Source organism: Leucopleurus acutus (genome assembly GCF_964270905.1).
Source record: "Leucopleurus acutus genome assembly, chromosome: 13".
Taxonomy (NCBI): Eukaryota; Metazoa; Chordata; class Mammalia; order Artiodactyla; family Delphinidae; genus Leucopleurus; species Leucopleurus acutus.
Window position 1 is genome coordinate 27,603,224 of NC_139155.1, and position 144,179 is coordinate 27,747,402.

Sequence of the window (144,179 nt, forward strand, 5' to 3'; positions counted from 1 at the left end):
GCGAGGCGGGACGAGGCTGACATGCAGAGTCGGAGCAGCTCAGAGGCTGCCCCTGGGGACAGGGACCTCCGCTTTCCTTTTGGCTCAAAAACTGCTGGGCTCACCGCTGTGCCAGGCTTTGAAGCTACTGCTTCCTCAAACTCTCCCCTCCCACTCCTCCTGGGGGGCAGTGAGATTGGAGGCCCACACCCGTTCTCCACAGCACTCGCTCCTGCCCACAGGCCCCTTGGAGCAATGGCAGAGGGTGAAGGAGATGCTGGGAGGAGAGACCATGGGTCCAAAATCTGTGCCCCAATCTGCTGTCAAGGGCGATGCCTCAACAACAAAGCCTCCTGGAGAGGGTAGGATGGGGGTGTCAATCCCAAATGCCACAGTCTGGGGCTTATAGTCTGCCAACCCCATCCCCATATCCAACAAGACACGGATTTTAGCTCACTCTCCAAATGACCACTAAACCTGTGAAAGCACATGTCCAGGGATGTGTCCACCCATGTTGCTGCGTGTAAAAGGACAGACATCCTTCCAGGTTTCTCCTTTGAGCAAATCCGCTGGATAAATTCTCAGTCCACTCTCTTCCTCTCCTCACCTCTCCTTCCCTGTACCCTCCCTTTCTTCTCTCCTAAGAGGATGAGGGAGCACAGCGTGGTGGGCTCCCACCGGCTCTGTGTCATATTCTATCCAAGTCTGAGGGACCCTAGAGAAACCCTCCAGTTCACCTTCCTCACCCCAACCCAGAAAACTGAGACTCAGGGAGGCCAAGGGACTTGCTCAAGGTCACGGGGAAGTTTGCAGAAGAGCTGCTGAAAACCCAAGCCTCCTGACCCCCGGTTCAGAGCTCGTTCTAATAAATCAGGCTTTTGGCTCTCAGATGCTCCTGCTGGTAATGTCCAAAGGACCCAGTTCTGGAACCAGAGAGATTTGCAGCGCAGGTGGAGAGAGTGCCCCCGGACCTTCCTCAGAGGATGGGGGCAGGGTGGCCTGAGGTGTGGAAACAGGGAGAAGGAGAAAAGAAACAGGCTAATGAATGGGGGTTGAGGAGAACGGGCAAGGATAGCAAGTGAAAGGCTTACCCCAGTCTGCTGACGAGTGCAAATTATATTTATATATGTGCTAAATACAGTCACTATATTGGAGTTTTTCACTAGGATCACAGCATACAGAATCAAAGGTTTGCATTTCGTATGGAATGTATCCAAAGAGGCCAGCACCACAGTAGGACAGCTTGCAATCACACACCCTGATAGTCTGGACGAAATAAAGTTCGCGGAATTTTATTTAAGTTTTTTTTTTTTTTTTGTATTCGTAGTTGTTTGTCATCGTACCAATGCATGCAAAGCATTCCACTCCCAGAAACAACGCCAAAATGAGGTAATAGGAGTAATAAAAAAAATTAGTATCCTTTCTAAATAAATAAATTATAATTAAAAATGCAAAACAACTATAAAAATAATTAAATAAGAACCCACGATATCTACAAGTTAGTCATAAATTATGATTGTTAAATATAAGGCATTTAAACTCACAAAACCCTGTAAACTAGCAACGTGCCATGTTTTTTGTTTTTTGTGTTTTTTTTTTTTTTCATTTTTGTTTTTCTATCAGCTGAAATCGCTCTAGCATTTGCTCTACGCGCGCGCAGGAGATGAAACACGAGGGGGGGGACCTGACAGACGTTGCTACAGCCCCACGCGGGGAGTGTCTGTCCCGCCGGTAGGCGGGGGCTTGGGGGATTTCTTCAGGAAAAAAAAAATCTGGTGCTTTTTCTTCACCGTTGAAAAAACTGTGCTTGTTCATTAGGCGTAAAGAGTTAAGAATACTTGCACGGAGGCTGGAAACATTTGCAGAAGAGGAGCTTGAGTCCCGCCACGGGTAGGGGCGAGGGCTGGGCCAGGGGCCCAGCTGGAGGAGGAGCCCAGGCTCCGCCCCCGCCGCGCCAGGTGGCCTGGGTTTGTGGGTTTCGAAGATTGGCGTCCTTGGCGACCCGCTGCGGCCAGGGCTGCAATGCGGCAGGAGGCCCAACTGGAATCCTGGGGCAGCTCTCGCCCCAGAAGGCACTCATGCGTCTCAGTCAAGAAGGGGTCGAAGGACGACAGGGGGCTGAAGCCAAAGCCTGCCTCTTCTCCGGTCTTCCCAGGCTCCCGGACGTCGAGGGAGGGGAAGCACAGACCCCTCTCCTCTCTTCTCACCCCGCCTGGCTGCCTGCTGAGGAAGCGGGTGGCTGGGAGGTGCCCACCTGCAAGGTAGGAGGGCCCCAGAGAGATGGGCATGGGGGGCTCCAGGGTCTACCCGCAAAGTCAGAGCTGACCTCTCCCCTCTGGGTGACCTTCATCCCACTCACTGGCTAACGTTAGCCTGGGGCACTCAGGGAGCCTGCAGAGAACTGGGGGGAGGAGGGGACCCATCCCACTCTCAGCCTATGATACAGGCATTAGTGCCTTCGGGGAAGGTTGTTGTCAACAGCTTGGTGGGCACAGAGCTCTCCCACCTTGAAAAATGTGTTGATGTTAGGGAGGATCAGAGAATGTGATTGTTGGAAGGAAATTTAGCAAGCATCCAATCCAACCTCTTTGTGTGCAGCTGAGGAAACTGAGGCCCAGAGAGAAGGAGGCAGGTTCTAGAGCTGCCCACTTTGTCAGTCAAGAGCCAAGACGGAAGCCAGACACCAGCTCCCGTTCCCTCCGGCCTCCCCACCAACCCACCACCTGCTAGCCTTGCAAGCCAGCCTGGGAGAGAAGAACAAAGGACTGAGACTAGGTGGGGAGTGACCTTCCCTGGACCACCCTGCCTACCTCTGGGTCAAAGCAGGGTAAGGAGAGTTCCCAACTTCCTGGGGCTGCTAGTAACTAGCTCTCTCCAAAATCCTGACAAGTACTTTCCCACTCATGGGCTCTCCAGCCGTTGGCCCAGGAGACACTGTTCACACACTGCAACCACTGAATGGGACAGTATAATGCTCGTGCCATTAACCTCGGATCAGACTAGCCACGCTTTGCGCACTATTGCCTTAGCTCCTCAACTGGACTGTAAGCTCCTGGAGGCCAGGGATGTCGTCTCCCTGGCTGTTGTCTCCTCCAGAACCTGCACTGGCAGGTACTCGGTACGGATGGTCTTGGGCTGAGTGAGATCCTTGAGTAACCCTCCTTCCAGAAGCCATGACCCCCACTCTCTGCCTGCAGGTGTCCACAGCAGCCATCCTCCACCTGACAGCTCCACATGTACTAGAAGGTTCTACCTCAAGCCAAAATCTGCCTCCCCATCATTTTTACCCATTGGTCCTGGTTTTACCCGTGGTAAGCAACAATGCAGACTCAAATTTTCTTAACCTTATGGAATTTCTTCATATATGTGCTAAGCATCCTGTTCCCCTTAGTCTTCTCTTACTGATATAAAGGCATTGAGACTGGGGCAAGGGGTGAGGGGAGGGGGAGGCTTTGAGGGCAGTGCAAATGCGAGAGAGAAGGAGTGAGCAGGAGAGCCAAAGGAAGAGAGCAGAATTCTAGCTGAGCTGGTGTTTTCCACAGATGGACAAAGAAAGTTGGGTTGGGGTTGGAATTTGGTGGACTTTCGCATCTCCATTCTCTTGTCCTCCCACCTCTCTGCTCCCTTTGAGATTCAGAAAAATTATGGAGTGGTTCAGAAAAACACACTGTATGGTGTCACTTGGAACTTCCAGGTCTTGTCTCCAACCACCCCCATCCCTAAACCCCAAGGAAGTTCCCAGGAGAGAGCACAGAATGCGTTGGGCAGAGAGTGTTAATCCTCACAACATCTAGGTGAGGTAGAAGAGGTGGAAATGGGGATGCACTGTTGTTTCTCCCCACTGTAAGGAGAAGGAAACTGAGGCACAGAGAAAGAAAGGGACCTGCCCAAGGTTATTAAAGAGAAAGAGCCAGAGGCTAGGAACACAGGGCCTCCCAAACCCAGCCAAGGTGGTCTCTGGGCCAGGGCCATCTCTGAGGGACTTCATCAGGATTTGAGACATTCCAAAGGAAGCTCAAGGTCCTCCTCGAGGTCCACGGTGTTTGACCTCAGCCCTTGCGTGCTAGCTGAGAGCACTTTGGCCAAGACCAGGTGTCCATCACCTATGCTACTTTATCTTTAGCATCTGGTTGATTTTTTGCATTAGAGGGGCAGTGGCCAAATGGCCTCTTTGCGACAGGGCATAAGCACAGCCAAAGGAAGAAGCTGGCGTGAGCAGGGGTATCCTGGCTCCGAGGAACCTGGGGCAGCTCTGGCTGAAAGCTGACGCCTCCTGGTTCAATGTGGAACTGGGGGGAGGGGGGGATAGTTGGAGCTAAGTAGATGGGCTCTGGAAGTGGGGAGCCCTCCTTCAAGACAGACCTCTCCCCTTCGCCTACTCAAATGCTGCCTTCCCAACCCCGGCTGAGCCCCTCAGAGGCCCATCTAAGTCCCCATCTGCTCCTTTTCCAGTCCTCCTCTTTCCTGGACGCCCCTCCACGCTCCGTGCACTGTAAACATGAGAAAAACAAAAGCCAAGAGAAAACAAAAACAAAACGAGACCCCCCCCCCCCCCCCGCCTCCCAACCTGGGTGAAACAACCATCCTTTTTCACCGTAAACAGGATTTGGCTTTTTTCTTCACCTTTGATTCCTTTTTCCTTTTCTCTCGTAAAGACGGGAAGATTCGGGCTGTCGTTGGTTGGTTCAGTCAGGCACCAAAACAAGAAACTCAATGAGAACTATTTGGTGCGGATTCGGTAACAGCGACATGTCCACCACAGATGACTAGAGCACCACACACAACATTTTTCTTAAGCTAACATGCTCTGGCTGCCATCCACAGAATTAGCTAGAGACCCCTACATGGTTTCTACGTGGTCAAGAGGTATATATACAATCCTTCAAAGGACAGGATTGAGGGGCCGGGCTATCGGCTAGGACCTGCAGGATCACATCTAGATTCTCAGCAGCATGGGCCCCCCCTTCCCACCCCTGCTCCGGGCACTGCCAGCTCCCTCCCTCCCGCAAAGCAGGTGGATGGACATGGACGGACGGACGGGGCAGTCACCACTCTGGACAGGTGGGCCTCCCCCACCCCCTCCTTTCCTCAGACACGGATACCACCAACTCCTCTTTCCACAAAATGTGCTTGCAGGCTTTTCCTCTACATCAAATGGCTCAGAAGGCAAAGTTTGGCTGCAAGGGCTATGGCCGTGGGGGGACCTGGTGAAGGAAAATGGGGTGTCCACTGGCTAATTCCTCCCTCAGCTGTCAGCTCCCAGTTGTGTCTCAATGTCCACTCGGCAGATGGGGCATTTCTTGCTCATGGCGAGCCACTGGTCCACACACAGTTGGTGAAAGAGATGCATACAGGGTAGGCGCCTGGAAGAGAGGAGGGTAAGTCGGACGAATGGTCAAGGAGAAGGGCCCCGGGCTGTGCCAGGAGCCAAGGGACACTGACTCTACTCGGGGAATGAGGAGACTCACACCCAGGACCACTGGGGGCCTGGCCAAAGAAGGTTCTGGGGGCTCTGCCACGGAGTAAGGCTGTGGCTAGGATGGGAATTCAGGACAGGAAGGAAAGCCCCAAGGCCCTCCTCCTCCTGGCCCTCCAGATCAACCTGAAATGAAGCCAGGACTTTGTGTGAGATCCATTCAGGCCAAATGTCTCTCTGTTCTCCTAGCTTTGTGTCCGGGAGTCCACACCATGGGCACCACACATCTAGAATGTTCCACACCCCACCTTCCTAGGACAACCACAGAGCACACTGTGCACACTTGGCACGTTCACACACGTGCACAGGCAAACAAGCACTCCTGACACACGGTGCAGGACTGATCACCAATCCCCATGAAGGAAGAGGGGGGACTCAAAAGGTGGGGCTCCTACCTCACATCTTCTCCATCTTCCAGCAGAGACAGACAGATCGTGCATTTCTCATCTGTGTCTGACTCCTCCCCCTCTTCCTTCTTGCCCTTGCCATCCTGGGGTCTTCGCTGTGTGAAGCAGAGGAAGAGCACCGACTCACCTGGAGGCCCCTGTCTTTCATCCACAGCTGCCCCCTCCCTTTCAGCCTTCTTTCCCTGTGAGTCAGTCACTTTTTTTTTTTTTTTTTTTTTTTTGCAGTACACGGGCCTCTCACTGTTGTGGCCTCTCCCGTTGCGGAGCACAGGCTCCGGACGCGCAGGCTTAGCGGCCATGGCTCACGGGCCCAGCCGCTCCGCGGCATGTGGGATCTTCCCGGACTGGGGCACGAACCCGCATCCCCTGCATCGGCAGGCGGACTCTCAACCACTGCGCCACCAGGGAAGCCCGAGTCAGTCACTTTTTAAGTTCTGAAGTAACACCCAGACTTCTGTGCGCTTCCCAGACCCTTCTCCCTGCCTCCTCCCCATGCCCCCTCCTTGCTTCAGGATACAGAGTGCAGGAGTGGAGCAGCGGAAGAGGCCAAGCAGTTTTTGTTGTTCCAGGCAACTTATGTCCCAGGTCTAAACTTTATACTGTCCTAGAGTCGTAGAGTTTAGGAAGGAATTGAGTACCTAATGAACCAATCTTTGGAAAACTATGGCTTGTGCATAAACTGCTTCCTCTTTTCTAGTCCCCTCATGCTGTCCACTCCTCCTTACATCCTTTCCAACCTATATCCTTGCCTCCAGACTTCTCCCTCCACTTTCAGGTTCAGCATGCTTCAGCTGTCCATCCATCCATCCTTCCATCCATTCACTCTTTTTTCCCTTCCTCCCTCCCTCCCTCCCTCCCTCCCTTCCTTTCTTCCTTCCTTCCTCTCTTTCTCTGAACTAATGTCTATTCACTTTTTCTTTCATTACTAGATGAAGGCAGATTTCCTCAACTGGGCATTACCTCCTATAATTTGTACCACACTTATTCTATGTTGTTTGATCTCTCTGCCTGTCCAGAAATTTCCGTTAAAATAGGCACTAGTTCCACTGTACACCGGAAACTAACACAACATTGTAAATCAACTATACTTCAATTTTTTTTAAAAGGTATTAAGTTTTTAAAAAGGTAAGCACTAGTTCTAATATCATGTTAGACATCATGCAAGCACTCAGTTTATACTTGTTGACTTTAATTGTCCTGTTTTAAATTCTTTGCTAATTATTTGAAGATAGTTAACTACTATGTAGAAAGTTCCAAGCTCTTGGATGGTGTGGACCATGGCTCACCCTTCTTTAGATACTGCCCCACACTTGGTCAAGTACAAGGCACATCACTGGTGCTTAAAAGAATATTCTGGGGAGGAAGGAATGTAATCAGTGAATGGAATCAGCCCACTTTCTTGTTCCCATCTCCATGCTATGCAGTGAAACATTCTGATAATACCCATGGGAAGAAAACTCAACCTTTTCCCCCCTCTCCAGGGATAAGCAGACTTAAAGGTCATCTTGCCAAGAGAAATCTGAAGAGTCACAAGATAACGATCACCCAGAGAGTGACTATGACCTTCGGGCCAGGCCTAAATGCCAGGTCTCCCCAGTCTGGTCCCTGGTCCTCAGCTCCGGAGTCTGAAGTAGTCTGGGGAATTGTGTAACCTTATTAGAACATACAAGAAAATCTGTACCTTCTGCTGTCAGCCTCCCTGTGCCCTATACACCCTACTGCAATAAGTTTACCCTTAACCAGAAAATCAGAATTACATCCATAGTCCCCTATAATTGTCATGGGTTTGGAGTATGAATGGAGTCATGATGATCTGCCTGCCCAAGAACCCAGCCGTGTTTGCTGGTGGAGTGACCTTCTTTTAGTTGGCCCTTTGAGAAAAGGGAATTCCATACAGAATACCATTGAGACTAGTTTCTATTGTTTTTTCCCATCATTATTCAGGCTTTCCTTTTTATAGTTAACAATTTTAACTTAATAGTCCTACCTTGTTTTACTATATCTAATCTATATTTCTTTAAACTATATTGTCTCTTTTCAAATCTTATCCTATTTCTTCCTTTGTCTTTTTAATCTTTTAGGTCTTCCAGTTTTTGCCTTCTCTTTTCATTATCTATGTAACTTTTATTTTAACTACAAGTTTCTTCAGCATTTTGAATTTCATATGTATTTTAAAGGTTCCCACACAGAACCTTATGTGGGAACTGTCCCTTCTGCCCATACCTTCTCATTTTCATTAACGTTCTGTTTTCACTTCGATGATATTGACATTAAATTTGCATGTAATTTTCATATCTTTTCCTAATTCTTGTTTTTTTATATTTTCTTTTTGACTATATTTTTATTTATTCTTATATCATTGCTATTTTAAAATATCCTTTTTTGTTTTGTATTATTTTACTCTCAGTTTAAATTTTTAAATTTTTTTTATATTTTGGGGGATCTTAAATGCTATCATTTTGCATTTTTAATTCTTCTTATTCCTGTTTTTATAATATTTTATTCCCTTAAGTCTCCTTTTATTCCCATAATTTTTTTAGCTCAACTCTTTATGTCATTGGTTCAGTCCATTTTCCCTTTTCATTCTTAGCATTAGTTCTTTTCCTTATCTCCTCTCAGCCTGTTGAAGTAATGACAGCTGAAGTGTGCATCTCTGGCAGGAGTGAGCCCACCCTGGTCAGGAAGGTAGAAGTTGTTCCCGGGCTCCTGAACGTACCTCACTCCCTTCCACATCCTTCTCCAGAAGCTTCAAGCTCTCCCTCCAGAGAATGATCCTTTTCTCCATGCAGATGACACACTTAATTACTGAAATACTGTTGTTTCCTCTATTAACATACTATCCATGACTGACACATAATAGATGTGTCAGTAAATGTTGATTGGAATCACTGATGGGTAAATCCAGTGCCTCCATGAGGAGCATAGACCAAGGTTCATGGTCTTTGACACTGACACCATGGGTACCTGGGCAAGCCTAGAATCAAGGTGAGAGCAGCTCCCTACTCCTGAGCAGTCACCAGGTACTGGGCACCGTGCTAAGCTGTGTATATGCACTGTCCCACTGAATCCCCAGAGTCCCCCTATGGCAGCTACTAACATATCTTTCCCATTTTGCATGAAAAAGGGCCAGGGAAGGGCCAGAAAAGCCAAGTAAGCTGTCCGGAGTTACACAGCTCTAAGTGGTGGTTAGGGACTGAGTGTTTGTCCCCCTCACCCCAAATTCATATGTTGAAGCCCTAACCACCCCTCCCAATGTGATGGAGATGGGGTCTCTGGGGGGTAATTAGGTCTAGGTGAGGTCATGAAGGTAGGTCCCCCATGATGGGATTGGTGCCCTTACAAGAGGGGAAAAAGACACCAGAGCTTCCTCTCTGCCATGTGAGGACACAGCAAGAAGTCAGCCGTCTGCCAGCCTGGAAGAGAGCCCTCACCAAGAACCAAATCTGCCAGTGCCTTGGTCTTGGACTTCCCAGCCTCCAAAACTGTCAGAAATAAATGTCTGTTGTTTAAGCCACCAAGTAGAAGGCATTTTGTTATAGCAGCCCAAAGACAGTAGTAAAACTGAAATTCAAAACTGGCCCCGTCTGTTTCCAACACCTAGTGCTCACAGCCACTGCAGCCTGTGGCCTCCTGAGGGGGTGAAGATGGGCTCTGGCTTGACCACCATGAGCATTTTCCTTCTCCAGGTTTCTCAGTGCTTCTCAAGCTTTTAATTCCTAAATTTTAAAAAGTATTGGGCTTCCCCGGTGGCGCAGTGGTTGAGAGTGTGCCTGCCGATGCAGGGGACACGGGTTCGTGCCCCGATCTGGGAAGCTCCCACATGCCGCGGAGCGGCTGGGCCCGTGAGCCATGGCCGCTGAGCCTGCGCGTCTGGAGCCTGCGCTCCGCAACGGGAGAGGCCACAACAGTGAGAGGCCCGCGTACCGCAAAAAAAAAAAAGTATTTATTTACCTGTTTTCATGGCAGACTTTATTTCATAGAGCAGTGTTAGTTTATTCGAAAACTCAGCAGAAAATACAGTGTGTTCCCTCCCTTCCCCTCTCAAAACTCACAGTTTGCCCTATTAATATCTTGCACTAGTGTGGTACATTTGTTACAACTGATGCACCAGGAGTGATACATCATTATTAATAAAGTCCATTAATTTACATTAGGGTTCTAAGGGTTTAATAAATGCATAATGTCATGTCATGTCCACCATTATAGTAGCATAAAAAATAGTTTCACTGCCCTAAAAGTCCCCTATCATCCACTATTCATTTGCCTATCCCTCTCCTAAAGCCCCTGGCAACAGTGGATCTTTTTACTGTCTACTCTTACCTTTTCTAGAATGCTGTGTATTTGGAATCATGCAGTATGCAGCCTTTTCAAGTCAGCTTCTTTCACTTACTAATATGCATTTAATACATATTTTCTGCATCACATCTATTCATGGCTTAATAGCTTATTTTTTTAAATCATGGAATAATATTCCATTGTATGGATCTACCAAAGTTTACTTACCCATTTACTTATTGAAAGACAGATTGGTTACTTCCAAATTTCTTATTTATTTGAATTTTTTTTTTTAATTTAACTCCAATTCCTGGACTCCAGTCCTACTCCAGAGTCTTCCTGGAGAGTCTTCTTCCACAGGCTTAGGGTAGAGCCTGTGAATCTGTGGCTTTAAAAGCAGCCCACGCAAACCTGACGCTCACCGAGGACTGGAAACCTACGCTCTGAAGCCTTAGCCGCCTGTTTGTCCACGTGTGAGATTGGACTTGGAATCTTTTCTAGGGTAAATCTTAGCCTGCAGTGCAGGTGCTCCCTTGGCCCTCCTCATTCAGATACAAACATTCATCTCTCTGTACACCCACTCACAAGTCCACATGCACACACACATACCCAGCTCCCTTCCTGGTCACACCTGGCAGAAGCAAGGGAGAAGGCCCTGGGAAGGTAGCAGAGCTTCAGAGCATCTAGCCAGAGCAAAAGCTTCTAGAGTTCGGACCGTGCCCCTCGGTGGAAAGCTGGGCCGGGGCCAACTAGATCGCACCCACCCCAACCCCAGCTATGCAGGCTGACCTGCTGGTTGGCTCACCTTCTTGTACTTGTGGGGGAAGGTGAACCTCTCAATGGTGTTCTGTACAGCTCCCCGAGTCACACTTCCCAACCTGTCCTCGAGCTGCAGCAGCTCCTACAAAGAGAGAACATGTGGATGTGTGCATTCTGCACGTGCAAACACACGCATGCACTCATGATAAGGAGGGGGGGCACTGAGAGACCTGCAGAGCATTCACGTCGATGGGAAGAATTGTCAAATGCTCAAAGACTGCGAGATCTCTACTCACTCTCTTTTTCTCTCTCCTACTCTCAACCCTGAGGCTACGCCTATAACCCATGCCCTCCCCACCCGCAGGGGAGAGAGAGGGGACAGTGGCATCTCCACCAAGCCGGCGGGAGCCAGGCTGACGGGAGGGTCCCCAGACAGAGGGGCGGGGCGTACCTCATAGCTGTCCCGCACAGCGGAGGTGTGTCTGCTGGCATTCAGTCCCTGGAGAGCAAGGAAGTGAAGCTGAGGGTAAGGGTAGTTTCGGATTTCATGGACGACCTGTTGGGGAGAAAACGCCTCAGACAGGATTCCAGGCTCCAAGAGCCCACCTTCTGACTCCCCCTCCCGTAGCCAATCAGCGCACCCCTGAGATGCTGCGGTGTTCGGAAGCGCTGTCTTTCCTCCTCCTGTGTCCCCCTGTCCTCATCAAGAACGAAGCCTGGGCCGAACCAGCCCCAGAAAGAATAACAAAATCAGTAAAGTAACAACTAACCTGACTGGGCATTTATTTCATGGCAGGCACTGTTAAGCCCTTCAAACGATTAACTGAGTCATCTCACCTGACCTGTAACCTGGGTGCAATTACTATTCCCATTTTGCTGATAGGGTAAGTGAGACACAAGCGGATGAAGTAAGTGACAGAACCATGGTTTCAAACCCAGGCAGTCGGATGGCAAAGTTCACTCCCTTCCCCTCTGCTCTGTACTGCCCAGAACAGGGTGGGGCAAGTGAGGGCACAAAATTTAAGGAGGCACCGAATGACTCAGTAACCAAGATAAATAATACTTTAATGTAGTATTTTAAAATCAAAATTAATGCAAAGAATCCATAATGAACAAACTATCAAAATTTTAAATCAGAACAGGATCTGATCCTTTCCTTGCACGGCCCTGCCTCACTCACCTCACCCTGACCCTCACCCTGTCTCCAGCTGTGAGTCAGAGCTCCTCAGCTTACTCCTGCACGATCCTGGACTTAATCTTTCTACGCCTCAGTTTGCCAATCTGTAAAACAGGGATAAAACCTTTCGTGTGGTGTTTTTGCGAGGCTAGTGGTTAGAACGGTGCCTGGTATGCAGCGAGTGCTCAGTAACCACTAGCTGTTATTCTTAGGAGATGGTGCTTCTTAAGGCGAACCTTAGAACTTCCGAGCTGACAAGGATTCTGGGATTATTCATCCAAGCGTCTCATTTTACACATGAGGAGACTGAGGTGCTGAGTGGTTAAAGGGCAAAGGCAAGGGCTGGAAGGGCCGAATTATGCTCTAGGGCAGCAGCATGAAGAAGCTGTCTGGAAATAAGGTTTTCAATCAGCCTTTTGCTGCTTTAGTGGACTATCTTCACCTTCATTCCACACAGCTCGGGATGCCAGGGACGCAAAGGCCCCAAACCCCACCACAGTCGCCACACCCTGCGGCGCTGAAGGCCGGCCCTCTGCACAAGGCAGCAGCAGATCAGCAGGCAGCCTCAGGGGCCACTTCTGGGGTCTCCTGTGTTCCCCACCCCAGGCATGTTCATCCCATTTCACGGATAAGTAAAACCAAAGCCCCGGGAGAAGCTGACCCAATAAATTAACTACATGAGGTCACGTGGGGTCCAGGGACTACGCTGCTTGCTCTTAGCCCTGAGCCTTCCCCCCACCCTCCCTCACTCCACCTCCCACCCCCCAGACCGGGGCCTGCCACAGGGCCCCTTGCCCCACCCCCAGTGCCCCACCTCCTTTCAGCAGTGCTGGCTTCTGGTCCAGCAGCTTTGCTTTCTTTCCCCTTCAAGCCCAGTTGGGAATAGGAGCTGGGAGGGGAGGGGAGCGGCTGACCTGCCTGTGCTCAGGACACAGCCGGGCAGGACACAAGGGAGCCACAGGCCTCAGCCCACCATTGGCACCAACAGGCAGCAAGGGAGTCAGTTTCCTGGCAGAGCCTCTCACTCACCATCTGCGTGGAGGAGGAGTTTCGGGGAAAGTGGTGCATTCGAGGAGTCGCTAGGTAATGCTGATAGTGCTGGGGCATGGGCCGCACCTGGAACTGAGCGGGACTCAAGCCGGTGTCCACACTGAGATCCCTGCAGGGACACAGCCACGGTGAAGCACAGGTGATCCGGCCATCGGGTTGCAGAAGGGACCTCAGACATCAAGCCCGTCGAGTAGAATCAGAGTCACAAACTGCCGGAGCTGCAAGGGGTTCAGTCTCGCCCAGCCCCGCCCCTCTCTTTACGGCGAAGGGAGCCGAGACTCGGAGAAGGAAGGGCTCTGCTAGATCGAAGGGACCGGTATAGTCTGGGCCTCACACTACTTGAGACTAGTGCACCAAAGCCCGTCCCTGAGAGAAATGCTGAAAGAGGAATCCAAATAAGCCGGTCACGGATACAGAGCAAAGGAAAGACAGCTCCAGATAGAGTGGAGGGGGGCAGAGGCCATACTTTAACCACTTTGAGAAAATAATAGGAGAGGGACCTGCAGCTGTGAGGCAGGAAAGCTCTCCTGGACCACCGCCCCTGCTCCTCACCATACAGGAAACTCATTTCACTTAAAAATCAATCAACTGAAAAGGATCCAGTGTTCCTTGGAAAATGGCTAAGTTCTGGTCTGAGACAGAAAAAAAAAATGTTCAACATGAGATTGAAACATCTTGTCATAACTAAAAGCAAGAAAGTTATCAAGGTCAAGTCAAAAGGATTCGGGAACCATCCTGGAGAGGCTCCCACTGGCAGACTTTGGGCATTTTGTATCAATGAGTGTAACTGCAATAGACTAAAATACATCAAATAGGTTCAAATCCGTGAGAATGAAATGATTCTAAAGAAAACTGGTCCCCTTTGAAGGATGCTAGGGAACCAATGCTTCATTTTGAAAACTAATAAATAAAGGGGAAGGGGCTTCCCTGGTGGCGCAGCGGTTGAGAGTCCGCCTGCCAATGCATGGGACACGGGTTCGTGCCCCGGTCCGGGAGGATGCCGTGGAGCGGCTGGGCCCGTGAGCCATGGCCGCTGAGCCTGCGCGTCCGGAGCCTGTGCTCCGTCCGCAACGGGAGAGGCCACAACAGTGAGAGGCCCGCGTACCGCAAAAAGTAAAATAAAATAAAAAATAAAGGGGAAGAACCAAACATTTATCCTGCCTTTCCTCTGTTAACTGTACTGCAGGGTAACCAAATCGTGGATGAAGGAAAATTGCTCTTTATGAAAGTTTTCTAGCTAATAAATGAATAAGGAATGATTGAATTATTTGTCACATTCTTTCATCCCCTAAAGAAATAAAGGATCTGGGCAAAGATTATCAATTGCTACTAACATCACACAGGAGAGACAACCAGCTATCTGCTGGAAGAACACAGCACCTCGTATGAAGTGTTTTTTGCCAGAAAATGCAAGTTGAAGCTGTATCTGCTCAAGTCGCAACCTGGGTGCCAGTGTATAGTGAGTTTAGCAAACCAAGGGGCGTCTGAGGTGACACCTCCAGAGCATAACCAGCAAAATCCAGATGAGGGGAAACTACAGGAAAAAAAGCCTGATTCAACAAATACTTTTTTTTTTTTTTTTTTTCGGTACGCGGGCCTCTCACTGTTGCTGCCTCTCCCGTTGCGGAGCACAGGCTCCGGACGTGCAGGCTCAGCAGCCATGGCTCACGGGCCCAGCCGCTTCGCGGCATGTGGGATCTTCCCAGACCGGGACACGAACCCGCGTCCCCTGCATCGGCAGGCGGACCCTCAACCACTGCGCCACCAGGGAAGCCCTACCTTTTTTTTTTAATATGAGGAGCATTAAAGGAATTTCTGCTTCCAGCTGTGATGTCTACACAGTATGACATATATATATATATTCCTACATTTCTTCTATATATTAGCCCACATCCCTGGAACAACTCCTGATGAGTCTGTCACTTGGGACATGAGGTAACTCTTGGAGCCAGTTGGAAGCAAACTTAGAAATTCTCTTAGTCCAGTCCCTCACTTTTGCAGGCCCAGCGGAGGCCTGAAGAAGGCCAGTGCCTTATCCATGGGCCCAGGCTAGCCAGTTAGGGGCTCCAGGGTTTCCGATCCTCGTCTGGGCTCACCCCATGACCTGCCTCGGGGAAAGGAGTTCCCCGGGGCACCTCACGTGGCAGAAACTCTGACTCTTAGCACCTGCCCAGCAGTCCCAGGGAATCCAACAGATTCAAAGTAGCAGAGAGATGTTCAGGGAATTCTACCAAAAGCAAAGCCCCAAGGAACTGGGAACAGAATCCCTCCAATTCTAGGAATGCTGAGTGGAGAGGCAAAAGACACCTCAGCCCTCAGATGAGAGAGGTGATCTGCCCAGGTTGGGCCTGAGTGGGCTCTGGGATCCCCTTTTATCATCTCATCAAAAATCCCTTCCCAAACCCAGGATCCTCGAACAGGGCTCCTTAGCTGAGGCCGAGCTGCTTGCAGGGGAAGGATGGTAGGAAGCTCTCACCCCTACCCCCCTCTCCGAGGTGCCCAGGCAGGGCTAGGGCTGTGTGGCCACGCAGGCTGCCATCTGCACTGGGGGCAGAGTCAGAACTGTGAACCCAGGACTGAGTCAAAGGAGCACGATAAGGACAGAGACACCGGAGCAGGGCTCAAGGTCAGGGTCAAGTTATCGGGCCCAGGCCAGAAAGGGGAGATTGGGGAGGATTTATCCCCCAAGGCCTGCTGCTCCCACACACTCCCAGGCCAGGATGCTCAGTGCGCACAGCTGCTTGGGTAGGGCTAGAATCTCCTAAAGTAAGGGGGGGGAGGGCCAGGCAGCCTCAGGCCTGGGGCTGGACGAGAGCTATTGGGGCATGCCAATTCCTGGAATGACTAGGGCAGAAGTCAGTGGTTTCTGATGATTCTCTAAAGGAAAGGGGGGGTGCGCAGACACACTACCCACCTCCTCCCTCCCAGGGATCCTTGCAGAGGGTGAGCGAAGCCCCTCCTACAATGCATTTCCTGTCATCTAATTTCCAGACCTCACATCTCCTGGCAGAAGAGGCCTCCCTGGAAAAGAGGGGTGGGATGAAAAGCCCCTCGTCACCACTTGGATGGCCCTTGCTGGAGCAGAGCTAATTACAGGGAGGAGAAAGGGCCTCCTACTTGGGAAGTGGGGACAGGACAGGCAGAAATGGCCCCGGGTGGACCCGGGGCGGGACTCAGCCCAGGACCCTCCCAGCGTCCCCTGCTAGGGCACAGGCCAGCCTCTCAGGGCCCCCCGCCTCTATGTTTCTCCAGGCAAGCAGGGGTCAGGAATGCAGAGCGACAGAAATGAGCGAGGAGCACAGGAGATTTGGCCAAATAAAGCAAGTCGGCGGCCTAACCCGCACCGCGCCTGCCGCATCTCAGCAGCACCCGCCTCACCGCGTCTCCTTATCCCCTCCCACTTGCCACGCTGGACCTTGTTCAGATCCCTCAGCAGTACACAAGGACCCCAGGTGCTCTGTGTGCTGAAGAGAATTAAACTGGATTGACTTGCCTGCTGAGGGACAGAATTTCATCCAAACAACAATTAAATCTTCCTAATTTGAATCTGCTAATTAGAAAAAGTCTGGGCTGAAGCTGGCCGTGGTGCAATCTATGTTTTAGGAGAGGGTTAAATCTAACAGAGAAAACCTGAGAACTCCTAAGAGCTGGAGACACGGAACCTGTTAAATCAACCATTTCCTGCACCTAGAAGCACCTTTAGCGTCCAGTCAACCAGAACTACCCTTTTGAACCATTCCTGGGTGTCTGGTCCTAGGCTGCTTCCAAAGCAACCCTTGCCCACACCAGTTCGCCTGACTAAATGGCTGAGTAATGACACTAATGCACGTCTGTTTTTTAAATAGCCCATCCCTTTCCGTTGAGGTTTTTTGTTTGTTTTTACATTCTTTAAAACAGACACACACACACACACACACACACACACACACACACTTTTTTACCTCAAAGTTGCAAAAACTTCCTGGATACTCTTCACTCAGATTCCCCAAGTGTTAAAATTTTACTACCTTACTGCATTTCTATTTCCTTCTCTCTCTCCACGTATACATCCATACATACAAACACACACACAGAGTTCTCCGTGGATTTTTTTCCCTAAACTATTTAAAAATAAGTTGAAGGCGTGATGCTCTTTACCTCTAAATACTTTAGTGAACTACACATCTTTTTCAAGTGTTCAGGTGTCTAGTGTTCAGGTGTCTAGATCCAGCCCTAGTTTAGGTCGGCCCACCCCTGAGCTAGAACCTGTGAGTAGGGTGGGACCAAATATCCAAAACAAAGCAATGATGCATCCCAGGGCAACAAAGCCCTCTGCCCTGAGTGCAGGAGACTGTGGGAAGACGTCACAGGGGCCCCCTGCCTACAAAGACACCACAACCAAGCCCTCAACCTCTCCCCAGCCAATCTCCCCAGTCCTTGCCTCCAACCCAGCTGGCTCTATCTCCATGAGCCTGTTTTGCCTGGCTGGCGTGCCCTGGCACTTCTCTCTGGACTCCTCAAGGCCCACCCCCTCCAGGAAGCCTTCCCTGACCATGCTAGCTCCTGAGATTCTCCTTTCCGCCCCCCTCCCAGGGACCACTGGTTCACAGCACTCCCTGAGCTTGGGAAATGCTTCGCATTCCTGTCCCATCCTCCCCTGCAGTACCATGAACACTGAGCCCAAGGCTGGGCACATGATGGCCCCTAGCCACATCTGAGCTCATTGCTGGAACCAGGACCTTGGGGGGCCATCTGGCCCTGAGGGTGGACAGGGCAAAAGCTGGGGCTTGAAGACTAGGACTCCGGCATCACTGAAGTGAAGGAAACAGGAGCTCCGTGGATCAGACAAGACCCTCCTCCCTCCCTCCCCCAGGGACCCCACTCACCAGTCAGTGCCCTCAGCCAAGTACCTGGGCTGAGGTGTCTGTAGTTGGTGGCCGAAGTCGAAGCTGGGGTGGAGGCGGTGAGGGTGGACAGACACTCGCTCCTGACTCCGCCTGCCCGGAAGGGAAGGAGGAATCCAGGCGTCAGGGCTGCCCAGGGCCAGCCCAGCCCCCAGGAGTGCTCAGCAGCCCCAGCCCCCAGCCTGCGTGTGGAGCAACGGCCTTCAGCCCTCTTCCCCAACTCCAAGGAAGCTTCCTGGGCAGCAGCCAATAACTCAGAAATTCCCGCTGTCTCTGGGCTGCCCCCTATACTGAGCCTCTCCCTGGGTGTAACTACTGCAGATCAGCTGTCTCACCCGGTCTCTCCAGCTTCTCTGCTCCTTCTCCTGCTGCTCCCCTCTGTCCTTGGTGGGATGTATTCAGGACACACAGACCAGCCTCCTGTAGGCTCTCCCACCTCTGTGCACCCCCTCTGCTCCCACCATGCTCTTCTCCTCTCCTCCACCCTCTCCACACTCTTCCCAGCTTTCATGGCCCAGGGCAAAGCCACCTCCTCCAGGAAGGCCTCCCTGAACACTCCAGATCATGGTGACCTCTCTTTCCTCTGACCTCCTACAGCACTCACCTTCTGTCCCAGGCACCCCAACCTCTACAGACATGGATGCTCGGGGCCTTAAGGATCCTCAGGTCCAGAGGTGCTCAAAGTGTGCTCCAAGCAACCCTGGCACTCCCTGAGACCCCTTCATGGGGTTTACGAGGTCAAAATGAATTTCATAATAATACTATCATGTTATTTGCTTTTTCACTCTCATTCTCTCACAAGTGAACAGTGGAATTTTCTAGAAACTACATGACATGTGATTCTGCCACATTTGAGAGCAGAAGAAGACTTGAGAACACAGCCATCTTCTATTAAGCCAGGCATGAAAAAGATTTGTAAATGTGTATTTTTAAAAAGTCACTCTTTTCACTGATTTAGATGCAAAAAATACGGTTATTTTTTGAAAAACATATTATTGGTGTTAACATATACCTTTGTTATTGTTATTTTTAAATGAATTAATAAGTATTTTTAAATTTCTGTTTTAATTTCTAATAGGGTCAGTATCAATGGTCATAACCCACATAAACAGGAGCTTGCTGTAATCCTCAGTAACTTTTAAGAGTGTAAAAAGGGTCCTGAGACAAAAATGTCTGAGAACCACTTAACTTATACAGCTCCTTCTCTTAACAGTTGAGGCTCAGAGAGGTGAAGTGACTTGCCCAGGATCCCACAGCTACTTCAGCCCCATTTGATTAGTATTGTCTCATTTTACTCTGCACTTGTTTCATAGCTGGTCTCTCCAACCAGACGGTGGGCTCTCTGAGGGCAGGGCTGACCCAGCCCTGTCCTGAGGTATCCCTTAGGGACCTCCAATGTTAGAATCTGGTGACCATGAAGTTTGAGGGGACGTGAGGGGTCCCCTAGTCTAGTCTCCCACAGCATTGAAAAGTCCACTGTGAGCATCCTAGCCCACCACTTACCCAGCTCCTGGCCAGTTACCTGGGCGATATGACAGGGACACACTAACAACAGAGGGAACCCATATCAGGTTAAGGCAGCGCTCACTGCCCGAAACAAATGCCTCTAAGTGGAGCAAAATCTGCCTCCTACGCAGAGACTCATTTGGTGACTGACTGCTGGCCAAGCCTGGCAGGGTAGAAGCCAGGGGTCCAGCGCTGGGCCCTGCCCCCGCCCCGCCCCGCCCAACCCCTGCCCAGGTAGCACACACACCTGGGGTGCGAGAGGAGCCTGCGGTGCTGAGCTTCCAGGAGCTGCTGCTGCAGGAGGTATTGCTGGTGCAGGGCCTGAGGTAGGAAGGAGGGACCTGTGACGTCCTGGAACTGCAGGGTGGGCAGCGGGGTCAGCGACTGATGCAGGGCGCCACTGTGCTGGTGGGCCGGGGCCATGTGGGCGCTGAGGCCCGGCTGCGACTGCACCGGGTGGGCCAGGGGGAAGTCGGGAGCGAGCTGCTGCGGCTGGGGGGGGCCCAGATGGAAGTGGCGGCAGGAGGTAGCGTGAGGATGCTGAGACCTTTGAAATGGGGCACCTGGAGAAGCAATGACAAAGACTCCATGAGGACCAGCCCTGCTCCCCTCTCCCACAGACCCCATCTCCCCCTACCCCCAACCTGTAGCTGGTGAAACTCAAGACCTTCATTAGAACACAACAGTGTCATCACTTTTGTATACAAATGGTCATCGGTGCTCCCTAGTAAAGGCTCTGTGCAGTATGTGTTGGAGAGTGGGGGGAGTATTTTGTTTAATAAATAGATAAGCATCCTCTTTTAAATGAACACACTTGTTAAAGGAATTTTAAGGCCCCTGGAGGCAGCCCCATGCAACCTTATTGACCCTACTACCTTTTTAAATAGATGCCCAGAGAACATTGAGTCCAGCCTAGTCAAGCTCTGAACTCTACTGAAGACTTGGCTAGCCAGGACCCAGCCGACAGGGAGCCCAAATTTCCAAAGAGAAAACAATCAGAAGTTGTTTTCCATGCAATTTTAAGAAAAATAAAAAATCTAATCCCACAAAGTTTTTAAGTAAGAATGAGATAATTTGTTATAATATTATAATTTATTTAAAAGCAGAGATTTCCAGCAATAAGCTGGGCTCAACGCTGCATTTAATCTAGTCTCCACTACCTTCTAAATAACATTGACCTTGATGATGACAAAGCCTTACAAATTTTCCATAAGCAAAGATCCAGCTCTCAGCGTTGGAGTCCTTTAATAAGGAAGGAAGTGAACTTGGCACCTCGGGAAGCTTTACAGAGGCTTCCTGCTAAACACGACAGGTTCAACATATATCTGCTCCTTCCCAAACCCCACTGAAATGAGAGCAAAGGCATAAAGAGAAAATAAACAGACAAGGACAGAGAGAACAGGAGAGGTGACATCAGCAGGCAACAAATGTCAACAGATTTTTGGAAGGTGGAAAGCAGATGGAGCAATTAGCAGAGCTGAGGAATTGGAAACCAAGCGCCTAATGAAGGCGCAGTCAACGAGAAGCGGACAGATCTTGCCACACGTGCTGGAAGGGTCAGGACAACTCCTGTGGTGGCAGGAGAGATGGCGGCGCTGAGAACAGGGAGGCTGGTGGCCAGTCTCTATGAGGAGCAGTTCTGCCCAGGGCATCTCCCCTCTCCCATGCAGGGCAGTGACTGCCGCTCCTTCGCCCTGGAATTTTGCAGGGAAACTGAGCCAGAAAGGCTCCAGTAGAGGAGGACAGGGGTTCAGCACTGTGCTCAAATGGGGGGGGGGGGGGCGTTAAGCGAAAGTCTTATACATGGAACTCTGGAAACCCCTGCTCCCTTCTGCCTCTTGGTTCAGAGGGTGCTGCCACTCAGGTGCCCCTCCCCTGCAACCCCACAGCCCCAGGTTGGAAACTGGCCCCAGAAATAGCTCTACAGTTCCTTCTGGTTGGGAGTACCCCGTAAAATGGTTGAGTCCCCGCTGGCGACTCCATAATAAAGCCCATAAGTTGAAAGGTCCATATCGATACACACACACACAGATTCTGGAAGTTACTAGTGATCTACTCTTCAATATGAGCAGACAGCCAAGGACGACCAGTCCCTTGAGGAAGATTACAAAGTGAAAAGAGAGAAAGAATATACTAAATTAAAATAAAATAAAATAAACTCAGAGAAACAGAAGTCATGCAAGGATCCGAAAAAAATAAACTTCAAAACACTTGAATTAATATCCTCAGAAAAATGATGTCAGGTCCATGAGACAACAACAAGCTCCTTTAAAAGGAGCAATGAAAAAACAAGAGAGCTCTTGGAAATTAAAAATATAAGAGGTGAAATTCAGCAGAAGGGCTGGAAGATAACGCTGGGGAGATTTCCCAGGAAGCAGAACAAGAAAACAAGGAGTTGAGGAAAAAGATACCAGCATTGAAGGATGCAGTCAGAAGATTCCACAGTTTTCTAGTAAGAGAGAAAGAATGGAGAAAATTGTGGAAAAAAATTATTTCAAGTATTTCCCAGAACTGACGGTCAGCTTCTGGATAGAAAAGGCCCTCTGAGTGCCCAGCAAAATGGGGGGAGGGGGGAGAAGAACCACACACCAAGGCATCTCCCTGGGAAATGTCCAAGCAGTGGGGCAGAGAGATGATTCTGACACCTTCCAGAGAGAAAGCAAACTGGTCCCATTCGAAGGGTCTGGGAGTAGGATAGCACCAGATTTTTCAAGGGCAACATTGGAAGCTTGAAAACAGTAGAGCAACTGCTTTCAAGGTACCGAAGGGGTGTCGGGGGAAGATGTTCAATCTAGAATTCTGTGCCCAGCCAAACTATTAATCAAGCGTGAGAGTAGAATAACGCCATTTTCAACCATGGAGGGTCTCAAAATAATTAATCTTCTCACACCCTTTCTCAAAGAACTACTGATGCAAACCAAAAGAAAGGAGCAAAGAAATAGGGGGTGACACCTGGAAGGGGGGGCTTTCCCAAGCACATGGCTGTACAGGGCCTCCAGCAATCATTTCAAGGCAGGGAGGAGGGAGGGCGCTCTGAGGGGTAGCTGGGGGTGGATCAAAAATATAACATTACCGTCAGATTTGGCCACATGAAAATAGTATTTGAAGGAATTTTCCAATTTTGTAGAGCATTTGGTAAGAATTTGTAAAAATGTCCCAGAAAGCAGACAATTATTACCTCTAGGAAGAGAAAAAATTGTTCAGAAAGTGTAATTATTACATACTACTTGGTTCAGCAGTGAACAGTATTTATATATTAATAACACAAGCATTAATAAACTATTTTAGAACAGAAAAGGACATTTCTTCCATAAGAAGAAGAAAATAGACAATGTCAAAATTGAAAAATCAACAAAGAGCAGTAAAAGAATTTATTTAGAAATTTACTTAGTAATTCATATATTTCAGGAAGTAAATACTCGAAGAAGAGTTGGAAATGTTGAGCTTCTAGTGGTGGGACTAGGGTGGGGAGGGCAAGGGGCAGACAATTGCTGTTTTGCTAAATGTGTCTTATATTGGAGCTATCTGACTTTGTAAATGACATGCAGGCCATTGATAGATTTTTTTTAATCTTTTAAAAATAAATATTTGCAAAACAAAACGGAAATAAAATGCATTTCTGGCTCACTGCAAGTGAGCCAGAAAAGAATGATCTAGAACCTTAATTCCCACCAGCATTCCAGATCAGTAGGGCCTCCTCTGCCTGGTGAATTCTGGCTTCCATGAGTCCAGGGGCTGTAGCCTGAGCAAGCAGGCTCTGGATTCCCCCTTCTCCCTCACCACCATCTATCATACCGTAAAAAAAGGAGAAGGTCCACGTGACCAAACGAAGGAGGGCAAGAAGGGAAAGGAGAGCTGTCGAAAGTTAACAAAGTGAAAGACAGGCATGACTGCAGAAGAAGGGAATGGGGTTTAACTGAAAGACAGGCATGACTGCAGAAGAAGGGAATGGGGTTTAACTGAAAGACAGGCATGACTGCAGAAGAAGGGAATGGGGTTTAACTGAAAGACAGGCATGACTGCAGAAGAAGGGAATGGGGTTTATAAAAAAAGGATACTGTAAAGACTCCTATCCAACACTGTCTATTAAATTACAATGTGAGCCACATATGTAATTGTAAATTTTCTAGTAGCCACCTTTAAAGAAGTAAAAAGAGACAGGTGAATTTAATTTTAATAGTATATGTTATATAACTCAGTATATCCAAAATATTGTTTCAACATGTACTCAATATAAAAAAATTATTGAGATATTTTACATTGGGCTTTTTTTCATATTAAGTCTTCAAAATCCAGTGTACATCTGGCACTTACAACACACCTTAGTTCGGATGGCCACTTGTGGTTAGCGGCTTCCGTGTTGGACAATGCAGCCCAAAAGAAAAAGACCAGCTCCGTACATAGAGCAAAGAATCTTAGCCAAGTTTGCTAACTGGTCGGCCTTCAGAGGGGGCGTCCCCACTGCTCACTGGTGAGATGCACACCCCTTAGCCTGATCCTCAAGCTCCATGCCCCTGATCCCCACCGCCCAAGCCCCCCCCCCCACCACCGACATCAGATCTCCAGACACTCCACGCACATTCCCACCCCGGGGCCATGCTGGTTGCTGCCTTCCCTGTCTTTAAAGGTCATCTCTCAGCAACTCAAAAAATGCCTCCCCTGCCTGCCAGCCCCCAGGGACGCCTTCCTCCTCTGCATTCCTGTAGAAGGCCCTGTCACTACCACTCATTTGGCACCTGGCAGTAGCTACCTTGAGCTGCTTCTTCACACTCACCGCCCCCAGCTGGCTGAGCTTCCTGTCTTGCTGTTTCTGGATCCCCACGCACCTCCCTGGAGCTGGCACTCAGTAAATACCTGGTTGGCTGACTGCTGGAGGGACTGGGGGAAAAGCAGTGGCTCCAGGCGACTGACGCACTGGGGCTGGTTGAAGGCCAGCTGATTTGAAATCGAGAGGGAAAGAGAGTGGCAAGTAGGCCCGGGTGAGCTCAAGGTTTTAAAGCTGCAGTGCACAGGGACTGAGCAGGCAGAGCAGGCCAGCGCCTTCCCCTTCGGGGGCTGGTGGAGCCTCTCCGACCACCAGGAGCAGCAGCTGCCTCCCTCCCACAAGCCCCTCCTGCCAGGAGGGCGCCCACCCCGTGAGGGAGGCCCTTCCGGTTTCTATGGAGGCCCATTAGGGAGAGGACCGTCCACCACCCTGGAGAGGTTTCCACTCTCCTGGAACCTGTGCCCTCCAACTGATGCACTGGGCAGTGAGAGCAGCTGCCCTCTCTCCTGGATGGGCAGCAAGAGAAAAGTGAACAAAAGTATCTATATGTCTCATAATATTTCAGGCAATTTCTACCTGCAAAAGTCCTTTGACTTCTGTTCTGGGACTTTGTGCCCCCTCTCCCCTGTCATCTCCATCCCCAGAGGGTTCTCAGTCTCATCAGCTCTGCTCAGAAGGACATTAAAGGCAGGAGACATCCATTCTGGGGCCCCTGACTCACCCCAACCCTGTGTGCTGTAGGGTCTGTGAAAGTAGCAGCTGCTGTGTTCGGTCTCTAAGACCAGAGGAATGAAGTTCTTAGGGTAGACTAGTCGGGCCCATGACAAGCCAGTGACCAGTGACAGCTGAGTAACACAGCCCAAAATGCCCTCATCGACAAACAACCTACAATTTTTCCCATTAGAGTTACTCCTTTGGGTTAAAAAAATAATCTCCAGGTGTCCTTGAATATATTATCCATTTATCTTATTTCCCCAGGACTGAAATGCCATCAATTGGAGGATTCATCATGAACTAAATAACATTTTTAGGGAGTGAGGAGAAAGAGGGGTTACATTTTTTTTAAAAAAACACCACATTAAAGAAACACAGCAAGTGTAAGACACAAATTAGTTTCAGAAATGTGTAGAAAAACATGTGCACCTTAGAATTCTGGAGATTGATGCTATAGGACCCCCCTGAGAGCTAGCTGGGAGGACCCCCTGAGAGCTAGCTGGCAGCACCTTCAAGCAGGAGTGCTCCCCTGGGGCCTAAGCAAGGCAAGGCTGGGGCAGGGGGAGGCCACTGTGCTGGGGCTTGCCTGATGGCCACCTGGCGCACGCAGGCGCTCCACAAGAGCTGGTGGCTGATTCGTGCCTCATGGGCAGGGAGCCAAAGCAGCTGGCAGCTGGAGAGGGGGCGGAACAGCAGAAACCACACAGCCCCATGAGGAAGGGAAGGTAAAAGAGAAGCGGAGGACGTGGGGGCCAAAGGCTGTGGGCAAGGTGGGTGGAGAGGACAGTGACAGAGGTCTCGAGTCTCTGGAAGGTTCATGGACACTCATCTGGTAAATGACAGAGCAGAGATTTGAACTGAGGTCTTTCCTGAAAGCCAATTGTCAATGAGAGGGAGGGGCAGAGCCAGGGAACTAGAAGGCTTGATAAAGTGACGGGCCCTGCTGAGGAGGAGAGCAGGGCAGAAACGGGGCCTGGACACCCAGAGGACACGCTGGGCTGGTCCAGGTTTCCTGGGGACAATGGGGATGGAGACAAGGGGGCCAGAGGAACCTCAGAGCTGGGCCTGGGTGGGAGCTGAGAAGAGCCAGGCCAACAAGTCAGAAAGCCAGAAATGTCGGTGGAGACAGCAGATCCATGTGGCCTGATAGGCTTCTCAGGAGCAGGCAGCATCCTGAGCTGGAGGAATATTCTAGCTGTATTCTAATCTGCACCAACTTGGTCACCTCAGGGTAACGTGGCTTTCATCCTTCAGACTCCAGGGCTGAGAGGCACTGCCTTCAAACCCTCAGGTGAAGAGGGAAGGAGAAGAGCAGGCAGTGCTGGGGGCAAGGACCAGGGGAGGCCTGCCTCCCACCCCAGTGCCCCAGGATAACTGCCTCCTGCCAGCAGGGGCCTCAGGGACAAGGTTGAACACCCACGGGCCAACCAGGCCGAACGTCCCCCATTCCTCCCAGGGATGCAGGACCCTGGGAGAATAGGATGGGAACCAAACCTTCCCGCATTTCCAGGGAAGCTGGCAGGTCCCGTCCTCCCCAGGCCAGTTCCCAGGTGTCAGATTCCCACTGTCCTCAGGTCACTGACCCGCATCACTCTCCCTTAGAGGTGGGGGCAGAACAGGAGGGCGGGGCCCACAGCAGTGTCACAAAGGAGGGGAGGGCCAAAGACAGTCCCTCCCAAAGGCCCCCCCCGGGATGGAGGGCAGCCAGCCAGCAGGGACAGGAGGCTGATACCTGTCTCTGCTGAGCACTTCCTTGAAGCTGGGCTGGAGTCAGAGTCTACTCCTCTCTGAAAAGCCAGCTCTCAAGCAGCAAAGAAAACCAGCTTTTTGAAAGCAGATTTCTGCCCACAAGAGGCCAGGGAGGAAGGCCTCTGCTACCAAAGAGGCTTTCAGAGCCAGGTAGAGTCACCCGGTGTAAGGGCTCCGTCTTAGAGGCCTGGGTGCTTCTCCTCGCTGTCAGACCAGGCGGGACACTGGACTTGTCTGGGCCTCAGTTTCCGAGACCGTGACCCACAATGATGCACCTGATGCTACACACCTGCTAACATCTCTCCGCTGACGCGGCCACAGGCATCTCCTGGCCTGGCCTCTCCTCTTGCTCGCGGGGAAGCCAAGTAAGAAGCACAGGAAGACCTTGCGCACTGAGTGTCGTGACTGCCCCCGGAGTCCCCCAGCAGGCCAGGCCAGACCCAGGTCTCCTGCCCCACCTCCTGATGGGACAAGCCTGTGTGTTCTGTCCCATGTCCAGCACCGGAACTGAGCCCAAAGCAGGGAGAGGCAGAGTAGACCAGTGCTGAACTTCTAAATCCATCTTCCAATGGCTGCCACATCATCCTAAAGCCAGTTCTGAGTGTTTCATCCCTTGCAAACACCCCTTCTGGCCTCTCTCTCTCTCTCACTGCTCCCTGTGACCTTCCCTCTCACCTCTCCCGGACCCCCAGGGGTCTTACCTGCCCCCTGGCCCCATACCCTACCTCCCAGAGCTGTTGCATTCTGTCCATCCTCGACCACCCAGGGCAGGTGTTAACTCTGGGATGGAATCTCCCAGTGGATGAAACTCTTCTCTCCATCAGATTTGTGGCATTTGCCTATTATACTTGGCATTTTATTTCTGGACAAATTTTATTGCCAATAATCAGCTGTAAAGTGAGTGATTTCAGGACAAATACCATGCAGTAAATGTCCTTTGTTCTTAGAAGGATTAAGGAAACTTCCAAGAATGGAGGGAGAGAGAATGCAAGAAAGTGAGAGAATGGAAAAGAGAAGGAAAGAGAAAGAGGCGGGGAGGCGCGAAGAAGAGAGGGAGGAAAGGAAGAAGGAAGGAAAAAAGACCTTCGTTATCTTAGAAAAGTTAAGTATTAGATTATTAGCTAGCAAGGAAATGCAGTTCTTCATGGAATCATTGAATATTCAAGCTAAATGAGGCTAAGAGATCATACAGCCTTTGATCTACAGGATGAGAACCCCGAGGAGGCTGGAAAATGGGGGGTGGCTTGTCCGAGGTCTTCCAGGTCGTTACGGCCGAGTTGGGACTGGAGTCCAGGCCTCCTGAGTTCCAGTGCAGTGTGCTCCACCCTGTGCTGCATTTCAGAGTCCCCCGGCCCAGCGCCCAGCTCCTCATATGCCCACACCCATCCACACATGCTACCCCAGAGAGGAACCTGCCTGCCCAGGCCCTGGTGGCCCCACCTCCCCTCCCCATGCCCATCCCCATCCCAAGCTCCCCCAGGAGGAAGCCTTTCCTTCCTAGTAACCATGAGATAACGAGGGACCAGCTGCTGGTGCCCATGGGGAAGCAGTCTGAATCTCTGCTGTGAGAGATGCTGGGAAATGGCCGTGGTGGCTGACATCACGTAGGTTCAGCCCAGTCCACATTGACCAGCAGCCCCAGGCCTCTTCCCTGGCCTAAGAAAATGCCAAGGACAAGCCCCAACTTTAATGGAGTAGACCAAGGTCTTTCCAGCACAATTGGGTGCTCCTGTCACAGGCAACTCCTGCAGGGTCCCTGGAAGTCCTGTGAAAACTTTAGGTCCTACAATTCATAGGGTTTAACTGATAAAGAGGGATGGAGGAGAATTCTGGGGTCTTGGCACAAATTCTGGGCACCTTGTGTTAACATGGACAGGGATGAAGTGGAGTCTGGTGAGGAGACCAGGGTTGGGAGGGGACTTGAGTTGTCTAAGAGGAGGAATAGCTGAAGAATCTGGGTGTTGAGTAGCAAAGAGGAGACTCGGGGTCAGGTAATAGCTGCAGGCAAAGGGATTAGCTCTTTCTAGTAGATCTGGGTCAACATAAGGAAGACATTTCTTAGAATTCACTTTGTCCTCCAAAGTTCCTCATCACTGGTCATGTCCATGCAGAGGCTGGCTAGCTGCCAGCAGAGAAGTGTGAACACTGGAGGGGAGATGGCCTGGAGCACCTCCAGGGTCCCTTCTGTGCCCACCATGAGATGATGCAAATTCACTGCAACATCTACCCCCTGCCTGAGCATAGTTAGGCCAAACTGGTCTTTGAAAGCACAGAAAAGCTTGTCTGGGTGATGGAGAAAGGAGGAAGGAACATGGCGGCAAGCAGAGAGCACACCCGAGTACTCAGGGCCCAAGCCTGCAGATGCAAGGAGGAGAAGCAACCCACAGGCAGGTGTCCAAAGACAGACTCCTTCTTCTACTCCACATGGCCCCAGGAGCCTCTGTCTGCACTGATACAGCTCAGAACTTTGTTTCCTGCATATTCTGAGCCTCCCAGTAACCCCCACCAACTTCTCCAGCTTGGGACACGTTCAAGTTTCATGTTGCTAGGTAATGCATCCTTTGTGAGCCACTCAGATGCAGGACGGTTGGAGAGGTGATACAGGAGAGAAGGAAGAGGGGGCAAATTGTGGGATGTCTGAATGGCAGGACCAGGGCTGGGGTGTACCTCGTGAGCTAACTACTTGAGTGCGACCCAGAGGAATCAGAGACGAAGAATGTGGAAAGTGGGTCATCCGCCCAGACCCTGCTTCCAAGACTGCTCTTTCTGGCTCTTTCCTCACTCCAGGTAAATCGAATTAACCTCTTTTGCTCCAGTTGACCACCCCAAAAAAGCCTATTCCTTGGCTCAGTTTCTTGGCTGCCAGAGGTCTGCTTTCCTCCCTCTGCATAGTTTGGTTCCCTGACCAATGGGAACAAACGGCCTAGAAAGGAAGTGATATGACCAGAGGGATTCTTTACAGCCACTTTGTGAACGCTTCCCCAGGGCCAGCCTTTGATCTCTAATGAAAAGCTCAGCTTCTTCCGAGGAACTGAATTCCTGGCTCTCAAAGCACTGTTGGGAGGGAATTTGCCATCCTAAGGAAGCCTACTTGCTCATGGGCATGAGACAATTAAACAGCAAACTTCCAGCAAGCAGCGAAGGACCAGTTCTCCAGTTGTGATTGCAAACCAGGGTTAAGGGAAGGGAGCCCAGGAGCGGGAGGTCAGCTAGAGACAGGACGCAACTACAGAAGAGGAAAGCTCCTGTAGGTAATGGGACCGTCTTCTGTGCATCTTCCATCCCAGAAAATCCTTTTTTCTATCTAATGCCAAGGAGCTCAATGAAAACATTTCCACTATAGTCATAAAAGGGCATTTTGTAGAAGGTATCTATGGTCAGAAGACCTCACCCCATGAGGGCAGGACCTGGCTCTATCTCATGCACCTGTACTCCTAGTGCTTGGCACAGATCTTAATACGTAGTAAGAACTCATGGAAGGAAGGAAGGAAGGAAGGGGGGAGGGAGGGAGGGAGGGAGAGAAGGAGGGAAATGAACTGTTGAACACGTAGGAAGTAGCATCTTGCTAAAAGCCTTGGGAGTGTGCAAAACAGCTGGCTCCCAGCATTTCAGCACTGGGGGGTTTCATGGTAGCAGAGGAACAAATGTGACTCAAGGAAGTAAAGTGTAACGTAGAAAGACTGATGTGGGAGACGCTGCAGACAGAAAGACTGGAAATTCTTTCAACGAGTCTAGGGATCCAGTTGCAAATCCAACGTGGACTGGGGTGGCCCAGCATACCAGGTGGTCAGTGTGAATTACAACCAACGAACCCAGAAGAAGAAGCGCTTTCAAACCCAGAACAGAAAGCCTCCTGCCATTCCTGGCCAAGGAAGGAGGGGTCTGCACTGTTAGCTTTCTTGTAAACCATATGTACTTCATCCTAGGTCATGAGTTTAGATAATCTTCTAATATTCTTGATAATGACTCAAGTAAATTAAAAAAAAAAAACAAGCCTCAACAACTTTCAAGAAGTGTCAGGGCGGCTACCTGGGCCCATCTCACATTAGCATTGCCTGGTGTCCAAAACAGGCAGACCAAGTTCAGAAAGCCACTTCGACTAGGGCTCTGTTGAGATTTGCAGCACACAGGTTACACCCACACGAAGGCCCAGCCCTAGGAATACTGTGGGCAGGACTGAGGGTAACATCATTCCTCGGCCTCCCGCTTCCCCAAGGAGAGTTCTGTTCCTCTGACTCCGTGTTCTCCTATGCCTCCTCCGCCCTGCTGCCAGCCTGGCTCTCAGGGCCCGCTCACTGTGATGGGCAATGACAGACGTGCAACGATGGCTTTCCCCAGGAGCAGTTATGTTTTAGCAAGGTCACATCATGAAGTCCTGATGGTGGGATTTCAGATGGCAGCCAGTGAGTCTAGGCACAGGGTGTGGGGAGCTCCTGGCCTCCCCATGCCCTGAAATTAAATTCCACCAGCGGGTGGGGTGTACCTGCTTTCAGAGGGAGCCAGAGGCAATTAAATTAGATTCCCAACTGTTACTGCCCATGGGCACCTCGGTCTGGCACCCTGGGATGCGATGTGTGTGTGTGTGTGTGTGTGTGTGTGTGTGTGTGTGTGTGTGTGTGACAGGGGCGGGGGGAGGAGGGAGTGAGGGAGGATGTGGTTGAAATATATGAGAGAGGAGAAAGGAAGGCAGGAGGGTGGCTGTAGGAGAGAAGAGGAAGGGGGACGTCTAAAGGGAGAGAAGGAAGAGAGAAGAGTGCGGGAGGGAGACGATGCCTGGAAAAGACCACGCTGTCACCATCTCAGAACTAGCAGGCCCCAGATGCCTAAAACAGCAAAGGCCCTTCTCGGGTCACCTCAGGGCACTCTGTTGGCCCTGGCTTGGCCTGTGATGGCATCTGCTTCCACCAACATGACCGTCCCCCACCCCAGGCAGGCCATGTCTGGCTGTGCCCATGTCCACTCAGCTCATCGCCCGGTGTCCTGCGTAGGTATCATCCCAGGCCAATGTCCCTTTGGCCAGGTCCCCCCAGTTGGACCAAGAGTCCCCACAGGCCAAGACTGTGCCTCAGGAGAGCAGCTGAGGCGCTTCACTTCCTAGCTCTTCACTGAGCTTGCTGATATGCAGAATGAGTGCATAGTGGCTCACCTGGCCACCTGACAGGGCGACTATAAGATGCCAGCTGTGAAAGTGTCTTACAGAGGACAAGCGCTTCTCACCCTGCACTGGGCTGGCTGCAGAGAACAGGCTCAGGGAAGACCTACTTCTTCCAAGTCCCCCCTCTCCCCCTCAAGCCCCAGACACAGTCTACAGTGAAATGGTAGGCAGAGGACAGTGGCCAGGGCAACCAACCACCACCCAAGACCTCCCTGTCAACGGAAGCACCCTGGCTGGCCTCCTGCTCCTGGGGTGAACTTAGGACACGAGAGATCGTCATGGGCCAGTAATAACATTCCCACTGGAGGCAAAAATTCTCCAGGAGGGAGTCATTGCTTTGGATTAAGCGTTACTCTCTCTCACTCCTGCTTTTAAGATACAAACGTCCCCAAGAGGGTAGCACACTAAGTCCTTAATGTTGGGTGTGGATGAACTTGCAAGGCTTTCTCTCTGTCCAGAAAGAATGGAAAAATCATGGAGATGCTGAGTAAGGTGGCATGGCTGGGAGAGAAAGACTGACTTTATCTCCTTCACAGCTCCGCCCCTGCAGCCCTAAGGATGAAGACAGCCAGATAACAGGCCTTTTCTGGGTCTAATGCTGTCTGGCCACATGCATTTGATGGGCCAATTGCATTTGACTTTAAACTTGACTTATCCACTCACCAAATATTTACTGCATGCCTATTACTTGCCAGGCACTGTTCTAATGCTGGGATTAGCTGTGAATAACAGTCAAAAACGTGTGCCCTCATGGGACTGTGATCTAGTCCTGCACTGCCCTGTGTGGTCACCATGTGAAATGTGGCTAGTCCAAATTCATAAAGGCTGTCAGTGTAAAATAAGCACTAGACTCCAAAGGTTTAGTACCAACAAAAACATGTAAAAAATACTAAAAACTTTGCAAATTACTTATATGTTGAAATGATAAGTTTTGGATATATTGAATTAAATAATGTATATTATTAAAATAAATTCCATACTTTCAAAAATGTAACTGTTAGAAAATTTTAAATTTTATATTTCTTACATTGTATTTCTATTGGACAGTGCTGGTCTAGACAGTAAGTAGCTATATAAGAAAATATGTCATTTATTGATGATGATAAGAGCTAAGGAGAAAACCAACGGGGAAGGAGGATGAGTAGGCGGGGGGTTAATTTTTAGATAGGATGGCCAGATGAGCCTTCACTGAGAAGGTGACTTTTCCATAAAGAGCTGAAGGAGCATGAAGATATCAGGAGAAGAGTTTTCCAGGCAGACAGAACTGCAAGTGCAAAGGTCCTGTGGTGACAGTGTGCCTGGCATTTTGAGGAACATCAGGAGGCCAGTGTGGTTGAAGCAGAGTGAGATAGGGGAGAGTGGTAGGAGTTTAGGTGAGATAAACATTGGGGGCTCAATAAATATTGAGATCATGCAGGACCTCGCTGGCCATTATAGGATGTTGGCTTTTACTCTGAGTGAGATTAGAAGCCAAAGGAGGGTGTCTGAGCAGAGAAGTGAAAAAATTTGACTCCCTCTGGCCACCATATTGAGAACAGGCTACAGGGACAAAAGGGCAGAAGCAGAGACCAAGAAAGAAATGATTGTTCCTTGGACAAGGGTGGGAATGGGGCAGAGAGAAAAAGAGGCAGTCAGATGCAAAACATATGTCAAGGGTAGAGGTGACCAGATTTGGATGGATTGGACATGGAACATGAGAGACAGAGGACAAGGTCTCCAGATCTTTTGTCCTGAGCAACTAGAAGGATGGTGTGTTAACAGTTTGCAAAATTGGCCCCAATCCTTCCCTCCTGGTATGCACATCCCTTGCAAGGTGACTTTGTAACCCCTCCCACCAAAAGGCGGAATCTATTTCCCCACCTCTTGAATCTGGGCTTCACCGTATGACTGGACTGATTTTGACCAACGTAGTGGAAGCGGCATCATGCCAGTTCTGAGCCTGGGCCTCAAAAGACCTTGCCGTTTCCACTCTCATTCAGACTCCATATGACCAAGCCCAGGCTAACCCACTGGAGGATGAGCGACCATGTGAAGCTGAGATATCCTGTGATTGTTTTGAATGTGAGTCTGGATACTTACAGGGCAAAAGCCTTGTCTTCTCTCCCTGCAACACTTAGAGCACCTCAGGAAAGGGCTAGATGGAATCTGGGTGCTCAGTGCACACTTGGTGAATGAATGGATGAATGGATGGATGGATGGGTTCATTCGATAGATGACTTATTAATCGGCTCCCTCAGCACCAGCCAGGTCCCCGATTCACCCTTCTCCTGACAAAGCCAGAAGAGCTTTAAATGCCTCTCCTCCTCCCCACCACCCGCCTTCTACTCTGTCCAGAGTTTGCAGTTGAACCTTGATTTCCTAGAGCTTTCATCAGCGCTAGCAACAGAGAATTGAAACCCACAGAGCCGTGCGTTTCCTTGAGAACGTGAAGCACTGATTTTTAGCCTGTTTTGACCTCCCACACCCAGCCTTTTCCCAGATGCGCTAGCAAATAACAAATCAATTGCTTTGAGTTCTTCTTTCTCTCCACCCCATGACATGTTAATTAGCAGGGGAAATGCCAACAGCAAAGTCAAAAGGGCTGAGGACAATCCCCAGCCCTGAGTAGCCAGCTGGTACAGCACTGGGTGGCGTCCTGACTTTCCACCCAGGGCTGGTGCCCTTTTCCAGGGCTTCGGGCACTGTTTTCTGCTTCCCCGCTTGTCTTTCCTCCACCCCATGTGTTCCAGGTCCCTCAGGAACCCCACACGGGTGCCTCTGTGATGCACCGTGTAATGTCAGTGCAGCATGTCACCTCTTACAAAGCATTTCCTAAATGCAGCCAGCCCCACATTTTAGAGATGAAGGAATTGAGGCTCAGAGGGTTAGGCAGACTCACCCCACATCATTTGGCCCAGCGCTGGGAGTTTGGAGCCTGGTTTTCTGATTCCAAACCTGTCTTTCTTTCACTGTCAGCACCATCAAAGTGTGTTCTCAATAAAGGGCCAAATACACTGAGGAGCGGGGGAGGGGGGCTCCTTAGGCAAATTGCTGGTAATTTTAGGTTAGGTCTCCCATGGGCATTTAACCGATGTCAATCTCTGGCCGAGGTCATCCAGGCCTGGGGTGGGGGCACTTTGAAGAGACGCGGGGACTCTCCCAGGCCCTGAAACGGCACCAGCCTGCATCTCTGGGGCTCCAGTCCTCTGAAGCTGTCCTCCGAAGCTAGCGAGGTATCTAAGAGCCGAGAATAAAGGCCAGTCGCCAGGTTCTTCAGAGGCCTCGTGGGACTTGTAGCTCCAGTCAAGCCCTGATCCCATCCACAGTCCCCGTTCGTAAGGCTGTGGTGGATGAAATGAAGATGTTTATTGGAGGCAAGCTGGCCCCCACCAAACCTAACCAAACCTAACATGGCCTCTCAAGAGACCCTCCCCAGCTACCAATGCACCTCTCCCTCTCCGCCAGGGCAAGGGACTCCACATGCTGGGTGCCGAGTCTGGCCGTGTGGGGTGGGGGGGGCGTGTGGGTGTTGAGTGTATGTGAGTGTACACATGTATCCACAACCTGCCCCATGGCCTGCTGGGATTACTCAGGCCTGCCTGTTGGCTGTGCCTACACACAGTCCAGGTTTACCAGGTCAATTATTTTTTGTTAAATACCTGCTCTATACCCAACACAATATGGAGGAGTGAAGTATTTTCCCTCAAGGGAAAGGCAAGTTGAATTTAAATGGGTCTTAATCACTCACTCGCTGTGTGGCCTTAGGCAAGTAGCCTAGCCTCTCTGAATCTCCACGTCCCAACCTGCAAAATGGGCATAAGGATATTGCCATCTCTACCTCCAGGATTGTCCTGGATTCATTTGAGATACGCTGGGGTAAAACACCTTGAAAATTGTATAAAGTGACTTACACACAATGAGGCCTAGTATCAAAGATGTTACAACAAGCACATAGATGGGAAGAACCTGAGGATGCTGTAACAGTTTGAATTACATTGCGTGGTTTAGATTTCAGCACACGTGCAGCAAAAGCAAATACTCAGATGATTTCTGGAAGGATCCATGAGGCCTGGCAACGGTGGTTCCCCACGAGGAGAAACCTTGGGTGGCTGGGGGCAGAAGAGGTAGGGGAATGGGGTTTTATCTGTTTGTATACATCATTTTGTGCCATTTGACCTTTGTACCACGTGCATATATTTTGTGGTTGTTAAAATACAGAGTGGTTTTAAAAATAAAATAATAAAAAATGTCCATATAGCAAAATAGGAAAGGTGGTCAATCTCCAAGGTTGTTCTGCCCCCCTTTCTCATCCTCCCCCCTCCTTCATCTCAGGTTCCCAGGACCTCCCACAACTGTCTCCCAGTCCTCTCCCCAAATTTCAACTCTTTGTCTCTCCCCACTTAAAAGACAAGCAGGCTGAAGTGCAAAGACAGTAAACACCTTGCTGTCACACCTCCCAGGTGGCAGGGCTAACTCAAGGTGGATTTGGGCTCAGTTCTGTAGAGCTTCTCTGCTCCACAGAGCGTCCACCACCCCCAATCTGAAACTATAACTCAGATCTGCTGAGAAAGCGTGGGGAGGCCCTACAGCGGTGAGTTCAGGCCTGTCTGACACCCACAGCAGGTGTACTCTGCGGTGGAAAGGGTCTTTCTAGGACCCCTCGGATGTCATCCCATATCTACTTCAGGATAAGGCTGGGTTCCTGTGAAGCTGCTTTACAAAAGGTGCTTGCGGTGTGAACTTGGGAATCAGGGCCGTTGGACAGGGTCAGGCAGCTGCCTTATTCTAATTCCACTCGGGAGAGAAGAGGCCTTGGCAGTCTTCCCAGCTTGCAACGTTTTAACCAAACAATTTTGAAAACTGAGTTCAAGACCTGTCACCCGAAGCCGCAAGCTTTAGCAGAGTGCCGAGGAGCCTAGCTCCCCCTGGCTAAGGTGGGAAGGCCAGGAACACCTTCAGCTTCTGAAAGAGAGGGAGGTATTGAACGTGAGGCATCCCTCATTTGAAGCAGCCCAAGGCCTCAGGAATTCTGTGGGGAGTGGGGGAGTTGAGAATACTTGTCAGAGACACAGGGAGGACCTGCCAGTGACCTTGGCCAGGGGCTACACTTTGGGCTTCTGTGGCTTCGTCTGTAACAGGGCACAGTGACACCTAGCCCGCAGGTGTGACGTCTGGAGCATGGAAGACGTGCACTCCATGTTGGTTGCTGGCAGTGTCTCCACTTCCACGACAGCTCCTGCAGAGGTGGCCTGTCCTCCTCCGAGAGTGCAGGGTGGTCAGGCCCTTTGGCAATTGCCATTCCTGTCTGCCCTGCATGCCCTGGAGGGGGAACATTTCACAGCCAACAGAGACCCCGCAGCTGGGGGAGCTGGGGAGAGGAGCGCGGCGAGCGAGAAGCTGCAGACAAACGCGGCAGCCTCCCGGGCAGCAGGACTGAGCGCCGGCCTCCCGGGAGCCCTCTCCACACCCTGAGCTGCATGCAGGACAGGGCTCAGCTCCCAGAGGGAGGTTTGGCAGGAGGGTGCCTGCTCTCTGCTCTGACTCCCGCTGTCTTCAGAGCCCGACAGACAGCTATGAGCTGCTCTGAGAGTCAAAGACAGTGGCAGACAGGCAGGGACATGTTTGCCAGCAAGCTTAGTGGTGAGTCTCTGAGGCTACCAGGCAACCAAGAGACCAGGGCTGCTGGCTTGTTTCCTGCCAGCTGAACAGTCAGCCCAGACCAGGATGTGTCTCCACAGCCCTGAGGCCCCTGGAGTCCACACTTTCCCCACCCAGGACACATGGGCGTGGCAGGGTTCATGGACAGCTGCCCAGTGTGAGATCTGATTTTGAAGAATGGGGGTGGGGAGACTCAAGCTTGGGGGCAGGGACTACGCTTTGATTCCCAAGGCTCTGAGATGAGATGAGCCGTTCTCTCCTGCTGAGCTTGAGATCTGCACTTGGGGAAGAGAGGGCGTTTAAAAATAGCATAACTGACTTGAATACCTCTGCTTCCTGCCTGCTGCAAGTCAGATCCAATTACTCTGCTGACAAGAGGCTTTTAGCCCAGGGAGCCTGGCATCCTGGATGCCACTCCAGGGTGCTGGACACTATGGTGCCCTAGACCCTCCCCTCCCAAAGGGCATCCAAGGGTCCAGGAGAAAGGGACCAAGGAGAGGCAAAGGTCACATACATACATGGCCCAGCCCAAGGTCATCATAAGGGCACATCCAGTTACTTGATTGAATCTGGTTTCCTTGAACACCCTCCAACTTTTGTTCATATTGGGTGAACAGTCCTAAATATCTGACCCATGCCTGAGATTCCACCAGTAGAGCTCCACCCCTTCGGAATCCCTCACGAAGATACAAGTGACCCTCCCCGGGATACGTACTTGCTCAGAGTTGAAGACACACATAGAATGTCAACTCCATGAGGCAAGACTTCCGTGGTCTAGTTCATTTCTGGCACACAGTCGGTACTTAACAAAGGTGTGTTGAAATGAATGGATCAGTAGCAAAGGGGATTTGGTAGGAAAATGCAAATGACTCCATGCAACCCCTCTTACGGCAAGGGTGAGAAATAATCAACTGGCCCAGAAATGCATGTCCTATTAATCATGGCCGCATGGCATCACCTCATCAGCAAAGGCCTAATACAGGGGCCTCTAGGAAATGTGTCTCTTTCCTTTCTCCAGCCAATGTCACTACATCTTTCAAACTCACCCAGCCCAAAGCAACTTGCCAGTGACTGTGTTAAACCAGCAAATGCTGGAGCGGCGGCTCTCTCCTGCCAGGCCTCACCCCACCTTCTCCATGGAGCGGTCCTCTCCTTTCTACTCTGGTTCTCTCCCTTCCTTAAACTCTCAAAATTATTGGATGCTTGGGGAAGGCAAAGTAAGAAAGCTGCCACTATTAGGGGAGGAGGGTGCCTGAAACCATCAGGCATGTGTTGCATGTCTTGTCTATGACACTTGTCACTTTCCACCCCATGTTTGTCACAAGGAGCCTTGTCTTAGCAACTTCCCCAGGGTAGAGGCAGGGTCTTGGTCAGCTACCACCTACACACAGCCAGCACCTGGCACACAGTGGTGCCCAGGAGATGTTTAATTAATGAGTGTGTACGGAGGGGACCCCGGGGGGGCGGTCCTGTAAACATTACCAAGGCACATGTAGAAAATCAAGGGATTACTTGCTGACCACTTTTATTAGCCTGGACAATTGAAGAAAGGATGCAGAAAGCGAGTTCACCATGTGCCACGTCAATGATGAAAACTGGGGGACAGTGGCACTTCCACTCTCTGGGTCTGTTTACACTTCCTCTGTGATGGATTTCCGCTTGTTTGTCTGTCAGGGAGGCCCTCCCTCGAGCTAAGCCCATGGACGGTTATTAGTAACAGCTTTGAGTGTTTCCAGGCAGGGCTCCAGGTCACAAGCAAGATCTAGGCCCTAGCACTTCCCTAGGGTAAAATTCCACCAAGAATCAGGCATCTCGTGAAGCTAATGAACAATGATGTCGATCCTGAAGGCGGTATGCAGAACACTGGACTGTGAGTTTGCCCTTCAGTCTCACGGCCTAAGGGGCTCTGACCTTCACCATAACACACACAGCTGGCAGGCTGCCTCCTCGCCAACCTCCACCCTGGCTGTGGGGAGCCAGGTGTGTGGACACAGAAGTTGGCATGATGACAGTTGCTGGCATGTCACAGGTGAGACATTGAGCACCTAGAACTCTCTCTCATTCAATCATTCTCATTCTCTCTCTTTCACTGGGACCAGCTGGAGAGCAGAAAAGCATGGTGCAAGGAGAGGAGCATGAAGCCAAGCCCAGCTAAGCATCTGGTGCCTTAAGAAGTGGAGCAGGAGCAGAACAGGACCCTGACGTGTAATCTTAGAGGTGGAAGGTGTATTGGAGAGATCATCAAGACCTCCCCACCCCCACCCTCGCCAAATCAGTGAAGTGGCAGGGCCCACACTTGGCAGTAGGATTCTAATTCGGTGCAACCTCTGTGGAGAGTTAGCTGGCACTGGCCATGAAAATCACAAATGCACACCCCTTGTCAGCAGGCAACTCCACCTGGTATCCTACAGGTAAACACATACATATAAAGATATGGGCACCGTTTCTCATAAGAAGTGCAAAAGACTGAAACAACCAAATGCCCATCAATAGTGAACCGTGTGTTCAGGGAACATTGTACAGTCATGAGAAAGAATGACCATGATCTCCAGGATGCCTTGAAGTGAAGAAAGCAAAGACTCTGAAAGGCCCTCCAAATCCTTCATTTATAATTGGGAAGGCTAAGACGCAGGGTGAGGGATGAGTTGCAGAAAGCCACCCCTGAGCTACTAGAAGCAGTTCTGTGCTGGGACCCGGGCCACCTGATGCCCAGTACAGAAGTCCCACCACTGCACCACAATTTCCACCTTACTCAGATGTGGCCAGGAGTCCACAGCCTCTTAGCGCCCCCACCCCGATACTTAACGACCCAGAGTCAAACTAGTCTTTCTCTATGAAATCCAAACTTGTAGTGTCAGTGCTTGAGTACCTTCCCTCCTGTTCTGTCCTTGACTAAAGCAAGGAAGAGTGTGTCACCACTTTTCCCTGTAGATGTGCCCCAAACCTCAAAGCATCCTTTGATCCCCTGCCTTCCCGCCTTCTCAGAAGATGACACCAGTCAAAGAAGCTTGTTTATTCTAGATTGTGGTGGCTGCTTCCTAGAACACCATCCTGTTCGGTCAAAGTATCTCCTATCAATGTATCCTTTTTTCCCCCCTTAAGTGGAAGAAAACCTTGCAGGCTATCTTTTCTTTGGGGGCAGTGGAGCCGTCAACATTCTTTTTCTCAATCTCAAAGGCTTGTGGTTACAATGACGGCTCACATTTATATTGGACCCACTGTGTGCCAGGCACTATCAGATGCTTTACACATATTGACTCCTGTAATCCTCAGGACTCCATGGTGTAGCTACTGTTATTATCCCCTCTTACTCAGGGAGGAAACCTAGGTAGAGCAAGGACACATAGCATGCCCACAGACAAACTTGAAGTAGGAAATGGCCCTGAGGGCATCTAGGCAGTAAGTAGAGAACTGAGACTTGAAACAGAAACCACAGTTTGCAAAAAGGCCTGTGCAGTGACTCATAAAACAGTTAAATGGCACAGCACAGACTAAGCTCAAATTCTTTTGACAGCAGCTCATTCACACCCATATGTTCCAAGATAAGACCACAGACAAACTGATCTGACAGCAGTTCCAAATAGCTTGTGTGTTCTAAAGATATGACTTCTGACTGTTCCGGCAAGGCCCTAGTTTAGCAGCTCTGACCAAGACCGTGCTATAATTAACCCCCAAACTCCATAAGCGCCCCTTCTTTAATGCCCCCTGTTGAGGTGCCCCGCAGTTTCCCATGGCGTGTGCCCTCCCTTGCTGCATCAGGCTGATACGCCTGACTTTGTTTGGCCACGGGCATATTCTTGGTGGTCTTGGTTGGTGGGCTTTAATGGGATAGACCTGGAATTTGAACCTAGGAAGTCGGTCTGTGTGCTGAGTGTTCCACTTCTATATGCGTTCTACGCTCCAGGCTGTCATTATAGATGCCAGTCACATTGGCCCAAGATCAGCTCTGGCTCTGGGTAGAAGGGAGGTTGGGCCAGGGATGGCAAGGCAAGGCTGCTCCTTGGCAGATCCCCCCTCCATCTCCTGCGGCCTCTTCACTGCTCCTTAAAGCAGACCTGAGATTCCTCCTGCCCACCTTCCCCTGAATCAGCAGCCTCTGTGGTAGCATCTTTGTCAGGCACCTCCATGGTTCCCTACTCCTTCCGGGGCAGATGCTACCCTTCACATCTGCCTCCAGCCTACTACCTCTGCCTGCCCAGCTACTTCCAGGCCTCCAGACATGCTGGAGCTTTCTCACCTCCAAACATCTCCCCAGGCTGTTTCCCCAATCTGAAATACAGCCCCTCCCCGAACAGCCACCTGCAAAGACTTCAAACCTCAGCCACAACCCCACCTCTTCCGGAAGGGCTTCTCTGCCCACCACACTGAGCCTTCACCACCCTGGATTCCGGAAGACACCATCAATCTCTGTGCTTCTCAGTAGGCAAGGCTCTCCCAAGCAGCCTGTGACATTTGTGATGACACAATACCTGTGATGTCACCCAACTTTCCCCCCGCCCGCCCCCACCGAGTGGATCTTATCACTTCAAGCGGAATGTATGCTCCTTCTAGGCAGAAATTACCTGACATGCCTCAAGGCATCAAGCCCAGTGCCAGCTCCCAGCAAGTGCTTCCCTGCTCTTAATTTTAAAAATCCAACTATGAATAGCAGCTGTGATTCATTTTTTTCCCCCATGTAAGCCACGGCTAGAGCCGCAGGTCTGGAAATGGCATCTGCAATATAAGGGATTAACCTTCAACTTAAAAAACAAAACTAAACTAAACGAGACCTCATCTGCCCAGAGAGAATATCTAGAGGGAAGTGCCAAGAGGTTAGGCATGTCCTGTTGAATAATGGGATTAGGAATGGTATTTCCCAAATTTATCGTTACATGATTTTATAACGAAGAAATAAAGCCATATAATAATAATAAAGACAAATATGTACTAAAGAGGAAGCACAGGTGAGCAAGAAAGAAAGAGCTAATCCCCACGCCAGCTGTCGGCCGCAGAGCTTGGGGGGGATGTCCGGAGACTGGCTTGGGGAGGGGGGCGGGGGCTTGTACCTCCAAAGGGCTGGGTGGGTCTGCCGCTGATGCCTGGGCCAGAGCTGGTCTCCCACCCTGTGGGGTGAAGGTCGCATGTGCCCTGGAAAGGGAGGCAGCAGCCCTTGTCACCGATCCCCGTACTTCAAATAGATCTCAAACACAGGGGAATTCGAACAAATCAAAGGAAGCCCAACTGTATGCGGCAGGATGCGGTTTATAGTCCTCATGTCCCCCCAAGAGGTGGTAGAGGCAGGGGCAAAAGAAAAGTGCTAGAAGGCTTTAGATAACTCTTAAATAAGAGCTCCATAAATAGTCATTTTTAAAGGGAAACTAGGCTGTTCGGGGACAGAACGAGGATGATGTCAGGAAAGACAGCCCCGCTCTGCCTACCGTACCCCTGGGTGTCCCCATCAGCATCAGGATTCCGGGCTGGGCAAGCCAGCGCCTGGAGCTGTCCAGGCCCGGGTGCCAGCCACGCCCTGCGCCAGGGAGGCAACTCCCGTGGGACAGGACGGGAGCATAAGGGCCCCGACATGTGACCTCATTGCCGAGGGGGGGCCCTGTGGCCAACCTCAGAACTTGGGCGCACCTCTGATCCTTCTCTGGCCACCCTAGTCAGCCAGGGCGCACTGAGAGCCCCCTGCCCCAGATCTTGGTGCTCTAGTCCCTAACCTGCCACCAAGGGCAGGGTGACCCAGGCAAGTCAGGCGTCTCACGTCCAACAAGCCAGACAAGAGGCTCACGACGAACTCTCATTCCGACCCTTCATTCCACTCCAACAGCACCCTATCTCGTGTTTCCTGGAAGCCTGGAATTAGGAAGGACAGAAGGGCTGCAAGTCCCCCAGGGGATCGGCCTCAGCCAGCCAGCCCCAGCCAGCACCCTAGCCAAGAGCCCGCGGGGTTGGTGGCCGTTACGGGTTGGGAGCCACCCCACGTGGGGCCCCCTGACTGTGGAGCGCGGCGCTGGGGGTGGACGAGGAGGGGCCGGCTTAACGCAGTAGGAGCAGCTCGTGGGTGGGGGTGGGACGAGTAAGGGCAGCCGTGTGCGAGTGAGTGTACGAATGTGGGCAAGTGAATGAGTGAGGGTGAGTGTGTCAAGATGATGGGTGTGTAAATGGATTGCAGGAGTGCGTGAGTGGGTGAGGGTGTACACGATATGTGTGTGTGCTTGTCTGTGAGCGTGTGTACAATGGGAGCGTGTAAGTGTGTCTGAGAGGAAAGTGGGTGTGGATGTGCGCGAGGGTGTACACTGTGTGTGTGAATGTGTGAGGAAAGTGTGGGCTGAGTGTGTAAAGAGGCATAAATGTGTGGGTGTGTACGTGAGTGTGTGGGTGAGTGTGTAAGGGTGTATGGCTATGTACACATATGTGAGTGCATGTGTTCTGAGTGTGGATGCGTGTACAAGGGTGCACACATGTGCACAGCCCCAGGGAGCAGCTCACCTGGGAGGGGGGAAGGGAACATCGGTTCTGCAGGGAAGTTTATTGCAGGGGAGGTCATGCACACAAATAACTGTATGACACATCCGCCCTCACAACAGTAAACCCAGAATCTCTCCCGCCAGCCCAGACCGTAAGAAGCTCTTTGTCTGGGTGTCCCATGTACACTTCAGACTCAATTCATCCAAATCGTTTTCCCTTCCTTCCCACCTGTTCCTCCACCCTGGGAGCGTACAGAACTCACCAGGACCCATGGCTGGGTCCTGGGAACCTTCCAATGGTTTCTCCCTGACTCTCTCTCCTCCACCCTTTCTGTCCACTCCCTCACCCACTTCTGTGGTTCCCGTCACCTCTACAACTACTGGCCCCCTCCCACCGCCTCAGCTGTGTCTGCTGCTCTCGTTGTCCCCATTGTCCCCGCCTGGACCACTATTCTGGCCCTCGCTGGCCCCTCTGCCTGTCGGGCCTCCACTGCCATGCACACTCCAGCCAGGCCGCCTTCCAGGAGTCAGCGCATCAGCTCACAGAGCTCCGTGCCTCCCAGCAGCTGCTCTGACTACGTCCCTGGCCACAGGCACTCCTACTGCTGGAGAGCCTCAGAGCTGAAGGCTAGCTCACCTCTCAGCTAAAAATTCCGTCATGGGACACTCAATAAGTCTCTCAATTTCTGTGTCCCAGAGAGCAGCAACCAGTCCACCATACTATACACAGTAGATGGGTTCCAAAACAACAAACTCATTTGCTGAATCAGCTCTTACATCAGAAGGAATTCTATGATGAACCTCATCCCCCCACACAAAAAAATGGGTTTTGCCATATTAGACTTAAAGTAAAGCTTAGCTCTGCAGGACAGTAGAAAGAACACAGACTTCGAAGCTAAACAAAGCCAGATGTGAATTCTGCATGTATCACATAGCCATTCCGGCTGTGTGACCTTGAGCACCTCCCTTAACGTCTCTGAACTTCTCAGCCTCAGTTTCTCCAACTCAAAAATGGGGCTCTACTTCATCAAGTTTGGTGAGAGTGAAATGATATAATGAATACTGAATGCATTGCATGTCTGACACAAAATAAGTGTTTAATATCTGTTACTCTCCTTCCACCACCCTTTCTCCTGTCCTTGACCTATGTCCATCAAATTAGTGAGAATTCATTGGATTAAGTTCAAAAGAGTAAGGGAGCCACTCAGCCCATTCACTGAACTACATCTTCCAACTACATTAAATTACAGCGCAGCACAAACAAGGAACTACTGTGGGACCCCACAATTTACAGATGTTTCAGACTGTAAATTGTGTTTAAATTTTCCCACAAGGAAAAAAGATGAAATCCAGAAATTTTAAATTAGAATATAAAACATCTTGACAAATTTTTAATGGATTTTAAAATGGTTTGTGATGACTTAAAAAGGGAAGGGGGAACAAGAGGGGACTGATAATCACCAGGGACCAGCAAGTTCCCTAAAGAATGAGCTTTTGTGATGGGGTCACCTGGGCTGGGAGATGAAGAACCCCAGAGTGTAATGGATCTGATTTTCACCAGGCACCTGACAGGTTGCACAAGGAAGCATGCAGTAAGTATCCATTGAAATGAATGAGTGAGAAAATTGAATTAGACTGTTATGAAATGTTTGTAGATAAAAATAGGAACTGTCATGTGGGTAATAGATACTACACTCAGATGAGCTGGTCCAATGAGCGTTATTGTCAACCTACAGGAAGGGAAGACGGGAGGAGGAGGGGGCGGGGGGGCTCTCTCCAGGGCACTCTTTGGGCATCTGTGCTAAGGCATGGCCTGTCCACATTTCCACCAGTTACTTGACTGAAGATCTACTGTCAGATTTATCAGGTTTGAATATATTCTAACCTGGGAGGGATGGACCTTTTGCTAGGTGACAGACTCTGGCTTCCATGAGATTCCAATGGCCTAGAAGCATGAATAAACCAACAAGATGAAATCTCATCGGCATCGATGGAGAAGCCAAGGCTTTGTTCAAAACCTCTGCCTGAGGGCTGGAGGGGAGGCCTGCTTGATGGCACCAAAGTGAACGTGAGCCATGAGTTTTTGAGTGTGATGAGCTCAACAGGAGTCATGGGACTTGACTGGAAAAGGGTCACATAATCTTAATATCAATAATTAGACTCATGGCACTGAGACAAGGGCAAGCGCTCTCCAGCGCTCTGAACACCAGGAAGGTTCAAAGCACATGGGAGCACTGGGACCCATCTTCAAACACCAGAAGGGCCGTCTCAGGACAGAGAACACACGTGAATTCTATACAGCTCAAGTGGGTAGAGCTTAGGGCTGCCAGTTAGCAAACAAAAATACAGGCTACTCAGTTAAATCAGAATTTCAGATAAACAATGAATGATTTTTTAGTATAAGAATACAATATTGGGGACATATTTATTTAAAAATCCATTCGTTGTTTGTCTGTGATTCTAATTTAACTGAACATCCTATATTTTATCTGGCAACCCTAGTGAAGCTGGGGTTGGAGAGTAGAATTTAGAGGAAGGCAGGTTCTAACTGAATGTAAAATTGTTTAACAGCCCATAGCATATAGTACATGCTCAATAAGCACCTGATCTAATAAATGAATTAATAAGTGATCAAGAAGAGCTAACCAACAGGGAAAAGATGATTTCACAGGTATATACATATGTCCAAACCCATCAGATTGTACAGTTTAAATATGTTCAGTGTATTTTTTTTTTTTTTTAATGGAAGAGGGAAGACTGGATTGCCTCACACATGATGTGGGAGACATTTCTGAGACAAAGCTCAGCCCAAAGCCTCTTGTTGGGTAGCAAGAAGAGGTTTTCTGAGTTTGCATCAGATTTATGGTTTCCGATTTCTTTTCTGTGTAAATAGATCTTACTGAGAGCCTCCCCCACCCCCGCCCAGCATAGAGTAAATAAAAGCAGATGGCTGTTCCCACAGTGTAAAGCCCCCCACTTTGGCAGGAGATGCTTGTCATCAGCTGGACTCCTGGACCCTGCATGGGTCTTCCTGCCCTATCTGAGGACTGCAGGAGGCAACACCTCCACGGCATCCTCAACTCTAAGGTCCCAGGTGCCAGGAAGCTCCACTAGGCTGATGCCATGATTTGTCACTTAAAGGGCAGCCCTGCTGGTGGCTGACATTTGTTAAAGAGAGTTTAGTGGGAAGACCAGGGGACAGGGTGAGACCCAGCTCCCTTCACGTGCGCCTTCACTGTCGTCTGACCCAGGTGTGGGCCAGGCCCTGCTGCACTGAGTAACACGGTGACCCCAGGCCAGTCACTTTCCCGTTCAGAAGGGGATGAGGCACTTGCTTAGGTCCTTTTTGCTCTCGTGCTCCTGGATCCATTATAGAATTTAAATACAAAGAATCTTCATTCCTAATTAAGTGACACTGAGATCTGGAAAATTCCACAATAAGGAAAAAATGTCCTTGAGTGACCCCCGGTGGTTGGAGAAGTGGCGGCGGGGGAGGAACACTGCTTCGTGGTGACCTTGGACCACCTCGGCGGGAATCTGCTGATCTGCTGAGTTTTGTGTGGCCTATAGAGCAACTGGGAGGCCCCAGGCCAGGCCTGGGCTGCTGTGGCAGCTGAAGTGGCTCCCTGGGAAATGGACCCACTTCCCGGGTCCTCGCTCTCAGACAGAGCCTGGTAGCAGGTTTTGCCCTCGCCTTTGAGCAGGCCCCTGGGGGCCTAGGCCCAGTCTTCCTGTGCCCTTGTCTTCCCCTGGGTTCTAGGCTCATGTCCCTGGGACATGGTACTGGGACTCTCAGCCTACACAATGCGCCCCTCCTTGCCTTGTGGGGATGTCTGACCTTCCAGCATTTCCAGTACAAGGCTTAGCTTTGATGGTGACAATCTTTGCCTCTAACGGCTTCAGCCTCCCTGTAGCCCATCCCCCCACACACACACCTTCCACCTGCCCACCCAAAACCTGCTCTCCCCAATAATCCCGGGGTGGGGTGGGGATCGTAAATGCCTCCAAGCCTAATCCTGAGCCCCTAACCAGCATATTTTATTCAACAGAAGATCAAGGAGGGAAAAATGCAAATGGTGGAGGGGCAGGATTTCGCCTCGCAAGCATAGCGTCAGGGCTGCTGACAAGCTGGCACAATCTAGACTGTGTTCAGACCTAGGGAGATGACAGAGCAGCCCTGGCAGACGCAGGCCACCACACTAACAGACACAGGGATGTCCCGTACAGCTGGGGACCACACGTATAGGGGCGGTGTCCCAACTGCCTAGAAACAACACTATACAGGCCATGTTTTTCCCTATTTCTGTGGGTCACACAATCTAACAAATTGCCCATGAAGAGACGGAAGGTCCCCATTTGATCTGAGTCAGAGAGGGATGGAGGCCGTATAAGCACTCCTCTAGCAGGCCAGGAAGAAGCTGGCAGAGTCCTTAATAAAGTCAGAGCCAGGAACCTGCTGGGTGGCCCATCCCTCTTCCGAGGGACCCAGAGAAGTGAGCAATCACATCTCTGCCCTCCATGCAGACACTGGCCAAGTCCAAGTACAAAGACGTGGTCAGAGTGAAAGGCTCAGAGGAGAGAAGCTGATGAGAGGGGAGAAATACGAGGCCCATTCTCAAAAGTCAGGGCTGGAGCGAAAGAGCAAGGCCAGGACATGCAACCACAAGAAATGAAGCCCACTGAGGGTAGGCAGTGGGATGAGGGTCCCACCTGAGCTTGGGGGTGCCCTGTCTAAGAGCCATAGTGCCCAGCATCCCAGGGGCCCGAAGACCAGAACACTGAGTCTGGGCCTGTATCTGCTCCTCACTAACCCCAAAGCCTCAGTTTCTTTATATGTAAAACGGAGTGAGGTCGCTTGTCCCAATAACCTTGCAAGAAGGTGTACCCAACAGTGCTTTGGAGAAGCCAAACACAGTGTAGAATGTGAGCGGTCAGTATCAGGGAATTCGAGAGAAAATGAGAGTAACGGTCAGAGACCGGTAAGAAGAATAAGAGTGGGGCCTGGACAGGAAGGAGGAAAGCACCCCGACGCTGGATGAGCAGCTCTTGAATCTGAAACACAGAATCTGAGCATGTGTCCTGAGATGTCGTTAACCAGGGCGTGGCCTCGGGTGAGTTAATTCCCTGCTCTGCATCTCCACATCCTCACCTATAAAATGAGATGCCTTCCTTTTGAACAGTCTACGACTCCAGGGACTCTGGTGGCCTTCCCGGAAGTAAGAGAGGAAGAAGCCAATACCTGCCTCCAGGACAGGCCACAGGCCACATTGGACACTGTCATTGTCAACTGACCCTGCCTTTCATTGCTGCCCCCTTCTCTTCCTTCCTATCAACGCCTACCCATCCACATTAGTTAATCAGATAAAATAGGTCTCCCCAGGGAGTCACATGCCTTCCCTTCCCTGCCCACCACCCCCCCCAACCCCCGTTCAAGTATACACATTCCCAGGAGGCCTCACTGCCTGATCCAGTCTAGTGGGGGGTGTTTGATGGAAAAGTGCACCCGAGTTCCACTACCTACTTACTGCCTGTGTGACACTGGGCAGTGCTTCTCCTCTCGGGCTCCATTGTTCCCATCCAGAAAATGGGCACAGGTATCCCTACTCAACCAACCCCATAGGGCAGAAGAGAATTCTAGGAAAACCCTGTAGTTGAAGGTATTGCACAATCATAAAACACCGAAGCAGTTTCTCAGGTCCTCCTGGGGACTTTGTTAAATGCAGGTTCCCAGGCCCTGTGGTAGGTTTGCTGAGCCAGCATCTCTGGAGCCATTCCCAGGAGCCCACACCTCAACAAGAACTCCCTGGAGCTGCTTAAGCACGTGCCATTTCAGGACCACTGCCCTACACGTGTGTCCTGTGCAGCTGCTAGATGTTGGTGACATGTCTGTCTCGTGTGAGATGGGGATCCAAGGAGGAAGGACAGAAGCCAGAGAGAGAAAGGACAGCAAGCAGCCACACGCCCAGGAGCGCGGAGTGGAGGAGGGAGGAGTCACAGCATTCGGGATATTCGGCCTCTCCTGTCTCAGGCAGCAGACCCCTTGATGGCAGCAGCATTAAGGCCACTAGTCTCCAGAGACCCTGGGGGCTGGACTGTGGGCTCTCAGTTCAACAGCAAGTGGACCCCCTGCAATTCAAGGCCCACCAAGCGCACAGTGCCATTCCAGCCCAAACCATCCTCTTCCTCGAACTTTCCCTGACATCCCTCCTCTGTGTCCCTGCTACCCTGAAGTCCCGGGCACACCATCTGACACTTCATAGGACACTGTCCATCATGGCTGGCCAGTGGTCTCCCCTGTGCCAGATTCATGGCCTCAACAGTGATGGGCACCTTGGGGGCAGGCGGCTGGGTTTATTCTGCTGGACCATCCACAGCTTCTAGCAAAGGCTCAGGCCACCAGATAGGCACTTGACAAATGATACCGGCTCTCCTGCTATTTGTTCTTCCCTCTACCTGCCTCCTTCCTCCCCGCCCGACCTCCTCCCTATGACACACACACACACACACACACACACACACACACACACTCCACACACACTGCTTCCACCCCATCACAGACACACAAACTCCACACACACTGCTTCCACCCCATCACACACACACACACACACACACTCCACACACACTTCCTCCTCCCCATTACCACACACACAAACACACTCCTCCCCATGACCCACACAAACACACACACACACTGCCTCATCCCCGTGACAACACACACACACACACACACACACACACACTCCACACATATCTCATCCTCCCCAGGACTAGACACACACACACACGTACCCTACTCCCCATGACCACACACACTGCCTCCACCGCATGACCACACACACACAGACACACACACTGCCTCCTCCCATGACCAGACACACAAACACTCCACACACACTTCCTCCTCCCCATGACTACACAAACACACGCACACACTGCATCCTCCCCATGACCACACAGACACACACACTCACACATCGTACTCCCCATGACCACACACACATACACACACTGCCCCCCCATGATGACACACACACACACTCCACACACACTGCCTCCTCCCCATAACCACACAAACCCACACCACACCCAGGGCCTCCTCCCCATGACACACACACACATACAAACAATGCCACTGCCCTGTAACCATACATACACACAATGCTTCCACCCATGACCAAACACACACACACACACACACACACTCCAAACACACTGTCTCCAACCCATGTCCACACACACAGACACACACACACAAACACTGCCTCATCCCCATGGCGACACACACACACACACTCACACACTGACTCCTCCCCATGGTGACATACACACACACTCACACACTGACTCTTCCCCATGACCACAGACACACATGCATACATACACACACACCCTCCTGCCGTTGACACACACACACACACACTCCACACACACTGCCTCCTCCCCATGACCACACAAACACACACACACTGCCTGCTCACCATGACCACACACAGACACACACTCCACACACACTGCCTCCTCCCCAGGACCAAACATACACACACACACACACACACACACACACACACTGCCTCCACTCCATGACCATACACAGACACACACATACACTGCCACCTTCCCATGACCACACAAACACACACACACACACACACACACACAACTGCCTCGTCACCATGACCCCCACACACACACAAACACTCCCTCCTCCTCATGACCACACACACACACACTCACACACACACACTCCCTCCTCCCCATGACCACACACACACACACTGCACACACTGCCTCCTCCCCATGACACACACACACACACACACACACACACACACCCCTCCCTAAGTCTGTCATGGTGATCTCTGCTCTTGGTCACCACTGAGAAACCACACACACTGGTCTGACTATTCTCTGATCTGGAAGAAGTCCCACTTGACCTCCCACCCACAGGCCCCACTCCTGACCTTGGGAAAGGCTGCAGGTAGAGATGAGGGAGAGGTGTGACCTCTAATTAATGTCCGTTCCTTCCTCTTCCAAGCTGGAGGGCAGGAAAGAAGGACACCTCTGAGGCGAACCTCCGTGACTCCTGGCAGAAGGCAGCTTCCTGTTTCTAATAACCTGGTGTTTTGAAAGGCTTCTCCTCTCCCAGCCAGCCTTACACAGACAGCATTGCAGGGAATCTCAATTACAGTCTCAGATTTCCCTCCCAGAGCTCTCAGGCTTTGAAAGGAAAAGGGAAGCCAGCAGGCTGCTGAGACACCTGTTGGATTTGACTAAACTGAGCCTTTTGGAAAAGCAGCAGAAAATCCACCCAATCCACATGGTGCCAAGGCTGGGAAGAGCTTCCAGAGCCCCTGGCAGCCACCACGCCCTTCCTTGGATGGCCCAGGCCGTCACAAGGGTGCGGTTTGCAAAGGCAGCACTTCTAAGGCTGTCTGGATCCTTTCTCTGGATCCCCCATCAATCATGCCGACCTTTGGTCATGGTCCTAACGGCCAGGCTGAGAACTGGACAGCCTTCTGACTCTCTTGGATTAAGTAGGGTTGAGCTCAACAGGTAGTAGGTACTTAATAAAGACCAGTGAAATCAAGTTATGTTGAATTGAGTTGAGGAAAAGTCACTGAATTAATTTCATATGTAACAACTATTAGCTGAGAACCTACTGTGTGCCAGGTACATGCTAGATTCTTAGAACTCAGGGGTGAACAAAGTCCATATCCCCAAGGAGCTCACCATCCTGAGAAGTGCATGCAGGCAGCTAGAATCTCTGCAGAAGCCTGAACCTGCTAGCATTCCCCTCCCTCTCTCACTAATGGGCCTGGGGCTGCAGACACTGAGCCGGATGCCAGCCGGAAGCCAGCCAGATACCAGTTGAGCACCAGGAGAGGAGGAAGACAAAGACGGCCCCAGCTGCCCCTCCCCATCTCCACTCCCACACAGTGTGACATTGCGGCCACTCCCAGTAAGAGGAAATTCTAGATTTCCTCATTCTAGAATCTGGGCTGGCTTTGTGACTTGTTTTGGCCAACAGAAGGCAGCAAAATTGGCTGTTCCAGTTCCAAGCTTGGGCCTCAGAGAACCTTGCACATTTCCTCTGTCTGTCTCTCTCTCTCAGATGCTTGCAAGCCTGAGCTAACCTGCTGGATGATGAGACAGCATAGAACAAAGCCGAGACAACCCAACCCAAGAGCAGGAAACCACACATGCATGACCTGCTGAGCTGCCACGAGGCCAGGCGAACTATTCAGGTGTCCTGGAGAATCGTGAGCTACAATAAATGATCATGTTCTCAGCCACTGGGTGTCGGGTGACAGTATGCAACAGACCGTGACTATAGATATCAGTACAAACCCCTCCAGCCAACCTGTTGCAGACGGAAAGCAGGTTTACCTCCCAGCTACTTCCCATCCCCACCTGGCCCCGGACAGCCTCTGACGTCAGAGAATTCAGGGCTGGGACCCTTGCGTTGAGTGCTGCCTACTAGCTCACTTCTGTGAAAACCCCAGCTTGGCCATGAACACCAGATGAGATCCAGGGCTCCCTGGAGCTTCAGTGTGTGACCTCGATGTCATCCTCTGTGGCAGGAATCAGGGTAAAATCATGGACTTTGGTGTCAGACAGACTTGGGTTTGAGACCCGGCTCTGCCATTTACTAACTGCAGATAAGTTACTTAACTCACTCAGCCTCGGAGAGTTCATCTGTAGGGTGGGGATGATGATAAAGTTGGCTCCTCTAAGGATTACATGAGATGACCCGTGTAAAGCAGCAGTTCTCAAGTGGGGCGACTTAGCTAAGGTAGTAAGGCCAAGGTAGTTTTGATTGTCACAGAGTGGGGCGGGGCGGGGAGGGGGCGGGGGGGGGGGGCGGACAGGTGCTGCTACTGACATCTAGTGGAGAGAGGCCAGGATGGCCCCCACAGTAAAGAATTATCCAGACCCAAATGTCAAGAGTGCCAAAGTGGAGAAGCCCCGGGCACAGGGCAAGCCGGCAGCAGTGGAGATCGTCACACAGACCTCTGGAGAAGTGGGGCTCCAGGACCCCTGCACCCTTCCTGGGAGGTGCAGGTAAAAGCAATAGCAAGCTGGGTGTTGATAGTAGCCGGTCCACCTTCCATCTCTGAGCCCATCTGCCCTAAAGGTCTGTAAAATGCGAGTCTAGCTAGTCTTGACCAACATTAAGTGTCAGCTTGAGTTCCAACAGGGGAAATGACATTTCTGAGTTTCTGGCAGTTAAGATACTATGGCCCGAAGGTAGTCCTCTCCACAAGGTAAGGGAGGCTTTGCACGGGATTTGTAGCACATTTGGCACAAAGCCACACATATCTGAAAGTTCATGTTAATTGAATGTTGCAAGTTCACAAAGTTACCCTGCATCCTCTACTAGGGGCTTGTTTTCAAAGAACTAGCCTATCATAAAATACACTGGAATCGTCCATTGTTGATTCAGAGGCCTTTGGTCCTGCAGAAACAACCATGGGGCCATTTATTAGGACCCATGGTTGTCCGTGTGCAGTACCGGGGACGTGAAGGGACAGCTCTGCCTCCTTGGATTCCTGTTTGTTTGGATTTAGGGTAGGTTGTGGAGAGGCCTATTAAACCCAAATTAGAAGTGAGTAGGAAAAACCCACCAAGGTAGTTAGCTTGTTACGAATACACTTCAAACCAGCTGAAACTGCGTTCCATTTGATCAATGAGTCTCGCAGAAACCTCCTCCACCACCCACCGAATCAAAGGTCTTGGAGGATCACTTGGGTATCGGTCAGCAGACTATTTGGGAGGGAGGGGGAGAGGCATGGCCTTCCCAGGAGTGAACAATCCAATGTCAGGAACACCTGGCAGGCTGGGAGGAGAGCTGTCTCAGTCTTGGGTTGTGAGCTAACGCAGGGGCTGGGACACAACTTCGATAGCCAGGCCGGGGCTCTCGCAGGTGCCCCAGACAGATTGTGCTTCCACAGTGAAAGCAGGCACGAACTTGATCACTTTAGGTTCATGTTTTCACCCTGCTTAAATTCTGTTCTCTGTAGGAGGGCCCCCATCTGTCTCACCACCCCTAGTCATTTGCGCCTTTCTGGAGGAAGGAAATCAGTGAGGGTCTGGTTTGTAGCAGGGAGTGTACCCCGCCTCCCCGGGAGCAGGAAGCCAAAGGGGAAGGTTGGGGCTCCTGAGACAAGCTCTCCCTGCTTCCCAGCAGCCAGCCCCACTGGAGCCACCTGGATCCCGGCCAGGCAGGGGGCCCCTGATCTCTTCCAAGCCTCATATCAACCAAGACTCAGACGGGTTAAGTAACTACACAGCTAGTAAGAAGCAAAGACAGGCTTTGAACCCTGGTCTGCAGACTCCAGAGCCCGTGTGGGCAAGATGAGTTCTCGTGACTTCCAGGCTCCCCACACCATGACTCCACGGTCCTTTCTACTTACTGGACCATCTGTCTCCCTACTGACCTCTGCACAGTAGCTAATGCCCCTGGGGATAGGGACATGACTTCCCTGGGTAGAAGGTTCTAGAACCTGGAGGATACATCAAGGTTTAAGAAGCATTGGGAGTGAAGAGACAACAGGTCTGAGACCTCACGCTTTGATGAGTTAAACCCTAGGGTCCAGGTCTAGTCCTGCTTGGCGGACAGAGGAGGGGGCCCCGGCCCACGCAGAGCATGAGGCTGCGGAGGAAAGGGGAGAAAGCCTCCCAGCACTGAAGACTGGGTTTCTAAAGCCCTGGGAGGGAGGGAGAAAGGGAGGGATAACAGTACAGCCTGGGGTCCACCCTCTGGAAGACCCCGTTTAGGCAGCTGTTGACAAGGAGGAGGATGTCACCTGGTCAGACGCAGCCTGGTCAGCTTCCCAGGCCATGGCCCAGCCCTGCCCTCCACCACCCAGAATAAGAGCTGGGAGGATTCATACAGAGAAGCTCTCTCAAACTTAACCAGATGTTGTCAGGATGATACCGTGGGCATCCCCTCTAGACAAATACCAGAATTCATAACCCAGGCCCCTTTCTTGGTGCCATGTCCACCTTGAAGTGAGAGAGTGCAGGAGCCAGGCTCTGTGCTCCTCCTTGAGCCGCAACGTCCTTCCCACTGATGCACCGCAGACACGCCGCAAGTTCATGACGGCGCTGCCTCAAGACTAAACAAGACAATTTGTGTGAATGCAACCCCCGAGGAAGCGCCTGTGAAGAGTAAACTGGAAAAATGAACAGAGAAGTGGTGGTCCCCATCTAGGGAGCCTTGACTGGCACCGTCTTGTCCTCAGCCCTGTGAGCTAGGAGCCCCCATGGGCAGCCACCAGCTGGTGAAAGCTGAGCTCGATTCAAACCCAGTCCAGCACACTTTCAGACCATTATGAAACGTGAAGTATTTCCACTGTGCTCATTGCTTTCAAGAGTTTCAGTGACGCTTTCATAAATGGTGGCGGTTCAAGTCAATGAAGATCCCCTCCCTCCCGTTCACTGAAGCCTTCCTAAATGATTTACATTCATTGTCTCCGTTGATTCCTGTGGCCCTGTGAGGCTCCATGTCCCCCCTCCTACAGGTGAGGGAAATTAACTACCAAGCCCCAGGGCTCCCAGCTCAGAAGCGGAGCAACCGGCCAGTCTGCAATTCCGAGCTCCGCTCTCCCCGTGTTCCCTTTGTTCCTCCTTAGTCTTCAATTCCACACACCATCAGCACCCATGGATGGTGCAGATGGACTTGTTGTCCTGTACGGGGGTGGGGTGGGGGGAAGCAGAGAAGAAACTGGCCTATTTCCATCACTCAGAGAAGGGTTAGTGTTCGTTTCACAGAAAGCTTGAGGTCCACATGCTTTACATTCAAGTTCCACTGAAAATAGAATATACGTGCCAGAGCTTCTATGGAAACAGCCACACCTCCTGAGGACACAGAGGCAGTGACCCAGCTCCAACCGCTGTCATCTGCTGTCAGACGAGTGACGACTGATGCAGTCGTTTCCCGGAGAGACCCCCGAAGCCCCACAAGGCCCCATCCCTGTGCCAGCTCCACTCGAGAGGTGAGGGTGCGACAGGAAAAGGAAAGTGAGTCACAGGGTCTGGAGAGCGAGGGAAGGCTGAGGGCCTCATTGGCTGAGGGAGACAGGGGAGCCTCAGACTATTCCTGCCTCCAGCACCTGAGCACCTCTGACTGGGGGGCTCCCTGCCCCCCGCTTCTGTGCCTACAGAACAAAGGGCTTGATCCCGATGACTCCGACATGCTTTGTTTCTTATAACGTAGGATGTGTCTGTCTCTTAATGTGACCCACAGGAATTTATCTAGCGTGTTTAGAACTTTCAGTGACGTTTCATTTATCAGCCTTGTTGAGAAAGATTCATATAAGTGAATTTGCCCCGTAACAGAAACTTATCCATTTAATCCCCGTCATTTAGTATGGAAACCTTTCCTAAATGCTCACACACTTAGCTTTCCCAGCTCCTTAAACAGTGACTAAATACATTGCACCCCTCCCTACTTCCCTGGGATCAGAATCACCTAACGGTGAGTAATGGGACGGGATGACTGTCCCCATTCCTTCCCTGAGCCTGTCTTCCCTCTTCCCATTGGTTGTTTCCAATCCACTGTGGACTATAAACTATATAAACTACGAAAGAAATCCAAGAAACTGGGCCCCAGAGTTAAGTACATGAGCTCCATGATAGCTGTTTCAGTGTTCTGTGTCTTTTTTTTCTTTTCTTTTTTTTCGCCCCTGTGTTCTTAGATCTGTTTTGACCACCCTGCGTGGGGTGTCACATTTTCACTCATACCTACCTCTCCACGCAAACATGTCTCTTGCAGTTCTCTAGGTTTACTCCTCACTCTGGGAAATGGAACTTTCTTTTTTTCCCTAAAACCACCTTCCAAAAGAGCTGCTTTTTCTTGTTGGCTAGGATTTGATAGGCTCGTTCATGCCCCCACCACGCCCCCACACACAAACACACTCCCCACCTGAGAAGCCTAAAACACCAGAGTGAAAAGAAGCCATAAAGGCCAAGGACCACACAGACCCTGACCAAGGGCAGGTTTGCATAGCGCCCAACCCCTGCTTCCCATGCCCTCCATCACGGCTGAGGCAGACCCTGAAAGCCGAGTGCGGGCGTCTTGCCACCTCATCTCTTTCTGCTCATCCTGCAGGTCCCAAAGTGTGTTTCAGAAACAAACTGTTCTGCAGGATTGAGTGGTTTCTATGGCACAAAAGGGTCCCAGGACTAAATGCATCCAGAAAGCAGTGGGTTTAAAAAGGTCCAAGCCTGGGGCTTCCCTGGTGGCGCAGAGGTTGGGAGTCCGCCTGCCGATGTGGAGGACACGGGTTCGTGCCCCGGTCCAGGAGGATCCCACGTGCCGCGGAGCGGCTGGGCCCGTGAACCATGGCCGCTGAGCCTGCGGGTCCGGAGCCTGTGCTCCGCAATGGGAGAGGCCACAACAGTGAGAGGCCCACATACCACCAAAAAAAAAAAAAAAAAAAAAAAGGTCCAAGCCTGTAACATAACAGTGAGTGGTAAATTGTGATGGGATACACACAGGATATGTCAAACTTACCAAGCCAGGACCCAATCACCCCTCAACAAGGCCACCTTGCTACGCAGCTACCTCCTTTCACCTCCCAGCAATAATTCTATTAACCACTGAGCAAGCCTCTCTCCCTCCCCGGCCGCGTGTTCTTCATGTGTCAAGTGGGGGACTTAATCTAGATGGAGAATGGCAAAGACGCTTGTATGGAACTCACATGCCAGCTAGGATCTTAGAACGTCCTGGCCTGCAGTGCTGGGTTAAGAAGAATTGTGACGCTGCCTCCAGGCTTGGGGGGAAAGCTGCCATGGTCAATTAAGATATCTGCCCCCTGTCCCAGAGACAGGCTAGCATCCTGCGTGCCCCACATTGGCTGTCCCTGTAACTAGGCAACACCTAAGGTCACCTTTGGCTTCAAGAGTCTGCTTTTGGGGCCCTGAGCCTGGGGTTTCAGAAGTCCTCGATAGGAGGACTGGAGAGTGGAAGGCTCTCCCTCAGCCTTGGCTGCCTCAGTGGAAGTTGCCTGGATTTCTGTCTGCTCCCACTGGTGGGCCCTTGCACGGTCCATCCACCCTCTTGCTTGGCTCCAGACCACCCCCGCTTCTGTGATGCTGTCCTCACTGCCCACCTTCTAGACCTACACTCAAGTGGAATTGGAAGCAAGGAGTTTCCACGTTTTGTACAGCCTCAAGGGGACTTTGGCACTGAAATTTGGACAAATTTCTCCCCTACAAGTCCTGGAATCCTGCAAGTTCTGTACAGATTCCCTGTCCCAGAGCTAACTGCTGTTTTCATACTGGATTCACTTCCAAAGATGTCGACGGTCCTGAGGAAAGCTGTCTTCCCATCCCCAAGTGGCCCGGGAACGCTGCACTGGAAGCATGGCATTGGGGTCAGGGGAGCGGCTTATTTTAACACAGGGCCTTGTGTTAACCTCTCACGCCCACCATGGGACTCTCTAGAGATGGCGCCTGGTTATCTGTCTTTTTGCACATGTGCCTCGGCTGGACACTGAAGGTGAGAACCACAGGGCAACAGGAAATTTGTCTGCTGAGCTGGCCAGACCGGGGCCCTAAGCTAACAAGGCAGGATATCACTGCAGGAGACCACCAGGTACCACTGTCTCCCTGACTGGTCCACTCGCAAGGAGGTGGTGAGAAATAAGCTGTGTTTGCAGAGTGCCTGGTCCGTGCCAGCGCCCAGTGGTGCCCATAAACATCTGTCTTTCTTCGTCTCTGTTAGCGTTTAGCTGCTCCTCTACCATCCAAAGCCTGCTCACCTGCCAAAGGTTCTAGAAATCAGAAGCTGGAGGGCTCCCAAAATGACCTAAATCCAATCTGCTGTGGACAGAAGGAAAGATGAAATGCAGGAAGGGAAACAAGATCTTCCTCTGAGAGCTTCATGTCCAGACTCCCACTCCACACCCTGGATCTTTCTATCTACAGAGAAGAGAATCTGCACTTAACTGGCAGCAACTAAGGGCAGGGAGCAGGTCTGTTTTTGTTTACTACTCTACCACTACTACATGCTTGGCATGAAATGGGCTTTTTGTAATTATCTATTGAGTGGATGGATGGATGGATGGCTGGCTGGATGGTTGGATGGTTAGGTGGTTGGATGGATGGATGGATGGAAGATAGATGGATCTGAGATCAAGACAAAAGATACCATAGAAAGATGCTAACACATATATATGGAATCTAAGAAAAAAAAGAAACCATCATGAAGAACCTAGGGGTAAGACGGGAATAAAGACATAGACCTACCAGAGAATGGACTTGAGGATATGGGAAGGGGGAAGGGTAAGTTGTGACAAAGTGAGAGAGTGGCATGGACATAAATACACTACCAAATGTAAGGTAGATAGCTAGTGGGAAGCAGCTGCATAGCACAGGGAGATCAGCTCGGTGCTTTGTGACCGCCTGGAGGGGTGGGATAGGGAGGGTGGGAGGGAGGGAGACGCAAGAGAGAAGAGATATGGGAACACATGTATATGTATAACTGATTCACTTTGTTATAAAGCAGAAGCTAACACACCATTGTAAAGCAATTATACTCCAATAAAGATGTTAAGAAAAAAAAAAGATACCATAGAAAGAGACCTGAATTCTAGTGCAGGCCCCAGTACTTACTGGCCCTAGAAGAAAACTGATATTAACCTCTCTGAGCTACTGCTTCCTATTAAACAATGATGGTTACATCTGCCACAACCCCATCTTAGTGGGAGTTTGTGCCTCTAATAGGATGACCACGTATGTGGTGCTACTTGGTAGACTATCAGATTACACAAATGCCAGAGGTGACGGTGATTATGACGATAAGGCTCATCAATGCTTTAAAGAGCAGCTAGGGGGTCAGAGCCTCCAGATCCTCATACAAGGATGGGAAAGCCTTCTATTTCAGTTGTTTCGCCAGTGTGGGCACTGAGGCAGCCAGGAGAAGAAGAAAAAACCCTGCACCATGGTTATCCGTTTCCTTCTCACCCATGAGAACTTTCCCCCTGAACTGATGGGCCAAGACATTTGCTGCCAAGGCCCCACAGGGCTGTGGGTAGACCCCAACACCTCTTTTTGGCAAAACAACTGAGAGGCAGGCCCAGATGGCAGGGAAGCTCCCTCCTGTGAGGAGGGGTGTCCAGTGAGCCAGAGTGTCGGGGCTGGCAGACACCACCATGAGGTCAATCTAGCCCCATCCGCTCATGTTATAGAGACAATATTACAGTCTTCTTGGCACGTGTTAATAACAGCAACTCCTCCAGCCCCAGACTCCTCGCTGGGATCAGCTGAAACACTTATTACTTATGGGGGGGGGGGGGGAATCACTTTTCCAAGAGGAAAGCAAACACTGATTTATTAATTAATTACTTCCAGGAGGTCCTGCCAAAACTGCAAGAGTGGAGCGAGAGACTGGGGGCTGGGTGGCAGCGGAGAAGCTCTAGGAGGAGGTGGTGGGTGCTCGGCTCACACGCCAGAGGGTGAGAGCTCACACGTTCCCCTGAGGGGCTGTGGGACTTGTATTTCGATTTTCTCTCTGTGCATTTTAAAACAAGTCTCGTCTTCCTTCCAGCCATCATCAGAGAGGAGCAGTTCTCTAAACCTGGGGATCTAGAGGCTCTAGGGGCAGTAGGGTCCAGTAGGGTCAGCAGAGCCAACCTGGAAAAATCCCAGTCTCAGTCTCAATGTCCTTGTACAGCACTTCCTCTGCAGACCCCTCCCTGCATACACACACACACACACACATGCACACACACACACACATGCACAGAATCTTCTTAGAGCCCTCCAGACCAGACAGTCTGTCAGCAGTCATTTACACCCAATTGTGAAGATACGTCACTTCTTTCATCTCCCAAGAAAACACACCATGTTACTCTCATTTCTCTGCAATTTAATTTAGAGTTCAGGAAGAAGCTGTAATTGGTGGGGTAGGATGAGTTCTCCTGGTCCCCGACATCACATCACCCGGGCAACCATAGTCTCCAGCCTAAGAGAACAGAGCTGGCGCCAGTGTGGTGAGTAGGATCTCAGGGAACATATGCCAGTGTGGGCTGGACTGTCTCCCCGTTGGGACTTCAAAAGGTGCACCAACCAAGAAGGTGCAGGGAGCCCTGGAGACTCCTCTGGATGTCTCCGAGGAGGAGGGAGTGGGGTCACTATATGTAGACGTGCCATCTGTACCAGGCACAGAGATATCCTGCGAGGGGGTGAGTGGGGCTGAAGCAGCCACGTGTGCCCTGGCACCCTGCCAGCAGTGGGGGAGCCATTTTCTAATTCATGCAAAGGTGCAGAATGGGCTAGCCTTGGTCCCAAGTGGAAAGGAGTAGAAGGCAGAGGTGGGCCGCCTCTCTGCTGGGGGTTGTGCTGCCTCACGGGGCACCTAAGTGACCGTGTCTACTTATATAGGAGGTGTTGTGTGTGGGTCTCTGTGGTGGGGCGGGGGAAGGAAGGGTAATATGTCCGTGGGAAAAATTCAAAGAAAGAGCAATGGATTGGGGAGAGGATGGAAAATAGGGACCAAGAAAGAAGAGGTCCTCAAGCCCCAGTTCTGGGCACAGCCCTGAAGGAGAAAGTCTCTGTGATGAAAGGAAGTAGGATCCCACGCATACGCACATACACACCAGCCTGCAGGTCCCTGGGGAGACTGGGCACCTATGGGAGCCCCAGGTGAGCTCTTGGCATCCCCAGTCTCCCGAGACTCATGTCCATCATAAAATGCCTAGGTTGTTCTAATAACCAGAGTGGGGTTCTAGATGGTGGGAGAGCGGGGCTGGGTCCAAAGAAAGGGTAGAAGCCCCGGACGGTAAAAACCTGCCCTGCCACCTCCGTCTCGGGCCTTCTCCGGCTCCAGTCCCTCAGTTCCACCTTCTGTTTCTGTCTGCCGTAAAGGAAAAATACCTACAATTTTGAAATACAGCAAAAAGAAGACTGTGCGTCCTTTCCAAGTCATACTAGAACGCTGTCTAATAGGTCTGCCTAAGAGTCATGTGACTTTCTAGGGAAATATAACTTTATCTGACTTAACTACTTACTATCGGTAGTCTAATCACTGTAAAGTTAGACATTATCATTAGGAACCTGATATGGGTGCAAATGACTTTCGTCCCATGGAGAATACCAGTTTTATCTCTAATTTAGAGATGTTATTTCAGCCTTCTTTTTTCTCCCATTAACACGTGCGTGTATATGTTATGTGTGTATGTATATCATCCTGCTGGTTCCCTCATTAATGACCTGAATAAATCTCACTATGTATTTGTAGGAGAATTATGTTTTTAACATTTTGGATATTTGATTTCAACACTATCTCGGGCCGACCCTCTGTCCTCAGCCCCCAACACCAACTGCCTCCCAAAGCTGGACGGCGTCTGACCGTGTCTCCCTCTTGGGCAGCCATCGTCCGGCCCGAGTCTGTCTCACCCACCGCTCCTATCCCAGCCTGGCCTGATCCTGGCCCAGCACGGTGAGAGGAAGGAGGGCACGGGTTGTGTCCCCTGCCCCGGCCAAGCTGGCCCAGCAGGTAGGAGTGTGCGTGAGTTTCCAGACCTGGGGCGGGGAGAGTGAGATATGTCAGGCTCTCCCGGGTCTGCCGGCCAGCACTGAAGCTCCATGAGCCTCTTCCTTTCCCTGCACACAGAGGAAATCATACCTCCCAGGGCTGTGGTGGCATCAGAGGAGATGCACTATAGATGGAGGGTGGCTGGAAACGCTGGAAACTTAAGATATGCAACTGTCCGCAGAGCCTGCTGGGATTCACGGGTGGGTAGGATCTTACCTTCAGCAGTAGGCAAAATAAACAATGGGGAAACAAGAGACTGACGCTAGGTGAATGTATTAATTTTAAAACATTAAATGACATACAAGGGGTGGAATTCCTCTTTGAAAAAAAAAAAAATTCTCATCTCATATTGAAAAGCCACAGCTTTGCAGACACCCAGCCCCAGCAGGGGCCCAGCCCAGGGCTCTGAGCTGTGCAGTAAATCTGAAGCCAGACAGAGCCTGCGGGGTGAGGCCCTGACTGCAGCGTCTGTCTTCCTCTCCAGCTGCGGCCTGAGGGACCTCTGCCTCCCTGGGGCCTGCCCCTCCCAGGAGGGGAAGATAGCGGTCCAGGAAGGATCCGTGATGCCAGGGACCCCACTGCTCAGATGCCAAAACTTGCCTTTGAAATCCTTGCAGCCTCTTATTTCAAAACCAGCCCTCCCAGAGCCGGCCGGCTGTACAGACTGAGGCTGCACTGAGGCCTGCACAGTCCCTGCAGCTGTTTTCCAGCGCCTCTGAAGCTGAGCTACAGGGCCCTTCGGGAGCACCTCAGCCACGAGGCCTGAGGGAAGGCGAGGCACTGCCGGAGCCTGAGCTGAACCCTGCGGCTGAGCCAGAGAAAAGTGCATTTCTCCAAAAACTCCTTCTCACCGGTGGCACCCGAAATTCCACCACAAGAGTTTTGCTCCTGAGAGTCTTAAAGGATATTTTTCCCCTCCAGGAGGCCTCTCTGGAACTGGGAGGACCCTGAGAGGGGCCAAACCTTGATGCAGTCAGAGCCCAGGGAGCTCTGGGCGAGGGGCAGCCTGGGGAAGGAGGGCGGGGCAGAGAAGCACAGCATTGCCTGACACAGGTCACTGGTTCCCGGGGCTGGCCCTGCCCTTGTAGCCTGAGATGGGAGAGCCAGGCTCCCCAGAGACAAAAGCCAGAGCGGCCAAGTGTGGACGGAAACCCGGCGGCAGCAGCGGACGGCAGAGCACATGCCTGGCCTGGCAGTGACTTCTGACCAGCTTGGCCTCCCTTCCAGCATTCTATGGGGAGGGCAGAGTGATAGTACTGTCCCCTTTTTACAGACGAGGAGACTGAGACCCAGTGACGTGTCAAGCCCAAGGCTTCACCACACTCCCACACATGGCCAGAGAAACCCAGGAATCAAAGATGTTCTCTACGAGTTGTTTCAGAGAGAAAGAAATCCAAGCTGGCTGGGTTACGTCCTGTGTAAATCTCACTCTGTCCCTTTTCTTCCTTCTCCACCAAGGGCCTGGCTCTGGGCTTTCTCTGAACAGAGGCTGGAAGGCAGAGCTGCCTCCTGGGTCAGGTTCCCATCACACTCCCTCCAGCCCTCCTCCCCAGTTTCCCCTTAGCTAGTGGGCGCCACTCACAAGCACTAGCTCCAGGTACCAGGCAGGGTTCAGAGCTCCAGGACCCCAGGTACTTGGAGTGGGGGACCTCAGAAGTCACCAACTCCCAGCTCCCACCCACAGGAGATTCGCCAGCACCCAGCAATGGGCAGCACGTTCAGAAGCATCCGGCCTGAGGAATGACAGTCCCCTGGGGCCCGAGTTCACAATGGTAAAGCTCTGAGAACAGCGCCCGGCAGGCGTACACTCCACGCAGCGCCCATTATCAGCATGACACTGCTACTGGTCGTGATGTGTGGCTGTCACCGTCATCACTACCTTTACTTCCCTCTCAGTGAAACCTGAGGCAAGGTCTTTTGGGCCTCACCCAGTGGATGTCCCTGCTCACCCCTACCCTGGTCAGCAGGGGAAGAAGGAAGGCTGCCCAGGGGACATGCTTCTCCGGGGCCCATCTTCAGTCCCATCCCTGGCAGCACCAGATTGGCCACAGGTTGGTCAGGAGGGGAACCCTGAGACCAGAGCCCTGCCCAAGGGCAGCCCTGAGACTGCAGCCCCGCCCAAGGGCAGCCGTGCCCAAGGGCAGGTGCGCATGCACACAGGTCTCTTGAGCGTTCCCCATACTTCCGATGATGGCCTCTTCATCTCCTTGGGAGTCACTGAGTGAGGGACTGGTAGAGCTGAAGGCAGTGGAGACACCCTCCAGCCCCACTCTTCTATTTTACAGGGGAGGAAACTGAGGCCCAGAGGTGTGGGGTAGAGAGAGAGGCGAGGTTCAAGGCTCTTCCACTCTGCCCCCTGCAGGGAAGGGGTGGCTGGGAGTGAGCTATTTTTAAAAAGCTGTAGCAAGCACAGATTCTGGATGAAGAGAATTTGAGATCAGTGGTCAGGAGGAATTTCAGGGTGGGGGTGGCCTTTGCCTTTGGACCCTTATCTCTTCTTCCCTCACATTCCAGTTCCATTTGAGATGAGGTCAGCAAGCAGACTTAGAGGTGAAACCAAGCAGGACCCTGTGGGGTTCCTGGGCATGGAAGCCTTTCTGTCCCCCGTTTCTCGTTTGTAGGGAACAGACTCCAGCCTCCATGATCTTCCCTGAGTTCCAAAGGGCAGATTCAAACAGTTGCTGATCAGGGAAGGGAGGAGATGCAGAGACAAGGCAGGAACAGCCAAGAAACAATAGTGCAGCCTTGGAGCAGGGTCCTCGTTCCCCCTAAAGAGATACACATAACAATATCTTTAAGCTCTTTACAGAACTAAAACCCCCAACAAATGGAAGATGTCAGCATTCTTCATTCCAGAGAAGACCACCTGAGGCCAGATTAAAGGAACCAGAGAAGCTCATCAAAAGATTACCAGATTAAAGGAGTGCAGGCCCTGCACACACCCTGATTTTATCAGCAGCCCCACCCTTGAACTCTTGTTATAAAACTCCTCACCAAATCTTCCTGGGCTGGGACACAGTTTTCACGGGCAGGAGTCCACTGTGTCCCCCTTTGCCTGGTGAAAAGCAATAAAGCTACCTTTTTCTACTTCACCCAAAACTCTGTCTCCAACATTCGATGTGGCATTAGTGCACAGAAACTGAGGTTTTGGCATCCGTGGCAGGAACTTCCCCGTGGGCCAAGGACCCCTGGGGCGGAACAGCCCCTTCTGCAGTTTGCTCAGTAGCTACTCACAGGGCACCATCTTGAAGCAACCCTGAAACAGATGCTTTGCATCAAGCTCCTCCTCCCCTTCTGTGTCCTGAGTTATATCCTGTAGGTTGAGAAAGCTCATTAGCTCCCCAGGGTGGCTGCTCAAACTGTGGCCACCCCTAGAAAGGCCAGACCTTTGCAGTTAACAGGGAGGACACTGGGCAAGGAGAAGAATCTGGAAGGTGGCCTAAAGGAGGAACCTTGCCCTGGGGGCCTGGTGAAAAGAGACAGCTCAGGAGAAGATGAAGACCAGTGCTGTTGTCCAGGCCCAGAGGCCAAATTACTGTGTGACCTCAGGCAGGTCACTCAACCTCTCTAGTTTCATTCCCTCACATGTAAAATGGATTATTGGGGGGGGGAGGGGTGTTATGGGAGATAAATAGGAAGAGGCATCTCAGAATCTGGAGGGATGAGGCCTGAAAAGAAACCAGCACTTTGTCCTATGAGACTGATTTGTTCTCTCAAATTTCAAGTTAAGTTTAAGGGAGAGGGTATCGTGTTTGTCAAAGTGGGGACAAGCGGGGTCAACAAGCTTAAAATCGTCTGGACTAGATGCCCCCCAAAAGGAAGATAAGAGGGTTTTCCTTGGCTGAGTGACTTGCCAGGGACTTTGCATTTCCAGGTCCCCCTTATCACAGTGTAGGGCAGGGGGACGTAGGGCAGGGGGACTAGGCTTCTGGCAGGGATGTGAGGCCCCAAAGCCTCCTCTTTCCTTCACTGCCTCTGCCACGCCCATGGGTCCTGGGGACCAGATGCTGCTGCTGCTCTTTGGTGCCCCATTCCCCTCCCCACTCCAGTCCTAATGAGGAGCAAATGGGCCTCGTACAGGCACCAGGGTCCCTCTGAAACAAGACAGAAGGAGGCAGGGCACAACCTTTGAAAGAATGAGGTAGCCCGAGGACATGACATAAATTGATTAGAACCAAATGGGTCCAAGATGGTGGAAAGTTGACTTCCACTAGACCTTGCGCCTCAGTATATCACATCAGCAAGGTAAATGACACACCCACAGGCACCACAACAGTTTCAAGGCCAACCATAATGATCAAAAAGTGGGCGGTGGCCCAGTTCCTGGAAAACCCCGCCCCTTCCCAAAATAGCTGGAATACTCCTCCCACTCATTAGCCTATGAAATTACCCGCTCCTATAAAAACTGACAACCCCATACCCTGGTACCTTTCTCACCTTCTGAGATGGCCCACACTGTCTGTGGAGTGTGTTTCTCTCTAAATAAATCCACTTCTTACCCATCACTTTGTCTCTCACTGAATTCTTTCTGCGATGAGCTATCAAGAATCTGAGCTTCATTAAGTCCTGAAACCAGGTGTGTGATCTCAGTTGGAAGATCGTGGGTTTAGGCTGGGTTCGAGTCCCAATCTGAGGTGCATGGTGTCACCTCCACTTGACATATGGTCAGTTTCAGCTGTTTATCCACCTGAGCAGTGCTAGGGGAAGGGGATGGGGAGGGAAGTTAGACACCCGGCAGCAAAGTCACCTCAGAGCTTGCCCCCAGGTTCCCTGAAGCTTTTCCAGTCTGGGTGGTGATTTAGAGAAAGAGGTGCAAAAGGCCACAATTTTCACCCTACCCCTCCCACAGAACGTGTTCAGAGGGACAAATGTTCTACAGGCTGTGCCCCAGGAGTCTGACTGCTAGGCCTGGCGCCGACCCTAACTGCTCTGTGGCCTTCTGCAGACACCCAGCCTCAGTTTTCTCATCTGTAGTATGGGCAAAGGGAGACGCTATTGTGTGGTACTGTGTAGACTAGAGCTAGGTGGCCCAAGGGAATGTGTGGAGTCCTTATCTCACTTTCAAACACCGCACCTTCAAACTTGTTCCCTCAGTATGAATTGATAAATGGCTGGGGGCCCCCTGGAGCATTAATGAAGTCTGCACTGGGATCTGGGAAAGCAGTAGCTAAAATGAAACCCCAAGGCCATCTTCCACTGGCCTCATCTCTCAGCTACTGAGATTCTTCAGCTGCGAAGACCCACCACCCTCTTCCCAAAAGCCTCTTGAACCCACGCTGCCTCTCCATTCCCGTGCCACCTCCCTAATGCAGCTCACCATCACCTACTAGCTGTCCTCCTGCCCCAGATCTTCCTCACAGAGGCCTGATCATGCCAAGTCGCACCTTCTTGTACCTTTTGCCCTAGACATGGTGTCCTGAACGTCACAACATAACTATACCATTCATTGTGTGTCTAGCATATAGCAAGTTCCAATAAATACCGGTGGAAGGGAGGGAGGGAGGGAAAGAGAGAGGGAAGGAAAGAGGGAAGGAGGGAGGGAGGGATGACGTTAACTATAAGTCAAATTTCCAGTCTCAGTTTTATGAAACATTCTTCTTTTCATTAAAAGTTATCTACTGGGCTTCCCTGGTGGCGCAGTGGTTGAGAGTCCGCCTGCCGATGCAGGGGACATGAGTTCGTGCCCCGGTCCGGGAACATCCCACATGCCGCGGAGCGGCTGGGCCCGTGAGCCATGGCCGCTGAGACTGCGCGTCCGGAGCCTGTGCTCCACAACAGGAGAGGCCACAACAGTGAGAGGCCCACGTACCGCAAAAAATAAAAAAAATAAAATAAAATTAAAAAAAAGTTATCTACTAAAGATGTAATAAAATGTGATGAGTCTATATCTTCTTAAGATCGTCCCTATAAATATATTCACAGTTTAAAATAATCCATTGTCAGATCACATGCTGACTTGAACTTCGGATGCGATGGCCACACTTGAACTTCTCTTAGTGCATATCCAGTGTCCTGCCGCCTCCTCCCAGTAGCCTAGATGCTCGTAGGGGCAGGAGTAGGTTGCGCATCTTTGAGTCTCTCCCAACCCCTGCACTTAAAAGATTCTTAACTGGTGCTTGCTGAATTACTTCAGAGGAACTGGATTGAAGCCTCAAAAGAAATTCCTTTTCAAGTCACAGGGCCATGATTTTGCAACATTCCACAAATTCTGGTCTAATATTCCAGTGCACGGGTGAGGTCCCCCAAATGGGAAGCTTCAAAAGACGCCCCCCCACCAAGGGGCTGCATCTACTGTTTCCTTCATGCCTGTGCTCCTCCTCTTCACCTGCCAGGAACAAAGTTCAATACTGGGCAGGCTGGGCCTGACTGTGGCCTCTACCACGTCCTGAGCACGCTGTCCTGGGTATGCTCTGAGCCACCCCGAACCTCAGTATCCTTGTCGCTACAGTCGGCATGCTAATGCTTGCCTCACAGAGATTCTGACACAGAGAAGGTACCCAGCTAATATCAGTTCCACCCCTATTGTATGTTCATTTTAGAAAGGACAAAGTGGATAGGAAGCACAGGTGACAGCTTTGCTGTTTGAAACCAGGGGCCTAACAGCAGTACATACAGGAGACTGTAGTCCCCTCAGCCACAGGTGAGGGTGATACTCAGAGTAACCATGGCTGTGACAGACTGTGCCCGTCCCTCCAAAGCACTCCACGTGCTGCGTCTCACTTATCCCCGTACAGCCCTGGGAGAGATTACCACCCCATTTTACAGATAAGGAAACAGAAGCAAAAGGAAATGAAATTACTTGCCCCAAACCACACTCTCATTGAGGGCAGAGTCTAGGCCTGTTTGGTTGTTAGCCCTGCACCCCAGGACCTAGAGTGTAGTACACAGCCGTACGATGTAGCAGAGTTACTGGTTGCCGTGATGGATTTCGGGATGTCCAAGATGTATTCATTCTACTCCACGTGCTGCTCCTATCCCAAACTATTGCCCCCACCTTGCCTCTCATGGGGTCTGAAATTCTGTGTGCTCTGGACCTCACATAAAACTGCAGGGAACCAAGAGTTATCTGACAAATGTAGAACTCCCCAGAGCGCTTAAACTCACGCAGCAACTAATATTGCAGTTAATACTGCAGCTAATTAATACTCACAAGATGCTAAGGAAATGGAACTCAGGACACGTAATATTTGGGGAAAAGGAAAGGAACTGTCCAGAGCCAATATATAGATGAGGCCAGTGGGAGCAGAACAGAATGGGGCCGCGGCAGCCTGGAAGGAGCTCGAAGACTCTGAGGGCAGGGAGAAATGGGAAGATACGAGAGGTGAGTGGGGGTCGGAGGGAAGGGGAGGCAGGGGGCTTCCACCAGGTCCCGGAAGAGACTCAGACAGACAGATGCAGATAAACCCAGCCTGGGGAGGTTTGCAAGAAGAAACTCCAAATCCCCCAGGCAAACGAGGTCTTTAACTTTCTCTGGTTCTTCACTTGTGTTGGAAGAGTCCTGGGGTCCTGGCTGGGGCCCAGAGACATGAAGAGGCCGTTAGGAGGAAAGCAGAGGAGGCAGGAGGGAGCCCAGGTCCCCAGTGCCAGCATGCGGGCCCACAGTCCATCAAATTGTCACCCCCTGTCTGGGACATGCAGGTCCATCAGGGGCAGAAGCCCTGTGGTGTGCCTGGGAGCTCCTGGAAAGGATCTCCAGGGATGCCAAGGTCAGGCTGTAGGGTCCCCTGTTCTCTCCCTTGTTCAGCCAGAGCACCTCTGCTTTTGTACCTTACTTACTAGGCCTCCAGATAAGATTTTATTCGGAAAAGAAAATAGCTGGAGGAAGATTCCATCGCTTTGTTTCTTTGTTTGTTTAAAAACCAAAGAATTAGAGCAAAAGAAAAGGCATAAAACTTCGTTTTCCTGTCTGGGGAAGGAAATTCTGACACATGGTAAAACCTGGAAGAAACTTGAAGACATTAAGTGAAAGAAGCCAGTCACAAAAAGACGAATACTGTATGATTCCACTTATGCGGGGTTCCTCGGTAGACAGACTCATAGAGACAGAAAGTAGAATAGAGGTAGCGAGGGCGGGGGGAGAAGGGGCTGGGAGTTACCGTTTATTGGGAACAGTTTCGGTTTGGGAAGATGAAAAACTCTGGAGACGGATGTGGTGACGGTTGCACAACAACGTGAATACTTAATGCCACTGAACTGTGCACTTAAAATGGTTAAGATGGTAAATTTTATATTATGTGTATTTTACCACAATAAAAATAATTAATTAGCTAATTAATTAAAATACAACATTTTTTTTTTTTTTTTTGCGGTACGCGGGCCTCTCACCGCTGTGGCCTCTCCCGTGGCGGAGCACAGGCTCCGGACGCGCAGGCTCAGCGGCCATGGCTCACGGGCCCAGCCGCTCCGCGGCATGTGGGATCCTCCCAGACCGGGGCACGAACCCGTGTCCCCTGCATTGGCAGGTGGACTCTCAACAACTGTGCCACCAGGGAAGCCCGATAATACAACAATTTTAAAAAAGCTGCCTGGCTGGTGCACAAGCTGCCTGGGCCCCAGTTTTCTTGTTTGTGAGAAGGGCTCCATCCGGGGACACTTGGTGGAGAGGGGAGGAGGGGGACCAGGATGGCAAGAGTGCCCCAGCCTGGCCACGCTCACGCGGAGGGGAGAAAAGCACACCAGGAGTAATTAGAAACATGAGGGGCCTGAGTTTGCCATGGGAAACGCAGCATGGGCACCACACATCCCTTTTATGGGAGCAACTGTCCGTCTGCTTCAGGAAAGCCGGCAGCTGCCAGGGGCGCTCAAGGCCACGAGGCTGGGGGCTGAGGCCGCTCTGGGCCCAGCTTCCCACATGCGCGATGCAGATAACAGCTCCTCCTACGGCCCAGATCCCGAGGAGGGTCCAGTCCGGGGAAGAACCCAGAGGGCTGGGTACACAGGTGGCTGCTTGGGCAGTCACTGCAGGCGGTCCTGGAGCCCAGGAGCCACTGCAGCAGTGCTCAGCCCCATCTTCGGCATCAGCAGTGGTTTATTAAGCCCTCCGTGTCCCCGGCACTGTGCTCTCTTTTGTCACGTCACTGTCAACTGAGTCATCAACAGAAAGAAACAACACTGCTGTGACAAGCTCTGTGGCATGCAACCAGTTCGGCCCGTCCTCCAAGCCACGACACGATGGGCCGCTGGGGAGTCAGGAGGCCTGGACAGAGCCCTCCACTGGCCACTCCCCACGGTCCCTCAGCCCCCCTGGGCCTCACTTTCCTCACCTGCCTAGTGGGCCAGCCGTCTTCACAGGTGCTTGTCAGGATGAAAGTAATAATGGAAGCTTAGAAAGCTCTGTTGAAGCTCTGAGGAAATGTGAGCTGTTATTATCCCCAGGCTCTGGCTGGCTTCCCCCTCCCCCAAGACTGAGCGCGAGCCACACCAGACCCAGAGCCTTGGCATCAAGCAAAAGGCCCTGGAGGCCCCTAGAGGAGACCACAGCCTTGCAGGGCCCAAGGGAGCGGCCGAGGGCTCTTCTGCTCAGTCTAGAGTTTGTGATGAGAAGGCATATCCTCCTACACACACACACACACACACACACACACAAGAGAGCCGGTGGTGCAGTTGGGAGGCTATGGGAAAAGAAAGGAGAGGTGGAGGGTGCAGAGGTGAGAAATCTCCTTTTCTCTGTGCCCCAAGGCTTCCTGGACACCACGCAGTCCTTACATAACAGCACTGCAGTGTGGTTAGAATAAAGGAAACACACAGATTTTGTCCCTTTCAGGTTTTAACAAGTATGGATAAAACAGCTCAGCCAGAGGCAGCAGAACCCTTGGTTCCTATAGCCAGAGCAAGAGATGGCTTGCTCCCCAGCCCTGTCTCCCCTCCACCAAGTCCTAACAGGAGACCCCTAACCCCTCAAGCCGGCCCCTCCCAAGGCTCTGTCTTCCTGTTGCCATGGTGACATGGGCTAGTTCAATAGCTGGTGGCCCTCTCCTCCAGGACAAGACAAGCTAGAAAGTGGAGTGAGTGAGAGTGAGCTCACACAAGTGGCCCACACAGGGATGGTGGAGATGACAACGATACTCTCGATGTCAAAGACCATGCTTTCTAGTATAGTGTCCTGTGCACTATTTTTCTGGGTCCCCACATGGGCTTCTGGGAGGGACAGTGGCAGGCTTATGGCTCCCAGCACTGAGGCATGAAGAAATGAAGTGACTTGCCTAGGGATACACAGCAAGTGAGTAGTGGGGTCAGCATTAAACTTAGCTCCCCATTCTCCAGCCAGGCTCCCTCCAGAAAACTATGCTGTCACCCTGATCAGCGTGCTCTGAAGGACCCCATGCAAGACCTGGTGGGTTCTAGAGCACCCCTGGACATGGCAGACAGTCCAGCCCACCAGCACTGCCCCCATGGCGCACTCCTGTGTAGACACTCCCTTGTTCTGCCCTAAAAAAACTCTATCTATTCCCCAGGATACCTCCTGACATGGCCTGTCCAGGGCTCTGTATCCAGTTCTCAGAAATGACATGTGGCCAAGTCCAGCTCACTGTGAGTATGTATTTAATAAACAGCTATTGGCTGAATGGATATGAGGACATGGAGATTCAAAGAGGTTCAGTGACTTGCCCAAGGTCGTTCGGCTGGTGAACGGCAGAGCTGGGGTTTGAACCCAAGCATTCTCTCTCCAGACTGTACTAGACTCTCAGCAGAGGCTGACGGCTTCTTTATTCATAGCCAGGCCTTGGTCCATGGTTAGCGCTTCATGACCCCTGTGTGCCTGAAAAGACTCAGCTCCGTGGAGTTGCCCTGAAGGGAACAGGACTGCAGACCCAAGTCACCTCAGGAGAAGGTCAGCTGTCTTCTCCTGGACAGCCGAGGGCACCAGGGACAAAGCTCGCGCCAAACTGTGACCAAGGTGACCCGGGTCCCCCTGGCCCCCAAGGAAGATGGGGACACTCATGGGCTTCTCCCTGCTCCTCTATCCCATGACTAGGTCCTGTCCCAAAAGTCTCGCTTTCCCACCCAGTGGCCCTGGGGTTTAGGTGGTGATTTGGGCAGGATATGGGGGAGAAAGGAGGCAGATTGGGGAGAGTGAATGATCTAACCAACATTATCTGTTCTCTGTTCAGGACCTCATGCCCCAAATCAGTCTCAGCCAACACCAGACAGGCATAACCTACGTCTCCAGGGATGAACCCTCAGTGAACTTCCAATAAACTTCAACTGGGAAGGATTTCTTTGCACGAGCACAAGGGTGTGTAGAGGTCCAGGGGAGAAGACAGGGCCTGGCGCAGTGCTTCTCCACCATTTGTGTGCATCCGAATTACCATGTAGATTCTCGTTCAGTAGCTCTGGGGAGGGGGCCCAGGAACCTGCATGTTCAACGTGCTTCCCCTGGTGAGATCACTGCTGAGGGGACCACAATTGGAGACTTGCTGGCCGCAAGTTCTCAACCCAGGCATCAAAATCAAGCAGGGAGTTGGTTAAAATATACAGATGCCTGCCCTGCCCAGACCAGCTGCAATAGATACCGAGAGAGCCCAGCAGTCTGCTTTGTTTAAAGCACTGAAGACAAGCTGATGCTCAAGAAGGCTTGAGAAGCCTACCTCTAATCTGCCGTTCAGTGGAGCTGGGGTCTGGTAATGACTGAAGCACAAAGTCACAGGCTGCTGGTGGGGAAAAAACCAAGCCCAGTTGGGTAGAGTGTGCTGCCAAAGGTTGAACAAACACATCTTGCTCCATGCTGGAAGGTTTATGCAATGTAAGTCTTAAGGCCCACCTTTTCATTGAAATTGCCGAATTATGGGTCCAGTAGACCCATCTGTCGTTCAAGAACCAAGTCTACCCTGCCTCAGAAAGGATCAGCACAAGGCTTTGGCTCAGATGCATGGAACAGAGAGCCACTTTTCTTCCATGCAGGAGCCCGCTTCCTTTCCAGGTCCTACTCTGGACAAGTTGTTCCCCACCACCCAAGCTGAACATTAATACAATCCTCCAATTGGAGCTCAGATCCTGAAAATCCCCGAACTGCTGAATTTTAAAGCAGACGGAGACGTCAGGGGTCATCTGGCCTACCGTACATCTGGAGAGGGTTGAATCAGCTGAATAGGAAGCTAAATCCCAAAAGGTCCTTGGAAAATCCCCAAAACTCGGCATCTGTAAGGAGAGATTCTACATCCCCCAGCAGGGCAGCCTGGAAGGAGTCTTTCATCCACCCAACCCCAGTGTCTTCCTGTTGTGTTTGCTTTGTAAGGCCCACAGTGTTGTTTTGCTTGGTGATTTATTTCCTTTTTCTTGGAAATTAAGTATATGATGAATTTCCTCTTGGTGTGAATCCCAGAAGCCCAACAGGAGGACTGGGCCCTAAGCCAGTTCCAGCAAATCCATTCTCTCCAGCAGGACACAGAAAGCCTTCTGCTAGACTTGCATTTTCACTCTCCAAGACGGCTTTGTTTGCTCTTGTTTCCCTAGCCCTTAGCACAGCGCCTGACAGATAGTGGACATTCCATGTGTGTGTAAGTAAATGAATACATGAGTGAATGAATGAATTTGACCTAATCTCAGGACAAGGAAAGGTAGAGAACGGTCTCAAGGCAGAGCTGCACTTTAGCCCTTGCGGAAAGAAATACCGTCCTCCCAGTCTAGAAGCTTTTCAGAAATCTGACGCTTCTTCTCAGTCAGGACTCCAGGGTTTAATAACCATTGTGCTATCAACATATCATTGATATCAATGATATCACTGTGCTATCAAGTTCTCCCCCAGAAGGCATTGCTGGGTAGTCCATTTACTCAGAGTGTAAGGAAACCAGGGAGCAACTCTCCATCACCCTCACCAAGCTCTCAGGGGCTTCTCATAAAATGAACTACAGGGTCTGAGGGGCACTTGGGAAGAACCAGATGTCCTCCGGGCTGGGCTGGGCCTGGGGAGCAAGGAGGTGGTAACACTGTCAGTTGTTCCCAGCTCATCCCCCCTAATCTTCCAGAGGGCTTAAGTCTTTGTCACAAGAGTTATCTCTTAGTTAGACCCCAGTGTGTACTGATCCCCCTTTGTTTGGTCACAAGGTATGACATTTCCTTTGCAAATAATTTTGACTTCCTTCAGGGCGACCCCCTTGCTTTATACCTCTTTTGCCATTGTTTCTATCCCTTGCCCACACCCTGCACTCTCAGGACAATCTAGCCACGGAGTTAGACCTCCCCATTACTGAAGGTTGTGGAAGCCCAGGGTGAAGTGAGATGTCCGAGGTCACAAAAGAGAAGTTATCCAGCCAGATTTTAAGCTTGGAGTCCTGCACATCAAGGGCCCACATCCTTGTGAAGAGACAACTACATGTGTTCACTTAGCATAGAAAAGTCTCCTCCAGAGACTTCTGGAGACAGACATCGGTCATCCCAAAACAGAACTCCTGGACTCTTGACCCGACGTGACCCTGAGTCAGGGGTACGGGGTGGGTAACACAGACAGGAGACGGGTTCTGGAAGAGTCCACATTGGAGCCTCAAGGCCTAGGCTCAGCCCACCTGTTATCCAAGCCCCTTCCGCTCTCACCCAGGTCTGGTTGCAAAGAGAAATTCCCTCCCTCTCCTCTGATGAGAAGGCAGGAAACTGCCTGGAGAGAACATGGCAGGAGAAGCAGGGGAAGGTGATAAAGCAGGAGTACCTGGAAGAACTAGAGACTTGCAGGGCATTAGAAGCAAGGGGAGTCCCAGAGACCCTCAACCCAGCCACTCTTCTCTTGTCAGAGACAGAAACAGACCCCCAAGAGCCTGGGAGGGACGTAGCAGGGACCAGAGAGCCCAGCTCTCCTGGATCCTGGACCAGGGCTCTTTCTCACCTCCTGAAGCACCCCGAACGCCCAGGACACCAATGAGCCTCCTGAGTCTCCAGCCTGCAGCCCAGTGAGGAGGTGCAAAGAGGGATCCACTGGCCTTTGTTCATCTGGTGTTTCTATGCTCTGGGGGCCCCCCAGCCAGCTCGGGTTGTCAGAGGCAGCCAAGTGCAACCTTTTGAAACCACCAAAGGAGACTCCATGGTACCTCCAGCCTCTCCTTTGGCCTGTTCTGAAGAAAACAAAATCCAATTGTAAACCAATCCTAAAATCTAGGCACTGAGCAGTAGATGGAGGAGGACATCTTACAATGAGGGGTGGAGATGACCTGAACTCACAGACCTGGGTGGCCACCTCAGCTATGTGTGAGGGGGCATCCCCAAGGGCCCTCTAGGGACCCCAAAAAGTGAGCTTCCCTGAGGTCACGTTAGAGTGTGTATTCTATGTCCTCACAGCTTTTTCTCTGAAGCTTTGCTAGACCACGCCAAAACACACTTTCAGTAATCCTTGAGGATTTTTGACCAAACAAACTTCTGGTTGGGGAAGAAGTTCATGGGTACAGGGTGGAGAGCACAAGAAGGTCCTGGAAGATCTCTTGTCTTAGGGAAGCAGTTCATGGAGAAGAGCCTGGGCTTCAGAACCTCTGAGAGGTGAGTCTAGAGGTCACCCTCTCACTGGTGGCCTCAGCTACTTCATGTGACCTCTTCAACTCCGCCCAGAAAGTCCAAGGAGACCCAAGACACAGAGGCATATTCCCTGCCCTCAAGGTCAGCTCATTGTGGCAATGAAAGGCATAACTCCTTGACCCCCCACAAAGAGGGCTGGGCTTCAACTTGACCACCTGGTCTCCCCACATGAATCAGGGACCCAGAGAGCAAAGGTGAACCCTGATTCATGGGTGCCGCAAGTCGGGGAGCAGCTAAGGCGCTGAGAGAAGCCAGGCAAAGGTACCACTTCAGGGCTGGCACGGTTCCCGTGAAAACTTTGCAAAGAGACAATCTGGCTGGGGGACTGCAGTGTGTTCCTTTCAATGTTTTTAACACCTAGAAAAGAGCCACCTCTTCTGCTAGGATAGAAGACTTGGCTTTTGCTTCCTCTGTGGCCAAAGGAGATAGAAGAATTAAGTGTTCATCTTCGGGGCCACATTCAAAGCCCAGAGGATAAGGGATTTTCTTGGCTGACAGCACAGCAAAGCCACAACTACTTAAACCCTTCTGATGTAGAATGTGTTGTAATTCCTATTTATTTGGTCAACGAATACTTATTGAGCACTAGCTCTATGTCAGCCCTGGGCCAGGCACTGGGGATACAATGAACAATTGGGCAAAAAGCCCAGATCCTCGTGACCCCCATCCTGGGTGCAGGAGAGGTCGACCTCGGTTTAACTCTGCGCTTTTTCTGCAGGTGTGGAAAGATCTCTGTGGGCTCTGCATAAGAGCCCTGGGGTCTGGCTTGCCCTTTGCTACTTATCTCATCCTGTGATTTTCCCTTCGAGACTCAACCTCCACCTCTGTGAAATGCAGGAGCTGGGCAAAAACCTCTCTGAAGTCCTTTGGGCTCTGATGTGCTGAGCTTCAGTAATTTAAGGAAAAGGACCAGAGGGGGACTATCAGAAAGAAGAACTTGTCAAGCACTTCGAACACACCGACTTACGTACCATTGAACTTGGTGTGGTTATCACAGATCCCTCTTATTTGTTCACCGAAGCAAGTTCCCAAAGTTTCATTGGCCAAGGCCACGTGACCCTGTGTCTGTAAGTCGCAAAGCTTTGAGGCTCTTCCTGGTTCACGTGAGTGAGACGTGGCTGTACCACCACTACTTGGGCTGCTTCTGGGCTGCGTTCAGTGTTTTCAAGAACAGGACACGAGTCACAAGGAAGAGACAGAGGACGGAGCCGCAGGCAGTCCTAGCGAGTGGGCCAAGCCCCTGGAGCCAGAGCAACCCTCCACTCGCACCAGCCCCCACCCACTCCTGGAAGGCAAGCTTCGTGGGAAAATTCTCTTATTCCTTTTAGGAGCGCCCTAAGGGACTCGCCCAGCTGGCTCTAAGTTAAGAAAACCCAGGCCTAAAAAATTGTGGGTAGAAACCCACAAATTTTGTGAAATTTTTTCACAAAAACTTGATGGGAAAACCTGGCCTCCTCAAGAATCCATCCCAAGGGCTTACAGGGTGCGCTGCACGGCCTGGTGGAGAAAAGAATGGCCTTGGAGGCAAAGCCACTGCCCCCTGACCCCCCTGTCACCTTGGACCGAGAGCCTGGGGCCTCCCCTCCACACTCCCATTTCCAAACGGGGAGAGGGTGGGAGCAGGGCCGAGGGCAGGCCAACCACAGCTGAACTTGAGCAGCATTTTGTTCGCACACTGTAAACCCCTTTGAAATCCTTCGGGGCCATAAATGAGCTATTATCTTCAATGCTGCCCTATTTCTTAATTTCTTTAAGTGGGGAAACGGGGCATGAAGTAGATAATAGGATTGTGGAAATTTGAGCTAAAAAGGATCTTCAAGAGCATCTCACCCAACCCCCTCATTCACCAGTGCACAAGACTGAGGTCTGGGGAAGGTCAGAAATTGGTTCCCCCACGAGCCAGCTGGGGCGGAGGACAGCGGCCTCCAGAGCCTCCCAGCTCGCACCTGCAGAGGCTCGGGCCTGGCACCCAGGCCGCCGCTCTACCGTGGGGCAACAGCGAGTGATGTGGATCTCAGGCGAGTCTCTGTCCTCTTCCTGCCCTGCTCCCATCAGCTGCTCACTGCGCGGCCGGCCAGAGTCCAACGTTCTCTAGTTACAGAGACCTTCCTTCAAACGAAATGTCTGTGGGAGCCCACTTTGAAAGATGATGGGAAGTCGCCTGCTGCGGGGCCGAAGCCCAGCCCCTGAGCTCCTCCACAGCCCTCCTCTACAGCTCCACAGACCCCAGGGGTCCCCAAGCGCAGCTTGAACACCCCAAGGCTGGACAGCATTCAGCTCCCTCCCAGCCTGAGCGCTCCCATGCCTGACCCTGCCTGGCCCCACCCCATGCAGAATTCCACACCCCGCCTCGTGTGTCTGGGAGAGGCAGCCCAGCGGGCAAGGCGGTCTTCTCCCACCACACCCCCGCCTCCTGTCCCCCAGGGGAGCTCTCACAACTGTCCTAACGCAGGGACCTTTCGCCTGCTGCTGCCTGGCGCTTTGGTCCCAAAAGAGAGAAGAGGAAGGCCAGGCTGGAAAGCAGGGATTGCCATGGAAATGTCTTCGAGAAAAGGACACAAGCCACCTGGTCTCAAGAGCTTGTAAACAAGTTGTTTGGAACTCCACCTGTATTTTCCCAAGGAACCCCGGGCTCCCACCGAAGCAGGAAGACCATTTTTCCAGTTGGGCCTGACCACCAACCTAGTCCACTGTCTGTAGAACAGCTTCTGTTCCTCCAGGGCTAGTCATAAACACACGATCCCTCCTCCTCCCATTCTTGCAGCAGTGAAGACTGCCCACAGCCTCAGCACCCGCGGTGGAGAGCGCGGCCCATGGAGGAGAGAAGGATCGCTCTGATGAGCCATGTTGGTGGGAGGGAGGAAGGCTCTATATGGACGAGTGAGGTGGAAGCCCCTCAGTGGAGCCAGCACATGGATTCATGATGCATCTTGTGATATTCTGGACCTAGAGTGCCCTCATCAACTGAAATACTAAACATGGTGACTATCGTGGAGGCCATGAGTTATCCCCAATATCCAACTTCCTCTCTTTCCATAACAACAGAGCCCCTCATTCTTAGCTGGCCCACGGCTGTCTGGAATAAAGACACTTCCCCAGTTTCCCTTGAGGCTAAGTGTGACTACGTGACTAAAATCTGTCCAATAGGATTTAAATGGAAATGGTGTGTGCAACTTCTAGGAAGTGTCTTAATTTGAGGAAGCATCCCCATCCCTTCCTCCTTAGTATTTGCTGGAATGCAGACACAAAGGCTGGAGCTTTAGCAGCCGTCTTGGGCTATGAGTGACTTTGGGAATGGAAGTCAAGAATGGCAGAGCAATTAGTAAGAACCTGGGTCCCTGACACTATGGGGCACCACACCAGCCCTGGATTATTCCTGCCAGACTTCTTCTAGACAAGTGAGAGAAATAAACTGTATATACTAAACCAAATAGAATGCTAACTAATACAATGGCGCTTCCACTGGAGTCCATCTGGTCTCTCTGGCCTCAGTTCTCACATACCCTTTGCTCTCTTTGTTCCAACCACACCAGATTGCTCTCTATTTCTAGGACAGGCCGTGAGCTCTGGCTTCCAAGACGCTATTCCCTCTGCTGAGAATTCTTCTCCCACTCTCTGCCTGGCTAACTCCTCTTCATAGGCCACCTCCTCAGGAGCACTCCACTGACCCTGGAGCCAACTGAAATCCTAGCCATGCCTTCTCAGAGCTCCCTGCACCACACCCCCTTGTAGTGTTTCTCATTTTGTGAACTCCTTACACATGATCCATCCTCTCCTCAGGCAGGGTGCAGCCTGCCCGGTCCACCCTGCATTACCCAGCCTGGCCCACCCTGCATTACCCAGCCTGGCGTAGGGCTCAGATTACAAAGCAGGAGTGCAGATGGTCGGGCTGAAATAATTTGCTCAATTCTAGCTTCGTGACAGCTATTCACATGTAAGCCCTGCGAAGTGGGTACTACCACCTCCATACTACAAGGAGGGTCACTGAGGCCCAGGAAGGGGAGGTGCCTCTCCCAAGCATCAACTCAGCTCAGTGGCAGTGGTAGGACTAGGGTGCAGTCCTCCTGACACAGCAGTGTGTGTGAAGGGCTGGGGGAGCTGGGTCTCTGCAGGGACAAGATCTAAGCGTATGACTATCAGGATGCTTTCATCTCATCGTGGCTTTTCTTTAAGTCAAAGAATATCTCTTTGCATATGTGCTCCGAGCAGACCCTCTCTAGACACTGGGGATACAATGACAACAGGGTGGGGGTCATCTCACACACAGGTTTCTCCCTCAGTGTGAGAATAAAAGGGATGGAGGACTTCCCTCATGGCGCAGTGGCTAAGAATCCACCTGCCAAAGCAGGGGACACGGGTTCGATCCCTGGTCTGGGAAGATCCCACATGCCATGAAGCAACTAAGCCCGTGTGCCACAACTACTGAGCCTGTGTGCCACAGCTACTGAAGCCTGCGCGCCTAGAGCCCGTGCTCCGCAGCAAGAGAAGCCACCGCAATGAGAAGGCCACACACTGCAACAAAGAGTAACCCCCACTCGCCGCAACTAGAGAAAGCCCGCACACAGCAACGAAGACCCAATGCAGCCAAAAATAAATAAATAAATAAATAAAATTAATTTAAAAAAAAAAAAAGAAAAGGGATGGAAAAAGAAGCTGGTTGGTGTGGGCATAAGAATAGGAGGAATGGACAGTCTTGGGTGTTTGGAGCATGTCATCAAGAGCCAGAGGCTATGAGCTTTGCGGACATGTGTTAGCTCATCCCAGGAGACCAGGTGGCAGTCACTCCTCTTTCTGCAGCCACCACACCTGAAAGCCAGAGCCGGGGGAAGGAAGGTCACAGGCGAAGGCTGAGAACACCCAGGGCCCCCATCACTTCCTGTAGGGGAGAAACAAATGGGTTCCCTTTAGGATGCGCTGAAGCCTCATTTTACTGAACTCACAGTTCTAGAAGGCAGCTCTGAGCAGATCCTGGGAGCCTCTTCCCTATGGCTGTGTGTGCTTTGTGCATTCCTGCCTCTGCAGCCTTTTACCCATTCACTTGCTCATTCTCAGTCCTCCTCCCCGTGTACCTGGACCCTCAAACCCTGGAGACCTTCCCTGAATCCTTGCAGCCCTCATAGGCTGTCCCACTCCCTGGGCCTACGTGTCTCATCCTTGTTGTGGATTGAGTTGTGTCCCGCAAAAAAATATGTTGAAGTCCCAACCCCCTGCACCTTATTTGGAAATATGGTCTTTGCAGATGTGACCCAGTTAAGATGAGGTCATCCTGGATTAGTGTGGGTCCTAATCCAATGACTGATGTCCTTATAAAAAGGCCACGTGGAGACAGAGAGACACACAGGAAGAGCACACGTGATGACACAGGCAGAGATTGGAGTGATGGGTCTGCAAGGCAAGGATTGCAAGCAACCACCGGAAGCTGGAAAGGAAAGATCCTTCCCCAGAGCCTTCAGAGGAAGCACGGCCCTGCAAACACTTGATTTCAGTCTCTCAGCCTCCAGAACTGTGAGGCAATAAATCTCTATTGCTTCAAGCCCCCCACTTATGTGTCACGACCGCCTTAGGAAACCAATACAATCCTTATCATGGGTGATGTCCTGTCTCCCTAACTGGATGGTGACTCCCAAATGTCGGGAGGGGTCTTGCTCCTCTCTGTACCCCAGACATCGAGTGAGAAGTGAGTGGAGAGGGTCCTGAGAGCCTCCTCGCCTCCCCCGGCCCCGCCCTGGCCAGCCCCACCGAGGGATCCTTCACAATCAGCTGAGATTCTGGACAGGAGATCGGGAAGCCTCATTCCATCCCACCACCTCCTCCAGCACAACCCACCAAAATGAGGTTGTTCCTGCTATTCTGCCCCCAACACCCCATTCTGATCATGCCTGGTCCTTGTCACACTTCACGATTATGCATGTATTTGTGGGTCATTTGTTTATTCCCAGTCGCCTCCACTAGACCATAAAGCTGCATGAAGGCAGAGACATACCGGTTCTGTTCAACACAATACACATGTGCGTGTGTGACGTCTAGTGCAGCGCTTGCTACTATATCAAAGGTGAGCATTACAGTCATTGCCTCTGGGGAGGGGCCTGGGGGCAAAGGCGAGGTCGGAGACAAGGTGTTCAGCGATGAGTCTTCCATGCTGCTTACACTTTCCGCACATGCGCATCTTTCCTCTTTTTTTTTTTTTTTTTTTTTTTTTTTTCGGTACGCGGGCCTCTCACTGTTGTGGCCTCTCCCGTTGCGGAGCACAGGCTCCGGACGCGCAGGCTCAGCAGCCATGGCTCATGGGCCCAGCCGCTCCGCGGCATGTGGGATCTTCCCAGACCGGGGCACGAACCCGCGTCCCCTGCATCGGCAGGCGGACTCTCAACCACTGCGCCACCAGGGAAGCTCCGCGTCTTTCCTCTTTAATGGCAAAACCACCAGCTTGTATTTAGCTTGTATTTAAAATTCACAAATCCGTATTTTTATAGATGTAGATTCCTATTTCAGAAAGTTAGCTCTGCCTTGAGGTCTGGGAATATGGATCCTTGCAAGCTCCCCAGGTAACCCTAATGACAGATAAGAGAGCTACTCAGAGTCAACGCTGCAGCTCAAAGGCAAAGAATGTTGCCTTTCCAACGGGCTCCATCTGACTCTGAAGGAACCCTCTAATCTCTGGGGGTCTCCGTTTTCCCTGAGTGTAAAACCTCGGACACCTGCACCATGACTGGATGTGACCAAGGTGTAGAACAGAGGCAGGGAGTCAGGGGGCGGAGAGCTGACACAGTGAGGAGAGCAGATGGCAATGCCATTGAGTGTGGCAATGCCTGGGGTGTGGCAGAGCCCTGGAAGGGGTTGCTGAGGCCCCGGGTGCCCTCTCAACCCTCAGCTTCCCGTGTCTCGGATTTGATTCATGGGAGTCCTTGGTGGAATCTGAATATACACACATGTGCACGCATGTGCACACACCTTCATACACAGAATGTGCACGCACCAATACACACATGTGCCCACACATGCACACAAAGACACGTGCATGCACATCCACGCACACACCTGTCCTCAGAGATGGTCCCCAGAATATGGACAGACCCACCATGCTTCCACCTCCTTCCACCCCCAACCATGGCCCTGCCACGAGCCCTGAAGCTTCCAGGCAAAGATATCAGACAAAGGGAGGAGAACGCGGGAGAGGAGAGTCCTTGCACCTCTTTGGTCATTAATTAGTATATGGTTTGATCAAGTCAGTTCCCCTCTCTGGGCCTCAGTTTCCTCGTGTGTAGAGCCACAGCAAGACGTGCACTGAGAAGGGTTTGGAACACCATGCCGGGTGCCACACCCACCAGTCAGCACCCCTGCCGAGGGATGAGGGTGGGGGAGGCAGCCATCTGGCCCCAGAGCTCAGAGAACCACTGGGCCCAGGGGTGGAACACAGAAATACAGAGGTCAGTGTAGCAGAGTAGTCATAGCTCAGACTCTGGGGTCCCCTGCCTGGGTCTGAATCCTGGCTCCACCCCTACCAGCTGTGTTACCTTGGGTGACCTCTCTTTGCCTCAGCTTCCCCATCTGTAAAATGGGGGTAATGACAGTCTCTACCTCCCAGGTGTGAGGACTGTGCTGCTAGGGTGCCTGGTACAGAGCAGGTACCAGCAGTGTGGGCACCCTGTCCTGATCAGGAGGCAGGAAGCAGCCAGCCCCATCCACAACAAGGGAGGCAAGACTCACCCCATTACATCCTCTGGGTTCCCTCTCTCACTGCCCTCAAGTTTCGGGCTCTGGTAAGCATGGCACTGACAACAGGGTTCTTCCTGAGTGTGGACATAAAGTGAGCACCTCCTGCCTCTCCCCCACCCCCGCCCCAGCATTACTGGCCCCCTTACCCTGTGCTATTTTGCACCCTAGCCCCTGTCACCTCCTACATGCTGTCTGTTTACCTGCTTACGTATTTGCTGTCTGCCGTCGTCCCCCACAAGAATGTAAGCTCCCTAAATCCAGAGGAGGGGTCCTGACTGTCTTGTTCACTGTTGTGTCCTCAGTGCCTGGAACATACCTGGAACAGGGTGGGCCATTCAATCAACATTTGTGGGATGAGTGAATGAATAAACAAACAAATGAAAGGAAGGAAGATAATGCAATTTTTTTCAACTTCGGCACAGATTCTGGGGTCCCCTGCCTGGGTCTGAATCCTGGCTAACAGTTCCTGGCACAGAGTAGGGGCTTAATAAATATTTAGGTAATAGATAAAGGAGAGAATGAGAGAGGAATGGTAAAGATTGGGACCTGCATTGAGCCAACCTCATCCTGGCCTAGAGCCAAGGGCCATGGAAACGCTGCCAAGGACCAGCCCGTGGCCTTGACTCAGCAGCCGCCATCACCTGGCCACGCCTCCACCAACACAGAGGTCCTTCTGTGGCATCCTCGTCACGTCCTTATCATCCATGGCAGGCAGAGACCCCCATGCGGTGGGGCTGTACTGGGCATTTAGGTACAGGGGTCCTGCAGGAAGAGTGGGGCCATGCAAGGCTTTGGATCATGTGTACAAAGCTGGGCTTAGGGAAGGTCTTGAGGGGGCAGCTGAGTACACAGGGTGGGGGCGGGGAGGAGAGAGGGAGGGGGGAGCCCAGGCAGGCACCGAATGCAAGGGCGGCAGAGGCCCTAGGAAGGGACATCTCAGGGTACTGGGAGACTGCAGCTGCTGGAGTGGGAGGAGGAGGGGTCAGCATTCCAGAAGGGTCACCTGTGTGTCTAGAAGATTGGTGGTAGGGCTTCCCTGGTGGCGCAGTGGTTGAGAGTCCACCTGCCGATGCAGGGGACACGGGTTCGTGGCCCGGTCCGGGAAGATTCCACATGCCGTGGAGCGGCTGGGCTCGTGAGCCATGGCCGCTGAGCCTGCGCATCTGGAGCCTGTGCTCCGCAACGGGAGAGGCCACAACAGTGAGAGGCCCGCGTACCGCCAAAAAAAAGAAAAGATTGGTGGTCCTTGGATAGGCACAGGAGGAGGGCTTGGACAGCTGGTTTGGGGAGAGAGGGAAGGTTAAGGAAGTTAGCATTTTTTCTAGAATATTAACTCTAGGGCACGTGTGTCCTTTGCAAAGCCTTTTAGACAGCAAGTTTCCCTGAGGTCCTCACCAGCCCCTGAAGAGTGAAGCAGAAAGGATGCTCTTCCCCTTGGACCAGCAAGGAGCCCAAGGCCCCCAGAGAGCTTAACAAAGCTCAGAGAGGTCCCAGGATTCCTATCTCCAGATTCGCTGCTTTCTGGTCCTCCGGGATGTGTTTATCCTCCTGAGTCCTTGGATGTGACTGGTCGTGAAATGTTAAAAACAAGATAAAGGGGGATGTCTGTGGTGAGAAAGAAACCAAGATCTCATGAATCACAAACTTGGCACTGAAGTTTGCCTTTGAGGGTTTTACAGACTTAGCTGTGGCCCCCAAAGCTTTGTGAATGGGAAGCATTAAAAAGAATGCTAAATTTCAATTCTAAGAGGCCATCAATTGCACAGTGCACCATCACTCTATGAACCCCCAAAAGATTTTTAAAAGGCAATTAAACTGGGTCGCACAGGTATCTAGAAAAATCACATCCCAATTTCAGAGACGGGAAATGTACAAATGCACATTAGAGCTTACTGACTGATTGTAGTGGTGTGTTCTGTGAAACCCTGACGCATCAGGCAAACGCCCTGGAAATATCGTAACCAATTATTGAGATGCTTGTAAAGGTTTCTCCTGTTTGGCCTCTAAGATATAAGTAGACCCTGTATTGTCAATAGCACTGTTGGATTTGGACACCTACACTCCCTCATCAGCCCTTCCTGTCCTGTGCTTTGTGTATGAGAACCTCATCTTTTCAGCCTGAGTGAACAGAACCTCGCATCTGAATGGCCCCGCATGGTCTACAAACTTATGTGGGTTAATCTCCACCCTAACCTTGGGAGCGGGTCCCATTTGCCCACTCTCACCTTCAGCACGCACCAGTGAGCCTCGGGACTGACATCAGAGCCCAAGCCCCATCCCTGACCCTGCGAAGCTCCCTCCACATCACAGCTGCTCCCTTAAGAGGTCATCCCTGGCCCCTGAAGGTGCCTCTGCTAACACGCCTGAGCCTCCCTGGCCTCCCACAGACTGGACAGGAGGACTGCACTGGGAAGAAATGACATGATTCATAACTGGGAGCAGAAGGAAGAGAAGAGAAAGAAAGTGGGAAACATGGAGCTTTGCGGCCCCTGCCCTCCTGGTCCAGGAGTGGGGGGTGGGGGGTGGGGCATGGGTCTCCACCCTGGCTGAGTGCCCTTGGCCACGTACCCTCCTCTCTCTGGGTATCTGTTTTTGCAAAATGGGGCTGGTTGAAAGGGGTGGATATCTCTGGGGTCCCTTCCAGCCCTGCCTTTCCAGGCTTCCAGTAAACACCCTGAGAGCTGGGTCTTGGTGGACAGGGTCCAGCCAAGCCCCCAGGTCTGTGGGCCCTCGACATGGGATATCCATGTCTGGTTGCTGCCTCTGGAGAACAAACCTGCTTTCCCTCACCCTCCCTCACGGAGGACCTGAGGTAGGAGCCTGGGGCGGTAGGCACCACCCTGGCCTGAGGGGCCAGAGTCCTGGGTCTCTGCCTGCCAGCAGCTCTTGTCTCCTTGGCCGGTCACTTCTGCTCTGATTCTCAGAGTCCTCCCCCTACCTCCATCCACCATCTGGGGAGGGATGGGGTGACACCCCTTGCCCATGGCAGCAGGGAAGAGGGCAGGGAGCAAACTAGCATTCACGGAGTGCCCACCCCTTGCCAGGTGCTGTGCTAACGCTGTCCGTACCCCACATAATCCTCACAAAAACAACCTCTCCGGAGAGTACTAAGCCTCGCTCGCTCCTGGAAGCCTGACCTGGAGCCTATGCTCTTGACCCCCAGGCCACCCCGCTGCTGTGGCAGCTTCCATTCCTGCTCCAGACATTGCACCGGTGCTGCCTGTGGACTCTTGCTGAATCTCGCCCACAACAAGGGGCGGGTCATGATTACATCCCCATTTCTCAGATGAGAAAACAAAGTTCCAAGAGGTTACATACCTTGCCTGAGGACACACAGCTTCTGTTGAGGGTCTGTACACCACACCCTGGCTGGGCACTCACAGTTATGATCTCCTTCTTAGCTCACACATTCTACTGTATTCTTGTGGACAAGATGGAAAATGCAACCTAGTCACCAGGACAATGAGGAGAATTTGTAAATAAATGAATGAGCACATCCTATCAACACAGGTCAGTGGTTTGACACCAACCTGGACAGTGGCTTCTCACTTCCTGCCTTGGTGTCTGGTCCTTGCCTGTTAGGTGAAGCCATGGCGGGCATGTTAGCCCCATCCACCACAACACTAAACTGAGAGGAGTGGACACAGACAGTCTCTTTTTAATTTCCATAGGCAAGGAGTTTGCTTGTGAGACCGTAAGTTTCTCTCATAGGACAGTCTCTAAATAGGATCAATGTAAGGCTTCACCTGTGGGTACTAAGAACCAACTGAGGCAGAGGTGATGAGCTGTCTCCCAATATCTGTTTTCTCCTTCTATGGTAATAGAACCCTCAAATTTGGCTGGGCACATGGTCTTCCAGAATAAAAACTACATTTCCCAGCCTCCTTTGCAGCCATGTGTGGTCATGAGACCAAGTTCTGGCCAATGGGATACAAGTGGAGGTGCCAGGCAGCAATATATCATGCTCTTCCTGCCCTTTCTCTTCTTCTTCCATCCTGCTGCTTAGAAAGTGGACATGGGGTGAACTGTCCTGGACACGCAGAAAAGGGCCATACCCCAGGGAGGGTGGAGCAAGAAGAAAAGAGATGCCTGCGTCCCTGACATCAGCACCTGCCCAGGACCACTAACTCCAGGCTGAGATAGTTGGTATCCCCTTTAAGCCACCTTTATTTTGAGTCTCTGGCACCAGAGCCAAACTAAACCCTACCCAATAAACCGACTCCACTAGGTGAAGACATAAGTGTCTCCAAACAGGTGTTATCAGATGCAAGAGTTCAGGTCTGCATGAATTAAGCTCAATAACAGGGTGACATGTACTCAAAACATCTGATGCAAACTTAGGCTACGTTAATGGAAGCAGATTTTTCAACGAAGGGAAGGCATCTGATGGAGTCCATACTGGCTTCCTTCTCATTTTATGGACTTTGACCAGCTGGAGTTCGTCAAAGTCAGCATCTGGATGGAACCAAAGGCGCTGGAGGAACCAGGGATGCTTGGCCTGAAGGATTCTCAAAAGTGCCTAGCAGAGCCCTGCAAAGGCTGCCAAGAGGAGAGTCAGTGGTGGGAAGGAAAGGCCAGGGCCTGGGAGGCAGAGGACATAGGCTGGCCTCCTGGCACAGGCCGAGGAAATGCAAGGAAAGGCAAGGGGCAAGGTCGCTGCCCATGGGCCACTCACTTCCATCAAGGCCAGTCAGGGGCTTGTGTGTGAGTCAGGCCCTCCTGCCCCACAACCATGTCCCCCACCGACCTGCAGTGACAGGGTCTGCCAGGCCACGAGTGGAGAAAGATCTGTTGCATTGGGCTCAGGGGCCCCAAGGAATGTAGCCCCCATCAGGGAGGAAGACTGCTCAGGAGTGGGGGCACCTCTTTAACCCCTCGAGTTCTCATGGACCCTGTCCCCACACACCCCGTAGATTCACTGTCTGCCGAGGGATGCAAAGTCTGGTGTGTGCAGCCCTGCCCCCGGGGTAGGAATACCGCCTTGGGTCATAGAAGGGACCAGGTATCCAGCTGCACTGAAACCCCAGCCTCAGTTTCTAGGCCATGAAATTTAAAACCACCTCTTACCTTGCCTCGGTTTTCTCATCTCTCAATGGGGTTTAATAAAAGGTAACCCAAAGATCAACACAAGGAGACAGAGAGATGGTGCCTGTAAGCCCCAGCATGACGTTCATGAGCTGATGCTTCTCTCCTGCCCGGCAGGAGGGGCTCACAGCTGAGGCATGACAGTGCCGGGGGCTCCATGGGAGGAAGGAGACAGCCTTTGCCGACTTTACCATTCTGCTCAAGACCCAACATCTTAGCTTTCCACTCAGGGCCTATTTTTTGCCAGCCCTTCTCCTGTGTCTTTCTCTTCAGGCACCCAGGGAAGGGAAGCCACGCCTGGAGCAGGGGGAAACTGGAGGGGCCACTTAGCCCGTCCACAGACCGAGGCCTCCCAAGGCAGGACTGTACCAGGCAGGTCTCCTCCGAGAAAACGCCAGACTTGGGGAAGTCAAAAGCCCCACCCCCCAGAGGTGGTGACTCTGTAGGGCTGGAAAAATCCGTGTTTTAACAAAGTTCCAGGTGATTCTTACTTGGTGTAGACTCTAGGGTTTGAAGGCTCCTTGGCCAGGTGATGCCCCAGATCTCTCGCAGCACGGATGGTGTGCGTCCCGCCAGGCTCCATGGGTCTACAGACCTGCCCACCTGCCGGGACATCCCTCTCCAGCACGTGGCCGGATCGGGCAGCTCCCGGGCCTCTGGGCTCAGTGCTGCTGGTGCCTTCCGTGATTTACGGCTGAGACTCCCGCACACACTCCAGGAACAGGAGAAGCCAGCACACTATTCACAAATTAAATTCAGCCCCCCTCTCCTCCCAGGTAGTGGGCCCATCTGATGATAGAAGAGCTTATAATCAGCTGTCGTCAAATTAATCTCAATGTCAGAGAAATAACTGCAGCCGTAAATAAGACTGAGTGTGCCCGGCTCGCCAGCTTGTTAGGGAACTTTATAAAACAGGGCAGCGCCGTTCACACCGCACCGTCTGTTTAATTCCCCTAGCCACACGCGCAGAGGCTGAGCACCAGCTGAGGAGTCTCCCAGGTGTCAGGACCAGCACCCAGGGTGGCGGGTGGAAACCCCAGCCGAGCAGGGCTGCTGGCTGTTTCCTGGCCCCACTGCTGCTTCTTCCACCTCTGCCCAAACTGTCCTCATAATGGCTGCCAGGGTTCTCAGGGTTGAGGGGCCACCAGCCGTGCTCAGCCCTCCCCGCTCCCCTCTCGTGGCCTCCCACCTGGGTGCCCCCCGCTTTCTCACCTCTTACTGACAGGGACCTCAGCCTTCAACACCAGCTCTAGGCCCACCTCCTCCACAAAGCCCCCCAGGCCACATAGCCTCCCAAAGGAGCTGGGCGATGTTTGTCCCATCCATCACCAGGCAGCTATAGCAGAGACCACGGCAAATAAAGGGTGCCCCCCTCAGTAGCCCACACAGGCCACTGCGCCTCCCAGGCTGCAACAAGGGCTCATGGAGACAGTGGAGCCCTGAAGACGGTGACAACTGGGGGTCACAGGCTCTGCTGGGGCACGTGGCCATGCGCAAGCCCGGTGGCGTCATCCTGGCTCAAGGCTTGTTGGAATATTAATTGTGTGAATCCAGTGATGGTGTCCACCTCATGGGGTTCAGGAGACATGTCGGTGGAAAGAAGGGGAAGCGGACATTTAAGTTGTATCTCCAGAGATAACGTGCGTGGGTATCACGGTGTCGCTGTGTATACTCACATGTGTGAGTAGCAAGAGGCTGTGTGCATCTATCGTCACCTGTGCATGTGACTGTGTAATGTTCTGTGTGTACAGATATTTATGAGTGTCGATGAGTGGACTGCTGACGTCACGCAGGTGTGTGGCCTGTGTGCGAGTGTGTAAATGTGTATGACTCGGGGACTGTGTACAGATGGGCATGTGTCAGGCTGAGCATCCAGGTGCACTGTTATGTGCACGTCACGTGCTAGACGGGTCGTGTGCAGTGTGTCAGACGCAGCTGTGGGTTCAGGGGAACAGGGGCTCACAGGTGGGTGGGGAGAAAGCCCAACCCGAGGAACCTGGGCAAGATTATAAATATAAGAAGGTGGGAGGAAGTCCTGAGCAGAGTCGGGTACAAGTCCCTCCAGTGGCCAGGAGCTGCCTCCAGGGCCACCTCGGCTCCCCGGCTGCTGGCAGAGCTTCCCGGCTAGCCTGCAAGGGTGGCACTGGGCGTGAGTGACCGGCCCCCCACCGACCTTCTGATCTTAGAGAATCCTCTCGAGTAGGCAAGGATGGCACTCCTGGGAGGAAGACTGCGCTGGAGGGGTGGGTACTTGGAGACAAGCAGTCACCTACTGATGAGCCATCTTTTGCAGCCTTTTTCTCAGTCTCCATTTCCCCTCAGTATAAGGAGCTGCTTTTTAGCCAGTCTTGAGCTAGATGACCTGGCTCCCAGGCCGGCATTTGCCAAACTGTGCTCCATGTTCAAGACATATTTCTAGGAGTCACACACACACACACACACACACACACACACACACACACAGAGAGTTCTGTGTTCAGGTAGTTTGGGTAAATCCTACTGATGCAGAACCAAAAGGGGTTTCTTTATTACAGGACTTATCAGAACCTTTAATAAGCTAATAGACATAAGACAGGGGTATAGTGTGTAGCATTTTTTCAAATTGTTGGAACACATAACCCTTTTGCACAAACAGCTTTTAACAGCTCAAGGGGTCCCAGCATTTGGTTGGACAGTGTGTTGAGAAATGCTGCTCCAGACCCCTGCTTCAAGGGTCAGCTCAATCCCCACATTTTCCAGGTCTCCCAGATACCACATTACCCTCCCCTTCCCCTCCTCTGAACTGCTCCATCTCAGCAGTAGAACATGATAACATCATTATTATTATTATTATTATTATTATTATTATTAATGCCCCATTATTATTATTCTGGGGGTCTGTCAGGATTCCAGCTTGTTTTCTAGACCTTCAAAGGCATCGCCCAGGTCTCACCCTCAGCCCTTATTTCATACCGGACATAGCAGAGCTCCGCGTAGACTGTGTGCACTTCATTCTTGACAAAGGCCAATCAGCCACCAGCAATGCTGATTAGCAGGCAACACTGATATGCTGACGATTAGGAGTGACGAGGGCCCAGCTGCCCCACAGGACGTTAGCCTCCTCCCACGGCCCCTCTGCAGTACTCTGCTCCTCAACCCGCCCTACGCCTGGCAGTCCCTGTGCCCTGCAGCCCCTCTGCCTGCAACACCCTGCCCCCGCCTTTCCTCCTGGTCAGTCCCACGCATCTTTTAAGACTCAGCTCAGCCTGAGCTTCTCCTGAGAGAGCACACAGCATGTACCTTGAACCATACTTTCTTGATTGTTCAAGTGTCTGTTTCCCATGGGACGACACCCCTAGGGCAGTTAAAGTGCTCAGGACAGCGCCTGGCACAGAGCAAGTGCTATGTGAGCATTTGCTGCTGCTCATGTTGTTGTTATTATCCTCATGCCTCCAGTACCTGGCAGGGCACCTGGTCAAATGCCGACACAAGGTACACATCTGTGTGGTCAGCTGAACAAATCCGAGATCAAATCTGAGCCTCATTATAACCCTGTTGCAGGGGTTCCTAGGATTGTCCCAATTTTACAGATGAGAACACTGAGGCTCAGAGTTTTTCCCCTACGCTTTGTTCCCCTTACCAAATTCAAAGTGCCTCCTAGGAGCAGGCAGGGGATCATGTATGTGGCAACTACCTAGCAGGTAGCCATATATAACAATAAGCGTAGCCTCGTGCTCTGTGCCAGGTGTCATGGTGGGTGCTTTCTATCCACCATCTCATTTGACTCTCACTCAGCCTGGCAGGTAAGAATAGTACCCAATTCTGCAGGGAGAAGAACCAGTGCCTGAGAGGGTTGCCCGCTTCAGAGGAGTTCACAAACCCTCAGCTCCTCCCAGGCAGCATCCCACTCTGTGTGGCCATCCCAGGGGGTGGCACGTTGACCCATGGGAGCACTCAGGCAGTCCAGCAAGGCAGAGGGGTGGGAGGAGGCAGGGGATTACAGGGGAAATGGCTGGGGCTGAGGGATAGCAGGGAAGAAGGGGACTAGCGGGGGTGGGATGACAATGAAATGAGAGGGCCCGATGCTCCAGAAAAGAAAAAGAAAAATCAGACAAGGTAACAGCCACAGGACTCTGAACATTCACCTCTTGGATCGGATCTGGGCCTGTGTGGGAGAGGGGCCAGGGGGCAGGCAGACCTGATAGCTCCCCCAGTCAGCAAGCTGCAGATCACTCCCTCCGTGGGGGGCAGCTCCAGTTCTGTCTTCTCCAGGAGGCCCTCCTGACTTACCAGCCCTCAGTGACTTCCCATCCCAGGCACCAATCCTGGCCAGCTGCTCCAGGCTGGGCCACGCTTTCCAGCCAGCATGACCCTCGGCCTGGCCCTCAGTGTAGCCCAGTCTGCATTCTCCACCCCACTCCAGGGGTGCTCGGGGGTCTCCCCAGCTAGGCTGTGGGCCAGACGCTATCTGTGCCCCGGTTGCTCACAGCCCAAGGTAGATTCTCAGTAACTGCTTGCCCAGTGAAGCTGAAACATGCCAGTTCTTGTCTGTTCCCTTTGCACTCCCTTTGGACCCCTTAGACTGTTCCAGGCCCAAGCAAACAGGGATGTGTGTTCAGAGGGGATGGGGTGAGTGAGGAGCTGAGAATGACCATCTTTTGCTAAGCACTTCCCAGAGGTCCGTGTGCTTGTACTTTAAATGCATGATAACTCTTTCACCCTCACCTCCCCATGACACTAGTATTAATAGCAATTATCTCCATTTTTTTCTGATGAAGAGACTGAGGCTCAGAGAGGTCCAAAGTCACCCAAAGCAGGTGGCAAGACCAGGCTTGAACCCTCCCTGAGGCCAAAACCTGTGCTTTCCTTGCTACCACTTAATCTCCCCCACCGTCCTGGAGGGGTCCCAGCAAGCACAGCTTGGCCCTGCCTGGGAACAGGCCTCAAGGTCAAGGGGGCCCTGAGTGTCTGCTGGGGGTAATGAAAAAGTTTTGGAAGTAGAGAGTGGTAATGGTGGCACAACATGACGGATGTACTCAATGTCACTGAAGTGTACACTATAAAATGGGTAAAATGGCAAATTTTATGCTATGTATATTTTATCACTGTAAAAAAAAACAAAAAAAAAAAGAGTCCTTACAGTACCATGGACAGCCCTCTGCTGAGTGCCCCCCACAGGAAGGCCCTCCTCCCACGCCAGTTCATGGGGTTGTCTCGTCTGCTGCCCTCTCCTCTCAGACCGTGGCTTCCAGTCCTGGCCTTGGCTCTGCAGACTAGGAATATATGTGAATCGGCCACCATGTTGAAATGCCACCCTTCTCCCTCTGCCCAGTTAAACCCCATGCTGTCTTCAGCCTTGCCCAGTCCTGTCCCCCACAAAATGCCCCTTGACCATCCTGCTGGAGTTACTGGAGCTTGGGCCGCCTCCAGCTGGCCTAGAGTCAAGACCTGAGAAGAGCGCTGGCCCTCGGGGCCAAGCGGCTCCGGTCGCAGTCCTGACCAGGTCCCTTGGGAGCTGGCTTAGCTACTCCAGCCTCTGGACAGGCTTGGGTTCCCACTTCTGCAAAGACAAAGCCTTGGATTACCCAGGAGCGCCCTTCACACTCTTCCCCAGGAGGACCCAAATGTCAGAGGGGTGTGAAACGACCCCAGCCCCCCAGTCGTAGGGGTACGGACTGGTCTGGAGTGCGTGAATGAAATATGTCATCAAAGCCCTATGTTTTCACTCAAAAGTCCATGCAAAATTTGTAACTGGTGGCATAAGAGTTCCTTGCTTAGTTTAATATCAAAATCTCCTTTTTTCCAAATTTAGTAAGAAAACTGAAAACCACGCTGTGTTTATTCTGTGGTGTGGCAAGGCCCTTTTTTTGACCCAAGTCAAGGGTTCTGCCCTTTGTTGCACACCTGTCCAGTCTCCCGTCTAGTCTGGTGGGCAAGCCAGGCCAGGCCCACCCACCCAGGCGAACACAAGGCAGGCACCGGCACAGACTTAGTAAGTACCCAAGAGATGGGTGCTTCCTGCTGAGAAGTGAGGCTCAGTGATGAGACAGTGCGTCTCTAACTTCCTCCTCCTACACTCTAACCTTCTCACTCCTTCTTTCCTCCACCTCTCTCCTACGGGAAGCTTGGGCTGGTGGGGACCCTTCAGGATGGGATGGGGATGGGCTGGGCAAACACCGTCCCACGTTCATGTCTGGGTTCCTCCTCGGCCTACGTCATCACACTCCCAGCTCACCTGCTCAGGTGGGGGCTGATGGCTGTTGCACTCTTTACGCCCACGTGGCCTCTCTTCCCCTCACGCCTCCTGCAGCCCCATTCCTCCCGGTGGGGAGAAGGCTGCATTCCTCAGGTGCCAAAGGGCCCAAGCTCCCTCTCAGGGCCTCCTACTACCGCCCTTCCCCTCCCGCTCCAACTCCGGCTGTGGCTCTGTGGCCACCCTGCTTCCTGGCACCGCTGCCTGGGAGCCTCAGTTTCTCCTTGCCCAAAAGCAGTCAGGCAGGAGCCGCCTCCAAGGCCCAGCTTCCCTGTGGACCAGCTGACTGAACTCCTCTTCATGCCTGACTCCCTCCTATGCCCCGAGGGACATGAGTCCACCAACGGTGAAGCCAAGGTTGGGCCTACCCACCCTGGTGTCCGAGAGGGGCTCTGGCCACCACCAACTGAACCAGGGCCAAAGCCCTGTGCAGCTGCCTCTTCTGGCTCCCTCCCTCAGTACCAAGTGAGGCACACATGCCGCTGGGCCAGGGGTGACCAGCAGTGCAGGGAGCCTCGAAGGAGGGAACCGGCCCATGGACCCAGGTCTTTCCATCACCGCCTCACCACCCCCAGAATTGGACCCCTCAGCGCTGGTCGGCAGGGCCGTGTTGGCGGAGCAGTAGGCCTGCCCAGGCCAGCTGCCCTTCCAGGGAGTGCCAGGGAGACTGAGGGCCCCGCTGGCTTAGGGAAGCCCAGTGCCCCCAGCCCTGGGCAGCTGGACGCATTCACCCATGAGCACCCTCAGAGTAAGTGTTCTAGGAGGCAGCACGATGGTGCTGGGGGCAGGCAGCATGGTGGGGCCCCTGAGCAATGGGGAGGGGGTGGCCTGGAAGCCCTGGCAGATGCGGGGAGGAGCGCTGGGGCCCAGCAAACAGGCTGTGGGGGGAGGGGGAGCCTTGAGCGGGCCTCCACCCCCTTCTCTCCCACTCGCAGCCCCACAGAAGGAGCAGCAGCTGTTCCAAAGCTTCCTGCCCTTCCTTGAGACAGGTGTTGGCTGAATCCTCACTTCCTCCCAGCCTCAGAGAGCTCCTCCACCCCCCTCCACCCGCAGGCTGCTGCTGAGTCAGCAGCCGCCACTTCCTCTCCTCCACCCCACTGCATCCCCACCTCCCAGGAGGAGCAGCTGAGCCCTTCCACGTGGGTGACTTCCTGGAGGGCCGACTCCCCTGCTGCCCTGAAGTGGCACACCTCAGGGGGAGGTTTAAAGGAAAGGACGGCAAGAGGAAGCAATGATGCCCCAGGGAAGTTCTTGCTCAGAGGCCAAACCAGAGCGGCAGCAGCAGGAAGCAGGAGGGACCCCAGGCTCAGGACTCCCAGGGGGAGCGCTCACCGCGTGGCAGAGCCGCCAGGAGTCACTGCTGCCCGCCCCCCGCCCCCGTCTCTCCGAGGGCGGCCGGTGGAAGGGCAGGTGCCTATGTACTGAGCACCAAAGTGCATGGCTGCTGCCCAGTGAAAAGGCCAAAAGACAATGGAAATGTAAGTTATTCTCATCAAGAGGAAATCACAGTTTTCTAGAGCAGGAAGGGGCAATGAGGGGCAATTATCTCCTTTGGCAGATAGGAGGTACAGACCCAGAGCAGGGGGGTTACTGGCAGAGCGGCCTCAAAGCAGGGCTGCGCCCACCGTCCTGCACAGCCTGTCTGAGCACTACCTCCTGAATAATGGGCCATTATTGTTACTGTTGTCTCTGGCTGGCTTCTTACTTCTTTTCATGTGTATTACTTCACGTGACAAGTCCTGTAAGGCAGAAACAATGGACCCATCGTCCCCATTTGACCGATGGGGGAACTGAGATCCCATGAAGGAAGCTGACTTGCTTAAGATCACGGTGGAGGTTTGTAGCAGAACAAAGACCAGAACCCAGGTCTCAGAAGGATTTATCCAAATCTTCCTTCCCCACACCAACTTTCCTGCCCTTCCTTCCCCCTCTTTGGGCCCATTGATGGAAGGGGCTGACGGTGAGCAGAGAGGCCTGGAAGCTGTCAGATTCCACTAACCCCCTACCCTCTAGTGGCCAAACAGCAGCCCGCGGGAGGTCACAGGTAGACCAGCAGGAGTGGCCCGTGACCCACGGCCGTTGGGTGCCTCATAGACCACCAAGCCTGAATGCAGAGCCACCATTCAAGTGGAATCTGGTGAAGCCATTCAAAGTGACGCTGGTGAAAACAGCTTAGCAAAACACGAAAAGGCTTTCGATATGTTAAATTTGAAAAACTGGAGAACGCAGAAGTGTCTATCACTGTTTACAGCTCTACAAAAAAGACATATATGAGCATGAACAAAAATGTGGAAGGCCTTTCACTAAAGTGATCACAGAGGTGGACTCCTAAGAGATTTTTTTCCTTTTGGTCTATTTTCTAAACTTTCCAAGATGTGATTCTACTGCTTGATGATATAACATAGAATCTGCGAAGGCATCACAATGACCTAAGGAAGCTTGGGAAACGTGCTCATGACTTGGGAGCCAAAGTCCTCAAAGGGTGACCCCTGGTTATTTAGGTGGCGATCAGAGCAGAGTGTCCCCCAGTTAAGCCGGCCAGGCCTCCTCCGAGCCAGTCTGCAGGCTGAAGAACTCACCATGGGGTTCCAGCCTCTGCTCATTTCCTACCCAGGGGTCTCTCTGGTCCACTATGCACCTTCCCTGGCTCTCAGCCTCCCCTTCCAGGAGGATAGCTCGAGGTTGGGGACTTGACCTGCCTCACAGCATGGCTGTCCGCGAGCTGGACAGAGGCCTCTCCCAATGCGGACAAATTGATGCCCCCAGACATGGAGGAAAAGCAGGGATTCCTTTCCAATGCTTGTCTTGGTTTCAAGAGGGTTCCTAACAGTGTACAGGCCATGGAGGCAGTGCAGGGAACCACAGCCGGCCAGCTAGTCACCTGGCATCCACTTCTGGCTCAGCCATTTCCTAGCTGGGGGCGGGCAGGGATGGACTTTCCCCACCATCGGCCTCAGTTGCCTCCTCTGGCCCCCAATTACCTCCTCCCAGGCTGTGTTGGGGAGGAAATAAGATAACAGAAGAGAAAGAGCTTTGAGTTAGGGAAAATCCACTCTCTGCAGACAGGACGAATGCTGAAGTTGGAGCCCGGGCCCCCCCTCTCACGCCCTGCCCTCGTCCCCAGCTGCCAAACCCCTGCCCCATCCTTCTCCCCGACTCTGCTATCCTCCTCACGTGGGGAGGGCCGACCTTTTCTGCAAACCTGTGGAGGCAGTGATCCTGCCGCCAGCCGGCCTTGGGGTTCTCTCTTCTCAAGAAGGGTGAAGTTTGATAAAAGTTGTTCAAACTGAGATATGGGGGCACAGCTCCCTGAGGGGGTCAGTGTCGGCAGAGAGGCTGCTGAAAGTGTGACCTGCATAACTAAAGATGCATCTGTATAGCCAAGTAAGGCACGGAGGGAGAGTTTTTTGAGGGTGTGTCATGTAAATATGATACATTTTTATCGTCAAAATTAATTTTCTACTCCATCCGGGTACTAGAAGTCTCAAATCCCAGGACATTTTCGTGGTCCCCTTCCCTCTGCCACTTTCTACACCTCAAAATTCTATTTATCCGCACGCTGAACTAACCTTTCCCCCAAATTGACTGTTCCTCCCATCTTCCCTGTTTGTCTTCAGGGTCTTACATTTTCCCAGGCACCCCCAGACCTCCCGCCCCTGAGCCCCTCCCCATTGACTCAGTTCTGCTCACCTCCTCCTATGGGAAGGCCCCTCTTGCAAGCCCTCCTCCCCCGGCGCCCTGGTTTGGGCTTCCAACAGCCCTGGATGGCCCACGGCCTCCTCCCCGGCTCAGCCCCCTGGGCTCACACCCTGTCATCAGTTGCCAGAATAAGAAGTTGTTGAAGCACCACTCTCCCCAGACAGCCCCCAGGGGCTAAAGGAGCAAGTCCAAACTCTGCCGGAGCTTCCAAAGGTCTTCAGAAACTGACTTCAAAATATCTTCCAGCCTTTTCTCCCTTATTCTCCCAACCTCATGTTGCTTATCCCCTGGAGTTGTGCTCTCAGGAGAACCATTCAAAGACAGGACAATGGTCCCAGTGCCTCCCGAAGATGTGCAAGGCAACAGGTCTGCACACATACCCCGAGACACACCCAGACACACACACACACACAGACCTCCTCATAAGCACTCTCTGTTCTTGGCAAATCAGCAGAGCCACTTGACCTTGGCCAAAGTCTCACTCCATTCGGTCCCCACCTGGAGCTCTCACTTCTCTTCCTCCTGTATACATACCAACCTTTGAGGCACATCTCAACCCCACTTCCTCAGCAAGTCATCCCTGACTTTATTTGATCCCTTGGCCAGTATATTCCTATAGGGGTGGGGGATGGGGGCAGCCACCTAGCATGCCCGAGGCACCTGCTCTGTGCCAGGTGCCTTTGAAAAGTCTGCACACCACACACCCTATCAGGTAGGTATAATGACAGTCATTGTTTAGATGATGCTCAGAGCAGTGGCCTAAGTTCACCCTTCCCAGTCAAGACTGGAGTAGGACTCAACCACTGGACTGCTCCAAGCTCTTCCCACCTCAAGTCAGGATGTTCTTGCCATCCGTTCGGGTGCTGTGGCACAGAACATCTCAGCGTCTGGTTTCCTAAGCATTCATCTTCCAGCCTCAGCAGAAGCCTCAGGAGGGCAGGCACCCAGGTCCTACACTGCTTCACTTGGCCCCAGGTAGAAATTCAATGAACACTCATTAACTAAATGAACAAACAAGTGAGTCAGTGAATGAATGAATGACTGAATACATGAAAATACAGGCATTGCAAGTGGTTCGGCTGTGGGGTTCTGAATGTTTGCTTTTAGTTTTTAAATCATCCAGAAAATCGGAGCCTCTCTAAGGTAAGTTTCCCCTCTGATTCTCTTAGAAATATATGGGTTCATCTGTGGCCAAACCATACCATACTAATAAAAACGAATTCACTTTCATATTATGTTAAGCCAGGAATTTTTAAAGAGCTATTTAGATTCAAAGAGAACCCAAGGCACAAGTGTCTTGCACATTTGAGCAAACGTGGTCAGCTGGGACTGAGACATCCAAAGTCACTCCCTGAGTCGGAGTCAAGGGCCTGTGTCTCCTGGCCAGGAAAGGGGTTTCCCACTGCACTTGGATCCAGCACAGAGCTGTTGCTTCCCTAGCCCAGAAAAGCATTAAGGTTTCCAATGGACACAGCAGGCTGCTCATTTAAAGATGGGAAGGACATAGTGGGTTGGGAAGGACATAGTGGGTAGGGCAGGAAGTGAGCAAACTACGAAAGGAAGAGAGGCGAGAGGTGGGCCAGTCCCTGTCATCAGTATATTAGGGCATGGAGACTCTTGGTGGTCTTTTCCCCTAACCCTGAGTGATTAATAGTATTTGCTGATTTATGAGAACTATTATTCAAGTAAGCTCCTCAATTAGGTGGACCTTATCTGATGCTAGTTTCAGGAAAGAAGTTCTATTATTCAAAAGGAAAAGCCATAAACAAGAACTATGTCCCATCTTGTTACAAAGTTCAGTGTAGGATCTGTGGAGCAGAAGGCTTTTCCAAAATCTTTTAGAGTCAAACTTTATTAAAACAGGTACACATCTGTTGGCTGAGAGAGTAGATATAAAGTACAATGGCTTTGTAATGACTGGATCATCCAGTCAGAGGAAAAGGCTCCTTCAGATAAATATGTTTATTCTGACAATCTGGATGAAAACATATGCATTTGATAAATTGCTAAAACATGACTTCCCATTAACCCACTAACTTTCTTTGTTATTACTAGGTTACTAAACCATCCTCAAAACGTATTGACCAAATAATTCCAACATACGTAACATTCACTTAAAGAAATAAAATCTTAGAGTTGCTTAATAGCAATCTAATGAACTACTGCTCTCTAGGACAGAAATGACGGCAATCACCTGAGTTGGGGTAGTTTTCCTTATCGTTGAGGTTGGTTGGAAGATGGTTTATTTTGCTTTCTCAAACTAGGAACAAAATTAAACATTTCATGAAAACCAAAATAAAATGAGAAGGAGAGGAGAAGAAGGAGAGGGAGAAACAAAATCCTTGAAGACCTGCATATCCCTTCTTATAAAAACTACAGCATGAGCCTCTGCTGGGAACTTGCATGTGTGTCCATGTGTCACAGTAAATCAGCTCAGCTTTCCCTTATGGGCTGGAGAGAGCATGAGAACAAAGGGCCAGAGCAGAAAGGGCAGCCATGGGGGGAGAGGAGAGCCGCACCAAGCCACAAAGAAGGCTAGGAAGCGCTGTGGTCAGGCAGGGGTGCGCCTGCCCGGGAAAGGGACGCTGGCAGGGGGCAGAGGCGGGCCGGGAGACAGCCCACAGGAGCGAGGAGGAAGCACGTTGGTCCAAGGAAGAGCGGCTCCAGAACGATGACCCTTTGAAGGAACCATGAATTTCTTTAATCAACTAATTTCCACGGTGACTAAAACGCCTCATTTGTCAAGGCTTGTTCTGGGCTGAAATTGAAGAGGTGTAATTGACAAATGCTTGAATTTGGGTTCCACTCTGGGGAAAAAATACCTCTCCACTGGCTCCTCCAATATAATTATGGGAAAAAGACATATTTTAAGGGCTCTTCTTCCAATTCAATTTGGGGTAAGGTCATGACTTCCTTCCTGATCCCCCCCAACACACTCTGACAATGGCAGAGATCTGGCTTTCTTTCTCAAGAGGGGCACTACCGCCACAGATGAGGCAGCTGTCAGGAAACTAGGCTGTAATCAGCTTTAAATGGCTCACAGCCTGCAGAGGGCACAGACCCTCTTATTCCTACAGTAACAGGTCAGGCTGCTGGCCCTGGGATGAATGTGGGAGTGGTCTGAGTTGGTTTCTGTTTCAAACATCTTCCTTATGCAGGATCTCAATGCAAAACTTACATCACAGGTCCCAACAATTTAAATATGCACACAGAAGAGGGTACTTTAAAATTCCAGATCATGGCTTCAACTGCATGTAACATGTCACCCCCAGCATGACTTATAAGGACAGTAAATCAATAAAACAGTAAAAAGAAAAGTTAAAACACAACTGAAAATGGGTTTTTCAGGCGAGTCTGAAATGCTACAAGATTGCTAGTTAAGAACAGTATCCCTTTTCTCAACCTAAGTGTTACAGCCCCATCTCTTCACCAGCATCATAAACTGAGTGCCCATGTAACTTGGAAACTGAGATGAAATGTGGAGGCTATTGGGTGGGTACACAGGTAGCCAAAGATAGGAGTTCCTTCTATGCAGTAGAGCTATTTTGGTGTGACAGGACAACTGACCCACCCCCGCATTGCCCCAGACATCTACCGTAGAAAGATATGGACTAGATGAGATTAAAGTCACCATATCTGTACCACAAAACAAAACAAAACAAAACAAAAGTTAAAAAAAAAAAAAAACCAGAAGGCATTCACTCAAATCTTACAATGGGAGGTGGGAGTGGTGGGTGGGTGGGTGAGGGTGGGGATAGAAAAGCAAGGGGGAAAATCTACAGCAGGATACAACAATAAATGGGAAAACAGCAAGAGAAAAAGCACACTAGGTTAATATAGGAAACTAGTTCTTTATTGAGAGATTGTATATTAGTATTAGTGGATTCTGTGTGTAACAATGTCGTCATGCACACGATACAAAAAAAAAAAGGCTGGGCCCACCATGCTTCGGAAGGGCAACAGAACAAAAGCAGCGTACAACGAGCAGATGGCCCGGCTACACGAGCACAGTGCGTTTCAGCAGGGTAACATCTCTACCCGAGCGCTGTACATTGTCAACTGGGGGATGGAAAAAAATACAGATCATGCTTTAGTTTTAGTACAAGAAAAGGTGAAAAAGATACACAACCGAAAGGATATTTGATACAGAAAAAATTACCCACAAAATAAGAACAGGAAGTAATTCAGCACAGCAGAACACGCTATCCCTGTTTAATGGAAAACCATTTTGCTGGGGATCCTTTTTCTTTTCTTTTCTTTTTTCTCTTCTCTTTCTTTTCAGATTGCCAAATGGCAATCTGGGGAGGCCACTTGGGACTTTATTTTGGAAGGGCCCTTGAAGTAGGGGCCTTATTCTTTATTGCTGCTGTTTTGTTTCAGTTTTCAAGCAGGTCTGGCCAACGAGGCAGCAGAAGGGAGCCGGCTGTTAAAGGGGTAGCTCTGAGGGCCAGGGCGCATGTCCAAAGATGCTCTTGACATTGTACAATTAAACAATTAAGACACCATGGCTATGGCTCCCCCTTAAGTCAAGGACCTTGCTACACCAAATTTTCAGAGTAGCAGCAACTGTCATGTCATCAAAATTTTTCATATCTATATTTATTATTTTTTGCCTCTGACTAAATGTATCTCTTCACTTATGCCTGGGCGCTACCAGGAAGCTAGCTGATGGCCACCCAGGTAAGTGGGATATGGGGTGCTACAGCCTCCAAGCCAAGGCAAAAGGAATCCACTTAACAGGGATTTACAGTGCAATGTACTCGGCTAAACAAGATGAGATACAAAAATGGTTATTTCTCTACATCTATTCTGAAATGGCCTACATCCTATACTACTACAATGGAAACTAAAAGGAACAGATCTAAGCTGGCAAGCTATCTAATAGTTTTACAAGAAGATTGTGGTTTAGGACCTTGTTGAGTTAAGCATTAGTATCCTCTATCGGAAGGTCATGAATTCTTATCGCATTGTGCTAAATTTTACTCACAGCCCAATTAACCCTCAGCCCTTGAATTTCCTATGGGCGTGTTTGCCATGAAAGTAAACTTTGACTGACTGGCAGAATTTGTTTTCTTGGGTGTTTTTTTTTTTGAGGGGGGGGCAGGTATTAAAAATAAAATTTAAAGGCAGCTGAGCAATTTGAATTTCAAAACATGGAATCAGCATCCTGCAATGGTATTTAGAGATTGGTGGTATTAATGAGGATGATAATGATTTAATCAGGATAATTATACTTTCAGGCTCAACATCCTTCTTAATCATTTTTGAATTTCTGCCTAGTGTAATGTTCCACACCCGTTTTAAGAGGAAATGCCAAGTAATAAGATATAATTGTGTATTGGGGGAGGGGTTGGCATTTCAAGGGAGATCTCACCCAGCCCCCCATTCCTATTCTTCACACACCCACTCCACCACCGCCCCCCACTGCTAGGCTGGCCTGAGATAGGGGATACTGCCGCTTAAATAGCAATGCCTTCCTCAGATGGAGACAGGAGATGGTTAAGAGGGGTGTCACAATACAGCTAAATGCGGAGGCAGAAGGGTCACAGCGCACACAGCAGCGAGTTGACCATTCACTGAGCTACACAATGAAGAAAAAAAAAGATTTGATAAATGCAGAATGTCATCATTCTATCATCACACGAAAAAACTGTGGTTCAAACAGGCCTAAGGGGGCCAACCTTGCCTTTTAGGTTCTGGGGACAGGCTGGGTCTGGGGACAGCTGGGCTGAAAGAAGGAGGGCTGGGCTTTCATTCTCCTGCCCAGTCGGGCCCCTGGGGCGCACTAAAGCGCCGGCTTGCGACGCCACCCCCCACTCTGACTTGGTGGAGCAGCCGGGGCCGCAAAGGGAAGACATCATTCTGAGCTTGAGGGAGGGGGAGTGGGGGAGGGCCTCAGCCAGCAGGGATTTAAGCAGACGTGGAGTGGGAGAGGATAGCAGAAACATTTCCAAGAAGAGAAATGTGAGTCCAGAGGCAGAGTACAAAAAGAAAAAAAAATAATAATGAATCTAAATGCATCTCGGATTTGCTTTGGGAGGTGGGAGTTTCTGATTAAAAGAAAATGGAAGAAATGTGAAGGGAGGAGAAGACGGGAAAATCAAGCTATTGTTGTAGCAGAATGTAAGGGAAAGGGGATGTGGGGCAGGGGACCGTGCAAACACACCCCATATATCACAGTTAAAAACAAAGCCGGCGCCGGCCTGCTGCTTTGTCAACGCCTGCCCGGGGCAAAGGCCTGGCTTGGGGGCAGCGTCCCACCTCATCCTCACACACAGCGCAACAGCCAAGGGCCGGCACCCCGCTTCGGCCCGGCCCAGGGGTGCACAGCAGTGCACGTCTGACTCTCCGAGGCGCGCACACACTTGCACACACTCGCATACACACACACACACACACACACACACAAGCATCTTGAACCCATAAATGCAACTGTCATACAAAGACCATGGGGTGGGAGGGGTAGCACAAGGGCGATACACAAAAAGGGTTAAAGGGAAGGAAGAGATGGGAAGGGAAATCGTGCAAGTGCCCACGAGAATGCGGGGGCTGGGGCATGGCATAGGGCAGATGGGAGATGCAGATGCCAGGTCCCAGCTAACCAGCCATCGGTATCAACGACCAAATGATGGAGAAACACAAACAAAAATGACACGAAACACACACACACCTCAAAAAAAAAATCACAGAAAGCCAAGTACGCTTACACACACAAACACACGCGCGCGCGCACACACGCAGTCCTGTATCTCTCTCCGTCCTTCGATCACACAGGGCTAGGTATTGGGGGAAGGGGCTATGATTTGGGGGAACCGCGTCCGCCGCAAAGAATAAATAGTGGGGCTGGGGAGGGAGGGAGGGATGGACTCAAATCGCCAAATCCTAACTTCACTGCAAAAGCTCCCACGAGGGCAGCCACCTCCACACTGGGGGTCCCCCCAAAAGGGAGAGGGGAGAAGCCACCGCTCGCCCCGCGTCCTCGCGGGTGTGCCCTGAGCCCTCCGCCGCCCTCGGCGCCCGCCCCCACCCCGGTGCCCGCGGCGATCCACGCTCCGAAGCGGACCCCGAAAGGAAAAAGCGATACCTCTGTTTCGCACAGAGCCAAACACTGGAAGCACGAAATAGCCGACGTGGACCAGGACCATCCTGGCTCCTCGCGCGGCGGCGGCGGCGGCGGCGGCTGCGCGCGGGCCCTTTGTGGCGCGGCTCCGGGGCGCGGGCGCGGGCGGCGGCGGGGCTGCGGGAGCCGCCGGGGCGGGAGGCGGAGCGCGGGGCGCGGGCGGCGGTGGGGCGGCGGCTGGCGGGGAGACAGATGGCCCATGGAAAGGCTCCCTTCCCGGCCCCTCTCGACATTCAAAGGCGCTGGGGCCGCAGCTGCCGCCACACAAAGGCGCGCGCAGCCAATGGGAGCGGAGCGCAGCGCGGCGCGGCCTCGCCGGAACCGCGGGGGACAGCGGGGACCGCGGGAGCGCGGGGGGCGGGGGGGCGGGGGGGGCGGGAGGGGTGACGGCTGAGAGGGAGCGGGCGGCCAATCGCGGTGGCCCGTGGCCGGGCGCGGGAAGGGGGTCAGCCCTGCGGGGCGCGTGGAGCCCTGCGCGGGTCCCTGGTCGCCCGCAGGCCGGAACGCGCGCGCGTGGAGCGCCCAGCACACAGACACGGGCGGCGTGCACACGGAACGTGCACACACCGAGAGCGACGTGCACCTTGACATGTGAAGGTGCCTTCGTGCGTCAGGAGAGACAGGCTCGAGCGCTCCAAGTGCACACGACCCGGAGGTCCTTGCACAGCGCTCCCGGGTCACTCGGGGACGTGCGCATGGAGGCTGGCCCACGTGCAGAGCCCGACTGCGGGCACAAGTGGAGCTGGAAAGAGAGCAAGCGCGGCACAGGGACCCAGGCACTGCCACACAGACCTGCACACACCGAAAGCCTTGTTAACCAAACACGTGCCAAGAACGCATTCCCAGAGACACACAGAGAGGACACACAATGCAGATATGTACACTCCCAGGCTTCTTGCCTTCGCACCGCTTTGTTGCTTCTGCAGAGCACAAAGCTCACAACATTTATTTGCCAAATTGAAAACCGCTCGTACACTGAGGTGTGTGCACACGTTCTATAGAGGCACGCTCACCCAGAAAACCATTCGACCACCATTCTCCCCACTCGGACACAGGCACAACCAGCCATGTGCACAGACACGCCCACTTCCACAGCCCAGAGGCACATATATGACATCAGGGCTAGGAGGCTCCTCAGATTCACACGTGGAGGCACAGCCACAGTGTCTCGCGTGGCCTGTGACTGGCCTGCCAAGCACAAGCAAGACAGAAGCAAAGAGCCTTCACCCTGCAGCCCAGTTGTCAGGTGGACTGCTAAGACCCAGTTCCTACACACTTAGCCCACCTGCTGTGGAAATCCCAGCACAACCCTCAGACCAGGCTCACAGTCCTCAGCAAGACCAGAGTCTGCTTGGCATCCACATGCAGAAAGACAGAGGACATTTCCCACACTGAGACTTGTCTTCAGTGGCTCCTTTATTTAATGAGTCTGAGAAAACTAGATGGTAAAATTGCAGTATGTGGAGCTGGAAAAAACCTAATCAACCAAACCTGCCTCCATTTTTGAAATAAGGAAAAGGAGGCCCATTCAGTGAATACACCTTGTGTTGTGTTTGAGGCCCCAACGCTTGCAGCCCAGAGGGGCCTCAGAAATGGAAGACATGGGTATCAGCATAGGGTGCTGGGAAAGGGGACAGCTAGGAGAAGCACCTAGCTGAGTAGGCGGGAGGTAGGGAGGGCAGTAGGAGTTGACTCCAGAAAAGTGACTTTTAAGTGCAACTTGAAGAATGGGAGAAGTGAGGTCAGGGGAGGAAGAAGACAGCAAAGGGAACACAGCAGATTGGCTTTGCCAAGACACCTACCACATTCCCAGTGAGCACAACAGGGCAGGATCCCAGTGCACGCATATCCCTCAGACCTCTTCTCCACCCCGAACACCTCTGCTGCCCTCAGAGAACTCAAGAATGCAGGCAACTGGAGGAACACACCAACAGTTCCAGGCCCCTATTTTGACAGTCCTGTCAACCCACTCCTGCCCAGCTCTTTCCTTTCTTCATTATCTGTCGAATAAACATAATGCCACCACTAATGAAAAAATTTTTAAATGAAAAGAACTTAAGAAACACCTAACTACTAGAGTTGTTTCCTGTTCTGTTTCAGGCTTTGCCAGTATGCTTATATATGGGTTTTGTCATCATAATCTGCATATTTTTTACCCTGCTTTTTAAACTTAATGTTTTATCAGAAACATTTTCCTATCCTTCTACATAATTATCTTCCTAATTTTCATTTTAAATGTTTTCATAGTATTTCAACAAGTGAATGTACTGTGAAATTACTTAATCATACTCTGTTCTTGGGCACTTAATTTGCTCCCAGTTTTCCATGACTGCAAATCATACAATGAACTTTCTCATGCCTCTAGCTTGTTGCTTTAGTTGGACTATAACTTCAAGTAAACCTCTAGGATTGGCAGGCATTCTTAAATAGACAAGTATGGAAAACTTTATGTCGCCTGCCACACATTTTAAAAGCTTTATAACACTCATTGCCACCAGCAATATATAGTGTGCCAATTCCTCTGCAACCTGGCTAGCTTTGGGTGGGCATTCTTTTTTTAATCAACATTTATTTAATTAATTATTTTTTAAATTTTATTTATTTTTGGCTGCGTCAGGTCTTAGTTGTGACATGCGGGATCTTCACTGTAACACGCAGGATCTTTCCCTGCGGAGCACAGGCTTCTCTGTCTCTCTAGTTGTGGAGTGCGGGTTTTCTCTCTCTAGTTGACGCGCGTGGGCTTAGTTGCCCCGCGGCATGTGGGATCTTACTTCCCTGACCAGGGATCGAACCTGTGTCCCCTGCATTGGAAGGCGGATTCTCTACCACTGGACCTCCAGGGAAGTCCCTGGGTAGACATTCTTTTTTTTTTTTAATTTTTAAATTTTATTTATTTTTTATACAGCAGGTCCTTATTAGTTATCTATTTTATACATATTAGTGTATTTCTGTTAGTCCCCATCACCTTGGGTGATGCATTCTTTAGCTTACTTTATACCAGAGTAGCTCACAAAGGCCATGACTGCCCAATCTGACCTTGACAGCAGAGTAGTTTGGGTACACACTCCAAAATCAGATTGCCTGGCTTCACATTCTGGCTCTGCCACTTACTAGCTTGGATAAGTTATTTAACTTCTCCAGGCCTTAGTTTCAATAGCTGTAAAATGAGCATGATTATAGCAACCTTCCTCATAGGATTGATGTGAGGACCAAGTAACTTCATGCTTGTAGAGAACATAGAATGGTGCCTAGCTCTCCAGCCCTAGTTCTTTCCCCTTTACTTGTCCATCTCTCCTTGCCCACTACCTCTTGCCCTCCTGTTGTTATTTATGAGTGCCTAGTTAATGTGTTCAGTGGACATTGTACCACAACATGGAACATCCATCAGACGAAAGCAATCATCAAGGAACAGACCATCACTATAACTAGGGAAATCCACCTACTAACCATACCCTTCATACCTGCATATTCACACATCAGAGAAACATAACAGGCAGATGCCGACAGTCACCAATGTACCAACATTCCCTCACAGGCCTACGCCTCCTGCTAAGAAGGAATCACTGTGCGTCAGGAAGACAAGCTTCATTTGTATGAAACCTACCATCTCTCAGCCTCAATGCAACCATCTGTCTAATATGGGTAATAATAACCTGCATTAAAGGTTTATTGTGAGGGTCAAATGAGAAGATAGGTATGGATTCTGTAAATAATACAGAGAATTCTAGAAGCATAGATAAAGTAGTGTCTCCAAGAATGAAACTTGATTATTGTCTTGCCCATCTCCTCGTTACACAGATGAGGAAACTGAGGCTCAGAAGTGGGCTTTGAACAAGGTCAGAACAATTCAAGGCTGAGTTACAACCAGAATCCGTTTTTCCCAGCATACAGCCTAGTACTGTCCTACTTCCCATTTTCTTCCCATTATGCTGGGATGACTGTTTTCACTCCCCCTTCCATTACATAAAGTCCACAGAAGTACAATAAAGCAGGTTCCTAAGAATAGAAAGATTTATAGAAATATTTCATTCATCGTGGTTTTTTCTTTCTATGTTCTTCCCACCCACTGCCAAAATCAATACCTAGAGCATGTTTGCAGACTTAGCATGTAGGACTCAAGAAGAAACATTAAAAATGAAAGGTGAAGGTCAGTCTATAATTCCTGATCCAAAATGGAGACACTTGACTCTATAAAGTAGAAATAGCACTGTCACTTTGAACCTTGACCCACACTTTGATTCCTCACTCTCTTGTTTCCACTCTGGCCACCTGCAGAAAGGGTTCTATAGAGCATCATGTTTCTGGAGCCCAGAAGCATCTGTTTCAAGAACTGCTCCTTTGAAGTCCAATATCAGATCTGGGTTATGACCACCACTGCCGTTTAGTCAACAGATGAAAACAAATCCACCTCTTCAGTCACGTAGACATCAGAAATGTTCCAAGACTGATGACCAGATTCCTGCTCTTCTCCAGGTTGTGTTGGCAACAGGTAGACACAGCTTTCAAAATCTGTGCACAACAGCAGTGACTCAATCAATGCACCCCCATGATTGGTGTCACAACAGCTCCTGTGCTGAACAAGGCAGGAGGTCTAGCTAGATGCAGCCTGCTGGGGACAGAGGCATGGCCCCAGGCACTGACAATCACTTGGGGGGATCTGGGCATAAACACAAGAAAAGAAAGGGATCTAAGAGGGGCTTAACCAGGCATGACGGTGAGTCAGATGGAAGTCAGGGTGGGCTTGAGTACTCAAGGAATCCTTCAGGATAGAGCAGGGAAGGAGAGGACCCTAAAGGCTGGGTCCATTTCCAACAGGCTGAGAAAACTGGGGAGGCATTGAGTCAAGGAGGCAAAACAGGAACAAAAGTCAGAAATGAATGCAGAAGAAGGAGCTGGAGATGGGGGAAGGGGAGGGAAAGAGAAGGGGAGAAAAAGGAGGAGGAGGAGAGGGGGAGGGAAGGAAGAAGAAGAAGAGAGGGAGAGGAAGGAAAGGGAAAGGAACAGCAGCAGCAGGAGAAGCTTGGGATGAGTGAGGCCATAGGAGACGGCTCAGAGCCTGGCTGAATGGAAATAGGGCGGTGGGACAGATAGGACTAGCGGGGACTGAACCTGTCACTCCTGTGCTCCCTGCGTACTCACTAAGTGCCAAGAGCACGTCTCAGCCCTCACACAGGTGGAGCCAACAGGAAACACAGCCAGGTACCCAGGGTCCACAACCCCCCCTCTCCATTGTAACAGGGAAATTGTCTGAGCGCCTGGCTGTCCAAGTTAAATGCTGAAGATCCCAGACCACCTGGCAGGGAGGTGGGGTCCTGTGACTCTACCCTGGGGAAAGGGACGGAAGCAGGGATGGCTTTCTTAGAAAACAGAGCTGATTTTGAGGATGCTAGGAAACCATTAAAAAAAAATAATAAATAACTGATAAATAGACAGAATCAAGCATCTATCCTACCTTTTCTTCTATGAACTCCATTTCAGGATAATGAAAAATTGGATGAGGCAATCTTCTCTTTATAGAAGTATTGACTAATAAATGAAGAAGTGATATAATGAGAGTACCATCTTAATGAAACAATAGTTCTAAACAATGACCATCAACAGCTGTTAAAATCACCAAAAGAGAGACATGGGACATGATTTGCCTCCTGATAAAAGAACAGACCACCACTCATAAAGTAGTCCTTCCAGAAAATGGAACCTGAGCCTAACCAAACCTCTAGGTCTAATTTCCAACTGATATGAAGCACCGGAAACAGAGAAACATATTAAAAGATACTATAAGTGTGCACTTAGCAAAATCCAGATCATGGAAACTTTATGGGACAAACATTGTGTTCAAAAAAAATTATAAAGGGAAAAAAGGAGATGGAGGGGGTCCTATAGAGGCATAAGGGATATATCAACCAAATGCAACATTTAGACTTTCATGAGATGTGATGAACAAATAAGCTATAAAAATAATTGGGGAAATGCAAACACTAGATACTAATGATATTAGGGAATTATTGGGTTTTTAGATGGAATAATGGTATTGTGGTTGTGTTTACACAACGAATCCTTATTTTCAGATGCTCTACAGATATACTAAATGATATATCCCAGGGAGAGGGGTATAGATGAAACGAGATTGGCATTGAGTTGATAATTGTTGGAATTAGAGGAAGGATACGTGAGGGTTCATTATATTATTCTCTCTACTTTTGTTTATGTGATGGTTAATTTTATGTGACAACTTGACTGGGCTAAGGGATGTCCAGATAGCTGGACATTATTTCTGGATGTATCTGTGAGGGTGTCTCTGGAAGACATTAGCATTTGAATGGGTAGACTGAGTAAAGGAGATCACCCTCACCAATGTAGGTGGGCATCATCCGATCCCCAGAGGGCCTCCATAGAACAAGAAGACAGATGAAGGGCGAATGTGCTCTCTGCTTAGCTGGGACATTCATCTTCTCCTGTCCTGGGACATCAGACATCGTGCTTCTGTTTCTCTGGCCTGTGGAGCCACACCCCTGGCTCCCCTGGTCCTCAGGCCTTGGGGTTTGGACTGGAACTACAACCACTGGCTTTCCTGGGCCTCCAGCTCGCGGACAGCAGACTGTGGGACTTTTCAGTCTCCATGATGTGTGAGCCAATCCCTTATTGAAAAATCTCCTTCTATATATCTACATCCTATTTGTTCCATTTCTCTGGAGAACCCTGACTAATACAGTTTATACTTGAATTTTTTTTAAGTAAGAAATACACAAAAAGACAGCAGGCACACATCCTTCACTCTGCAGGCACACAAACAGATGTTTCTTCGGGTTGGGCAGAGTAGAAAACGGTGCTTCTTCCTCATATGCTTCACAGCCCTAGGCCAGGAGCTCGGGCTGAGTTGCAGTTCACACACCTATGGCAGCTGTGGACAGTTTACCTACTTCACAACCATCGTACGAGAGAGAGATAAACTCCTGTCTTGTTTAAACCACTGTTTCTCTGGGTTGTGTTCACATCCAAACCTAATTCTTGCTGAAGGTAGAAGTGATTCATACAAGAGGCATTGAGAATACTGCAGGGGTTCTGATGAGGAGAGAGGTATCTAGTCAGGTGGATGGGCTAGCTATTGCTACGATAATATTACATGATAAATACTTATAAAATTGCAGTGGCGGACAACAATAAGCATTTGTTCTCACATACGTGCGGGCTGGCTGGGGATGGGCCTCACTGGCCAGCTCTGCCTGTGTGACGAGGCAGCTGCGGCGATGCTGCTAGTCTGTGGGTTGCTGGGAGCTTCTGCTCCACGTGTGTCTCATCCTGCCTCAGCCAGCCAGGACCTGGTCTTCTGCTGCAGTGGAAGAGGCAAACACAAAGCCTCTTAAGGTATACCAGCTATGAGAGCAGCTTACATGGAGGCCAGAGAAGCCAAGACACTGGGTTAGTTAAGGAAACAGCCAGAGGGTTTATTTGATGGGAATAGAATCGCGGAGTGGGTGTGTGTGTGTGTGTGTGCACACCTGGTGAAGAAATTAGGAGTTTATTTGGTAGGCAGTGGGGAACACTGGAGGTTTCTGAGCAGAGGTGTGAGCTAATCAGGAAGAGTAATCTGTGCACAAAATGAAGAGGTGTGGGTAGATTGGGACTGGGAAATCAGTTAGGGAGATAAGTCATGGGGTGGGGTCGAAAGTCAGACTTCAAAATGGCACATTGATCCAGAAGTGTAAAGGAGGAACAGGGGACACGCCTGAAATTTTTAACCAGGAAAAAGAATGTTCTATAGGCACTCCCTCCTTTATGAGGATGTAAGATTCCAAAGGTGGTTCCCAAGCCCAATTGTTCCTAAATCCAAAGTGATGCCATTCAAGGAATCTCATATACTCATCTCCGAAAAGTTCCGCTTTACTCTCATTCCCTTTGTAATTATCTGATTCTAACTCTTACTAAATGTTCCACATTTTCTCCAGGTTTGCTCTTATTTGCATGAGGCCGTCATATATATTCATAAATCAACTCAAATGTAAGGACGACCACAGCAAACATGCCTCAGATTGAGGACTACAGTGGTGCTGCAGTGCTAGGTGCCCCCATTGTCTGTGTGACTATGTTCTGACCAGTGAGATATAAGCAGAAGTTAATGTACGATTTCCAGAAAGTGTTAAGGCGAGGAGGTGTGCCTTTCTCCTCTCCTTTATTATTTGCACTAACTGGAAGATGATGTAAGGGCAGGAGCTGGAGCAGCCATGTAAGACCATAAAGTGGAAAGTACATAGTGAATCTCATGCAGATGGTGTAGAAGTAAGTTTGAAAGAGCCTGGACACTAGATGCTTGCATAAAACCAGCCCCAGATGGCCTCTCCGTGACTTCTTTAAAATAGGAAAGAATTAAATTTCTATATCATTGAAGCCATTGTTATTTTGCAACTTTCCCTCACTTTCTCCCACATGCAGCCAGGTGTAAAAATCACCACGTGACCAGTGATTCCTGTCTACATAGGTACAGACAGAGGTGAGATGTTTCTCCTGGGATGCAAGAATCTGTTCAGGCTTCTGGACACGTGTAAGCTCTAAGTTCCTAAGTAGAGGCACTACTTCCATGCACGTCAAGATGCAGAGAAGAAGGGAAGGAAATATCCAACGTAGTCAAGGAACGTTAGGGCAGATGGAACAAATTGAGTGTGAGGGGATGAAAGACTTAGCCTGCCCTTGAGGCAACGGGGGTGTTAGGACTTTTCTTAGTTCCTTGGTTTCCTCATTCTCCCTCCGCAGTGTCCACCTTGGTTGGTGGGGTGGGCGAAGGGTGGAAATCCATGTAGGGGGTGGAGGCCAGTCCCTAGAGTCGCCATCCATAGGGGCTGCTTCTTACACTTCAGTGTGAGTAAGAATCATATGGAGATGTCTTAAAAGGTAGATACCCAGGTCCCAGTCCCTGAGATTCTCAGGAGGCCCCAGGGCCAGGCCCAGGAACCTGCATTTTAGCCAGCCCTACCCTCCTTCCCTGGTGAATCTCCTGCAGATGGTGAGGGGGCATTTGGGAAAAATCCATATGCGAGACCTAGACCACCCGCCCCCGAGGGCTGGCCTGCGCTGTGTCTGCTTTGCTCTCCTCCGTGTGCCCAGCAACAAGCGCTCTGCTGGCACCAGGGGCTGCTCCATGCTGTTGACAATGGGGAACCACGAAGTGATCTTGGGCAAGAGAGTGACTTTAAAATCACTTCCACTTCTCCTGACTCTGCCTCTCTGAGCCTGCTTCGGGGGAACAAAAGAAATGTTTAATCCAACTGGAATTGAGGATTTTCTTTTTTAAAAGAATCAGAGACTCTCAGGCCAGTATTTTGATCTTCAACCTACTTTCTGACTTTGCAGCCGTTGTGTGATCGGCCCACGAGGAACTCTGGTTGGAATGAGGTGATCCAGCCTTTGAGAGACTGGAAGCAGGGCTGCGGAGGCGAGGCGGAGCTTGGGGCCTGAGGCCTCCTACTTGCACAGCCTGCCTTCTCTGTCCTCACAACTTCTCACACTCGCTCCTCTTTCCTCCCTGCAAAGGACGGGGTGGCTCAGCTTGTCCTCATTTCACGGCTGAGGACACAGGCTCCCAGAGGCCAGGTCGCTTTATCCAGGTCGAGGGCGCAGTATTCACACCCAGGTGTGCCGCCTACCCCTGGCGCTCCCCTCCACCATGGGATTCTGCTCTAGTTGTCATCATGTCACTCTTGGTCCCAACCCCAAGAAGCCAGGCTGGCCCTACACCTCATTAGAGGTATTGGCCTCACTTTTCAGAGGGACTTGAGAAGCCCAGAGTTCCCACCCATCCCCTCAACACTTTTCCCCACATCTGGCACAGAGCCTTAAAATGCCACCATCCCTCATTGCTTTGGCTTAAGACATCGTCCCTGCTGAAAACCTTTCCTGCCTTGGAAAAAAGCAGTAAATGTTCAAGTAAATATATGCACCAGCCCCCTCTGACCTTCAGCCTTCTAGAAGTTGAGTCTTCCCACAGCTCAGGAAGCACTGCTCAACCCTCCTCAGCATATCTACCACGGGAGCTGAATTTCCCTCCAGAGCCTTTGCCTCCCTGTCTCCTCTCCTAGGGCTCCTGTCCCCGCTTCTCTAGGTAGTCATACCCTCAGATTCCAGAGAAGGACTTTCCTTTTGGCCTGGCAGAGAGGTGGATTTCGAGGCCTTGGAGGCTGATCCTGGGGATGTGGAAGGCGGAGGGAAAGGTTTAGGGCAGGGGCCCAGCCTTTACCCCCTAACTGGGCCTGGAGGGAGGTGGGAAGAGGTCAGAGGCCAGCCAGACCTCCCGGGGCTGTCCTCCTGCAAGGCAGTTGTGGTCCAGGCTTCACCCCACATGTGTTCAGGTTGCATCATTAGGGCTAAATTGATGGTTGATTACCAATAATAACTGCTCCAAAGCAAAGCCAGATGGGGAGTGTTCAAATTGAATGAACAAGGAAATGAGCTGCCATCCGCAGGGAGAAGGGCTTCGTGGGGGGCCTGGGATCAGGAACTCTCAGAACCAGAAGGGATAGTTTACAAAGTCCAATCCATCCACCAACTCAGGAGACTCCTCATTGTAGCATCACCCACGAGCGGTCACTCAGCCTTTGCAAGAATACTTCTAGTGACAAGGGACTCCCACCTCACCTTTCTGTCTTTCTGGGTCCCATCTTCACATCTGTACATCGAGGGGTTCATTCAGATGCTCTGCAGAGTCCCTGCCTCCTCCAGCGCTCTCTGGCCCTCAGATTCTTAACCCTTTTGGGTTTCTGACCCAAAAGACTTGCCCTTATGCCAGCTTATAGCAGTCGTGGCTAAAGGGAGAATCTGCAGTGCAGAGCCAGGGTCTGCAGCATATTCATCCTAGATGCTTCCGACTGACTATGAGACACCTGGACACTACCCGAGGTGACAGCACAAGGGACCCTCAGCCATTTCCTGGCAGGTCACAATCTGGCAGCCACACAATGTTCAGGGCAGCAGATGTGGGGGCTTTGGTGGGTGATTGTTTGGCCAGCAGAGCCTTGGCTGTGTTTGGTTTTTATTGCAAACCTCCTCACTCCACCACATAACCTCACTCCCTATGGTCTTACTCCCTACCCAGCCTCACACGTCTCATTTCATTACCTGCCCCCACCGAAGGCGCTTGAATTTTCCATTCCTGGTCCATCTCTGCCAGGATAACCTCCTAGATAAACACCTCCCACAGCTGGCCCTCCCCTGCCCCCAGCATGAGGCTAAGCCCACCTTGGGTTATTATTTTGCATGTGTTCTTGAGTCCCTTCCCTGCCCTGCTTCCTCCAGGCCTAGGCCTCTCTGTATCATTTTTATTTCTCTACCTAAATCAGTGCCTGGCACATAGTAGGCACTCAATAAATATTGAATGAATAAATTGCTAGTTTATCTTCAGTCACCATGAGGCATAGCTTTTGTTACAAACTCACAGTTTGTGTCCCCCTAAAATTCATATGTGGAAACCCAACTCCCCCGCTTAGTGTGATGGTACTAGGAAGTGGAGCCTTTAAAATGTAATTATGATTAGATGAGGTCATGAAGATGGGGCCCTTGTGAATGGGATTTGTGCCCTTTAGAAGGGTTGCTAGAGAGCTTGCTTTTGCTCTCTACCACCATGAGGATACAAGGAGAAGATGACAGTGTGCAACCTGGAAGAAGGCCTCACCAGAACTTGACTATGCTGGCATCCTGACCTCAGACTTCTAGCTTCCAGGACTCTGAGGAATAAATTTCTGTTGTTTGCAAGCCACCTGATCTATGGTACTATGTTATAGCAGACCAAACTGACTAGGTTTTTTTCCAGGCACCAGAAGAATCTAAGACCAGAAACATGGTCTGTGAGTGTTAATAGTCAGGCTTCTTTTAACAGTAATGAGCAGAAAACCTTGTTTATGGAGGCTCAAACCACGAGTTCATTTATTGTTTTTGTTTGTTTTTTAAATAAACTTATGTATTTATTTGTGGCTGAGTTTGGTCTTCATTGCTGCCTGCAGGCTTTCTCTAGTTGCGGTGAACGGGGGCTAGCTACTCTTAGTTGCAGTGCACGGGCTTCACATTGCAGTGGCTTCTCTTGTTACGGAGCACGGGCTCTAGGCTTGTGGGCTCAGTAGCTGTGGCTAGGAGGCTCTAGAGCGCAGGTTTAGTAGTTGTGGCGCACAGGCTTAGTTGCTCCGTGGCATGTGGGATCTTCCCGGACCAGGGCTCAAACCCATGTCCCCTGCATTGGCAGGCAGGTTCTTAACCACTGTGCCACCAGGGAAGTCCCCATTTATTGTTGACTTGGCAAGTCCCCTGGTGGGAGTAAATGTGGTATCAGGATGGGTTCAGAGGCTCAACAATGTAATCAAGTTCCCATACTCTTTCTACCTGTGAGTCCACTAACCACGGTGTACAAGATTTACTTTTCTGGGTTCATTGCCTCATGGTTGTAAAATGGCTGCCTAGCTCAGGCATCATATCCTCACATGATAAAGTTCAAAACAAGAAGGAAAGGATGGGGAGAGAGGCTTCATCTCTGGGTAACTCTTTTTTATCAAAAAGGAAAAATTTTCTCAGAAATTACACCACACACTACACCATCCCCTAGCCTAGCCCAGACACATACCTCATTGGCCAGAACAGGGTGGCATACCCACCCCTGGAAGTCAAGACACAGGGGAATGGGATTGTTGTGACTGGCATTGACCCCTCATGATCCACCCTTGGCATGACCCCAGCCGTACCAATGAATATTCTGTTAGGCAGGAAGAGAGGCTGCAGCTGTTGGGTGGGCAACAAGAGTGTCCCATGAATTACACTGCAGACTCCAGAGCAAGAGCTGCCAATATATGGGAGGCTATCATCACCAGAAAGGAGTTATCCTAACAAGCAAGAGTCAGCCCCAGTTCTGAGCAGAAGGAGCCTGGACCCCCAAAATGATCAGGCTTCAGAAGGCAAGCATTTGAATGAAGACCGGAAAAAGCAATGTCAGTGTCTTTCCAGTGTGCGGTCCATCCTGTCTGCCATCCACAGCATCCAGCCATGTGGACCTGAAGGCAACTGTGCTGCCCACCCAGGCTATCAGGTTGGGTTGTCTTTGGCCACGCCTGGCTGGACTCTACCCCACTCACAAAAGTAGTCACCAATGGCCAGAGCCTCCCTCCCTCCCAGCTCTCTGTGAAGGAGCTGCTGGTCTGTGGGGCTCTGAGAGGCCTGGACAGGTTGGGGCTCTGTCTCTAGGGAACTTGTCTCTGCCTCCCAGCTGCAGCAATTTGAGAAGCAGCCCATGGGGACCTGACCTAACTGCCAGGTGACAGACAGATGAAGTCAGCAGGACTGAGGCTTCTAAAAGGATCTGATCACTTGGTAGGATAATTAGAACATAGTGAGAGAGAAGGCAAAAAAAGCAGATTGAACACATACCCTGAAATTCACTCCCTTCCAAAATTCACTAAAACTAATAAAAAGATTTGTTTAAAGACATAAACCTACAAGGACAGGGAAGACAGAAAAAGAGATTTCAGCAAAAAATTTGAGAGGCTGGAAAGCAAATGGACAAATGGTAACTGGAATGGGCAGGCCTAAGGGAGCTGAATACGAAACAAATGGGGAAAAAACTGAGAAAGGATCCAATTCCACTGAAGAATTCTCAAAGGGCTCAAGAGCTGACCTCAGTGGTACCCTTGGAATTGGGAATAAGGGACTGACAAAAATTAGGAGATTTGAGAAGTGGCCAAATTCCCCAGGTCCCCTTCCCCACTCTACAGGGCTGGGGATCCACCCCCTTCCCCATCGTGACAGGGGGTCTGGATGTTTATTCTCTGAAGAAGATAAAGCAGAGTCTTTAGCTCTGCTTTAGGGGAGTTAATTAATGTTCCCACACCTCCTCCCCCTCAAGTTCTCCTCCCCAAATCAGCATCCACAACACTGGCAGCAGACCATTACCCTCCAGACAGGAGATCAGAAGAGAAGTCTCCGGGCATCCAAGAGGAAAGATCTTCTCCCAACAAAGGGCTAACCAAGATCACCCTACAGTGAAGCTCAAAGTCAAAGAGCCCTATCCACCGCTCAGAGTTTCCAATCAGTACTTTGGTTCCTCCCTGCCCACCACTGCACTTAATCATAAGCAGACAACCAAAGGTTACTGAACTTCCCATTAAAACCTCCAGTAAGGAAGATAGAGACCAAACAAACTGGAGGCAGCAGAAAGTATGCAGGAAGAAGAAAAAAAGATTTTTAAAGATCATTAATATCCCCAGAGAAATAAGAGAAGATGCTGCATACCAAGAACAGAACGCTAGTTTTTAAAGAATATTTAGAGAACAAAAAATGAGTTCTTGGAAATCAAAAACATGAGAGCAGACACGTGAAACTCAATAGAAAGTTTGGAAGATCAACTTGAGGAAATCTCCCAGAAAGGAGAACAGAGACACAAAAATACCCTGGAACTCCAGCGTCAGTATAATAGTGGAGGGAGAGAGAGAAAGAGATGGAGACAAAGAGACAGAGAACACAGAGAAAATAGAGATAATGAAATCATTCTCAAAATAATTCAAGAGTATTTTCCTGTCCAGAAGAACATGAGTTACAGAGCTATTGTAAAAATGGGTCCTTCAGGGTCTTCACCTCTGACCTGTGCCAGGCTTCAAGGAGAATTTCACAGCATTTCTCAGTAAGTGGTAAGGAATAGTCTTTACTGGGGAAAGAGAAAGCCATAAGCCCAGGGTCTGTAAGGAGAGACAGGAAGACAAGGGGTGGCAATCCCTGAATCTCCCATTATTTCACAGGGAGGTTTGTTGGGGCCCTGGTGCTGCTTGGATGCAGTGTGGGTCTGGTTCCAGTGGAGGGACCCCACCATCCTCACTGTGGGTCTCCCTTGACAAGACTGCTTTCCTAAAGTTGCCTACAAAAGGGAGACCCAAAGTGAAAAAGCTTTTAAGGAAAGGTTTTTTTAAAAAGGGTGTTGGGGGCTTCCCTGGTGGCGCAGTGGTTGAGAGTCCGCCTGCCGATGCAGGGGACACGGGTTCGTGCCCCGGTCCGGGAAGATCCCACATGCCACGGAGCGGCTGGGCCCGTGAGCCATGGTCGCTGAGCCTGTGCGTCCGGAGCCTGTGCTCCGCAACAGGAGAGGCCGCAACCGTGAGAGGCCCGCGTACCGCAAAAAAAAAAAAAAAAGGGTGATGGAAAGGGTAGTGAGGTGTGTGATCAGCTTGTGGATATTCTTCTGAGTGGTTGGTGGTGAGGTAACCAGGAGTCAACATCATCAACCTTCTGGTTCCATCTTGTCTGGGGTTTATGTGCTTGTGGTCAACACATAGTTAACTTCTTCTACCTGGTGGGGGTTTCAGTATCTATGAAACAGATCAAAGGACGTGGCTCAGCATATTATCTATAGCCTTTGAGGAGGAACTAAAGGTCCTTGACTTTGTCTAATGGCTAAACTATTATTATTTTGTCTTGCCTGACTTTTCCTTTGTTTCTGCATTTTCTCACTTCTCTGATTAAATTTATTCTTTGGAACTTGGGGAAGGCTTAGGATGCTGAAGTTTTTCTACAGACAAGAAGCAGGTGGAAGGCATGGGAGTGGAGTGTGGGTTTCTGTCCCAGGAAGGTCCCTAGGGTCCTGTGTAGTTACAGCTATGCTTAGACATAGCTCCTCCTACGAGGAGATAGGGATCCTGGAGCCAAGGTGGCTTATGTCTAGGCAACCCAGAGTAGGTTCCAAGGTCTTTTAAATCATTCTGCACCATGAAGACTGAATAGCCCACTGATCTGCCAGCATAAGCTGAAAACAGTCCCACTCTAATGCATGACAACAGGAATTTTCAGAACACTGAGGATAAGGAGAAAGTCCTGCAAACTTCCAAGAAGAAAAGCACTGGTCACATAGGAGGGGTCAGTGATCTCAAAGGATTTGAACCTCTCAGCATCCAAACTGGCAGAGAAGACAATGAAGCAAGCCCCTCAACATTCTAAAGGAACATGATTTCCACCCCAGAATTCTATAACTAGATAAATTATTAAGCAGGTGGGAGAGTGACATTTTTCAGCCATGCAGTCTCCAGAAAGCACCACTCCAAACTCTTTCTCAAGAAGCTACTAGAACTTGTTCACCACTAAAACCAAGAAAGAGGGACACAGGAAACAGAAGATCCAACCAAAAGCCAAAGGAATTTCCTGGAGGATAGTGGAGGGAGGCCCTAGAGAGCAGTCAGTCCAGACCGGAGCAGTAGTTATCAAGCCCTTTGCTGCTATACCACATAGTTCCCCTGACGATGTGCTTTATGAAAGCAAGGGAGTAAACCAAAGAAGAGAAAGCCGTGAGATGCAGGACATATAAGCACACACACCCCCCAACTCAAGAGGAAAGCAAAGGAAATTTTAAGGATGACAGCAAAAGAGAGTCCCAGATGACAACTGGATGACAGGCCTAGAGCACAGCAGGTCTAGCCTGCAGAAAAATGAAAGTCTCCAGGAGGGATAACTCCAGGAAAAAAAAAAAAAGGAAATGATAGATTACCTCCTACGATTGACCTTATGGAAAAGTGTACATTGGAGGAATATGCAATGGGTATAAAAAAAGTTAAGCAAATAAAAGCAACAAAGCAATTATTAATTTTAGGGGAAAACAAAAGCAAAAAAATAAAGAAACAATAACATGCATTATAACGCTCAGCTGTGAATAATTTTTACATAGGCATACTAACAGAGTCTCTGAATGCTGTTTCAAGAAAAAATGTAAAATAACCATATTGGGAGGATGGAGAAGGGAAGGAGAGAGGATACTGGTGTAAGAGCACCAACCCTCATCTGTCATGATAAGAAATCAGTTGCATATAGTCAGAAGCAGCCGCATAGCACAGGGAGATCAGTTCAGTGCTTTGTGACCAACTAGAGGAGTGGGATAGGGAGGGTGGGAGGGAGGGAGACGCAAGAGGGAGGAGATATGGGGATATATGTATATGTATAGCTGATTCACTTTGTTATAAAGCAGAAACTAACACACCATTGTAAAGCAATTATACTCCAATAAAGATGTTAAAAAAAAAACAGAAATCAGTTGCATAAATATTTACAAACGTTATATCTTTTTGTTGAATTGAACCTTGTATCATTATATAATGCCCTTCTTTGTCTCTTATTACAATCTTTGTTTTAAAGTTGATTTTGTCTGACATAAGTATAGCTACCTTTCTTTCATTTTCCATTTGTATGGAATATTTTTCCATCCTTTTATGTTCAGTCTGTGTGTGTCTTTATAGCTAAAGTGAGTCTCTTGAGGCATCATATAGGTAGGACTTGTTTTTCATCTACTCTATGTCTTTTGATCAGAGAATTTAATCCATTCACATTTAAAGTAATTATTGAGGGACTTCCCTGGTGGCGCAGTGGTTAAGAATCCGCCTGCCAAGGTAGGGGACACAGGTTCAAGCCCTGGTCCGGGAAGATCCCACATGCCGTGGAGCAACTAAGCCTGTGCGCCACAACTACTGAGTCTGTGCTCTAGAGCCCACGAGCCACAACTACTGAGTCCGCGTGCCACAACTACTGAAGCCCATGCTCTGCAACAAAAGAAGCCACTGCAATGAGAAGCCCGCACACCACAAAGAAGAGTTATCTCCCACTTGCCGCAACTAGAGAAAGCCCACGCACAGCAATGAAGACCCAATACAGCCAAATAAATAATTTTTTTAAAAAATAAAGTAGTTATTGATAGGTATGTGCTTATTGCCATTTTGTTCATTCTTTTCTGGTTGTTTTTACAAACAAATTGGACTTACAAACGCACTCTCAGAACAGAACTCATTCCTATGTAGGGGACTTACTGTACATGGGCAGAAGATATAAATAGACATTTTTACAAAGAAGACATACAGATGACCAACAGGTACACAAAAATATGCTCAACTTCACTAATCACTGGGAAATGCAAATCAAAACCACAACGAGATATCACCTCACACCTGTTCGAATGGCTATTCTCAAAAAAGACAAAAAAAAACACGCGTTGACGAAGTTGTAAAGAAAAGGGAATCCTCATGCACTGTTGATGGGAATGTAAACTGGTACAGCCACTATGGAAAACAGTATAGGGAATTCCCTGGGGGTCCAGTGGTTAGGATTCAGAGCTTTCACTGCGGTGGTCCAGGTTCAATCCCTGGTTGGGGAACTAAGATCCTGCAAGCTGTGCATCACAGCCAAAAAAAGAAAAAAGAAAATGGTATAGAGGTTCCTCAAAAAATTAAAAATAGAACTATCGTATGATCCAGCAATTCCACTCCTGGGTACTCATCCAAAGAAAACAAGAACGCTAGCAAAAGATACATGCACCTCATGTTCATTGAGCATTATTCACAATAGCCAAGATTTGGAAATGACCTAAATGTTCATTGATAGATGAATGGATAAAGAAGATGTGGTGTGTGTACACACACACACACACACACACACACACACACACACACACAAAATGGAATACTACTCAGCCTTAAAAAAGAATGAAATCTTGCCATTTGCAAGATTCCACATGGGTGGACCTTGAGGGCATTATGCTAAGTGAAATAAGCCAAGACAGAGAAAGACAAATACCATATGATCTCACTTATATGTAGAATCTAAAAACAAAAACAGAACAAAACAAAAAGCCAAGCTCATAGATATAGAGAACAGATTGGTGGTTGCCAGAGGCGGGGAGTGGAGGGTGGGCAAAAAGAGTGAACGGGGTCAAAAGGTACCAACTTCCAATTATAAAATAAATAAGTCAAGGGGCTGTAATGTACAGAATGGTGACTATAGTTAATAACATTGCATTGTACATTTGAAAGCTATTAAGACAGTAGATCTTAAAGGTACTCATCACAAGAAAAAAAAAAAGGAATCAATTGATAATGTCTTAATGTGACTTCACCACTCTTCCCATCCAGGGGTGGAGCAATCTGCCCCGTGGATCTGACCAGCCTTGGGAGTTGTTTTGACCAATAGAATATGGTAGAAGTGGCATTGAGTGAGTTCCACAGCCTAAGCCTAAAGTAGTCCTGCAGCTCTGCCTGTGCCCTCTGGGAACACTGACTGGACCGCCTCACAGGAGTCTGGTTTATCCTACAGGAGGATGAGAGATCACAGGGAGGGAACTGAGGCACCCAGCCAGCTACCGGGCATGTGAGTGAGGCTGTCTTAGACCTTCTATCCTGACGAGCGCCCAGCTGAATGCAGCTGCAGGAGGGAACCTAGGTGAGACCAGCAGACCACCAGCCAACCCACAGAATCATGAGAAATAAAGAACCATTATTGTTTTACACCATGCAATTTTAGGATGGTCTATTTCACAGCAATAGATAACTCTTATATCAAGCCAGTTACCACTAAGGGCAACTGGAGCTCAACCCTGCTGGGGAGCCTGGGAGACAGTATGGAACATGCCTCAGAGTCATCTCAATCGAGGGAAGTGGTAGCTGGGATATTTATTTGCCAGCTTCCCATCTGTCATCGGTTGAAAGCTGCTTCCAAGGGCACGAACTCTCCAGCACTTTCCTTTGCCCTGCAAACAGGCCAAGCATGTTCCCTGTGGCCAGAGATCTGTCCGCTGTGGCACTAAGTAGTCTTCAGTGTGTGTGGGGGTCTGGGAAGGGCACTGACAGAGCTCGCTACAGCGTGTAAACCAGCGTGCTTTTCAGAAACTTCTTTTCTGTTTGATCGACTAGAGTCTATGCCTGTTGCCCACATCCTGGGCCCCTGACTGTTGAGTGTGTGCCTCTAGTCCAGTCCTTCCCACTGCCAGCTGACCTGCTCCCTCTCTATTCCACAGTCCAAATTCTGGAGGCAGCCAAGTGGATCAACTCTGCACACCTCCATCACCCCAAACGAGCAGAGCTCTTCCCTCCTCGTGGCCACCAAGTGGCCTGCACATGGGCTGCCTGCAATCAGGGGCCTACCTAGACCAGCCAGGGTTCAGTTACTTCTTTGAGCAGGGCCACTGAGTGTGCGCAGGCACCATGACTGATCTGCTGCAACAAGGTGGGAGAGGCATTTGTGTCTGAATTCCTGTCCCTGCCCAATCTCACCGTGGGAACTTGGCCCATTGTTTCCTGATTCAGAACCTCTGAGGCATGGAGCCCTCTGTCCACTATAGGACAGAAGTAAGGAGTTTCTGGTACCCAAAATACTCACCCCAGCCCCCGGTCTCTCTAAGGAGCCCCCAGCCCCCTGATGCCACCTAGAAGTGAGATGCACGTCTGCACTCCAAGTTGGAAACTAAAATGCATTTTCTCACATAAACCACACTATAAATGGTGACCAAGTTCAGTTAACGCTGCACTGTTAATAATAAACTTTAGGAACATTATGAATTAAATAGAAATTTGTGGACTGGCCTGAAAAACCAACCACCATTTATAACTTGGTTTCTATGGGAAAATGCATTCTGAGTTCCAAACAACTGGCTCACACAGAGATTTCTGGAACACAGCCTCGTCACAACGTTGGGAACTGTAGGTGGCTTCTCAGTATACCCAGTTAACATGGTCACTGTGGGTAGTTAATAGTGGGCTCTTGCTCCAGGCTCAGAGAGCCCTGAAGAAAGGTGTGGGATACTCTGGGCAACCTTGTGGGGCAGCTCATCCCTTCCTTCTGGAAGCTGATGGGGACCACAGAGCTGATGGGGAGAGCACAGGACACCTAGTCTGGCACGCTCCCCAGGGTAACACTCCTGACAGCCTTTGCTTATATGCTCGCAAGAGCAAGGAGCTCATTGCTTCACAGAGATTTTATAGGGCCAACTGTCACTGCTCAACAATTCTTTCCTATATTGAGCTGAAATCTGCCCTCCACTTCCTCCCACCCTGATTCCACCCCTGCAATTTCTACTCATCCTTCAAACCTTGCTTGAGTTTTAACTTCTCTATGAAACCTTCCCTAACCCCACCCACCTCCATGTTAGAGTAATACTAGCTGCTGTAACAAATAAACCTCAAACGTTTCAGAATATGTCTCTACTTATCAAAAAGTGGGTGTCTTAGCTCAGGCTGCTATAACAAAATACCATAGATTGGCAGCTTAAACAACAAACATTTCTCTCTCACAGTTCTGGAGGTTAGTTCATGGAAGTCCAATGATCTAGTGCTGGCAGATTTGGTGGCTGCTGAGAACCTGCTTCCTGGTTCATACACAGCTGTCTTCTCACTGTCTGCTCATATGGTGGAGAGAGATTGCCTCTCTGATGCCTCTTCTAGTAAGGGCACTAATCCCACTTGTGAGGGTTCCACCCTCACAACCTAATTAACTTCCAAAGTCCCCATCTTCACATACTATCACATTGGAGATTAGGGCTTCAACATATGAACTTGGGTGGGGGCGGTTGGAGGCATAGACATTCAATCCATAGCAGTGGGTGTTCCTGGCAGGCAGAATTTCCCATTTGGTGATTTAGGGTCCCAGGTTCCTACCAACCTGCCAACTTCCCCTCAGTAGGTGGCAAGGAAAGCAGGGAGAAGGCACACCTGCTTTTTAACTTCACTTCTTGCCTTGGAAGTGAGTCATCATTTCTACTCAGTGCCATTGGCAAGAGTTCATTACATGGCTCCACCCAGATGAAGGCAGTGTCCTCCATAGCTAGACAGGCATTTCTAGTGACAGATGCAGACCAAGGAAGCAGAACTGCAAAGTTTTGATGGACATCAGCTTGTCTTTTACCTAGCGCACACACACACACACACACACACACACACACACACACACACAGTGCAAGTCAGCTCCTGGCAGGTAGATTCCCGGCCAATCTGCAGGTATTAAGCTGTACACTGAGCTCGGTCTTACTGAGACAAAAGTCCAGGCCAATCCCCCTGCTCTAAACTGATCCATGTGTCCCAAGGGTCACAGGATAACAGGAGGGGAAAAAACTTAATGCTCCAGGAAACACTTGCTCTAGTTGGAGGCACAATGGGAACAAAAGACTAGAGCTGGATCTACTTGCAAATGCACAAGCTTGAGAGAGGCCCTGAGAACTCCTCGTCCCTAAAATATTCCCTATTGGCAGAACATCAGCAATTCCACCATTAGAGCAGCGAGGCTGAGGCTTAAGGCACTGCACATGGGTAATGGGCAAACTGTAATAACCTCTCCCATTTACTGAGCACTTACTATGTGGCAGCATTGTTCTGAGAACTTGACGCTGTTAACTCAGTTAACCCTCTTCTACCTTATGACTGAGTTCTATTATGCTGTACTTTACAGAGAGGGATGTTGAGGCACTGAGGTTAAGTCACTTGCCCAAGGTCACAGAACCAGGTCGTGGTAGAGCCAGGCTACATCCCAAACCCTGGTGTAGAGCCAGGAGCTAATCACTGGGCCATACTGCCCAGCTGGACAACAGGAGGCCCTCAGTCCTTGGCACTTCTTTCTTTGTAGAGCCATCCCAGACCCTTATATTCAGGGGGAAGGCGGAGAGGGGAGGGAGCATGAAGACTCGAGCTCCTGACTCCACTGGGGTGCCCCCCTTCAGGGCGGGGAGAGAGCAGCATTCATGTGGATCAGGGGCTCTGAGCCCTCCTCACCCCAGTCCCCTGCCCAGGCTCCCCAGTCAGCCACCTGTCGCCTAAGCATCTCTGAGCAGCTGTGCCTGAAGGCCCCTCTGGCCCCTCGCAGTGAAGAGGCCCTGAGGCAGGGGAGGGGAGGCCAACCAGCCCTAATGGGCTTTTCTGTTGGGCTTGCAGCAAATCCTCCAGCCCAAGTTCACCAGGAGGTCGAGAGGTACTCCTTCCACCCCCATTGCCCCACCCCTAATCCCCGCAGCCTGGATGAGACCCACAGCTCCCGTGGCGGAGAGACCAGAGAGTGTGGGTCCCACTGTCCCAGGATGGGAGGTACCCTAAGTCACAGCCTGAGGATCAGAGATGGAGACCCCCAGGGGAGCTGCCTCCCAGAAAGGACTCCTCACACAGGTGGTAGTGGAGAAGCTCAGAACGCTTGGATTCCAAACTCCTCTGTCAATGACTGAAAAACAGCTTAGAAGGCACACTAGCATTTGGGGGTCTCGTTTTTCTCATCTACTAAATGGGCTTCCTTCCCTCAGTCTAAGTCTCCTGGGGTTTCACACGATGTCAGATTCTTACTGACCTGGCGGCCCCACAACACCCACCCTTAAACCCTTTGTCACTGTAGCAAAAGAGCAGAGATTTTTGTGCATGACATTCTGCAGCCAAGAAAAACACTCCATATTATGCAGAAACAGATACTGTATATTGTTGAATGAAAATGACAGGTTACAAGGCAGTAGGTTCATATGATCCAAGTTTCATTAATCTAGATATGACATATAAACAAATATAAAACTTGGAGATAACTACATACAGATATATAGATACATAAACTTGGAGAGATATATATACCATAATGCTAACAGGGTGGAATAATTATCGGGAAGTTTTAATTTTCTCTTTTCTGCGTTTCAGCTTTTTAAAGTGCATTTTCTACAGGTATTCGTTACCAGATTGAAAAAAAAAATTCAGGTACCTAAAATTTTAATTTTGCCGTGTTCACTCCCCTGCTCCCCAAAACACCAAAGGCTCCTTCCAGTCCACATAATTAAGTTAGTGAGAGACCTTCCTTGCTGGAAGCATCTGAGACTGTGATGTTTAACTCTTTGGGATCCACCCACCTCTTAGAGAATCAGATGGAAGTTATGGGCCTCTCTCCACAAAAATACACATAGATGCAAACCTTATGTGATTTGGCAGGAGATTCTTGGACTCCATGAAGTCTGTCCATGAACTTCAGGTTAAAAGCTTCTGACCTGAGACTTCCCTGGTGGCTCAGTGGTTAAGAATCCGCCTGCCACTGCAGGACACACAAGTTCAATCTCTGGTCTGGGAAGATCCCACATGCCGCGGAGCAACTAAGCCCACGCGCCGCAACTACTGGGCCTGCGTGCTCCAACTACTGAAGCCTGCGTACCTAGAGCCCGTGCTCCGCAGCAAGAGAAGCTACCACAATGAGAAGCCCATGCGCCGCAATGAAGAGTAGACCCCGCTCGCCGCAACTAGAGAAAGCTGGCGCGTAGCAACAAAGACCCAATGCAGCCAAATTAATTAATTAATTATTTTTTTAAAAAGGCTTCTGATCCAAGTAAATTTCAAGCCAGGAGAGAGAAAGCAACTTACTGAATGTTGCCAGCAGGCTAGTGGCATTCAGATTCCTTTAAGGTTGTCTACAGTCTGACCCCCACTAACCTTCCCAGGTTTGTCTCCCATTGTTGGCCTCCACTCAGCACACTTGGCCTTCTCCAGGCTTTTCCCAGACATTGCTCTCCACCCTTCTGCGCAATGCCCTTTCTGCTCCCTACCTTCCAAATCCTCTTCATCAGTATCAAGGTTGGCTTCAGCTGCATTTAAGTGACCCCCATCCTCCCCCAATAAGAGTGGCTCAAACACTCAAGGCTATATTCTATCTGGGTAAAGTCTAGAGGTGAGCGATCCAGGGCTGGTAGGGTAATTCCATAAAGTTGTCAGGAAGCCAGGCTCCTTCTGCCTTTTTTGCTCTGCCATCCTCAGTGTGCACAATCAATATGCAATGTTGCCTCAGGGACCAAGACATCTATCTGAAAGCAGAAAGAAGGAAGGCAGGAAGAACAATAAAGGCACATCTCCCTCAAATTTTCCTTAAGAAGCTTTCCCAGAAGTCCCAGGCACCACAGCGGCTGTATCTCACTGATAGAAGCTAGGCTCCTGGCCACGTCTAACCACAAGGGAGGCTGAGAAGTGTAGTCTTTCCCACTGGGCACTGCGCTAGGATTCTGTCACTAGGGAAGAAGGGTGGGATGGATATGGGCCAGGCAGTCTTCAGCCTCTGCCGTGTCAGGTATAAAGCACGCTTCATTTGTGCAGCCTTGCCCACCCACTCCAACTGCCAGTGGTCTCAGCTTCCTGTGCGACCTTCTAGTCTGTGTCTAAGCCTTTTATTTTCCAATTCCCATCTCCAGTTATTATTTAAATATTTTATTGCTACCAAATTTGGAAGACTTGATACATTGTAAACACTATTTACATTTGTAACATGAATGCAATGCTTTTTTTATCTAAAATCTATGTTCCAATTTTGTAAATTGCCCCAGTGCTCTTTTTTTTTTAAACATCTTTATTGGAGTATAATTGCTTTACATTACTGTGTTAGTTTCTGTTTTATAAAAAAGTGAATCAGCTATACGTATTCACTCTGTATGACAGACTCTAGGTCCATCCACCTCACTACAGATAACTCAATTTCGTTTCTTTTTATGGCTGAGTAATATTCCATTGTATATATGTGCCACATCTTCCTTATCCATTCATCTGTTGATGGACACTTAGGTTGCTTCCATGTCCAGGCTATTGTAAACAGAGCTGCAATGAACATTTTGGTACATGACTCTTTTTGAATTATGGGTTTCTCAGGGTGTATGCCCAGTAGTGGGATTGCTGGGTCATATGGTAGTTCTATTTATAGTTTTTTAAGGAACCTCCATACTGTTCTCCATAGTGGCTGTATCAACTTACATTCCCACCAACAGTGCAAGAAGGTTCCCTTTCCTCCACACCCTCTCCAGCATTTATTTTTCGTAGATTTTTTGATAATGGCCATTCTGACTGGTGTGACCTGATACCTCATTGTAGTTTTGATTTGCATTTCTCTAATGATTAGTGATGTTGAGCATCCTTTCCTGTGTTTGTTGGCAATCTGTATAGCTTCTTTGGAGAAATGTCTATTTAGGTCTTCTGCCCATTTTTGGACTGGGTTGTTTGTTTTTTGATATTGAGCTGCATGAGCTCTTTGTAAACTTTGGAGATTAATCCTTTGTCAGTTGCTTCATTTGCAAATATTTTCTCCCATTCTGAGGGTTGTCTTTTGGTCTTATTTATGGTTTCCTTTGCTGTGCAAAAACTTTTAAGTTTCATTAGGTTCCATTCATTTATTTTTGTTTTTATTTCCATTTCTCTAGGAGGTGGGTCAAAAAGGATTTTGCTGTGATTTATGTCATAAAGTGTTCTGCCTATGTTTTCCTTTAAGAGTTTTATAGTGTCTGGCCTTACATTTAGGTATTTAATCCATTTTGAGTTTATTTTTGTGTATGGTATTAGGAAGTGTTCTAATTTCATTCTTTTACATGTATCTGTCCAGTTTTCCCAGCACCATTTATTGAAGAGGCTGATTTTTCTCCATTGTATATTCTTGCCTCCTTTATCAAAAATAAGTTTACCCTATGTGCGTGGGTATATCCCTGGGCTTTCTATCCTGTTCCATTGATCTATGTTTCTGTTTTTGTGCCAGTACCATACTGTCTTCATTACTGTAGCTTTATAGTATTGTCTGAAGTCCGGGAGCATGATTCCTCCAGCTCCATTTTTCTTTCTCAAGATTGCTTTGGCTATTCGGGGTCTTTTGTGTTTCCATACAAATTGTGAAATTTTTTGTTCCAGTTCTGTGAAAAATGTCATTGGTAGTTTGATAAGGATTGCATTGAATCTGTAGATTGCTTTGGGTAGTATAGTCATTTTCACAATGTTGATTCTTCCAAGCCAAGAACATGGTATATCTCTCCATCTGTTTGTATCATCTTTAATTTCTTTCATCAGCGTCTTATAGTTTTCTGCATACAGGTCTTTTGTCTCCTTAGGTAGGTTTATTCCCAGGTATTTTATTCTTTTTGTTGCAGTAGTAAATGGGAGTGTTTCCTTAATTTCTCTTTCAGATTTTTCATCATTAGTGTATAGGAATGCAAGAGATTTCTGTGCATTAATTTTGTATCCTGCTACTTTACCAAATTCATTGATTAGCTCTAGTAGCTTTCTGGTAGCATCTTTAGGATTCTCTATGTATAGTATCATGTCATCTGCAAACAGTGACAGCTTTACTTCTTTTCCGATTTGGATTTCTTTTTCTTCTCTGATTGCTGTAGCTAAAACTTCCAAAACTATGTTGAATAATAGTGGTGAGAGTGGACAGCCTTGTCTTGTTCCTGATCTTAGAGGAAATGCTTTCAGTTTTTCACTATTGAGAATGATGTTGGCTGTGGGTTTGTCATATATGGCCTTTATTATGTTGAGGTAAGTTCCCTCTATGCCTACTTTCTGGAGGGTTTGTATCATAAATGCGTGTTGAATTTTGTCAAAAGCTTTTTCTGCATGTATGGAGATGATCGTATATTTTTTTATTCTTCAATTTGTTAATATGGTGTATCACATTGATTGATGTGCATATATTGAAGAATCCTTGCATTCCTGGGATAAACCCCACTTGATCATGGTGTATGATCCTTTTAATGTGCTGTTGGATTCTGTTTGCTAGTATTTTGTTGCAGATTTTTGCATCTATGTTCATCAGTGATATTGGCCTGTAGTTTTCTTTCTTTGTGACATCTTTGTCTGATTTTGGTATCACGGTGATGGTGGCCTTGTAGAATGAGTTTGGGAGTGTTCCTCTCTCTGCTATATTTTGAAAGAGTTTGAGAAGGATAGGTGTTAGCTCTTCTCTAAATGTTTGATAGAATTCCCCTGTGAAGCCAACGAGTCCTGGGCTTTTGTTTGTTGGAGGATTTTTAATCACAGTCTCACTTTTAGTGCTTGTGACTGGTCTATTTATATTTTCTATTTCTTCCTGGTTCAGTCTAAGAATTTGTCCATTTCTTCCAGGTTGTTCATTTTATTGGCCTGTAGTTGCTTGTAGTAGTCTCTCATGATCCTTTGTATTTCTGCAGTGTCAGTTGTTACTTCTCCTTTTTCATTTCTAATACTATCGATTTGAGTCTTCTCTCTTTTTTTCTTGATGAGTCTGGCTCATCAAGAAAATTGATAAAATGGTTTATCAATTTTGTTTATCTTCTCAAAGAACCAACTTTTAGTTTCATTGATCTTTGCTATTATTTCCTTCATTTCTTTTTCACTTATTTCTGATCTGATCTGTATGATTTCTTTCCTTCTGCTAACTTTTTTTGTTCTTCTTTTTCTAATTGCCTTAGGTGTAAGGTTAGGTTGTTTATTTGAGATGTTTCTTGGTTCTTGAGGTAGGATTGTATTGCTATAAACTTCCCTCTTTGAACTGCTTTTGCTGCTTCCCATAGGTTTTGGGTAATCGTGTTTTCATTGTCATTTGTTTCTAGGTATTTTTTGATTTCCTCTTTGATTTCTTCAGTGATCTCTTGGTTATTTAGTAGTGTATTGGTTAGCCTCCATGTGTTTGTATTTTTTACAGCTTTTTCCTGTAATTGATATCTAGTCTAATAGCGTTGTGGTTGGAAGAGATACTTGATATGATTTCAATTTTCTTAAATTTACCAAGGCTTGAGTTGTGACTCAAGATATGGTCTATCCTGGAGAATGTTCCATGAGCCCTTGAGAAGAAAGTGCATTCTGTTGTTTTTGGATGCAATGTCCTATAAATATCTATTAAGTCCATCTTGTTTAATGTATCATTTAAAGCTTGTGTTTCCTTATTTATTTTCATTTTGGATGATCTGTCCATTGGTGAAAGTGGGGTGTTAAAGTCCCCTACTATGATTGTGTTACTGTCAATTTCCCCTTTTATGGCTGTTAGCATTTGCCTTATGTATTGAGGCGCTCCTATGTTGGGTGCATAAATATTTACAATTGTTATGTCTTCTTCTTGGATCGATCCCTTGATCATTATGTAGTGTCCTTCTTTGTCTCTTGTAATGGACTTTATTTTAAAGTCTATTTTGTCTGATATGAGAATTGCTACTCCAGCTTTCTTTTGATTTCAATTTGCATGAAATATCTTTTTCCATCCCCTCACTTTCAGTCTGTATGTGTCCTAGATCTGAAGTGGGTCTCTTGTAGACAGCATATATACAGGTCTTGTTTTTGTATCCATTCAGCCAGTCTATGTCTTTTGGTTGGAGCATTTAATCCATTTACATTTAAGGTAGCTATCGACATGTATGTTCATATTACCATTTTCTTAATTGATTTGGGTTTGTTATTGTAGGTCTTTTCATTCTCTTGTGTTTCCTGCCTAGAGAAGTTCCTTTAGCATTTGTTGTAAAGCTGGTTTGGTGGTGCTGAATTCTCTTAGCTTTTGCTTGTCTGTAAAGGTTTTAATTTCTCCATCAAATCAGAATGAGATCCTTGCTGGGTAGAGTAATCTTGGTTGTAGGTTTTTCCCTTTCATCACTTTAAATATGTCCTGCCACTCCCTTCTGGCTTGCAGAGTTTCTGCTGAAACATCAGCTGTTAACCTTATGGGGATTCCCTTGTATGTTATTGTTGTTTTTCCCTTGCTGCTTTTAATATTTTTTCTTTGTATTTAATTTTTGATAGTTTGATTAATATGTGTTTTGGTGTGTTTCTCCTTGGATTTATCTTGTATGGGATTCCCTGTGCTTCCTGGACTCAATTGACGGTTTCCTTTCCCATATTAGGGAACTTTTCAACTATAATCTCTTCAAACATTTTTTCAGTCCCTTTCTTTTTCTCTTCTTCTTCTGGGACCTCTATAATTCGAATGTTGGTGCATTTAATGTTGTCCCAGAAGTCTCTGAGACTGTCCTCAAGTCTTTTCATTCTTTTTTCTTTATTCTGCTCTGCGGTAGTTATTTCCACTATTTTATCTTCCAGGTCACTTATCCATTCTTCTCCCTCAGTTATTCTGCTGTTGATTCTTTCTAGAGAATTTTTAATTTTATTTATTGTGTTGTTCATCAAAATAAATGATGCTCTTTAGTTGCTCTTTTGTTCTTCTAGGTCCTTGCTAAACGTTTCTTGTATTTTCTCCATTCTATTTCCAAGATTGTGGATCATCTTTACTATCATTACTCTGAATTCTTTTTCAGGTAGACTGCCTAGTTCCTCTTCATTTGTTTGGTCTGGTGGGCTTTTACCTTGCTCCTTCATCTGCTGTGTTTCTCTGTCTTCTCAGTTTGCTTAACTTACTGTGTTTGCGGTCTCCTTTTCACAGGCTGCAGGTTCGTAGTTCCCATTGTTTTTGGTGTCTGCCCCCAGTTGCTAAGGTTGGTTCAGTGGGTTGTGTAGGCTTCCTGGTGGAGGGGACAGGTGCCTGTGTTCTGGAGGAAGAGGCTGGATCTTGTCTTTCTGGTGGGCAGAACTGCGTCCGGTGTGTTTTGGGGTGTCTGTGACCTTATTATGATTTTACGCAGCCTCTCTGCTAATGAGTGGGGTTGTGTTCCTATCTTGCTAGTTGTTTGGCATAGGGTGTCTAGAACTGTAGCTTGCTGGTTGTTGAGTGGAGCTGCGTCCTAGCGTTGAGATGGGGATCTCTGGGAGAGCTTTCGCCTTTTGATATTATGTGGACCCAGGAGGTCTCTTGTGGACCAATGTCCTGAACTCGGCTCTCCCACCTCAGAGGCACAGGTCGACACCAGCCAAAGCACCAAGACCCTGCCAGCCACACGGCTCAGAAGAAAAGGGAGAAAAAAAAAAAAAGAAAGAAAAAAATAATAAAATAAAGTTATTAAAATAAAAAATATATCATTAAAAATTTTAAAATTAAAAATTCATAAACAAAGAAAGAAGAGAGCAACCCAACCAATAAACAAATCCACCAATGATAACAAGCATTAAAAACTATACTAAAGGGCTTCCCTGGTGGCGCAGTGGTTGAGAGTCCACCTGCCAATGCAGGGGACACAGGTTTGTGCCCCGGTCTGGGAGGATCCCATGTGCCGCGGAGCGGCTGGGCCCGTGAGCCATGGCCGCTGAACCTGTGCGTCCGGAGCCCGTGCTCCGCAACGGGAGAGGCCACAACAGTGAGAGGCCCGCGTACCGCAAAAAAAAAAAAAAAAAAACTATACTAAAATAAAAAAGGACAGAGACCTAGGACAAATGGTAAAAGCAAAGCTATAGAGACAAAATCACACAAAGAAGCATACACATACACACTCACAAAAAGAGAAAAAGGAGGGCTTCCCTGGTGGCGCAGTGGTTGAGAATCTGCCTGCTAATGCAGGGGACACGGGTTTGAGCCCTGGTCTGGGAGGACCCCACATGCCGCGGAGCAACTAGGCCCATGAGCCACAACTACTGAGCCTGCACGTCTGGAGCCTGTGCTCTGCACAAAGAGAGGCCGCGATAGTGAGAGGCCCGCACACCGCGATGAAGAGTGGCCCCCGCTTGCCACAACTAGAGCAAGCCCTTGCACAGAAACGAAGACCCAACACAGCAAAAATAAATTAATTAATTAATAAACTCCTACCCCCAACATCTTCTTTAAAAAAAAAAAAGAGAAAAAGGAAAAATATTTATATATCTGAGAGAGTCATAGCTGTTTTTAGGATTCAAGACAGAGATTCAGGGAACAATGCAAAGATGGTGTGCTCCATCCAAGACAATCTCCCCTTTGTCCTGAAGCCATCTGTAGAGAATTACTACACCCTGGTAACTGATAGCCCTCTGGTGGTCGCCTTGGCATCAGTGTCGTCGCTCTTCCTCTTCTTGGTGCTGGTGTTCTTTGCGGTGCAGCTGGGCAGGCCCCAGTGTTCTTTACACCACTACATAAAGTAAGTTTATCAAGAGATTAAGACATTTATGGTTCTTTCTGTCTGTAGATTGAGGGACAAACCACTGTGTTCAAAAGTTACATGGATTACTTTTCTTCTTTCAGTGTGTTTATTTATTTGAAATACAGTTGGATTCATTTACTTCCATTTGAACTCAGTTTTACAGCTCCCTCCATCCTGGTTGATTTAATACTAGTTTTTTTTTAAATATATAGAATATTAACATAATTCCCAAAGTCAAACTACATAAACGGTACACTCAGCGAGGCATCACTCTCCTAAACTTCCCTCTGGCCTCCCTCCCCCACCACCCCTTTGTAGATAACCAATTTCAGTAGTTTTTAGTTTATCTTTCCTTTGTGTCTTTTGAAAAAAAATAATCAGATATCGTTATGTTTTCTTTCCCCTCCTTTCTTACATAAAAGGTAGCATACTGTATGCTCCTTTTTGCATTTTGCTTTTGTCACTTAGTGCATCCTGAAAATCACTTCATATCAGTTCAAAGAGATCTTCTCACTCATTTCACAGTTGCGTGGATGTGGATCCACTGGATGGATGTTTCCCAGTTTATTCAACCAATCTCTCGTGCTTCGACAGCTAGGTACTTTCCTATATTTTGCATCACAAATCATGCTGCCGTGAACCACGTGTACTTATGTATTTCCATGTGGTTGAGGTGTATGTTCAGGGTAAGCTCCCGCAGTTTGGTTACTGGGTAGAGGGTAAAAGTGTACGTAGTTTTCTTCAGTGTGACAAATTCTCCTTCATGGGGTCTTGCATCCTGCAATCCCACCAGCAATGTCTAAGACCACCTATTTCCCCACAGCCTCGCCAACAGAACAGATTATCAAAAGACTGGATTTTTGCCTATCTGATGAATGAGAAATGATATCCATATCTCAGTGTAGTTTTAATTCGCATTTCTCTTCATACTTTCACTTGTTTAAGGGCTATTGTTATATCATTTTGTGTGTATGAATTGTCTGTTATATCTTTGGCACATTTTTCTACAAAGAAAAATCTTCAAGAATTCTTTTAAGATTAAAACAAAATTTTAATATTTTTTCTTTCTGTTTTTATTCTTTATATATTAGGGATATCTCATTTTATTATTGCTGTGTAGCATCTACCTCCTCTGTGCCAGGCACCATACTAGGGATTAGGAATCCTACACCTGGATGGTCATAGTTTAGAATAAGAGAAGAATTTGACACAATGTCCTAAAAGTTATAATAGAGACATGAAAAGGGTAGGAGGAACTTCTGTGCCTGATGGAATCCAGGAAGGCTTCACAGAGGAGGTGAACTTTAGAAAACTATCAAAATTCCAAAACGTAGAAGGGCAAACAGACACAAGTGGGGAAAGACTGGGGGAGAGGAAGGCATGGCCCAGGCTCCAGGGCCCTTTCCAGCACCTTCTTACCCCCTAGGCTTGGAGGGTGAGCTCAGATCCCTCCCACCTAGCCCTCTTCCTGGGCCATCCCAGTGTCCTTCCATGAGTCATAGTTCTGCCAGCTGCCACAGCTACTCTCGTGTACCCAAGATGGTTACACTAGTAGTGGGGGGGAGGGTGGAATTTTGTTCTTTACCTCTTTAGACCCAACTGCTCAGCTGTTTCAGGCACAATTGGGCTTGCTGCCTTGTTTGTGGGCCTGAAGACATCTGTGTGTGTGTGTGTGTGTGTGTGTGTGTGTGTGTGTGTGAGGAGGGGGGGCATATGCCCAAGAACATCCACGAGGAGTGTAATCTATTACCGAGAGGTCATGTTTCCTCCACATGCCTACAACCTGTGGGTTTGTAGCTAAAATTAGGACTCGCCTTCCCTCTGCCACCTGAGACTCCCGCCATCCCAAGCTGGGGAGGTTCACATTCCTGTCTCCCCCGCCTCTCCACCCAGGAAAGGGAGGGGACTCATGGATTCGCTGGGCAGGGAGGGACAGTCTATCAGAGGCTTGACCTGAAATGGTCAGGGAAGGCTTGCAGGCAGACATGGGGTCTGAACTAGACTGTGAAAGTCAAGTGGGATTTAGAGAAGCTGGAGAGGCAGTGGGGAGTGTGAACAACCCGAGGAAAAGACATGGATCCAGCACCCAGCACAGAGTGCACAGTAAGGAAGGGCTGTGGGAGCTATGGAGATGGAAGGTGAGACAGACACCAGCAGGTGCAAGCTGCTTATGCTGGGAGGGCAGGTGGACTGCGGTTATAAACTGACCTGAGATGTGGAGGGGCTTGAACACAATAGAAATCCATTTCTCCCTCTGTCTCTCATCTCCTCTTGGTCCCACTGCCTTTTCCCTCTGTCTCCTCTGTATAGGGCACCTTTCTAGCAGATTTCGTATTTTTTACACATGTGCCTTCTTGTTTGGGCCCCATACAGTTTTAATGAATGCAAATGGGTTGTGTTACGGATCTCCCTCTCTGACTTTTTTCTCTCGGCTCTGTTTTAAGCTCCTCCATTTGGCTGTCTGTACATCAAATCTGTTACTTGTGACTGCCGCGTGCAGGGAGGCGTCACACACATCTGAGGATAGAACAGGGAGCCCGGTGGCCAGCACACAGGACCTGTGAGCACCCAGCGGTGGGGTGGGCGCGGTAAGTTATCTGAAAGGGCGCAGCCCGGAGGCCCTTGGACATTAGATTTGTCTCATCTCCAGGAGGGTGCAGCTCCTTAGCCGCATTACCAAATGGCTGCTGTGGCTGCCACGTGTCCCAGTCCATCTAATTAAGCCTGGATTAATTTCAGAGGTGTTGGCCTTCTGACCCCAGAGTGTGGGGCAGAGAAGGCCTGGCGCTGGGTCCACGTCCAAGCATCCAGGAGGGCCTCACAGGCCAGGAGCTGCCTGGCAGGGTGGGTATCGAAGAAGGCCATGCCTCAGTCCCTACTGCCCACCTACTAAGGGCCCAACAGGAGTAGAAAACAGAGTACTGATCGAGTGCTGACTCTGCCCTGACTGGCTTCAGGAGGGGAGGGCGCCGTGTGGGCCTCATGGCTGAGGAGACCTTCCCTTGTAGAACTCGCTTCCTCAGCCCTAGGGGCCCCCAGAGGCACCACGGGGAGGGTGCCAATCCCCCAGTCCCTCCCCAGTCTGAGCACTTGAGTGAGAGCATTTGAAGAAAGGGTTCTGCTGCCATTTGAAAATCACTCCAAGGCATCGCCTGGTCTTAGATGAACTGCATCTGGTCCTTGACACCTTCATGAAATGAGTTTAAGCCCCTTTCCTCCTGAGCGGGCACTTTGGTAGTGTGCAGACCTGAGCACCTGGGGGGTCAGGGCTGCCAGACAAGAGGGAAAAGGGGAGAAGGGGACGCCTGTGAAGAACTGCCTCCTTCACCGTTCCCACCGCCCCTCACCCCCCAGCCCAGGTCCCTCCTCTGGTTCCAGTCTTCCCACCTGTTCCAGCTGACAAGGGAAGACTGTCTGTGGGCTCTCCCCACTCCTGGGACAGCCCCCAGCTGCCCACAGAAGGGATGGGAATGGATGACACAGAGACTCATCCCCCAAACCCGTCTCCCCAGCTTCAGACAAAAGAGGGTGGTCCCAGCAGAGCTGGAAGGAGATTCAAGCTGGACTGGATTCCAGGATGAGCCTCTGGCCTCTGGCCTTCATCTTGCCTCCTGCCTCCTCAATATGAAGGAGCGAGGAAAGCCCGCCACTTACACCTTTCTCTTCACCTGTGGCTGATGTCAACGAAGGAAATTTACGTTAGCGTGGCTAACGTTTTTGAGCGGTAGGTGTCTAATTCTTTAGGTGCTAAGTGCACTATGTGCATTATCACATTTAAGGTAAGGTGCTTCGATTACTTCCGTTGTTTAGATAAGTAGGCAGATTCCAAGGTCAAGCGACTTGCCAGGGTCAAATGGCTTGCGAGGAGGTGGGTCAGCCGTTCACTCCAGGTGGCCTGGCTTTCAGCTCTACTCCATGCGTCTCTAGGGGCAGGTGCTCCATTCAGTGGTGAGCAGGTCTGGGCCCCCCACACACACACAGGCTCCCATTTACTCCCATGAGCCGCTCAGGCCATGGTTCTCATGCGGAAAGTGGGTGGGTATCAGATTTGCCTGCGAAATTTTCCAAAATGTCCCTGTCCTCTCCCTTCTCCGGCTTGTATCAGGATAGGCTTGCGTGAGGTGCACAGCACATAAGTGGCAAAAGCTCCCCCAGTGATTCCAGTGCTGTCCCCGCCGGTCCCCAGGCCTGCCACCCGGGGACCTGTGCCCATCAGGCCCCTGGGAGGAGCAGCCTCTATCCCATCTCATGTTTTGAAGGCGCCCCAAGGCTGCTGCAGCTTCTTGCACCTTTCCCATAGACCAGAGGTTCTGCCCATTTCCAAGCCGGGCAGAAGTGTGCAGATGTGACCACATAATCACACACGCCCAGCACCAAGAAGCATGGGGCAGGGGGTGCAGAGAAAGAGGATTCAGCCCGCAGAGATTTAACTTCTGGCCCCCATGCCTAGCCCAGCACTCCCCTCACCTCACCAAGCCCAGCCCATAGCATGGACTGGAGTTATTCCACCTACTTGTGCATAAATGTGAACGTTTCCGTAATTAAAAATTGGGTTTTATTCTGAATGGTTTGCAGTAAGGATCGGATGAAATAATGGATGTCTTGTGCTTTGCCTGTGCAGGCGTGAGGCCTGACAGCCGGATTATCTGGCTCATCTCTTAATTCTCCCTGGAAGAGCGTCTGGTGGAAGCTCAGGGCAACAGCCCTCACTGGGAGGAAAGACACGGAGGCCCAACGAGAGTCACAAAGTCATGCATCTGTGGGGCAGGGACAGAGGGGCCTGAAGCTTACACAGGGTGGTTATTTTGTTTGTTTGTACATTTGTTTTGGTTG

The 144,179-nt window shown here is 50.2% G+C and overlaps 1 protein-coding gene across 1 annotated transcript; it reads right to left on the bottom strand.

Moving 5' to 3' along the window:
• Window positions 1-5,224: 5,224 nt before the first annotated feature.
• ARK2C (arkadia (RNF111) C-terminal like ring finger ubiquitin ligase 2C) lies at window positions 5,225-107,915 on the bottom strand (the record flags this gene model as incomplete). The annotated part of the gene is made up of 8 exons (XM_082852704.1): window positions 107,840-107,915; window positions 19,760-20,075; window positions 17,989-18,099; window positions 13,103-13,232; window positions 11,348-11,452; window positions 10,943-11,038; window positions 5,851-5,957; window positions 5,225-5,342 (listed from the first exon to the last, which is right to left on the bottom strand). The coding sequence occupies exons 1-8, from the start codon at window positions 107,898-107,900 to the stop codon at window positions 5,225-5,227; spliced, it is 1,044 nt and encodes a 347-aa protein (XP_082708830.1). The 5' UTR covers window positions 107,901-107,915.
• Window positions 107,916-144,179: the final 36,264 nt, after the last annotated feature.